Raw genomic sequence first — 144,179 nt, 5'->3', positions numbered from 1 at the left:
AAATTCAGTCCATCACTGCTGTGCTTCGTAGCTTCAGCTGCACACTCATCACCAAGGAGGGGAGAGGATGTTCCACGAATAAGCTAAGGACAATGAGGGGCTTCTATTTGAATGGCCCTGAACTGTTCTGTGCAGGGTGTCCATTCATGCCCTGAGAGACACTTAGCTGCCCAGGAGCCCAAGCCTTGGAGTCTCCTTCCACACATCTGTCCAGTTTCCCAAGATCAGATTTGGGACCATGGTCCGATATTTGAGACCAAGAAGGGAAGAGTCTCTGTTATGATGATACCATTACAGTGATCCCCCCTTATCTGCAGTTTCACCTTCTGCTCTTTGTTACCCCTACCAACCTCAGTCCAAAGATATTAAATGAAAAATTCTGGAAATGAAAAATTCATTAAGTTTTAAATTGTGCACAGTTCTGAATGCCATGATGAAGTCTTGCATTGTCCTGCTCCTTCCTGCCCAGGACGTGAATCATCCCTTTGTCCAGCACATCCACACTGGTCACTTAGTGGTCTCTGTTATCAGATCCATGATATCACAGTGCTTGTGTTCAAGTAGCCCTTATTTTACTTAACATTGGCCCCAACATGCAAGAGTAGTGACTTTGGCAAATCGGATACTCTCTTACTATGTCTAATTTAGAAATTAATCTTTATCATAGTTATGTTTGTATAGGAAAAAACATAGTATATATAGGGTTCAGTACTGTCCATGGTTTCAGGCATCTACACGGGGTCTTGGAACGTATCTTCCCCCACACCCTTAAGAGTGGGACTACTGAATCATTTTCTTCTCCTTCAAAGTCACTTCATGGAAAATATGCTTAATTTACCTTATTTATATACCCCAAATGTGAAATCTGTGATAAGTCAATAACTAGATTAAAATTCTAGTTGGCCAATATTTTGAGAAGAAAGTTCTCAATGAGAACATCATTACTTGAAATTTGGGAGGAAGGAACAGTGAAAAATCCTTTAAATGATAAAGTATTACTGATCAAAGAATATGCTTCTCTAAATTATTATGAACTTTTCTTATTAGAGAAAATTCAATGAGACTACAACAAAGGAATTTCTTATCTTCATTCTAGAGGCTTTAATAAATTTAATGTAATAAAATATTTAAAATAATATCTGGAGTTAAATTCTTTATGCCCTCCTGCATGATTATGAGTTAATAACGAATAACTCTAAGGTTAACAGATCAGCTGAGAGAAGATGGTGATTCCAGATATATTTCAGGTATCAAAGAATGAAATTCCCTGACGTATAAGGAGATGTAAATTGTAGTCAGATAGATGGGCCCCTGTGGTTATCTCTGATAATAACCCTATGCAGAGCCATGAAAACTACCATGTTTTATTTTATCACAAATTTAAATTTATTCTACTATTTTAGTTGTCTCTTTACATCCTGGAATGCTTCAAAAAGCATAGAATGTGCCTAAGTTTAAAAGAATATCTATATAGTAGTGAGAAGGAAGACAAAATCATTCTGGTATAGAGTAGCCAAGAACATTTTACAAGAATGCAATGTCAGTTTCATGTAAGTACATACTATACATTTTATTTGAAATACTAAAAATCAGATTATATTAATAGTATTTTTAGTATTTCAGGTGTATCTCTGAGCTTGTGAATTACCAAAATAGAATATGAAAAGTTTTAAGTCATGGAAATGAAGTAAGCCTAGGAATACCTGGCTTTTTGAAATAGTTTTACTTATGTGAGTCTTTATTCAAGAAGAATCACTCATCTAAGATAAGAGTCACTAAATAATAATGCTATGAAAGTTCAAAGATGTTCTGTATTGCATTTAGAGATCAATAACTGTGTCCTGGTCCTGATTCAGTGAAAGTCAGGATTTAGGATGCCTCCTCTGGGTCCTCTTCCACTCAGATTTTTCGAATCTGAAAAATCGAGACACATTTACTTAGCTGGATCTCTGCAGTGAGTCAGTGTATTTGAGGTGAGGCTACCAGGTGTGCTTACATGGAAAGACACCTTCAGCTCATCTCTCCACAGACCAGAAATTTTGCTGTTGCATCTAAAGTCTGACAGTACCTGTCATGTCACAGGGAAAGAGGGAGTCCCCAAAGTAAAAGAAAAATATTTCTTTCACTCAGAAAATGGTAAACAAGCAACATTTGGATGAAGACTTTTGCGTGTCTAGTTCTCAATTTGCAAGGCCAAACGAGTCTATGTTTTTCATCAGGTGCCAATCATGGAAACTAAGCCCCCTCACATTGATCTAAAATTGATGGGGCTGGGTCTAAAAATACAATGAAGTTTAAAAGCCATGAAATGTTATATGCAAATGGAAATACATTTTAAAAATATATTTCTTTCTCAAGATTGTTTTGGAAATATATACTTAGGTATATATGTATTTGGTATACACATATATATAATGAAATACTAATCAGCCATAAAAAGAATGAACCTGCCACTTGCAACAACATAGATGGACCTTGAAGGTATGATGCTAAATGAGATAGTCAGACGGAGAAAGACAAATACCATATAATTTTGTTACCTAACCAGGTTTGTTTGCCCAAAGCACAGCAAGTCAAAATGCTGAAACACTGAGGTTTGCATCAAAGAGAGGGTTTATTTGCAAAGCAGCCAATCGAGGAGAACAAATGTCAAATCCACCTCCCGGAAGGCAAGGGCTCAGGGTATTTATGGGATAACAAACAGAGAAGCAGGGGGGTCTCAGGCGTGGGGGGGTGTGGCGGGCATGGGGAAAGGTGATTGGTGATTGGAAACAGGTGTGATAACCATGGTTCTGCTCAGGTATAGCTAAGCTACAGGCCTCTGCAGTTTCAAAAGGTCACCTAGAGGACACTCAGGCAGGCCAAATTGAAGGGTCCGTGGTCCTATCCAGTCTTAACCAGCTCAGCTCAAATTAACTGCAACTGACTTCAAGTTTCTAGAAAACAACTCAAAGATCTGCGTGTTTGGAGGACATGCAAGTCCTAAACGACCTTGATTAGAGAAGGCAGGTGAAACGTATTTAAACCACGGTTTCAACTTCACTCATATGTAGAATCTAAAAAGAGACAACAAATCAACAAAAAAAATAAAACCAAAACAAACTCACAGATACAGAGGACAGAGAGGGAGGAGTGTGGGGTGGGTGAAACAGGTTAAGGGGTCAACTGTGTGGTGACAGACGGCAGTTAGACTTGTGGTGGTGATCATGCTGCAGTGTATATAGCTATCGAGCTGTAATGCTGCACACCTAAAACATATATGCTTCAGAAATATATATCTATTTCTTAGCTCTGTCTACTGAAAGTAGCTAAAAGCAATGGCACCCCAACATCAGTGAACAGAACTCACAGCAGGTTTTGATTTCTAAATTCCCTGGTTCTGAGCAGGAAATACATAGATTGAATTGGGACATCCTGTGCCAAAAGGAAAGCAAGCAAGCATTCAAAGACGAATGGGATTGTCTCAAATGGACATGAAGATAGATGAAAGTCCTAAGGAAAATGCCTGTAATGAATCAGCATTGGATATATGTTTTCTGACCTATATATATATGTATATATATATAGGTCCATATTAAAATAATTTCCATAAAAAGACACGAAAGAAAGAAAATTCACTGACCATAATTACATGTGACTATTACACCAACTCTTTATATTGGAAATTAATAACTAACAGAGAGTATTAGGGATTTATGTTGCCTTTTCAGAGTAAAGCGTGCTTCAGGATAACCAAATAGTCATTGCTAGCAAGGAAAAGCTCTTAAAAATCAGTGCCATTTACAACCAGACGCAATCTCTAAAGGAAAAATTATTCAGCTTAGGGGCTAAAATGGGGCCAAAACCACGAGCTGAAATATGGATGGGAAACTAGAGAACCACGGCCCTCAGGCATCACAAGGCACATGGTCAGCTGAAAAGGGAGTGGACGGCTCTGGCTGCTACCACCCAGCGGAGCAATCCTAGCCCCAGAGTGCAGGGCAGCCAGATGCCACCTGGATTCCCGTGTGAGGCATACACAGCCACCATGAAGCGTTCTTGCTGAAAGGGTTTAGCTTGATCCAATTAAGGCTTTAGCTAGAGCTTTAATTGTTTTATCTTATAGAAAATAGAGGAGATTGATTATAGTAATTAGTGGATATATTTTCATTATTAAAGAGAACAACCATTATGGAAACTGCATCAGCCAACTCTGTTCTTTGAGATAATTTTACCAGCTCCTGGAGACTCCAGGAGGAGAAGTGAGGACACTAGGTGCCAGTCACCTGAGACTCTCTCCCTACCAGCGTAGTCATAGCATAAGAGAATATCTTACCTGTTAATTTTGGCTGGAAATATAAGGGAAGCTAATGACCAGCCCTTGCAAAGTGCCCACCCTTGATTAACACTATTGTGAGGACAAAGCGGAACTGAATGGGCCAAAGTCGACCCACAGGCCTCTATCCTGCTTCTGGTAGGTCAGTACATACAACATAATGATTCTATATATGTATATATGATCACCACAATAAGTTTGGTTAACATCCATCACCATAGTAGTTACAGACTTTTTTTCTTGTGATTTTAAGTTTTAAGATCTACTCTCTTAGCAACTTTCAAATATGCAATACAATATTATTAACTATAGTCACCATGCTCTACATTTCATCCCCCGGATTGATTTATTATATAACTAGAAATTTGTGCCTTTTGACCCCCTTCACGCATTTTGCCCACCCCCGCCCTCACCTCTAGCAACCACCAGTTTAGAAAGCTCAGTGAATCCGACACAGGATAAACACAAAATTATTCATGAACAAATACTTAACAAACAAACTGCTGAAAACTAAAGGCAAAGAAAATATTCTGAAGTCAGAGCAAAATGATGCATTTTGTGTAGAGGAAACAGTATTCAAATATAGTGCATTTGAAATCATGAGGCTCAGAAGAAATTGGAACAAGATTTATAAAGTGTTGAAAAAGAACCTCTCAATCTAGTATTTTATATCTAGCAAAACATTTTTTGGACATGAAGATGAAATAAACACATTCTTATGTGAAGGAAAACTGAGAGATTTCATTGTCACCAGGATGACTCTAAAAGAATTGCTAAAGGGAGTTCTTCAGAAAGAAGGGAAATGACATCAAAAGAATATTTGGAACATCAAGAAAGAAGAAAAAAGCTTCAGAAATGGTACATATTGGTAAACTTAATAGACTATTTTCTAGAGTTTTTCAAAACATGTTGATGGGGGAAAGCATTATCTGATAGAGTTTTCCCATGTACATGCATGTAAGACTGAAGACAACTGCAGCATAAGGAGAGAAGGTAAAGTGATCTAAATGGTATGTTTTCTACATTCCACTTAAAGTGGTAAAATACTGATTTTTTTTTTTGTCAAACAAAAAATAATCCAATAGCATTGACTTTTATTCATTCATGTTAAGTCACCTGATAAAATACTGATTTTAAATAGACTCTGAAAACTCAACTATGTGTACTGTAATCTCTAGAAAATCTACAAGAACTATAAAAGTATAGTCAAAGACAACGGTAGATAAATATGGAATATGGAATATGAAAAAAATTGTAGCAATAACACAAAAGAAGACAGGATAGAGGAAACAACAGGAACAAGAAGAGGAACAAACAAACAAACAAAAAACAAATGAAGGGACTTCCTTGGTGGCCCAGTGGTAAACAATCTGCCTTGCAATGCACGGGACACCAGTTTGATCCCCGGTTGGGGAACTAAGATCCCACATGCCCTGCGGCGCAACTAAGCCCGTGTGCTGCAACTAGAAAGCCCATATGCTGCAAACTACAGAGCCCACGTGCTCTGGAGACCACATGCTCTGGAGCCCGAGTGCCACAACTACAGAGAAAACCCACACACCACAATTAGAGAGAAGCTTGCGTGCTGCAACAAGAGATCCCACATGCCACACTGAAGATTCCATGTGCTGCAACTAAGACCCAATGCAGCCAACAGATATAAATAAATAAATAAATAAATAAATAAACAAACAAATAAATAATAAAAGAAATAATAGCTGAGAACTTCCCAACCTGCGACATACAAGTCCATGAAGCTAATAGAATACCCTATTACCTCAACGCAGAAAGATCTTCTCTAAGACATAGTATAACATAGTATAACTGTCAAAAATCAATGGTAAATAAAGAATCTTAAAGGCAGCCAGAGGGATAATGAAAGTAACCTACAAGGGAACCCGTATTAGGCTATCAGCAAATTTCTCAGCAGAAACTCTACATTTCAGGAGAGAATGGAATGACAAATTCAAAATGTTGAAAGATAAAAACTGCCAGTAATAATTCTTTGTCTCACAAAGTTATCCTTCAGATATGAAGGAGAAATAAAGGGTTCCCAGACAAACAAGAGCTGTGGAAGTTCACCACCTCTACTAGACCTGCCTTGCAAGAAATGCTGAAAGGAGCTGTTCAAAATGTTGTGGAAAGACATTAATTAGTGATACAAAATGTATGAAAGTAAACAACATGCTGGCTAAGGTGAAAAATAGACACTTAGTATTAGAAAAAGTAACTCTATCTTAGAATAATGTGTTAACCACTTAATTATAGTATAAAGTTTAAAGAAAAAGAATATTGAAAATAATTATAACTATTATAATTTAACAAATTCACAGCATAAAAGGAGGTGAATTGTGAAATCAAAAAATAAAAGGAGAGGCGTAAAAAGGTGCAGTCTTTATAGGTGAATGAAGATAAGCTGTTATCAGTTAAAAAAAACGGGGCAGTTTCATCAATGAGAAGTTTAATGTAAGCCTCATAGTAACCATGAAGCAAAAATCTAGAGTAGATTTACAAAACATAGAAAAAGGGGAGACTGAGCATATCACCATGGAATACCACCAATTACAAAGGTAGGCAGAAACAGAGGAGAAAAGAAATGATGCAGACACAAAACAACCAGAAGTCAAATGATAAGATGGCAAAAGTCAGTCCCTACATATCAATAATCACTTTAAGTGTAATGTACACTTTAAGTATAAATTTACCAACCATAAAGCACGGAGTGGCTGAATGAATAAGAAAAACAAGAACCAACTATATGCTGTCTATGGGAGATTCATTACAGCTCTCAAGACACACATAGGCTCAGAGTGAGAGAATGGAAGAAGACCTCCTAGACAGTGGGAACCAAAAGAAGGTGGGGACAGCCATAGTCATATCAGACAAAATAGACTTCAAACCAATAGTGGTAACAAAAGACAAAGAAGGTCATCACGTAATGATAAAAGGGTCAATACATCAAGAAGATATAACAACCATAAATATATAAGCACCCAACATTAACTACCAAAATGTATTAAACAAATACTAACAGATCTGGCAGAGAAATAAACAATACAATAACTGGAGGACTTCAGTACCCTACTGTCAGCAATGATGAATCATCCATACAAAAAATCAACAAGGAAACATTGGAATTGAACCATATTTTAGACCAAACAGACTTCACAGGTGTGTGTGTGTGTATATATATGTATACTGTCCCTTTTTTTATTATATCTATAATATATTATAGATATATGATATTATATATATATTATTCCATCCAACAGCAGCAGAATACACATTCCTTTCAAGTACACAGGAGACATTCTCCAGGACAGAGCATATGATAGGAACAAAACAAATCTTAGCAAACTTGCGACTGAAATTATACCAACTATCTTTTCTGACCACAATGATATGAAACTAGAAGTCAACAGCAAGAGGAAAGCTAGGAAATCTACAAACATGTGGAAACTAAATAACACACTTCTGAACAAATAAGGGGTCAATGAAGAAATCAAAAGAAAAAGAAAATATCTTGAAACAAATAAAAATGGAAACAGCATATCAGAATTTACAAGATGCAGCAAAAGCAGTTCAGAGATGAAAGTTTATAGAGATAAATGCATATACTGAGATATTAGAAAGATCTCAAATAAACAACCTAACATCCCATCTTACAGCAATAGAAAAAGAACAAATTAAACCAAAGTTAACACAAGGAAGGAAATAATAAAGATCATAGACAAAATAAATGAAATAGTGACCAGAAAAGAAAGACAAGACCAGTGAAACTGAGTGGGTTTTTTGAAAAGACAGATAAAATTGACAAACCTTTAGCTAGACTCACCAAGTAAAATAGAAGACTCAGATAAAATCAGAAATGAAAGCGAAGACATTACAACTGATACTACAGAAATACATTGGGGCATAGGAGACTACTAGGAAAAACTATATGCCAGTAAATTAGATAACCTAGAAGAAATGGATAAATTTCTAGAAACACACAACCTACCAAGTCTGAATCAGGAAGAAACAGAAAATCTGAATAGACCTATAATGAGTAAAGACACTGACTCACTAATCAAAAACCTCCCCTCACAGAACCACAGGACCAGATGGCTTCACTGGCTAATTCTACCAAATGTTTAAATAAGAATTAACACCAATTCTTTTCAAACACTTCTGAAAAACTGAGGGAGAGAGAACACTTCCAAACTCATTCTACAAGGCCAGCATTACCCTCATACCAAAGCCAGCTAAGAAAACAAAAGAAAACTATAAGCCAATATCTCAGATGAATATAGATGCAAAAATTCTCAGAAAATATTAGTAAACTGAATTGAAGACTACATTGAAAGTATTACACACCATGACCAAGTGGAATTCATCCCTGCGGTGCAAGAATGTTTCAACATAGGAAAAATCAATAAATGTGGTACGGGACTTCCCTGGTGGCACAGTGGTTAAGAATCCGCCTGCCAATACAGGGCACATGGGTTTGATCCCTGGTCTGGGAAGATCCCACATGCCACGGAGCAGCTAAGCTTATGCACAACAACTACTGGGTGTGCACTCTAGAGCCCGACAGCCACAACTACTGAGCCCATGTGCCTCAACTACTGAAGCCCATATGCCTAAAGCCTATGCTCCCAACAAGAGAAGTCAGTGGAATGAGAAGCCCAAGCACCGCAACGAAGAGTAGCCCCCACTCACCACAACTAGAGAAAGCCCATGGTGTGCAGCAATGAAGACCCAACACAGCCAATAAATAAATAAATGTGTTACATCACAGTAATAACACGAAAGATAAAAATCACATAATCATCTCAATAGATGGAGAAAAGGCATTTGACAAAATACAACATCTTTCATGATTAAAAACCCTCAAAGATTGGGTATAGAACAAATACACTTCAACATAATAAAGCCCATATATGACAAACTCACAACTAACATTATACTCAATGGAGAAAAATTGAAAGCTTTCCCTTTAAAATCAGGAACAAGATAAGGATACCCACTCTTACCATTCACCCACTCTCACTTATTCAATGTTCTACTGTAAGTCCTAGATAGAGCAATTAGGCAAGACAAAGAAATCAAAGGCATCAAAACCTGACAGGAAGAAGTAAAACTGTTGCTATTTGCAGATAATATAATTTTGAATATGGAAAATCCCAAAGACTCCACCAAAAACTGTTGGAACTAATCAATGATTTCAATAAAGTTGTAGCATATAAAATCAACATACAGAAATAAGTTGCATTTCTATACACTAATTATGAAATATCTGAAAAAGAAGTAAAGAAAACTATCCCATTCACAACAGCATGAAAAACAATAAAATACTTATGAATAAATTTAACCAAGGAAGTGAAAGGTTGGTACATTGAAAACTACACTTTGTTTCAATACTTTGTGGAAAGAAATAGAAGACACAAACAAATGGAAAGACATCCTGTGTTTATGGATAGGAAGAATTAATATTGTTAAAAAGACTGTAATATTCAAAACCATCCATAGATTCAATGCGATTTCTATCAAAATTTTAATGGCATTCTTCACAGAAAAAAAATCCTAAAATTTGTATTGAATTATAGAAGACCTCAAATAGCCAAAGCAATCTGAGGGGCGAAAAAAAGCCAAAGGCGTCACAGTCCTGATTTCAAATTATACTACAAAGCTATAATAATTAAAACAGTATGATACTGAAACAAAAAAGACACAGATCAATTGCCTAGAATAGAGAGCACAGAATTAAATTCCTGCTAATACAGTCGATTAATATTCAACAAAGGAATCAAGAACACTCAATGGGGAAAGAATAGTCTCTCCAACAAATGATGCTGGAAAAACTAGATAAACACATTCAGAACAATGAAATTGGACACTTATTTTATAGCACTCATACAAATTATCTTGAAATGGACAAAGACTGAAATATAAGTCTGATACTATAAAACTCTTAGGAGAAGACAGGAAAGAAAATTCTTCAATATTGGTCTTGGCAATTTTTTGGATATGACACCAAAAGCACAAACAATAGAAGCAAAAATTTTTAAGTGGGATTATATTAAACTTAAAACTTTTCTCACAGGAAAAGAAACAATTAATGAAATTAATAAAATGAAAAGTCAATCTGCAGAATGGGAGAAAAGTTTTGCACACCATACACAGTCTTCTGTATCCATGTGTTCTGCATCCTCAGATTCAACAAACCTCAGATCAAAAATCTTCAAAAATAAAATTGCAGAAAGTTCCAAAAAGCAAAACTTTAATTTGTCACATGCTGGGAACTACTTACATAGCATTTACATTGTATGATGTATTATAAGTAATCTAGAGATGATTCAAAGTGCATGGGAGGGGCTTCCTAGGTGGCACAGTGGTTAAGAATCCTCCTGCCAATGCAGGGGACACAGGTTTGATCCCTGCTCCAGGGAGATCCCACATGCTGTGGAGCAACTAAGCCCATGCGCCACAACTATTGAGCCCATGTGCTGCAACTACTGAAGCCCATGCACCTAGAGCCCATGCTCTGCAACAAGAGAAGCCACGGCAATGAGGAGACCATGCACTACAACAAAGAGTGGCCCCCACTCACCAAAACTAAAAGAAAGCCCGCACACAGCAAAAAAGACCCAATACAGCCAATTAAATAAATAAATAAATAAATTTATATAAAAAATAAAGTGCATGGGAGGATATGTGTAGGTTATATGCAAATACTCTGCCATTTTATATAAGGGACTTGAGCATCTGTGGATTTTGGTATCCATGGGCGGGGCTAGAACCAATCTTTCACAGGTACTGAGGGAAGACTATCAGATAAGAAGTGAATATTTAAAATATACAAAGAATGCATAAGACAATAACAACAGATACAATTGAAAAATGCACAAAAGCAGACTTTTTTCTAAAGACATCCAAATGGCCAACAAGTACTTGAAAAGATGCCCAACATCACTATTTATCAGGGAAATGCAAATTAAAATCACAGTGAGGGGGGCAGGATGAATTGGGAGATTGGGATTAACATATATACACAACTATGTATAAAACATATAACTAATGAGAACCTACTGTTTAGCACGGGAACCCTACTCAATGCTCTGTGGTGACCTAAATGGGAAGGAAATCTAAAAAAGAATGGATATATGTATATGTATAACTGATTCACTTTGCTGTACATTAGAAACTAACACAACATCGTAAAGCAACTATACTCCAATAAAAATTAATAAAAAGGGAGGAAAATAAAGGAGAAATGCTCATATTTGTTCTTAGAGTGCTAAATACAATTTTATTGAACTTTAAAATAAATAAATAAATAAAATCACAATGAGATATCACCTTACACCTGATAGAATGGCTATCATGAAGGAGAAAAGAGATAAGTGCTGACAAGGATGTGGAAGACTGTGCAGTGTCGGTGGGAATGCAAATTGGTTCAACCACTATGGAAAACAATATAGCATTTCCTCAAAAAGTTCAAAATAGAGCTACCACATGATCCAGCAATTCCACTTCTAGGTAAATACCCAAAGGAAATGAAAACAGGATTTCAAAGAGCTATATGCACCCTCATGTTTTTGCAGCATTTATTATTCAGACGAGAAAGGAGGACATCCTGCCATTTGTGACAACATGAATGGACCTTGAGCACATTATGCTAAGTGAGATAAGTCAGATAGGAAGTCAAGTTCTGAACAATATCACTTATACACGAAATCTAAGAAAGCCGGACTCATAAAAACAGTAAAAACTGATGGTTACCATCATAAAAACAGTAAAAACTGATGGTTACCAGGAGACGGTGGGGTGGGTGGCTACAACAGATGTTTAAGGGTACAAAGTTACAATGAGTAGTAAATGAACTCTAGATTAATCTAATGCACAGTATAGTGAATACAGGCAACACTACTGCATTATAGTCACCAAACATGTGATTCCTCTAGAAATGTGGTTGTGAGGTATGAGAAGAGGAGAAGCATTCTCTATTTCTATGATTAGGTCGAAATCTATGATTAGCCCATGCCTCTGGACTGTGAACTTCCCAAGTGTTTCTCAATTTTTTCTCCCCTCTATGGTGTGACAGGATGGCTATAGAGAGCTGGAGTTCGGTATTTCCCTTCCCCAGTCAGTCAGGCTCTGATAATACCCCAGTTTAGCCTCTGGTTGACCAGTTTCCTCTGAGAACAGGGTTTGTAAAGAACAGAGTGCTCTAGTTTATTTTTAAATAGTCCATTTCCCCCTCCCCATCCTGGAAACCAGAGGGGATTTTTCTTTGATATTAACTCTTCGGAATACCGTGGAGCTCCTGAAGGTAAGTCTCACAATAGTGTGTCCCTCCACCACCACCACCAAGTGGTGAGCCCCCTGGAGTCCAACTCTCAGAGTTGTCCACACAGAATCTCCAGCGATTCTTTAATCAGGTTCAGGTCTTCCTGTTCTGGCACTGGTTCTTGCAGCAATTTCCATTTGTGAACCTTTGCTTTAATCATCCGTAACTTCCTGTATTCGCCTGTCTCCCTGACCTTGCGGGCTGTAGTTTACCCTGTGCCTTCCCTTCCCTTATGGGTCCAAGATGAGTTAATGATTTTTCAATCTGTTGAGCCATTTATTTGTTAGAATGGAGCGGCGACTTCCAAGCTCCTACATGCAGAACCAGAAACTGGAAGACTCGTTAATCCATTTGTTTTCATTGAAGTACAGTATAGTTGATGTACAATATTATATAAATTACAGGTGTACAATGTCGGGATTCACAATTTTGAAGGTTATACATCATTTATAGTTACTATAAAATATTGGCTACATTCCCTGTGCTGTATAATATATCCTTGTAGCTTATTTTATACATAATAGTTTGTACCTCTTAATCCCCTACCCCTATATCCTACCCCCTTCCCTCTCCCCACTGGTAACCACTAGTTTGTTCTCAACATCTATGAGTCTGCTTCTTTTTTGTCATATTCACTACTTTGTTGTATTTTTTTAGGTTCCATATATAAGTGATATCATACTGTATTTGTCTTTCTCTGATTCATTTCACGTATCATAATACTCTCCAAATCCACCCATGTTGTTGCAAATGGCAAATGTTTCATTCCTTTTTTATAGCTGAGTGTATTCCATTGTATATATACCACATCTTCTTTATCCATTCATTTTGTTAAACCTTTTTAAATTCCTAATACTGGTGATTTGTTTTTCTCTTTTTTGTTGATCAGCCTAGCTAAGATTTTGTAAATTTTGATCTTAAAAAATAGCTTTCAGCTTCATTAATTTTTTCTATAATTCTCAGATTATTTTTCTTTAAATCTTCTCTTGCCCTTTTTCTTTCCTTCCTTCGAATATTGTTTTTATGGGTTTCTATTCAAGTTGCTTGTGGTAAGAGAAAACAACTCTGTATAATTTTGTTCCTCTTAAACTTACTGAGGCTTGTTTTATGTCTCAACGTATGATTTACCTTGGGGCACCATGGGCATGAAAAAAATAGTCTATAGTTTCAGGATGTAGGTCTCCATATTTGATCATTAGAACAAGGTTATTGATAATGCTGTTCAAATCTACTATGTCTTTTCTGAATTTTTCTACTACTAATTTCTGAGAGAGGGGTGTTAAAATCTCCCACTATGACTGTATTTATCTCTCTTGATTTCTCTCAACTTTTGCATCATGCATTTGAGGCCATATAGGTAGGTGCATACACATTTATATTTGTATGCCTTCCTGATAAAATTTTGCCTTTATCATTGTAAAATAGCTCTCTTGTATGGTAAACACTTCATCTTTACGTTGACTTTATCTGATATTAAAATAGCAACTTGAGATTTCTTATGCTTACTCTTTAAATGGTGCATCTCTTTTACTCCATATTTCATATTCCTATTTTAGGAAACATGTAATAGGGACTTGTTTTTTATCCACCATGTCAATTTTTGCCTTTTGACAGTTTAGATTATCAACATTTTTTGTAATTATTGATATGGTTGTATTGAGACCTATCCTTTTTCTCTATTTGTTTCTGTTTATCCCTTACAGGTGGTGGTGGTGGTGGTGCTCCTGCTGCTGTTTTTCTTCTTCTTCTCTTTCCCCTTCTCCTGCTTGCTTTGGAACTACTTGAATAATATCAGTATTCTAATTTATCAACTGGAATTTTGGTGATACATATTTGAATTATCTTCTTCATTATTACCCTAGGAAAATGAACGCATATATCTAACTTTTCACAATCTACCTAGAATTAATAATAGTACCAGCTTATGTAAACTGCCAAATCTTTAATATCATATAGGTTCATTTACACTACATCACTGTTATGGTGCTACATTTCCACACAGAACAATCCCCACTTTAAGTGTTATAAGTTTTGCCTTAAACAGTCATGTGTATTTCAAAGAGAATCTAAGAAGGAATAAAAGTAGTGTTTTCTAGCTATCCATATATTTATCATTTCTGTGCGATTCTCTAAGTTTTAAAAATCCAAGTTTCCCTCATCCTTCAGAATGAAGTACTTCATTTAGTATATCTTGTAGAGTAGATTTGCTTCCAAATACTTCTTTAACTTCTACTTCAGTTGAGGATACTTTTGGTGGATATAAAGTTCTGGGTTCTCAGGGTTTTTTTTTTTCTGAGAACACTTTAAAGATATTTTCACTGCATTCTGACATCCACTGTGACTGTTGAAAAACCCATGGTCATTCCAATCAATGTTTTCCCATACTTAATGTATCCTCTATCTGCAGCTGCTTCCAAGATATTTATACCTTTGGGTTTCAGTAGTTTTATTATGATCTGTCTAGGCATGGTTTTCTTGGAATTTATCCTGTTTGGGATTTGCTGAACTTCCAAACTAAGTCATTTATCACATTTGGGTAGATTTTTGACTATCCTTTTTTTTTCAAATATTTTTTCCTTTTTTTCTCCTCTCTTATCATGACACCAGTTACATATACTTTATACCTTCTGATATTGTCTGGTAAGACTTTGAAGCTCTGTCCATTTCTTTCAATCCATTTTCTCTTTTTCTCTATTGGTCTATCATCAAGTTTGTTGATTATTTTCTCTGTCATCTCCATTCACTATTGAGACTGTTAAGGAAGATTTTAATTCAATTGTAAGATATTTTAGTCCTAAATTTTCCATTTGGTTATGATTTTTTAAATTTCTGTTTCTCTACTGAGAAATCCTATCTTTTCATTCATTTTTAGTGTATTTTTCTTACCTTATGGGTCACATTTATATTCTATATTAAAATATATCACATTATAAATATTCATGATATAAATAAATATATAACGTTATATTTTTAACTTATAAGAGCCTCTTTGAGTCTATAATTTCAACATCTGTATTATCTTGGGCTTGGCCTCTATGTATTTATTATCCCTTAGCATTGTTCACATTTTCCTGGTTCTTTATATATTGAGTAGTTTTGAATTGTATCTTGGACTTTTGAATATTATATCAGGTTTTCAGTCCTGTTACAATCCTCTGGAGAATGTTTCTGTTTTTGTTTTAGAAGGCAAACTGAAAGTTCTGTTTCATCTTCTGTTTGTGTTTGTTCCAGTCTCAGCTATGTTGGTTTAGATCTGTTCAGTATGTATACCATACTGAGACTTCTGCAGGGGCATACACAGAATTAGAAAGGCCCTTCTCTGGTTGTCTTCCCTCTGGGATTCCCTCTGGCTCTCACAGATCCCTTATCCTGGTTCCTCTGGCCAAAAGTATATGATTTCCATTAACATTGCTATGTAAATTCATGAGATTTTTAAAAGTCTATTGAGAAAAGAAACGGAAAACTGACTTCTTCCAGAGTTGGCCTGTTTTAGTTTACTTTCAGAGTCCTTAGGTCATTTTGAAAAAATATTTTTTCCAAATACTTCAGCTGCAATTAATAAGAGGAATGGGTTCCACTGGTCTACAACTGGATAGCAGTTTTAATTTCAATTTCTAAAAATTTCATGTCAAGCATAGAAATCAGGGCAGAAGAAAATATTTTGTTCCAAATTTTCCTCCTAATAAAATGGGTTCTAGCATATACTTAATGAAAGGGAAACAGGTATTTTTTAAATGAATAACCTATAGAGAAAAGATACATAGACATAAAATTGTCTTTCTCCTCAGCAAATACTGTAAGATTCTATTCTCAGGTCTTCTGTAAACAGGCAGGGGACAATTCTATCGTCAGAACTTGTCTTCTTTATTTTTTACATAATTACCGCCTCATTTTCACTGTCCTCTGATTTGAAATTCTCTAACTGCTAGAGCATAGTTCTGTCTACATTAATTTGAAATTTATGAAATTAATACTGGGACAAGAAAAATCTTCATGAGAAAATACTGGTAAATATTTTGTAGGAATGTGAGGCTAAACTCTCTCTACAAAATGATGTTTTAAACAAAGAACCTTGTTTTCTTCTAAATACTTAGTTTTTAAAAATAATCCAAACTACAGAGGGCACTTATTTTTAAAAGTTCTAATTGATTTATGAAAATGAAGGAGGCAAAACTGAGCATATTTAATGAAAACCCAGAGCTAAAATGTATTCCTTTAAGAGGAATATGAATATATATTAGTAATACTTTACTCTAAAATGACAATATAATATAATATCTTCCTTGAGAAGTGAAATAGCTAGTAAATAAAAGTAATTTTATTCAGGGAAATAAATGCATATCTGAAATTAATTAATTCAGTATTTCATATGAAAAAACCCACTATTTTTTATGAGTCACCCAATTAAAAGACTAAGTACGCTAACAAGAACATTTTCCCACTCCATTATAGAGAAGACAATCCTCTGAGCTGCGGGAGATGGTTAGAGCAGGATGGCTCATCTGAGGCTACAAAAAACATCACTATTAGACCAATTTTGCCTCCTTCTCCAGCCTGCCTAGATCCTGCGCACGCACTGATTCTATGTGTGTGGAATAAAGAGCCACTTACCCAGACGAGCATGTGGGGTGATCTGTGCATGTGAGAAGAACCCGCACAATTTTAAGGCAAGGATGTCATTAGTTCATCTCTCTGCAGGCCTGTAATTTTAGTGTCTAAAAGGTGACATGATGTGGCTGGGGAGGACAAAACTATGGAGTCCCCAATGGAACATTTTACTCATGTATTAATTTTAATTTACTCTCTCCAGGAAAATTAATATCTGGGAAGACCTGTGCCCAAAAGTTTTCTATAAATTCCCTTGCCACACCTATGTGGAGGGATCAGAGGGTAGCAATTATGGTAGAAAATACTAGTTCTCTCATTTTGATCCTAAAATCAAATTAAAATAATCCCATTTCAACTTTGTAATGCCATTCTCTGGGGTGAGAGATTCCTGGTGCCTCCAATGAGCTCATGATTGCCCTAAGTGTCCACTACCTATAGTATGTGATGGGCACCCTCACCCTTAGGTCGATTCTCAGGTGGAGCATGTAGATTCTGAGTATTAGTGATCATATGGTTCATGCCTTTAAAATCTTAGTTTCATGTTTCAACCTGTGAGTCAATCATAAAAGTGAATTTAAATGAAATAAAGTAAAAAATAGAAAAATAGAGGCAGAGCTGGAGGTTGAGAGCTGAGGTAACTACAGGCATACCAAAGCGCAGCCTACCTCAACTCAACTCTATGAGGAAAATGAAAGATCTGACCCTCTTCCTAAAAGAGGTAGGAAAAGGTTTGTACTTTCACTGAAATAAACAATATAGAATTATGCTTCAGTCTCACATGTAGTTTATACAAAATTATGTAAGCAACTATAAAGCATGTGACAAAATGGGGCCCTGTGACCTATAATCAAAAGAAAACACAATCACTAAAAGCAGAGCCACTGATGTTCTAGGTACTGGAATTAGGAGATAGTACTTTAAAACAACTATTATCAATTTTTTTTTTATTTTGTTTTGTTTTGTTTTTTGTTTTTTGTGTTTTTTTTTTTGGCACACGGGCTTAGTTGCTCCATGGCATGTGGGACCTTCCTGGAGCAGGGATCGAACCTGTGTCCCCTGCACCAGCAGGCGGATTCCCAACCACTGTGCCACCCAGGAAGCCCTATTATCAATATTTTAAAGGCTAGAGCAGATATAATGGATGAAAAGATTAATTATTTCTGCAGAGACATGGAAACCTAAAAGGAACTAAATAGAAATATAAGAAATGAAATATATAATATCCACAATCTAAAATGAAATGAGCATAAGTAGAGTAATAAGCATTCTAAAATGTGTTATTTACATCTCAGAAAGAAAAGAAAATGAGACAAAAAATACTGGGAGAAAATAATGGCCAAAGTTTTTCCAAATATGATAAAATACACAGACAAAGAATCTGAACGAATGCTAAGAAGAACAGAAAGAAAACGAGACCTCAGCACATTACACAAAAATTGCTTAAAAACAAGGATAAAAACCTCAAAAGCAGCCAAAAAGAGAAACATTTTAAAACAGATTAAAAATGATAAAATGAAAGAAATCAGCCTGTTAAAAATGATGCAACCAGAAGACAATGAAACAATATCTGAAAGGTTAAAAAATGTTTTTCTACAGATTTCTATATCTAGTGAAAGTAATATTTAAAGATGAGAACAATATTTTTCAGATATATAAAAGTTGAGAGTTAATTACCAACAGAAACAAATAAATGATATATAAAAATATGTAACAGAAGGTTCTTGAGGATGCAGTCAAGGAATAAGTGATTGAAACACAGATCTACAGGAAGAAATGAAGAATAAAAACAGAAAATATGTAAAAAAAAAATACCCCAACTATGTCTTTTCTCTTTTCTTAATTTTTTTAAAAGTCAAATGACTGTTCAAAGCAAATATAACACTACATTGTGAGATTAATAACATTTGTAGAACTAAAATATAGGACAAAGGACAGAGATGGGGTAAAAAGAGGTGTAGTGCAAAAGTTTTACATTTTACATATATAATACTAACTTAGAGAACTGGGACAGGTTAAGGATACATTTTATAATCCCTACAATCACCAGAATGGTGGTTTCAAACCTTTTGGTCTTAAGAACCCTTTCCACACTTAAAACTTATTAATGACACCAAAGAGCCTTTCTTGATGTGGGTTATACCAAAACTTACTATATTGGAAATTAAAACCGAGTAATTCTAAAAATATTTTATATTGATTCACTTAACAATAAGAATTTAGAAAACAGCATGTTAATTAAAAGGTATTTTAATTTTAAAAGCTACATTTTTCTAAGTAGAAACATATCTACCAAGAAGATAGCATTGTTTTACATTTTTACCATGCTCTTCAATGTCTGACTTAAGAGAAAAGAGCTGGATTCCTATACATATTACTCTATGCAATATCTGGGACATAGTATCATGGCTGAAGCATATGGAGAAATTCTGATCTCACATGGATATGTAAGTGGGAAATGGAGGAGTATTTTCATGGCCTTTTCAGTGTAGTATACATTGCTTTTGAAACTGCATCAAAACTCAGTGAGCGGTGGTCCTTCAAAAATTAAGCTGCAAGATGGAAAAGAAACACTTTATAAATAGTAAGCATAATACATCTGGGATTTCTGTTCTGATACCAGATTAAAAGGAGGTATTTCATAATAACAAAAGTGTTAAGATTATTCAAGAAGACATAGTAATATTAACTGTGTGTACAACTACTTATAGAACTCTAGAAAACATAAAGAAAGAATGACAATACAAAGGGAAGAAAATGACAATATAAAGGGAAGAAACTGACAAGTCTGCAATCATAGATTTTAAAAGTCCTCAAATGATAGACTGAACAAATAAACAAGCAAGCAAGCAAAAAACAGTAAAGAGACCAAAGTTTTGAATGACACATTAATCACCTTGACTTGACTGATATTTATAAAACAATACAAGAAGACATAACAACCCTTAATATATATGTGCCTAATAACAGAGCATCAATATACATGATCCAAAACTGACAGAACTGCAAGGAGAAACAGATGCATCCACTGTTAGAGCTAGAGACTTCAATACCCCTCAATCACTAGTGGGCAAATCCAGCCGGCAGAAAATAAGTCAGGACATAGTTGAACTCACCAGCACCATTAATCATCTAGATCTAACTGATATCTACAGACTACTTTATCCAACAAGGGCAGAATTATATTTGTCTCAAGTTCACATGGAATATTTACCAAAATAGACCACATCCTGGGCCAATGAACACATCTCAACCAATTTTCAACAAGAGAAATCATACAATATATGCTCCAGAAAGCCAAAGGAATTAAACTAGTAACCAACAACAAAAGTTGGAAAATTCCCAAATACTTGGAGATTAAACAATATACCTGTAACTAACACATGGGTCAAATAGAAATCTCAAGAAAATTATAACTATTTAGAACTAAATGAAAATGAAAATACAACTTGTCAAAAAATGTGGTATGTGCTGAAATCAGGGCCTACAGGGAAATTTACAGCATTTAATGCATATATTGGAAAAGAAGAAATATCTAAAATCAATAATCTAAGCTTCTACCTTAGGAAATTAGAAAACAAAGATCAAATTAAATCTAAAGTAAGCAGAAATAAAGAAATAATAAAAATGAGAACATAAATCAATGAAACCAAAAACACAAGATCAATAGAGAAAATCAATAAAACCAAATTCTGGTTCTTTGAATTGATAAATCTCTAACAAGAAATGAAAGAGAAGTAAACACTACTGATCCTACAGACATGAAAAGGATAATAAAAGAACATTATGAACAACTCTAAGCCCATAAATTTGATAACTTACATGAAATTGACTGATTCCTTAAAAGAAACAAACTATCAATACTCACACAAGGAGAAATGGAAGCATTTGTGACATATATGCCAGTCACAATATAAATATTTCCACTTTCCAATCTGAATGGCCCTACATCTATTAAAGACATTAAATCAATAGTCAAAATGTTCCACAAAAAAGAAAGCAACAAGCCCAGATGGTTTCACTGCTGAATTCCACCAAACATTTAAGAAAGAAATTATACCAATTCTTTACAATATCTTCCAGAGAATAGAAGCAGAGGGAAAGCTTTCTAACTCATTCTATGAGGCAGAATTACCCAAACATCAAAATCAGATGAAGATATTACAAGAAAGGGAAATTACAGAATATCTCTTATGAATATAGATGCAAAAATCCTCACCAAAATATTAGCAAATCAAATCCAACCATGCATAAAAAGATATAAACAGCAGGACAAAGTGGGATTCATTCCAGCTGTATGAAGGTGGCTCAACATTTGAAAATCAATTAACATAATCTATCATATCAACAGGGAAAAAATCATATAATTATAAGAAAAGATGCAGAAAAAGCATTTGACAAAACCCAACACCAATTCATGATGCAAAAAAACCCCAACAACTCAACAAACTAACACTAGAAGGGGACTTCCTCATCATGATAAAGAACTACTACGAAACATGTACCACTAACATCATACTTAAAGGTGAGAAACTACATCTTCCCCCTAAGATCAGAAACAAGGTAAGATAATAATACTCTATTACACATTCAGTAGAATACATGAAATTACAGACCAGACAACAAAAATGTGGCAAGGATGTTAATCAACTAGAAGTCTCACATATGGTTGGTTGGAATGTAAAATGATACACTGACTTTGGAAAGTTGTGACAGTTTCTTATTGAGTCAAACATACACCTACCCATTAGCTCAGCAATACCACGTGTGTCTATCCCAGAAAAATGAAAACACATCCACAAAAAAGACTTACACGTGCACGGCAGCATTCATAGTAGACAATTGGAAATAACCTGTGTCCTTTAAGAAGTGAATGAGTAAGCAAATTGTGTTATTTTACTTCAGTGGGATACCATTCAACAGTCAAAGTGGCAGAACTACTTCTACACACAATTACGTGGATGATTTCCAGAGTAAATACTGCCTGATGTCATATATTCTCGTGAAGTCAGAGGCAATCTAAGGTGAAAATGAAATCACAATAGTGGTGCCTCTAGAATGTGGATGGATTGACTCTGCAGGGACATAAGTCAATTTTCTGGGAAAGTGGAAATATTTATATTGTGACTGGCTTATATATTTCACAAATGCTTCCATTTGTCAAAATTTTATGGATAAGGTTTGTAGATTTAAACAATAAATTTTCACCTCTAAATGAACTGTAAAATGGTGATGGTGATGATGATGATGAATGATGGGGTGGTGTGCAGTGGATGAAGATGCAAGTGACAGGAAGAGTATAATTGTCAAGGCTTGGGAATGGGTAAATAAGTGTTCATTAAATATTCTGTAGGTTTTATGTTTTATTAACGTTTTTATAATAAATGGTTAAAATAACCTCAAGACTGGAATGCAACAATAATAAAGGAAAAGCCAAGAATGATTTTTTTCATTTCCAGGTCAGATGTGGAATTATCTTGGTCAATGTCAGAAAGTGATAAAAAAAATTTTTTGCCTAAACCTTGGAAAATAAGCAAAACTAGGCTTCTCATGATTTTAATTACTTTCTTACAGACAGGTACATGAGAAAAGCCAAAGTTAGCTGACTGAGGTGTCTGCTAGATGGTGCCTGGCTGACACTGTTGGGGGAGAGAACTTTGCTGATCGCATGTCTGGTTACCCTCCCCCCCCACCCCCATGGCTTCCTCTTGGTGCTCAGTATGTCTGATTAGCAACCATGGATAAAGCTTCCACATTTCTATTCAGAGGCAGCACGTGCAGACCTAGGTGGTAGATCCCACACATCATGGTCTGGGTTAGCCCACACCACTGAAAGACACATGATGGTTTATGGCTCTTTTTTTTTTTTCTTAAATGAAGACTCAGTTTATTAAATATCAGTGGTATGTATCTAGTCTAGGTAGGTACATAGTAATTTTTTTTCCTGAGCATTTTAATTTTCTTTTTTAACTTCTTTGAACAGGCAGAAACTTTTGTCTTTTTTCTGGTTCCCTTCCTAATGAATTTAATTGACAAAGAAAAGTTGAGTCACTCAAGATCAAATTGTGCAGGATTTTTGCTTTTACAGACTATTTCGTTGACTTGTGGGATGCCTCTTCTGCCAGAAAATCCACTGGACAGCACCACACTGGACCATAATGATATATTTCTTGTTTGTTGCCCCAGAGGGATCAGGAATTGGATTTCTCAGTGCCTCAGTCGCAGAATGTCAGAAGGTTCCTACCTCTTTTCAGAAATGTGTATTCCATCTCAGAAAGGGCCTGGGATCCTTAACATACAGGGGGATGGATATTTATATCACATTTTAGGGCTACTTTAGGAAATCCTGGAAAATGAAAAGAAATTAGCTTCAAAGGGTTTTTGCTGCCTTTGTCTATAGCCATAGGGATCTTTTATATCTTATTTAATCTGAAGCTGACAGAATAGAAATCATGGAATATAAGGGCAATAATACCCAGAAACCATGTGCTCCACCTGAGAATCAACCCAGGGATGAGTGTGCCCATCACACGTGGCGGGGAGAGCACATGCAGAGCCACTGTGAACTCACATGAGGCACCAGAAACCTCTCACCCCAGAGTGACATTACAAAGTCTGAAATGGGATTGTACTAATTTAATCTCAGGATCAAAATGAGAGAACTTGGTACTGTGACGCTTCTGTCCCTCCACACAGATGTAGCAAGGGAACCAGTGGGAAAGATTTGAGCTCAGCTGTTCCCAGCTTGTTATTTTCCAAGAGAGAATAAAGAGACAAGTAAAATGTTCCATTGGGGACACCATGGTTCTGCTGTCCCCAGCCTGATCCTGTCTCCTTTCTACAGACACTAAAATTACAGGCTAGCAGAGAGATGAGCTAATGACATCTTTGCCTTAAAACTGTATAGGTTCTTCTCACATGCACAGATCACCCCACACAGCCATCTGGGGAAGTGCCTCTTTATTCCACTTAGAATCAGTGCATGGGTGGACTTCTAGGCAGATCATGAAAGGAGCAAATTAGGTCTAATAGTGAGGCTTTTTGGTAGCCTCAGATGAGCCATCCAGATAACCATCTCCCACAGCTCAGAGGACTGCTTTCTCTACAAGGCAGTATGAACATTTAAAATATACTTATGCTTTAATTTGATGACTCATAAGAATTACTTGATTCTTATATGAGTAGTCAATTAATTTTAGGTACCCATTCATTTCTCTGAATGAAATGACTTTCATTTATTTACTATATCAGTTTTCAAGTTACATATTATTATATTATCTACTCATTTTAGACTAAAACTTTACTAATTCATATTTATACTCATCATGAAAGGTTAGGTTTTAGCTCTGGTTTTTAACTAAATATACTCACTCTACTTCTCTCCATGAATCAACTGAAACTATTATATTTATTGTGTCTTCTATAGTTTGTATAATTTTAAAAATTCAGATTCTTTATTAGGAAATAAAGTTCTTTGTTCAAAAAATTGTTTCATAAAGAGAATTTAACCTTGTATTACTACAAAATATCTACTAGTATTTTCTCATGAAAACCTTTGTTGTCCCAGTTTTAATTCCACAAATTTCAAATTAATGGTGTCAGCACTTGAACCTACGTTCTAGCAGTTAAAAATTTTCAAATCACAGAATAGTGAAAATGAGGCTGCAATTATATTAAAAATAAAGAAAATAAAGTGATAAGGACAGAGATTTCCTCTGCTTGTCTAGGGATATTATCGCCCAGAAATTTGTGAGGAGAAAGACTATTTGGGTCCATTTGTTTATATTTTATCCATATATCATGTCATATTCATTTAAAAATTTTCTCTCCCTTTCCATTGGTAATGGATATGCCAGAACACATTTCATTAAGAAGAAAATTATGACCCTGATCTCTGTGCTTGGGTTTTAAATTTTACTTTTCAAACTGTATCTTATCATGTATTTATCATGAACAGATAAAATGTGAACCGATCTCCCTTCTTGTTACTTACTAAAATACCAAGACTGTGATGATAAATGAAAGTGAAAGTTTAGCAAGAAAGCCTTTCTGCTCTTATTTTGCCATTGGTTGATCAGGGAAACCAACTCTGATGCAGGACTCTTTGTATTCCTGAGGTTTGACAACTTAATATTTGTGATACATAGTGCCTCTGGGGTTTTAATTTTCCTTTAATTAGAAAAAATAATTACTTTTCTCAAGAGAGATGAAAATATTGATACTATAAATACTGAAGTTCAAGTGCGCACCTGAGATGTACTTTATAATCCTTTCACTTTGCAAAATCAATAGATAATTCTCACCCATATTTTTTGAGAAATAGCTGCCATCCATCAACTCACATATTCCTCAAGTTTTTCTTCCTCATTTTTCTGGGGTTCATACACATCACAAATGCTCCACGTGCAGCACTGACGTCTAGTTGATGATTTGGCTTCCCTGAGTGTGCCAGCTGTTTCCCTACAATTCTCTTCACAGTTTTCCAGCTAAAACTGTTCCTCGAGGTAGAGAATATTACCCAGTATACCCACAGCCCCAAACCCACTAGTGTGGTATGTGATCAACTGCATCTTATAAATGCCTTTGGTCCATTTTAACTTAATTTATAGATGACAAATGTCATGACAAAGATGGTGAAGCTGACCTATAAGATCATTATCAAAATATAGATGCTCTTTCATGTATCTCAGGCACATCCCGAAGTGCTGACATTAATCCTATTACTTACACATCATCTCCACCCTAATAGGTGTCCACTGTTATGCTCCTGCTGCAGATGAAAAAGTGCATGCGCCCTTCCTTCCCTGCTTTTAGCTTGTTTCTATGAAATATTCACATCCTCCAGGATGCTTTCTAATAAATAGACTATATTACCACGGAAATAGCCATATATCTTTATAATGCAGTCAGCCCTCTATGTGTGTGGGTTTCATATCCACAGATTCATCCAAACACAGGTGGAAAATATTTTTTAAAATTCCAAAAAGTTCCAAAAAGCAACACTTGAATTTGCCACGTGCTGGCAACTATTTACATAGCATTTGCATTGTATTAAATATTATAAGTAATGTACAGATAATTTGAACTATGCAGGAGGATGTGAGTAGGTTATATGCAAATACTACCCCATTTTATAAAAGGGACTTGAGCATCCTTGGAGTTTGGTATCCACAGGGGTCCTGGAAACAACCCCCCACAGATACCGCAGGAGGACTATATGTACAAACAAATACAAAATGAGTATATGTGGGGTGTGTGTTTCATTAATTACAGTCCTATGTAGTCCACCAAGTGTGGAGAGAGCTGGGTGACTAGAGGCATGTTTTCTCTTGTCTCTCCTTGTACTCCATACAGGAAATACAAGTGCGTGCTCACGCAGGCACCACATATGTCATTTTCTTTGATCAATACTTGGGCAAAAGGAGATTAAGTTTTCTTGTTCTTCCTTTGGAATTTCTCCTTTAAAAAAAGCCAAGAGTTTCCAGGGTTTTTGCATTTTTTTTTCTTTTTTAAAGAAATCATGTCTTTTACTCATAGGAGATTTCTTTCAATATATCAAGCAGTGAAGGAAGAGACACGGGAGAACTGGAGAGGTAAGCAAGTATGGAGACCAGTCTGGAACCCCTGTCTCCAGAGAATACCAGGAGATTGGTTATGTTTCAGAATGAGAATATCCTAATAGGTGTAACTACCCAAATATGAAATCAGGCTGATTTATGAGGAGGAGTAAAAACTAGGAGCCTGTCTTTTGACACCTTATTACAGGTTGGCTTCCTGGGAGGCAGACTGAGAGACAAGATTAGCCGCTGGATTCAGTGGCTTAAAGCCATGACCACCTAAATCATGATTTCCTGAATATTATAGCAAATTTGTGGCAAATGCATCTGCTGCCTTCCTTTAATTGCTTCTGTTTGTAGGACTGCAGTCCCGTAAGTAACGCTGAAAACAGTGGAGTCCTGCCCCTGTACAGATCATTCACACGTGCTTCTAGACCACTTTTACAATGTGTAATAATATATTTGTAAAATTATGTATTTTCAAAGTAACTTAAGGCAAAGCTCAAATTTCACAGAAATTATACGAGTTTACAATTTTCATTGTAATTTATTTTATACCATTCTTTTAAAATTTTATCTTTTAAATATTATTATATATCTAATTAGTGTTATTATCTTAAAATATTATCAGTATATATATTCCAATACTTATATGAAACGGATTTATAGGAAATGCATGTATTTCATAAGTACATAAATGACAGGGAAAACCATTTAAGACTGTGCTTAATGGTGGCTTGTTACCCATAAAACTCAGACAGCTGGGAATTAGATTAATATTTTTCTGTTACTTCTGGGCATGTCACAGGAGTAAACCCTAATTTGCTGAATGTGTGAATAGAGGAAACTTTATCAGTTATTCAATATTTTGGAAAAAGATTAACTTTTTCTAATACTATTATGGAATTTCTATTTTAGAAAATCAAAAATTCCCAAAGACTATAGAACAAATACCAACTTTGGATCCGAATTTTTAATCCTATCTCATGTTCAGAGCAACTAAACGGAACAGAACTTCTTGCTGAGTACCTGTGAAAATATTTTAGCCTCACACTCTTGATTTACAGATAAATCTGTGAAAAAGCCTAAGGCCATTTTATGATGTTATGTACCCCATATTTATAAGGCTTGAATTAAAGTAAATACTTACATTGCACAGAGAAAGTATCCCACTAGGCTATCTCCAAATTTTCTAGAATAAACTTTATGCTTGGTCCTCATGACTAGCGAGGTATCACAGTACTTGCTTGAAGGAAACCTGCGTGCTTGAACTCCTGTATTGAACCCCTGTATTGAACCCCTATGAAAGAAACATCTTTCAGGGTGGGGTAAACCCTGGTTTTCTAATTAAAACCTTTAAAGAAAATAACCCAGAATCTATTAAATTGCTGTTATATTTACCACCCTGGTACCACATGCCAAAGAATGGAGAGAAAAGAAATTTGGAAATGTGTTCCTGCTGATTGATAACTTCACTCTGCCCACTTAAAGTCGTGTTTTATGGTTAGATAATGAAAAACATGTAGGATGTGAAGTTATCTTGGAGGAGGCCAGGAAAAGAGCAAAATTCCATCAAAGCCCTATGAACAGAGATTGTTAAAATGGTCTGCAATTTTGGTAGTGATTTTTCCTCTCTCTTGATGCAGGAGCAGAGGTAGGAAATTATTAAGAGAACTGCATCAACTCTCCCAAGTCGCATGTATGAGGAACTAGACAATAATAAAAATAATACCTAACATTTCTATAGAGACCCTAGTGCGTCACACACACACACACACACACACACTCTTCTCTGTTTGGCACATGTACTTAATCTTTAGGACAGAGGTAATGCGGTATACCATGTTCCACATGTGAGATAAACGACTGAGGCTCAGATGTGTTAAAGTGGCTGCGCAGAGTCACACTTGTACTATATGTCTAATCACATTTAATTTCAAGGTGCCTGACTTCAGTGACCATACTTCTCAACATTTAGTCTTTGTATATTTGGTCTGACAGTAAGTAAATTAGGATAAGATAGAACTGAGATAACATAACTCTGTGCATGGCCACCTAGTTGACACCTTTGTTTAAGAGGATCTTATTTCAACTTTTATGCATTTCTCCTCAGTCTAATTCAACGAAAACTATAGCGTTCTTATTGTACACCCAGCATTGTATCAGCTTTCTGTAGCTGCAAGGCAAATTGGCTATTTTTACTATAGAGGAAATTGCAGATACTATGCCAGTCCAGCAATGGGATACACAATCCAGTGAAGATTGGGAAGAGGTGAAACTACGGAAATACTGGGGATGGTGTTGCGGGGGGTGGCGGGGTAAAGTAGTCTTGTGCACTGAAGGGTGGAAAAGAATGCATTAGGATCAACCTACCTGTTTAGATGGTGGCAATAGTGCTGGCTGAAGTTGTTGACATTGGTCATATTTGTGATAAAGAGTTTTTCTTGAGTTTCTCCTCAGGTATTTACTACATGCTTATTTTCCACCATAAAGATGAATGAAAATAACAGACCTTCCAGTTTCATTGACATAAGAGATGCCTTTTTCTCTGAAGTTGGAATCGGGACCTCAGCCAACACCATCCTTCTTCTCTTCCGTGTACACACCTTCCTTCTCGAGCACAGACCCAAGCCCACTGACCTGACCATTGGTCACTTGGCCCTAATCCACATAGTCATGCTACTAACTGTGGCATTTATGGCTACAGACATCTTTGGGTCTCAAAAAACTTGGGATGACATCAAATGTAAATCAGTTCTCTACTTGTACAGGTTGATGAGGGGCCTCTCCATTTGTACCAGCTGCCTGCTGAGTGTCCTCCAGGCCATCACCCTCAGCCCCAGAAACTCCTGTTTGGCTAAGTTCAAACATAAATCATCACATCACAACCTGTATTGCATTCTCTTCCTGTGGGTCTTTAATATGTCCATTGGTGGTTACTTCTTAGTGTCCACTATTACCACCACCAATGTGACCTCAACCCATCTTCTATTTGTCACTGAATCCTGCTCACTTTGTCCCATGATTTACTTCCTTAGGTACATATATTTTGTACTGGTGACATTCCAAGATCTCTCCCTGGTAGGGCTCATGGCCCTCTCAAGTGGATACATGGTGATTCTCTTGTACAGGCATAAGAGGCAGTCCCAGCACCTCCACAGCACCAAGCTTTCTCCAAAAGCATCCCCAGAAAAAAGGGCCACCCGGACCATTCTGTTGTTCATGAGTTTCTTTGTGGTCATGTACTTTTTGGACATAATTGTCTCTTCACTTTCAAGAATGTTGTGGAATAACGACCCTGTACATATGTGTGTCCAGATGCTTGTGGGAAATGGCTATGCCAGCATTAGTCCTTTGGTGCTAATCGGTACTGAAAAACAAATAATCAAGGTCTTAAAATACATATGGGTGAAATTATGACATTCAATGTGTCCTTATTCTAAAATGAATGACTCATTTAAAAGATGATTTAAGGCACTGACTTCAAAATGATTAATCATTGTATACATCCTGTGCTCTCTGGTTTAACTGAAATATGTGGACTTGGGCTTTTTCTTTTAAGCTTCTTTACTTTGACACATGGCTCAAAAGTACATCGAGGACCATTTAACAACATATCTATTTGAGATAATTCATGGGTCTCATCCAAATCATAGTCTTGAAAATTGAACCCCTTATCCAGTAACAAACTGTAAAGGGATGGAAAGGATATCAATGATTATCTGGGAATGAATGAAGGGAAAAAGAAAAGCAGAAAGTAAGATTTACAAGTGGCATGAGGAAAATTTGGGAAACAACTGTGGTAACTGTTTCACATATCTTAATTTTTATTTTGTTTGTTTGTTTTTTCATATATATTTATTTATTTGGCTACTTTGGGTCTTCATTGCTGCACGCAGGCTTTCTCTAGTTGCGGTGAGCCGGGGCTACTCTTTGTTGCAGTGCACGGGCTTCTCATTGCGGTGGCTTCTCTTGTTGCGGAGCATGGGCTCTAGGTACATGGGCTTCAGTAATTGTGGCATGTGAACTCAGTAGTTGTGGCTTACGGGCTCTAGAGCGCAGGCTCAGTAGTTGTGGTACACGGACTTAGTTGTTCCGCGGCTTGTGGGATATTCCTGGACCAGGGATCGAACCTGTGTCCCCTGCATCAGCAGGAAGACTCTTAACCACTGCACCACCAGGGAAGTCTCTCACATGTCTTATATATGTTGAAAAGAATCCATCTGTATGCTTAAAATATGTACAGTTTACTATATTTCAGATAATTTAAATATGGTGTTAAAAAACAAAGTTAAAGAACAACAAAGACCAAAGTCAGCAAAAGGAAGGAAGTCATAAAGATCAGAGCAGAAATAAACAGAGACCAAAGAGAGAAAGACAGAGAGAGATCAATGAAACCAAATGCTTTTATCTGAAGAGATAAACAAAATTGGTAAGCCTTTAGCTACCCTCATTAAGAAAAAAAGAGAGAAGTTCCAAGTAAATGGAATAATAAATGACAAAGGAAAAATTACAACCAATATCATGGAAACACAATCATAACACAATACTATGAATAGTCACATGCCAATAAATTGAACAACCAAGAAGAAATGGATAGACTCTTAGAAACATACAATCTTTCAACACTGAATCAGGAAGAAATAGAAAATCTGAAAAAAACAATTACTAACAGTAAAATTGAATTAGTAATCAAAAAACTCCCAGCAAACAAAGTCTAAGACTGGGCAGCTTCACAGAGAACTTCCACTAAACTTTTAGAGAGGAGCTAATATCTATTTTTCTCAAACTATTCTAAAATACTGAAAAGGAGGCAGCACTCCCAAATTCATTCTGTTAGGCCACCATTATTACCTTGATACCAAAAGTGGACAAAGGGATTACAGAAAAAGAAAATTACAGACCAATATCTCAATAAATATAGATGCAAAAATCCTCAGCAAAATATTAGCAAGCTGAATTCAACATTATATAAAAAGGATCATGTACACCATGATCAAGTGGGACTTTTTTCCAGGGATGCAAGATGGTTCAATAACCAGAAATCAATCAATGTGATATACCACATTAACAAAAGGCAGGAAAAAAAATCACACAACCATCTCAATAGATGCAGAAAAAGCATTTGACAAAATTCAACATCTAGTCACAATAAAAACTATCATCAAAGTGGGTACAGAGGGAACACACCTCAACAAAATAGAGGCCATTTATGACAAGCCCACAGCTAACATCAGACTCAATAATGAAAAGCTGAAATCTTTTCTCTAAAATCAGGAACAAGACAAGGATGTCCACACCTGCCACTTCTATTTAACATAGTATTGGAAATCCTAGCCACAGCAATCAGATAAGAAAAAGAAATAAAAGGCATCAAAATTGGAAGGGAAGAAGTAAAACAGTCACTATTTGCTGATGACATGATACTATCTATAGAACACCCTAAAGTTTCCACCAAAAAGCTGTTAGAACTAATAAATGAATTTGGTAAAATTGCAGGATATAAGATTAACATACAGAAATCTGTTGCTTTTCTATACACTAACAATGAACTACAGGAAGAGAAAGCAAGAAAACAATCCTGCTTAAAATTGCATCCAAAAGAATAAAATACCTAGGAAAAAACAACCAACGAGGTGAAACACCTATAAAACATTGATGAAGGAAATTGAAGATGATACAAAGAAATTGAAGATGATACAAAGAAATGGAAAGATATCCTGTGTCCATGAATTGGAAGAAATAATATTGTTAAAATGTCCATAGTACCCAAAAGAATCTACAGGTTTAATCATTCTTATCAAAATGCCCATGACATTTTCCACAGAATTAGAACAAGCAATCCTTTAGGATTTTAATGTCTATGGAAGCACAAAAGACCCCAAGTAGCCAAAACAATCTTAAAAAAAAAAAAAAAAAAAAAAAAAAGAACTAAGCTGGAGATGTCACGCTCCCTGACTTCAGACTATACTACAAAGCTACAGTAATCAAAACTGCCTGGTACTGGCACAAAAACAGAGAAAAATATCAATGGAACAGAATAGAGTGCCCAGAAATAAACTCACACACCTATGGCCAATTAATGTATGACAAAGGAGGCAAGAATACCCAGTGGGGAAAAGAAAGTCTCTTCCATAAGTGGTGCTGGGAATGCTGGACAACTACATGTAAAAGAATGAAATTAGAACATTTTCTCACACCATATACAAAAATAAACTTGAAATGGATTAAAGACCTCTGTGTAAGACTGGAAACCATAAAACTCCTAGAAGAAAAAAGCAGAACACTCTTTGACATAAATCATAGCAATATTTTTTGGAACTGTCTCCTAAGGCAAAGGAAATAAGAGCAAAAATAAACAAATGGGACTTAAGCTTAAAAGGTTTGTGTAGCAAAGGAAACCATCAACAAAACAAAAAGACAACCTGCTGAATGGGAGAAAATATTTGCAAATGATATGACTGACAATATCCAAAACATATAAACAGCCCATACAATTGAATATCAAAAAAAAAAAAAAAAAAAAAAAACCAACACTGGTATAACAATAGTTCTACCAAATATTTAAAGAGTTAAAAGCTATTCTTCTCAAACTATTCCAAAAGACTTCAAAGGAAGGAACACTTCCAAACTTACTTTCTGAGGCCAGCATTACCCTGATACCTAATCCAGACAACGATACCACCAAAACAGAAATTATAGGCCAATATCTCTGATGAATATAGATGCAAAAATCCTCAACAAAATATTGGCAAACCTAATTCAACAATACATTAAAAAGATCATACACTATGATCAACTGCAATTTATCCCAGGGAAGCAAGGATGGTTTAACAACCGCAAATCAATCTATGTGACACACCACATTAACAAATTGAAGAATAAAAATCAATTGATCATCTCAATAGTGCAAAATAGGCTTTTGACAAAATTCAATATCCGTTCATGGTTAAAAACTCTCAATAAAGTGGGCATAAAGGGAACATACATCAACATAATAAAGGTCATAAATGACAAACCCACAGCCAACATCATACTCAACAGTGAAAAGCTGAAAGCTTTTCCTCTAAGGTTAGGAACAAGACAAGGTTGTTCACTCTCATCACTTTTATTCAACACAGTATTGGAAGTCCTAGCCAGAACAATTAGACAAGAAAAAGAAACGAAAGGAATCCAGATCAGAAAGAAGAAGTTACTGTTTGCAGATGACATAATACTATACACAGAAAATCCTAAAGATGTCACACACACACACAAAAACTATTAGAACTGATAAATGAATTGAGTAAAGTTGCAGGATACAAAATTAATATACAGGAATCTGTTGCATTCTATACAATAAATAACAATGAACTATCAAAAGATAAATTTAGAAAACAGTCCCACTTACAATTGCATCAAAAAGAATAAAATATTTACTAACAAACTAGGAATAAATCTGATTAAGAAATTAAAAGACCTGTACTCAGAAAAGTATAAGACACTGATGAAAGAAACTGAAGATGACACAAAAAAATGGAAAGATATACCATACTCATGGACGAGAAGAGTTAATATTGTTAAAATGATCATACTACCCAGGCAATCTGCAGATTCAATGTAATCCCTGTTAAAATACCAATGGCATTTGTCACAGAACTAGAACCAGTAATCCTAAAATTTGTATAGAAACACAAAAGACCTCAAATAGCCAAAACAATCTTGAGAAAGAAGAACATAGCTGGAGGTATCAAAGCCCCAGATTTCAAACTATACTACAAAGCTACAGTAATCAAAACAGTATGGTACTGGTACAAAAACAGAAACAGATCAACAGAGCGCCCAGAAATGAACCCACACGTATATGGCCAATTAATCTACAAGAAAGGAGGCAAGAATATACAATGGGGGAAAGACAATCTCTTCAATAAGAGGTTTTGGAAAAACTGGACAGCTCAAAAGAATCAAACTGGACTACTTTCTTACATTATAAACAGAAGTAAACTCAAAATGGATTAAAGACTTAAATATAAGACCTGAAACCATAAAACTTCTAGAAGAAAACACAGCAGTATGCTCTTCGATTTTGGTCTTAGCAAAAAAACAAAAAACAAAAAACAAATTTTTTTTTGATATGTCTCCTCAGGCAGGAAAAAAAAGCAAAAATAAACAAATGGGACTACATCAAATCAAAAATCTTCTGCACAAAAAACAAAAAGGTCACCTACTGAATAGGAGAAGATATTTGCAAACAATATATTAGATAAGAGGTGAATATCCAAAATATACAAAGAACTCATACAACTCAACATCAAAAATTAAACAACCCAATTAAAAAATGGCAGAGGACCTGAATAGACATTTTTCCAAAGAAGACATACAGATGGCCAACAGGCACATGAAAAGATGCTCAACATCCCTCATCATCAGGTAAATGCAAATTAAAACCATAATGAGATATCAACTCACACCTGACTATTATCAAAAAGACAAAAAATAACAAGTGTTGGTGATGATGTGGAGAAAAGGGAGCCCTCATGCACTGTTGGTGGGAATGTAAATTGCTGCAGCCACTGTGGAAAACAGGATGGAGGGTCCTCAAAAAATTAAAAAGAGAACTGCCATATGACCCAGCAATTCCGTTCCTAGATATTTACCTGAAGAAAATACAAACACTAATTAGAAAAGATTTATGCACTCTATGTTCATTGCAGCACTATTTACAATAACCAAGATTTGGAAGCAACCTAAGTGTCCATCGATAGACAAACTGATAAAGAAGATGTGGTTTATATACACACAATAGAGTGTTACTCAGCCATAAAAAAGAATGAAATCTTGCAATTTGCAACAACATGGTTGTACCTAGGGGGTATTATGGTAAGTGTAATAAATCAGACAGAGAAAGACAAATACTGTATGATTTCATTTATATGTGGAATCTAAAAAGCAAACAGATGAGCAAACACAACAAAACAGAAACAGAGTCATAGACACAGAGAATAAACAGGTGCTTGCTAAAGGGGATGGGGTGGGGGGAAGAGAGAAATAAGTGAGGGAGATAAAGAGGTACAAGCTTTCAGTTACAAAATAAATAAGTCACAGGGATGAAATATACAGTGTAGAGGTTTTAATCAATAATTATGTAATATCTTGTTATGGTGACAGATGGTAACTAGACTTATTGTGGTGATCATTTTGAAATGTATAGAAATAGCAATGAAAAGCTGCTCAAGAGAAATGCAAATCAAAACTACAATGAGGTATCACCTCACATCGGTTAGAATGGGCATCATCAGAAAATCTACAAACAGTAAATGCTGGAGAGGGTGTGGAGAAAAGGGAACGCTCTTGCACTGTTGGTGAGAATGTAAATTGATACAGCCACTATGGAAAACAGTATGGAGGTTCCTTGAAAAACTAAACATAGAGTTACCATATGACCCAGCAATCCCACTACTGGGCATATACCCAGAGGACACCATAATTCAAAAAGACACACACACTCCAATGTTCATTACAGCACTATTTACAATAGCCAGGACATGGAAGCAACCTAAATGTCCATCAACAGAGGAATGGTTAAAAAAGATGTGGTACATATATACAATGGAATATTACTCAGTTGTAAAAAGCAATGAACTGGGACATTTGCAGAGACATGGATGGACCTAGAGAATGTCATACAGAGTAAAGTGAGTCAGAAAGAGTAAAACAAATATCATATATTAACACATATATGCGGAATATAGAAAAATGGTACAAATCAACCGGTTTGCAAGGCAGAAACAGAGACACAGATGTAGAGAACAAACATATGGACACCAAGTGGGGAAAGCAGGGAGGTTTGGGGGGGGAATGAATTGGGAGATTGGGATTGCCATATATACATTACTAACAAGAAAAAAAAACCAAATTGTGCACTCTAAATATATGCAGTTTATTGTCTGTTAAAAAAAAAAAAGAAATAGCAAACCACTATGTTGCGCACCTGGAACTAACATAGTATCATAGGCCAACTGTACTTCAAAAATGAACACACACACTCACAGAACAAAAGATGAGATTTGTGGTTACCAGAGATGGGTGGGGGGAAGGGAAGTGTAAATGGGATGAAGGTAGTTAAAAGGTACAAAATTTCAGTTATAAAATAAGTAAGTGCTTGGGATGTAATGTATAACATGATAAATACAATTAACACTAATGTATGTTACATAGGAAAGTTGTTCAGAGAGTAGATAAGAAGAGTGCTCACCACAAGGAAAAACTTTTTCCATTTCTTTAATTTTGTATCTGTATGACATGATGGAGGTTCACTACATTCACTGTGGTCATCATATCATGATGTATGTAAGCCAAATCATTATGGTGTACACCTTAAACTTATACAGTACTGTGTGTCAATTACACCTCAATAAAGCTGGAATTAAAAAAAAGATACTGGAAGACTTCTAAAATGTAAAGAGTAAACATAATAAATAACTTACCCTTATTATATTTTGAAAAATAAGTAGACAATGGTCATAAACTACCCAAATGTGATTAAAGATATGGAATTTCAGCAAACCTCAAACAGGAAAAATTCAAAGAAAACCATCCCTAGATAGATCATAATTAAATTAAAGATAAAAGATAATGATAAAAGATACATTATATATTGGGAAACGATTCAAATGACCAGAGATTTCTCATCAGCAATAACATATCAAAAGACAGTGGAAAATATTTTTCAGAGCTGTAAGGAAAAAAAGAAGACAAAGAAAAACCCTGTTCTATATCCAGAAACGATATCCTTCAGGAATAAAGGTAAGATAAAAGTACAATTAAGAGAATTATTTGCCAGCCAATCTGCTCTGGGAGGAAAGCTAAGTACTTCACGCTGAAGGGAAATGATCCAGAGGGACACATGGTACCTCAGGAATGAAAGAAAAGCACAGAAATGGTAAATAGCTGTGTGTCTAGGAAAGATTATGCTTATCTCTTCTTAGATTTTCATTAATATATACAGAACTGTTTAAAGCAAAATGTGTAACACAGACTTGTGGGAGTTTCACTACGTGTAACACATGACGGCAATGGTGCTGTGACAAACCTATATGGTGTTGAGGTTTTGAGAATTTACACAAAGTGGTACTGTGTTAATCCTGACATAGATTGCTAGATTTGTGATTGTGAAAAATTAAACATGTATATTGTAATCTCCAGAGCTACAACAAATAAAAATGTTCAAAGACATTTGTGCCAAAATGCTACTTGATAATAGAATATTAATATCATTCAAATAATTCAAAAGAGAGCAGGAGGAGGGAAGAAGAATGAAAAACAGAGGAGACAAATAGAAAACACGTAAGAAATGATAGATCTCAATTCAACCGTATCCAGAAGTATATAAAATGTAAGAGAGTGTAAACTGGTACAGCCACTATGGAAAACAGGATGGAGGCTTCTCAAAGAAATAAAAATAGAGCTACCATATGACCCAGCAATTCCACTTCTGGTATTCATCCAAAGAAAACAAAAACACTAATTAGAAAAGATATCTGTCCACTGCAGCATTATTTACAATCACCAAGATGTGGAAAAAACTTGTACCCATCGATGGATGAATGGATTTTAAAATGTGATATACATATATGAAAGACATATATAATGAAACATTATTCAGCCATAAAAAGGAAAGAAATCTTGTCATCTGTGACATGGGTGGGACTTAATGACATTATGCTAAGTGAAATAAGTCAGACAGAGAAGGACTATACAAATACTATATGATCTCACTTATATGTGGACTCAAAAAAACCAATGAAACAAACAAACAAACAAACCAAGACCTCAGCTCATAGATACAGAAAACAGATTGGTGTCTACCAGAAGCAGGGGTTGGGGGAGGGGGTGGCAAGACGGGTGAAGGAGGTCAAAAGGCACAAATTTCCAATTATAAAATAAATAAGTCCTAGGGATGTAATGTAGAGCACGATAACTATAGTTAATAATGCTATATTACATATATGACTGCTGTGAAGAGAGTAAATCTTAAAAAGTCCTTATCACAAGAAAACAAACATTTAACAGATGTTAACTAAACTTATTTTGCAGTAGATAACAGATCATTGTGCTGTACACCTGAAACTAATATAATGTTATATGATGATTTTACCTCAGTAAAAAATTATTATAAAAATATATTAATAAGTACAAAATCGTTGATGTCAATGAGCTCCACTTTACAGCTAAAGGCTCTGTTAACATTACACTCATAGGGTTTCTCTCCATTGTGCATTCTCTGTGGTTAATGATGCATCTGAAGGCTTTTAAACATTGATTACATTAATAAGATTTATATACACTATGAATTTTTACATATTGAATGAGAGAAGTTATTTTGAAAAGTTTTTCCACACTAACTGCAGTTATAGATGATTTCTTTCCAGGATGAATCCTCTGGTTCCTAATGAGGGTCATAGTTGAAGAATTCCCCACACTGTTTGCATCTGACAGACTTCTTACGACTGTTGAACAAGAGCTGAGCTGCAGCTGAAGGATTTCCCACATTTACTACATTCATAGAGTTTCATGGACTGAATGGTGTCCCTCCAAATTTAGAGGGTTTGTATGGGTTGAACAGTAACCTCCAAAATTCACCCAGAACTTCAGAGGGTAATCCTATTTGGAAATGGAGTCTGAAGATATAATTATTTAAGATAAAGTCACACTAGGCGAGGGAAGGCCCTAACTCCATTGACTGGTTTCCTTATAAGAAGTGAGAGGACACACAGACAGGAGAGAAGGGCAGTGAGGACAGAGACACAAACTGGAGTGACGTGTAGCACTCGAAGAATGCCGAAGGTTACTGGCAATCCCCAGAGCTGGGAGAGAGGCACGGAACAGATCCTCTCTCAGAGCCTTCACAAGCAACCAACCCTCCCAACATCTATTTTCCAACTTCCGGTTTATTTGCTGAACTGTGTGGGAATAAACTGCTGTTTTTTTCAGCTACCCGGTCTGCGATCATTTGTTATGGCAACCCTAGGAATCTACTACTGGCCTTTCTTCTCATGTATAATGAAGCGTCACTCACTGGAGAAAGCTTTACTACATTCGTCCTAGTGTTCATAAGGATTATCATCTCTACAAATTTTTGGTGGGTAACAGCTTTAACTCCTAGCACTATGGCTTCTCATGTTCATTGAAATCATAGGATTCTTTCTGGTATTACTTCCCTGTTAATAATGAAGTGGTGTTCCTAGTGGTGAAGGCCTTCCTGCATTTAGTCCACCTACAGGACTCTCCGCACTATTAATCTCTTGAGGTCTTATGAAGTTTGTTAGGACTGAAGGTTTTTCCCACACTGATTACATTCCAGAAGTTTTCCTCCTGCACAGGTTGACCTACTGTAGAATACTTTTCCTCACTCGTTACATTCATGGGAGTTCACTGTAGTGCAGCTTCTCCCAACTTTGCCTAAACTACATTAGAAACACCCTCAAACAACTATGGGATATTTTTCTTAGAGGAATAAACTCTGAGCTTACATGAAATCGGCTTCAAACTTTACTACATTCGTTCCCTTCCTCCACAGTCAATGCTTTACTGAAAATGAATGTAACTGATCGAGATCTCCTTTTTAAAATCGATAATACAAATACCTATTCTTTGTGAATATTCTTATAATCTTCCTAGGCATATCCTTGGTCAGAAATGTCCCGTTGTGTGTATGACATGCTGGTCTCATGTCTACTCTTTCAGAACCAGAGAGCTCAAGTGCAAACAATTCCTTCCCTATCTGAGAAAATACCTGACAAAAGGTAATTGGTACAAAAAATTTTGAACAATTTGGGGAGGAGAACATACGAATTACTTCAGATGTGAACTTCTATTATGAAAACCCATAAAGTACACACAAGAAGTAGGTGGAAGAGAATGAAAGACAAAATGCACAGGTTGGAGACTGACTAGGAACGAAGGAGCTAGGGAGACATCAGGGGGATGACAGGGTAAGTGCCCACAACTACCCTGCTTCATAAAAGCGATGATAACACCTGCAAAAATAGTCAAAATCAACTCTTTCAGAACTCTTGACATTAACAGTTGTGACAATTAGGAGAGCATTTATTCAAGAAAGGTGGCTGAATATCAGTAAGAACAGTCAGCTCTGTGGCATTTAAGTTGCTCTCTTTATGCCCTCTGTGCTCCACCTCTGGGTATCTTTGAAAATCATGAGCCAGACATCGAGGTGAAAATCTACCCCAGCAGCCACTGAGGTAGAAGGACTGGGCTGGAACACATTCAAAGTCCCGTTCCTAGAGAACTGTCATTATCTCACCTGTCCGGAAGTTCCTGAGATAACCCCACTCAAGGGCCTTCTCTTATCTTACCTTACTCAGAATCACCCACTGTGAATGGCATTTTTCCAGGTGCATCTGTCAAAAAAAAAAAAAAATCAGCAGCAATTGAGCTAGCTGAGGCAATGGTAACAGGATAAAAAAACAAGCTAACTAAAAACTTTTAAAAGGTAAAATCTGGAGAACCAGCTGTCCCTTAGGGGGCTTTGAATTCCTGGGGAATATACAAGGCCATGAGCACACACACAGTCGTGAGTGTACTCAGGGCTGAAGGCATGCTAGAAAAGAAGTTTTGCACAAGCAGAAAGCAAAGACCAAGATAGAGTTATAAACTGCCTCACCACGTTGAAGGCATGTTCCAACACACAAAGCACGTCTCAACTGTGAGACATATTAGCTCCATGCTTTTAAGAAAATTTCTCTACAATTATGAGCTGACCACTATGCTAACGCAGCAGAGGTTTCAGTGGCCACAGATGAGAAAAAAAATAATTGCATATTTTACAAAATTAGCCAAATCCCACAGCTCCAAGAAGAACAATGTTAACGCCCTGGGCAGGATCCTTTTATCTCATTCTCCTTAGTTAGAAAAATATCACCTCTAGCTGTTGCCTCCACCCACATTCTCCCATCAGCTCACCCAACAGGCTTCTGCTCCCAGCACATGAAGGACACTGGTTCCACCAAGAGCATCACTAATGTCATTGGCGCCAAATCTGATGGTCTCCTCTCAGTATCCCTCTGCTCACTTTCAGTGCTCTTCACCTTGAGGTGGCCCCACCTGTCTTCCTGAAATCATCTCTTCTCTGAAATCTATGTCATTACACTCACCTGGTGTGCCATCTACTGACTGCCTGTTTTCTGTCTCCTTCAGAGACTTCTCTAAGTGTCCTGTGCCCCAGGACTCAGGGTGAGGCTCCCCAGGCTTCTCTAGTTGGTCACCCTGTCTCACGTATTAGTGTTGACCCTCAAACAATGCAGGGGGTCAGGGGCACCGATCCTCCACACAGGTGAAAATCCACTTATAATTTAATAGTCAGCCCTCCCTATAAGTGGTTCCTCCCTATTCGTCGTTCAGCATCTGTGGATTCAACCAGCCAGGGATCATGCAATACTGCAGAATTTACTATGAAAACAATCCGAGTAGAAGTGGACCCAAATGGTTCAAACCTGTGTTGCTTAAGGGTCAACTGTAAATATTATCCAGTGCCCGTGACTTCCTGCCTCCCCTCTGACCCGCAGTCCTCTCCACATGGATATCTAACAGTATCTCAAACTTAACAGTGCAACACACAACTCTCCAACCCTAGGAAAAACCAAGAATATTTTTCCTGCCCAAGTTTCTTCTCCTCTCTGTCCAGTACCACATGGCATGAACCCCCTGTGTTGCCCAAACCGAAAACTCAGGAATCATCTTTAGTTTCTTTTATCCCTTATTGGTCACATCCATCTCTCAGTAAACCCTGCCTAATCTAGACCCAAGATAACCTATGTCCCAGATCCAACCACTCTTATTCTGCTCTCAGCTAGTCATGCTGTCATAGAATACATAGAATATATATATTCTGTCGATACCCAAGCATATTGTGGTGCCATCTGCTGGATGCTCACAAATCCCACCACCCCTCCTCCACCCCGCCCCAAATTTCATTTCCCAGTCTCCCTTGCAGTTACTTTAGACCGTATGACTGAGCTCAGGCTGCTGGAATCAGGGGAAGGAAGTAGCATCAGCTGCCTCCAGCCTGGCTCCTAAAATGTCCCCCTCAATCTTCCTCCCACAGGACAATTTCTCTTTGGAGATCTCTTTTGAGAAAAACCATCTATAAAAAGGATGGCATGTTTCCTCATGAGCTGGCAACAGAAACTAGGTCAGGACCACTTTTTAATTTTGGATGAAATTAAAAATGGCATTGGTGGGGCGCAAGGGCGGGGGGTGGAGTGGGGCGGAATCCTTCTGATTGAACTGTTTTCTGCCTTATGAAAACCAGAGGCGGACAAAGAGAAGGGGATGTTCCTAACCTTGGCCCGGGTTCCCTAAAGCATCCTGGCAACAGAAGTAAGAAGAGGTTGTGCGTGAGTTCAGAGCTTGGGCTAGCTCCTGAGTACAATTATGTGGCTTGCTCTGCGAGGGCTTGGTGATGGTACTGAAACAGTGCGGGCAGGTAAGTTTCATAATACTCCCACATATGTTTATATCTGGAAAGTTAATTGGATACATAAAATTCATTGAAAGCTGTGCTAAAAATATATAAGCTGCTAATAAAACAAGTTTTAAGTGGCTTCCTAGAAGGTCCAACAACCAAGCCAGTTTCCAGGGAGCCCATGCTCAGCGGCCGCTAGAGAAAGCCTTGAGTACGGTTCTGACGCCATCTCGTGTCAGGACTGAGCTCACCACTTCTAAACAAGAAAAAAAATCCGCAGAGCAGAGGGATGTAGCCAAGCGTTCCTGATAATTTGGGGAGGGAAAGGAGATGCCACCGGAAGAGGTAGGCTGGGGCCAGCCCTGAGGGAGGGAGGCACCCTGAAGGGCGAAGGGCTAAGAGCACTGAAGGGCTTTCAGCACCTAAGTGACAGTGATCTGATGTGTGTCTTAGAACATCTCAGCTGTGGGAATACAGGCACATACTGTGAGAAGGGAGGACAGCGTGTGCAAGACTACGCTTCTGCCTGAATTTGGGGGCCAGCCCACAGGAACAGGTGCCTCCAACCGGAACACAAGCAGGGATTACTGCTTACTTGTTCGCGTCTGTGTCCCCACTGCTTAGAACAGTGCCTGGTACACAACAGAGTTGATTAAAAATTAGAAGGGGGTGGTATCGTGCTACCTAAAAGACCTCAGGATAGTACTGTCAGAATCCTGACCCCCTACCCCAGCCCTGCCCAAAGCTCCTTTCTGAAAATGCCGAAGTTCGCGGCGGGCTTCACAGCCGCCGGAGGGGCAGGCGTGTCTCCCCATCTTACAGGGCGGGGCTGAGGCTCAGCGAGGCGGCCCACGCCTGGGCCGAGGCCCCCCTCGCGACTCCGGACTCTCTCACCGCCCAGACCGCAGGCAGCGCCTGCCGCTTCACGTCTCAACGCCGGCCTCTGGCTGGTGTCGGCCGTGTCCCACCCCCTCCCGACCCGGGACAGCATCCACCACGCCCGGGGCGGGACGGACAGTTTCAGCCCCAGGGAAGCAGAGTCTTAAGCGACATCCTCCAGAACCCCCTCAGCTCAACGGGACCCGAGAGAGGGGACACGCGGCCCCACGAGAGAATGAGAAAGGTCTACACCGCCGCGAGCGGGAGAGAGGCCGCGCGCCCAGGGCCTCCGCCCCCTGCACGGCCCCCGCCGTGCAAACCCGCAAACGGAGGTCCCCACGGGAAGACTCCTCTGACGTTACCTCGCGGGCCTGCTAAACGCAGCGCCCTGCTTTCCCTTGTTTAGCCTGAAAAGACGGCTCTAAACGCGAAGGACCCCAGGACTGCCACAGCAGCCTCACCTCTACTAACTCCCGCCGCCTTCACTAGCAACACCCACTTAGCCTCCTCACCGTCCCCCGCTCTGCTCCGCCGGACGAGCTCGGCCCCGCTCGGCTCCGCTCGGCCCCACTCGGCTCCGCTCGGCCCCACTCGGCTCCGCTCGGCTCTGCCCGACAGTCTCTGTCCACCTGCTCGGCCCCGCTCGGCTCCGCTCGGCTCTGCCCGACAGGCCCTGTCCACCTGCTCGGCCCCGCTCGGCTCCACTCGGCCTCTATCGGCTCTGCCCGAAAGGCTCCGTCCGCGGCTCGGCTCAACTCGGCCCCGATTGGCCCACCTGCTCGGCCGCTCTGTACCAGTGGAATGGCTTAGATTCCCACGCTTGCGGGGCTGGGCCCTGCGGTCCTCGCTGGGTACGACTCGGCCCTGTTCGGCCCTCCTCGGGTTGTGCCGGCACAGCCGCCTCCACCCGCAGCCTCGCGCCCTTCTCCAGTCCCCTGAGAAGCCCCCCGGCACCTGCCCACCCGTCACCGACCCGGTCGCTCCGGGTTTTGCATCGTCGCGGAGGCCGCGCGGGTTGAGGGGCGTCCCTGGGCTCTGGAGCACCGCGGACTCGGCTCGCGTCTAGGCCCCCACATCGCAACCGGATGACCTCGGGCCTCTGAGTCTCGGTCTTCCCACTTGCAAAATGAAGCTGCTGCTAAGCTCGCTCTCCCGGGGCACGTGGGTGGCGGGGCTGGGGAGCCGCGAGCGCGGGGTGCACGCCGTCGGTGGGCCAGGCCGCGGGGGAGAGCCGGGGACGGGGCCGCGAGGTGCCTGGCCTGAGCGCGGACACGCGCGCCGAGACCTGGCCCTCCGCCTGTCCACAGCCGTGTGGCTGCCGCACGCCGCACCGGCGCCCTGAGCCCAGTTTCCTGTCCGTCAAGGCCTGGTTCCTGGGCAAGCCAGCGCTGTCTGTTCGCGCCCTGCCCTCCACCCCCGACATCGCAGAATGACGCCGCACAGGTGCCAGTCCCATTCCTCGTCCTTCAGAAGGTTGGGTTGAGGGAAGGATGGCCTCTTACAGTGACTTCACTGTGACTGAGGTTCATCCACAAACTTTAATAGCCTGGAACTCAGTGCTGGGGAGACAGGGCAACAGTTGGGTACTTGAATTGCAAGCTGCAGAAACTGAACTTAGGAATTCATTTTTTTATTTTTATTTTTTATTTTGTAAGGCCTTTATTGGAATACAATTGCTTTACATTCTTGTGCCAGTTTTTGAGGTACACCAAAGTGAATCAGCTGTACTTATACATGTATCCCCATATCCCCTCCCTCCCGCGACTCCCTCCCACCCTCCCTATCCTGGCCCTCTAAGGCATCACCCATCATCGAGTTGATCTCCCTTTGTTATACAGCAACTTCCCACTAGCTATCTATTTTACAGTTGGTAGTGTATCTATGTCTATGCTACTCTCTCCCTTCCTCCCAGCTTCCCCTTCACCACCCCCCCAACCCTGTGTCCTCGAGTCCATTCTCTGCATCTGCATCTTTATTCTTACCCTGTCACTGGGTTCATCAGTACCATTTTTTTAGATTCTGTATATATGAGTTAGCATACAATATTTGTTTTTCTCTTTCTGGCTTACTTCACTCTGTATGACAGACTCTAGGTCTATCCACCTTATTACATATAGCTCCATTTCATTCCTTTTTATAGCTGAGTAATATTCCATTGTATACATGTGCCACATCTTCTTTATCCATTCATTTGCTGGTGGGCATTTAGGTTGCTCCCATGTGCTGGCTATTGTAAATAGTGCTGCAATGAACATTATGGTACATGTTTCTTTTGGGATTATGGTTTTCTCTGGATATATGCCCAGCAGTGGGATTGCTGGGTCATATGGTAGTTCCATTTTTAGTTTTTTAAGGAACCTCCAAACTGTTTTCCATATTAGCTGTGCCAACTTACATTCCCACCAACAGTGCAGGAGGTGAGCTTAGGAATTTAAATGAGGACAATTGTTGGGAGGATACTGAAGAGGTAGGAAATTAAGGGAGGCCTGAAGACGAGAGTCGGTAAAGCAGGAGTTGGGCTGCCCAGGTGGCCTCAGTACCCAGAACCTCTGAACAGTCACCCTGGACACTAGGCTGTCACTGCTCCGACTGTGTGTCCAGAGAGAGGATCTGATTAATGGGGTGTCAGGAAATTCTTCACACTGGAGTAGGTTCCGAAGGATGAATAGAAATTTGCCAAAGGGAGAGGGAAGGGCCTTCCAGGTGGGAGAAGCAGGCACAGGGCACGTCCAGGACAGGGCAGGGATATTGGGGCCATGGCAGAATTCTGCTTGCCACGCTCTGCCAGATGCTTTCCTGGCCCTTTTATTCCGCGCTCACAAAACCCTACAAAAATAGATGCTGTTAATTTGGGGGAAAATGATTTAATTTTCTTCATAAAATTGCTAAATGCTTTTATAAAGAATTCAAGCTGTAGAGCAAAATGCTGCAAAAATGGGGGGTAGGGGAAATCACTGAAAATTCTAGTACCCCAGATATTCAGTATCATTATTAGTGACATCATTCCAGATATCTTTCTAGGCATGTCTATGACAGGAGGCAAGATGGAGAGAAGAAAAGAGGAAGGTTGGGTGGGAGGCAGGGAGGGAGGGTAAAAGGAAGCAAAGAAAAGAAAGAATTCTATAAAGTGGGATCACACTCTATTTGCTAAAATTTAAAATATACGGAGCTTATTTATACTTGAATTTAACACAATAAAAAGAATTTAAATGAAATAAAAGCAGCTGCTGATTTTACTTACTGTTTGTTACCATGACAGATATTGTTTCCTACAAGACTCCCCCAAGGTTATGAAGAACATTAAGATGTTGGGTTTCATTTATTTTCTTAAATTACGTGTTCTGCTCTTGGCTCCATTTTCCCCTACTACAGAGGATAAGAAAAGTGAGTCCCTCGCACACTCTTCCATGCTCACACCCAACATTCTGCCGTTGGGCTATTGTTTTCGTAATGCCAAGGTCTTCAGTATCTACACTTCCTCTGCCACCTCCCTTCCCTGGGATGTTTAATCCTAGTTCTGGGTTTATTTGGAAGCATTGCTCACCTCTAGCCCTGTTTCCTTGGCTTTTCCCTCTCTAAGTTCCGTGTTTAGATTTATCTCGTGGGCATAGCCTCCGCTGACAAATGTGAACATTGAGGTTTGTTCAAAGACACTTTGCCCATAGCAGAGCAGTGCAGGAGTCAGGATTCTGAGCTAGATTTTCCCAACTCCAGAGACTGCTCAGGAGCCGGGAGCTTCTGGTGTGAGGTTGGCATCTGGGGAAGGAGACAGTCACCCTCTCTTCCGGAACCTCCTTGGGGGGGCCGGAGGAGGCTGGAGAAGACACAGGGCTAACGCTGCACAAGGGGTCAGATTCAGGGCTGGGCAGGTTTCCTAATGCAGCCCCCAGGGTCTGAGGAGGGAGTCAGTGACCCCAGCTGCTGATTTTCCTGTCCTAGATTTATCTGGAGCTGAGGACTGTGGACAGAAAGTAGGACAATGAGCAAGTTCAAAGCCTCTGTTTTCCTTCTCCTGGAAACAATCATTCCCAACCAGGGGTCTAAACAGTGACAAGTTTCTTTCACTTGAGGGGGAAAAATAATAAAGCCCAGAGGTGGGCAGTCCTGGCTGCTGTGGCCGTGTCCCCAGATCCTTCTCGTTTTCCATTCGGCCCTCCTTCTCAAGATGGCGGCCACAGGTCGGGGAAGTAGGGGGAACCCAAGGGACTAGAGCCCAGAGACTTGCACCTGAGTTTCATTGGCCAGAACAGACGCCTGCAGACGATGCTGGGAAATGTAGTTTTCTAGTTCAAAAGACAGCAGCTTTATCTTCATGATAACTGCTATTTCTTCATCACTTTTTGATCTGCAGTAACAACAACAGCTACACTTATTCACTCACAGATGTTTGTTTGAAGTGCCAGCTGTGGGTCAGGCACAGAACCAGCTATTGGGTGTATAGAGGTGACTAGACAAGGGTCTGTCCTCACATGGGTCACTTGGGTGGTATGTGCCAAGCACCTGATAGCGATTCCTCCCTTCAATTCTCTTAACAGCCCTGGGAAGTAAGTAATACTTTCCTCATTTTATGGACAAGTAAATGGAGGCCCTGAGAGGCTAATGGTCTATTTAAGGCTTCGTAATTATATAACACAGCCAGAATTCAAACCCATGTTGGTCTACTTTAAAGCTTCAGCTCTTGACAATTTTTCCATCCCTCGCTGTTGACAACTGGTTGGAGGTAGAGCCTGGGCTTCAGTGTACTTGTATTACTTTATTTAGCCCTCACAGCAACTGGAGATGGTATCTTTCTCTGTATTTAAAATTGGGGAAACTAAGATCCAGAGAGGTAGACTCACTTGCCCAAAGTCACACAGCAAGTTCACAGTGGAACTGGGTTGAGTGTCCATATCTCTTTACCTTCTCCAAAGAGCTGTCCTTGGCTCCAGAAAAAGATCACTTCCATAACATTGAGGGGTACACTGGCCAAGCCCTCTGCCCCAGCCAGCCCAGAAGCCTCCCTGGGAATGTGTGTGCCCGAGGGGCAGGGCACCACGTGGCAGCTAGGTGATAAAGGGCCGGGCCAGGCCAGGATGTGCGGCGGAAACCCAGCCCGCTGAAGGCAGAGGTGTGGCTGGGCCAGGGTGGGGGCCGGACGTGGGGATGCACTTTTTCCCCAGCACAACAAGTTGTGGGCTTCCTCCTCCCCAGCCGAGCCCTGCCTGATATGTCAGGCCCAGAATGTGTCCCTAGCCAGGGACGAGAGGGCTGGCAGGCGGGCAGGAGCCCAGGGCCAGTCCCCGGAGGAAGTCACATGGTGAGGGTCACAGGCCTGACCCAGGAATGGTGGAGGGAGGGAGATATTTCAGGCCTGAGAGGAAGGGCGCAGCCCACGAGATGAATCACCAGGGACAGATTATCCTGAGGAAGACCTTGGGGGTGGAACTGTGATAAGCACCATCCTCCCAAGGTGACCAGAAGCCCGTGTCAGCTGCCCATGGTCAGTGAGGCCGTGTGTGGCTCTGACACTCAGCTGTGTCTAAGAATAGCTCCAGGTGCTCTCCAGAAGAGGCTTCACAGCAACCTATGCCATGAGAATGAGAAAACAGAGCCTGAGGATAAGGCACTCGTTCAAGGTCACGTGGGTAGAGATGGAATCTGAAGTGGGAGTCTGCCTCTCTCTTGCCACCAACTCCTCCCAAAGCAGGGAGCTCCTGCCCTCTGGTTCCTGGTGCTCCCAGCCTGGACGTGAAGTCTCACAAATAAAACCACGCTCTAGACTCCTCATGGCAAAGCAGACCTCAGGTCTCATGCTTGCTTCCAGAAGAGGCTCTAGACATGTCCAAACTCTTGGATGTACAAATGGGAAGGATGGAGCCCAGAGGACACAAAGGGGATTCTGATGCCACCAAATTCAAGCTCCCAATGCCCACCCCCCCCAACACACACACACTGTAGTTAGTGTAAAATGGCCTTGTAATGACTTTAACCCCAAGTTCAGTGGAAAATCCCAAGTGATGGCCCACCTACAGGCTCACAAACCATGAAACCAACAGGCTCAGTGTTTCTCAAATTTGAGAATGCTGTCCGTGTGCTCCTCCCCTGCACCAAATGGCAGTTCGCCCAATTTTTATTACAGGCATACCTCATTTTATTGTGCTTTGCAGATATTGCGTCTGTGTGCGTGTTTTGTTTTGTTTTACAAACTGAAAGTCTGTGGCAACCCTGCATTGAGCAAGTCTATCAGCACCAATTTTCCAACAGCATTTGCTCACATTTTGTCTCTGTGCTACATTTTGGTAATTCTTGAAATAGTTCAACTTTTTCATTACTATTATATTTGTTAAGGTGATCATTGATGTTACTGTTGCAAAAAGATCACGACTCACTGAAGGCTCGGATGACAGCATTTTTTAGCAATAAAGTATTTTCAAATTCAGGCGTGTACTTTTTTTAGACGTGATGCTATTGCACTAAGTCTAAAAAAATGTATAGATGTAATACTGTAGTATTACGTTTTTATAGACATAATACTACATAGTCTGCTTAACAGACTACAGTACAGGGTAAACCAAAACATTCTTGCAACTCGCTTTATTGAGATATCTGTGTTATTGTCTGGATAATCGGTGGTCTGGAAGCAAACCCACAATAACTCAGAGGTCTGCCTGTGTTCCATTGTTTAATATACACTATCAGAAAACTAAGTATAGGCTCTTCCAAAATCAGCAAGTTCCAGATTAAATATTGACAACTGTAATCTATACAGAGACAATGACAGGGAAGTCAGCGGAGTGTGGCCCTCCGTCCGAAGGCTGTCATCCCGATCGTTCAAGATATGCGGATGTTCGATCCATGATAAATGGAAACAAGACAATTTAAAAATTCTCTCTCTTGGAGCCTAGAGCCTGTCTCTGGAAAACTAGGGGTCTGCAGAAGTCCCTTTTGGGGAGATGCAGACTTAGGGCAGCCATGCCTGGCCCCGTGTCTGACCTGGAGAAATCAAGGCCCAGAGAAGGTGGGAACCTGCTCCTCCTTCCCCGATTCCTCTGCCCTCCATCAGCTGCTTTCCCACTGGTTTGACAAAGAACCATGAACCCGCCACAGCTGTCCTGGAATGCCAGGGGCTCCCCTGAAGTGAAGTGAGCTGCCCCTGCTAAGAGAGGTCTGAGCACAGTGGCCAGCACTCAGTGGAATGGGTGCTGGGTGAGGTCTGGCCACAGCAGGGTTCCCCAAAGGCCTTGGCTCCCCAGACTTGGCCAGCACCTTGGGAGCTGGTTACAAGCAGAGAAGTGATGCCCACCTCCACCAGGAAGTCCAGGAGGGGGGCCTAGACATCTTTATTTGTAACCAAGTCGTTCTGATGCACCTGGAAGTTTGAGAAACACTCATCTAGATGAACTTTAAGATCCCCAGAGGTCCTAAAGTGCTGGATTCCAATGTACATATTATCCCCAAAATCATCCTCTTTGTCACCTACTCGGTCACCATCATTCTCATTGTCAAACAGCTATCTCATGTCGAGCGCATGGTCTGTGCCAGACACTCAGCCAAATACTTCACACACACGATTGCTTGTAATTCATGAGGTGGCACTATTATCATCATCCCAGTTTACAGATGAGGAAACTGAGGCTGAGGGAGGTTAATCGTCTTCCTAAGGTCACACAGCACGTGGCTGGGCCAGGACTCAAGGTGAGGCCTGCCGCCCCAACACCCTCAGCAGCATTTCACATCTGACTCTGCCCCCAGTCGGCCATGTGTCTTGGGAGCCTCTTGCAGCTGCTTTGGGATTCAGTCTCCTCATTTATGTAACGGACAGTCTCTTTGCATCCTTTGTGCGCCACGATCTCTCCCCCAAATCTGTAAACAGGCCTTTTGGGTTTGCTGCCTAGCTGGGCAGCCAGCAGGACTTCGGCAGAGGGAGGAGTGAGGCACTGCTTTTCCAGCCCTGATGCCTGTGTTCCAACTCCTGCCAGTCAGGATGCGTCTGCCCTACCATCCTGGTCCCCTGCGTTCGGCGCCGAATCACTCGTTGGAGAGTGGGAGGGCTGGGATGTGGACGAAAGCAGCATGGAGGCCTCCATTTCTGGCAGGGGTGGGAAGATGGGGAGGGGGAGACAGAAAGGGAGTTGATATTTAAGTATTAAGCACTCACTGTGTGCCGGGCACTCGGCTAGGTGCTGGGCACGGGACCCCACCTCTCAGCAGCTCAGTTTTTTCTCCTGGGAAATGAGGGTGTTATAAGGAGTAAATGAGGTCCTCTCAATTATTAATTTTCCAGTGATCACCCAGTGAGGTCTGAACACGTGCCAGCCGTCGTTCTGGGAAATGCAGCAGTGAAGTGACAAATATGTCCATTTCACCAGGCCAGTAGTGTAGGGGGAAAACAGACAAAAATAAGTCAACAAATAAGTACAACATGTAAAGCTGGGGATGCCAATGAATGTTAGGAAGGGAAATGAAGCCAGGGTGGGAGAGTGTCTAGAAAGTGCCATGAGGGGCAGGATGGATGCTCAGGGACTAGCTGGATGGAGTGACCGCTGATAAAACTACGGGAGAAGAGTGTTTCCAAACGGCAAAGACACAGAAATGGTCCATCGCGGGGCCTGGTGCATAGCAGGTGCTCAGTAAATGGTGCTGGCCTAGCTCTGGGGGAGGGCGCCTCCTTATTTTACCAGATGGCGCGTCTCTGTTGCTGCTGCTCCCGGCTGTGCAAGTGTGGCCTGCAGGCCCCCTTCTCGTCCCACGTGCTCCCATCCTGGGAGAGAGGACCTGGGGGGACCCACAGCCCGGGTGCAGGAGAATGGGGAGGAGGAGCTTCCACGGGAGGGGCTGCACCACACCCACCACCTGACTCACAGCAGGGGCTCACCCAGTGGATCCCCACCCCACCCCACCCCCTCAGTGACTGCCACATCAGTCCCAAGGGGACCGGGTGCTGGGCAGCTGCTAAGTAATGGAGGCTCACGGCTTGGAAAACCCACATGGGGCTGTCACCGCCCTCCCTGCTCACGTTCAGGGGACATGGACTAGGAAGAAACAAGGGCCCCAGAAAGAAAGGCAGGGTTCTTGCAGAGGCCAGTGCTGTGAAGGAGCAGGACGGCAAAGGCATAGAAGGAGGCTGGCGAGGAGGCCCCTTGAGACTGAGTGGCCTGGGAAGGCGGCTCTGAGGAGCTGACAGGTAGCGACTTCCCTGAAGCCACGCAGAGCAGGGACAAAGGAGAATGTCACTCTCTTGGCTCCCACACGAGAGCTCTGCCCCATGTCCCACGGCACTGTGTTCCTTCACGCTGGGAAGGCCACCACTTTCCCGACAGGCTGCCCCAGTCAGCAGGTCGCTGGGAGCCTGGCTCTCGGCAATCTCCACGCTCCCCCTCCGTGGCCCGGCCCCCACCCCCTCCCGGCTCTCAGCTGCTTCAAATACTGCAGGGATGCCAGCTTCCCCTCCGCTCCGTGTCGCAGATGCTTTCTTATATGCACAAATGAAGACAGAGACTGTCTTAAACACGGATGTCCTTTCCCGGTCGGTGATGTCACCAAGGGGTGGCTGTGGCCTCCCCGTTCATTTAATGTCCCAAATGCGTCCACGACCCTCCCCGTGCCCCAGGCAGCCTTCTAAGCGCTTTACGGTAGCATCTCAAACCTCCCAACCGCCCTCGGAGGTAGAATCCGTTACCCCGCCCAGTTTACAGACGAGGCAAGGAGACGTGTGAGGACCTTTCCCAAGGTCACAGAGGTAAACGAGGAGCCAGCATTTGACCCTCTTGAGAGCCCCCACTTAGAGCAGTGCCCGGCAAGCAGCCGGCCCGGTGTGTTAAGTAACACCTGTTACCGCCGGCGCTGGCATCCGAGCAGCCTCCCGCGGCCTCCAGCAGGGGGCGGCCCACCCCAGCCCGAAGCCCTGCCCCTCGTGCGGCGGAAGGGACAGCAGCTGCACAGAGATCTTGACACGCCAGGGAGCTGAGCGTGGCCCCTTCTCAGTCCTTGCCTCCCTCGCAGGCGCTGGCCCTGCAAGCTCCTTGCTCCTCCTCTGGCTCTCTCAGTAGCGTCCACCCACTCCTGCCGCGCCTGTTCCCAGCTGCTGCTTTACGTTTCGCTCAGCCCCTCTGCCTCCCGCAGCATCCCAGCCCCGCCTGGGCTTGAACGACAGCCCACTGCTAGCTGTGGAGACCCTGGTCACCCTCCCTCCTGGATGCCCAGCACACACGTTCACCTGTCCCTTCAGTGACCTACAGACACAGCACACGCGGCACCTCCAAAACCAAGCGAACGGGCCTCACGCCAGCTCCTCTGGGGCCCGTCTCTGTTGTCCTCATCAGTCACGCTGGCTCACAGGACAGGATCCTGTCCTGGGGCTTCCCCACCCTCTCTACTCTGCCTGCAGACCACCTCCGGTCCACCCACTTCTCTCCTTGACCTTTGTCTGGGCTGGGCCTTCTCTCCCCAGATAACTGTTCAGACCTCCTGCCTCCCCTCTGCCTCCTTCTACTGGTCCCATCACAGCCGCCATGAGCCTTCTGAAACACAGATCAGATGCTGTCACACCCCTGCATCCCTTTCTGAGAAGGCCCAAACGTATTAATACGCCCTAAATGTATCCCCAGACCCTGTCTTGGGCCTCATCTCTGCAACCCTCCCCCAGCCTATTCCTCTAACACTCCATTCTCCAGGTCCTGCTTCCCCTGGCTTCAAAACCTCTACCTGGTTCACACCAACACATTTCTTCAGGATCCCAGTTAAGAGATACACCTCCTCCAGGAAGCCTTCTCTGACCCCCACCCTGGATTTGGAGTCCCCTTCTGCGTGTTCCCACAGTCCACTGTGTGTCCCCCATCTGGAGGCCTGATACCTTTGCTCTTGCAATGGCCCCAGTCTCTCCTCTCCGTTAGGTGGGCAGCATAACTGAGGGATTAACAGCAGGTGGTAAAGCTAAAAACTCTCTAGGTTCAAATCCCAGCTGTGCCACATCCTGGCTGTGGGAGTTTGGGAGTATATTCAATCCCTGCACGATTCATTTTTCCCTTAAAATGATGATCATTCTGACAATAATCGTATTAGCAAGAAGAGTAACGCCTATCTCACAGTATTGTTCGAGGACTACCTGAGTTAGTACGCTGCCGTTTTTCATGATGGCACCTGGCATGTAGCATGTGCTACCTATGTGATTGACAATTAAATCGGTCCCCAAACTAGTTGCTTCTGGACGGCAGACACGGAATTTAGTTGATCCCCTGTTATGTCTCCAGCACCTGCCCCAACATCCTGGTCGTGAATATCCCCTAACATTTGTGATACGAGGGCATCTTTGGTCTAAGAACGACGGCGCATGTAGAAAAGAAAGAGCACGTGTGAGTGAGGTTCTGCAGGCAGGCTGCTCGGGGCTGGGAGAGAGACAGGAGGAAGAAGATGGCCAGGACAGACCTGTGACTTTTTCTCCAGATCCTGGGTGGCTCCATCCCCGCCCCAGTCACTCCCGGCTGCCTCTCTCCAGGCCAGCACCCCAGTCCGCATGGCGGGGGGGCGTTGCTGCTTCCTCTCTTCCGTCTATCCCTCTCCTCCTCTCCACGGCCTCCTTCCAAGGAGCTCCCGCCAGAGCTGCTTGTGTCTCAGCCTCCTCTCTCCTCTCTGCACTCCACATCCACCCTACTTGTTCCAGGTACAGTCGCTATGTAACACGTGACCCCAAACACACAGTGGCTTAAAACAACCGTTCATTATACTCCCAGGCTCTGGGGCTTGGAACTTGGGCAGGGCGCCCTGGGATGACCACAGAAGCTGCTGTCCACAGCGACTCTGCCGGGAAGAGGGAAAGACACGCTAGCTGGCACTGGGGCTCTTCTGGAGGCTCCTTCACCCATACGTCTGGCACCTGGGCCGGGGTAACTCCAACACGGACCTCAACTGGGACTGGGAACCGGAACGCCCACCAGGGCCTCCACGTGCGCCTGGGCTTCCTCACAGCACGGCAGCCTGCAGACGCCTCCCCTGGTGGCTCAGGTCTGCAGAGGCATGTTCCAGCCAACAAGACAGAAGGGGCATTGTGGCGTCACTCTGTCACCATATTGATTCAAACCCTCACCAGCCTGCCCAGGCTCAAGCAGGGGCACACAGAGAACCCGCCTCTCAACGAAGGTCCACACAAACTGAAGCCACCCACGTCTGGTACCTGGACCACAGGGCAGCCTCCTCTCTGGTCTGTTCCACTTTGCCCAGCCGTCTCCATCCCCCCATGGACTCTCCACAGGGCAGCCTTTGAACACACGAATCACATGAGCCCCCTTTTCTTTTCTTTCTTTTCATTTTTAAAATTTTATTTATTTATTTATTTATTTTGGGGGGTACACCAAGTTCAATCATCTGTTTTTATACACATATCCCCGTATTCCCTCCCTCTCTCGACTCCGCCTCACCCTCCCTCGAGCCCCCTTTTCTTTAACGTCTTCCCACCAAACTCTCCACTGAAAGCTGAGCTCCTCATGTGCCCACAGAGCTATGTGCGATGGGCAGGCTCCATTCTCCTTCCTCCCACTCCGCTGGCCTTCCTTCTCTTTCTGGAGCACAGCCCCTGTCTCCTCCTGGGGCTCCCGCCCATCTCTGAGCCTTTGCACTGTCTCCTCCTTCCTGCACTGCTGGACCCTCAGCTCCTGTGTCCTTCAGGCCACCTCCTCACGTCTAAAATCAGCCCTCCAGCCCCAGGGGTGCCTCTGCCATCACTCTGCTTTATTATCTTCACTCGCCCCTGTGATATCTCAAATTACACGTTTGTTTATTCCTGGTCTGCCTCCGCCACTAGCTCAGAGAGGAGTTGTCCTTGTTCCTCACAGTATCCACCGTGCCCACCCTGCTGCCTGGCACTGACGTCTGTGGAATGGGAATGAACGCAAGAAGAGTGATTTTCAGGGAACGTGTGTCATTTCATGTCATTTCATGTCATTTCGGCTGTGCGGTGCGGCTTGCGAGATCTTGGTTCCCCGGTGTGGAAGCGCCGAGTCCTAACCACTGGACCGCCAGGGACGTCCCCACGTGTGTGATGAGGAAAGCAATTCAGAAGCTATAGCCCTGGGGGCGGCGCTGTTAACTAGAGCCAGGCGTGCCTTGTTTCCAGTCTGGCTTTGCCGCTCGCCACCAGCTGGAGACTCTGGGAAAGCACCTTCGCGCCCCTGCGCCTCGATGGCTTCAGCTGAAACGTGAGCCCAGCCGCCCCTAGCTCACTGGCCCGGGGCGTACTGTATACCACAGGAAGGGGTCAGGGCCTCGGGTCCGCCGGGACGCCGTCCCCGGGAGCGGGTCCCAGCCGCACCGCCCGCCGCGCCCGCCAGGCGTCGCTGCGAGCGCGCGCCCACGTCCGGGCGGCGCGGCGCATCCCGGCCTCGGCCCGACTCCGGCTGTCCCTGGGAGCGGGATTCCAGAGGAGCTGTCTCACCTGGGCACCCACCTGCCGCCCCGCCTCGAACAGGCGGGGGTGGGGAGGAATCCGCTGGGCCAGTCACCCCCTCCCCCCCCCCCCCCCCCCCCCCCCCCCCCCCCCGCCCTCCCGCCCCCCGCCCACCAGCCCCTTGTCGGCAAGGCGCCGCCGACAGCCTGCGGAAGGGGGCGCCCTCGCCTGAAGCTGGGGCTGGAAGCCGGGGGGCGGGGGGGGACCGGGGTGCGCCCTAACATCCCCGAGCTCCGAGCGCTCGGCCGGGCGGGGAGACGGGGAGGCAGGCCAGGGCGTCCCGGTTCTCCGCCGAGCCCCGATGCCCCCCGACCCGAGGGCAGTCCCTGCGCGTCCACTCGCCCCGCGATGGACGAGTTAGCGCCAGGTGGGGGGTCCTGCGGGCTCCCACTGCCTCCCCCCCACCCGGGAGGGGGCTCGGCGCCCGGGAGCCGGGAGGGGCGCCGCGGGAGCGCGTGGGGCAAGCGCGAGCGCGCTCGGGGCAGGCGGCGCTGTCCCGCGGGCGCTCCCGGGCGGCGGGCGGGGGAGGGGCGGGGGAGGGACGGGGGGAGGGAGGGAGGGGCGGGGGCGGGGGCCGGGCGGCTGCAGCGCCCCCGCGCTCCCCGCGCCTCGCACACTTGCACCGGCCGCTCGCGCGCAGCCCGGCGTCGCCCGTGCGGCGCTCGCTCCTCCCTCCCTCCTCCCGCCTCGCGGCTCCTGCGCTCGCGGCGAGGCTCAGACGCCCAGCGCGCGGACGGGCGCACCTCCGACGGCCCCGGGGAGCCTCGGCCCGCGCCTCCCGGGCGGGCTATGTGGATTGCCCCGCCAGGGCCGGCCCGCGGGATCAGCACAGCCCGGCCCGCGGCCCCGGCGGCCAGGGGGGACTATGAACCGGAAAGCGCGGCGCTGCCTGGGCCACCTCTTTCTCAGCCTGGGCATGGTCTACCTCCGGATCGGGTAAGGGCCGCTCGCGCCCCTGCCCTCGCGTCCCGGCAAAGTTGGCGTGGCTCGGGGAGGGGTGGCGCCGCCCGCGAGCCGCCGCCGGCTGCCAACTTCCTTGGCTCCTCGGAGAGGCCGGGTGGGCGCACAAAGGCCCCCCGCGGGCGGGCGGGAGCCCCAGGGGCGCGCACAGCTCCAGAGACACGGGAAGGGGGACCGGCCGTCCTGGGGACGCCTGGGGCTGGAAGCTCCCAAACCAAGGACAGCCGGTAGGGACGCTCCAGCGTGGGGGACTCGGAAGAGAGCGAGTCGCTGCAGAGGGTCAGCGTCTCCCCGGGACCTTCAGACCAGGGCATGGGAACACCCGGCCAGGACCGCAGCCGCTCGCAGGGAGCTCAGCCCCTCGAGCCCGAGAGCCACTCTGTACCCAGAGGCGCGGGCACAGCCGCTCCCAGGACAGGGCCGTTCCCGGGCGGCAGGCGGGGCCGGTCCGCGAGCAGGGAACAGGTACCCGGAGGGAGGGACGTTCGCCGGCAAAAACACAAACCGCTGCTCGGAGCCTCGGCGGCACCTCCCGGTTTCGGAGGACCCTGAGACTCCGGAGCCCCATCCCAGGACGAGGGGACGGCGCCAGCCACCCTGACAGACGCACACAAAGGTAGACCTAGCGATGGCCCGAGACACCCAGGGAGACAAGCGCGCAGAGCCAGCGCCAGCGAGAGGCGGGACGGCCCGCCCCTAAAACTGGGCACCGAGGCGGCCGGCGCGCCCGCCGAGCAGCCCTCCCCGCCTCCCCCAGCGCTTCGAGGAGGTGGGGCCCGGGCGGCGCGCTGGCTAGAAGTCCGGGGCGGGGGGGGTTCGGGACGCGTCTGGGAGCTGCATTTGCACGGCCAGTCACCCTTTGTACTTCGGAGATAATGCGCGTGAAGCACAGGGGGCGGGGGTGGGGGCTTTAGGGATGGAGAGCGGTTCTGACGCTCAAGGGCCACCTTGGCAGGTTTCAAGCAACCTGCTCCCCCACCTCCCCCAGCTCCGCTCGGGGAGGGGGCGGCCTGCAGGGGCTGCGGCGAGGGTGTCTGCGCGGTGGATCCTTTGTGTTTTGTCCCTGCCACTCCCCCGCTTCCCCACCCCGCGGCTCTGGCGCGGGGATTTCGCAAGTTGACCGGCTGTGGCGGCCAGCAGGTGCGCTCAGAGCGGACCAGGCGGCCGCCAGCCCTGACCGCCGGCCGAGAGGCGGCTGCGGGGCTCTCGCGCTGCCTGCCTGCCGATGTGTTTTACGTGTTATTGATTCGCCCGCGTCTGGGTGGTTTTTGTTTTTTCCCCTGCTTCATCTTGGCCAGCGCCCCGCCGCCCCGCGCGCATCCAGCATCCAGGAAGCCGGTCGGGCTGATTGGCGCTGGCCGCGTGCGGCTTTATCTCCTTTTTAATTAGAAACGGGGCGGAGAGACCCGGGAGGGGAGAGAGAAAGGGAAAACAACAGAAAATAACCTCCCTGGCCGCCCCGCCCGCCCGCCTGCCTGCCCGACCTCCCGCCGGCGCCGAGACCTCACAGTCCCCGCAGGGGCCCAGCTGCCCAGAGGGAGGGAGGGAGGGAGGACGGGAGCCACCGAGGGCGCCGGCCTTCCGCCCCGCTGCCGCCCTCGGGGTGGGGAGAGGGTCAGGTCGGGAGGAGTTGCAGGGTTGTTTGGGGCCACGGGTTATCCATCTGTAAAATGGGCATGAGAGGCCTTTCAGTTCCGCAATGGATGGCAGGTCACCTGTGGTATTATTTTAGTTGGATAGTTCGAGTGACTCAAGCACAGTGACTTTTGTAACAGTCAGATCCAATAATAATAACCACTACAGCAGCTCACTTATTGAGTACTCACTGTGTCCCTGACACCTTCTGAGCATTTCCCGTGTTTTAACACATTTGATTTTTTACCAGCCCTATGAGGTGAGGTCTGATTAATGTCCTCATTTTAGCAATGGGAAAACTGAAGTACAGAGAGGGGATGTAACTTGCCCAAGGTCACACAGCTACTAGGTGAAGGAAACTTAGGTGGCACCCTAGGCCTGAGCTTTTAGCTGCAGGACTGATGTACCTGCGCATTTTTTACCCCCAATATATAATTTCACTCTCTGCTGGTGTAGGGATTTCCTGGCAGTCAGCTAGGCATTCAGAAGTTCCTCCTGACTTGTGGCCAGAACATCTCCACTTGACTTACTCTTTCTATGCTGCCTCTTTCTCAAGCACTGGAAACATTCTAGCTCTTAGACTCTCTTTTGGTGGCTGAGATGAATGACCAAGAGCTCTTGCCAGGCTCCTGTTTCAGATCCATCACCTGCTAGCCTCCAGGTCTCAACCTCTGTGAGCGCGGTTTTCAGCTGTGCAAAGTGGCTGTGTGAAATGGAGATGGTGATCCCTGCTCATTAGAGCTGTTTAGAAAGGCTGAGTGGTCTAGTGTTTGCAGCAGCACCTGCCATACTGCCTTTGCATATAGTAGGGATGCTGCAGGAATTCACAGATGTGTTCAAGGCATAACTGGGGGCACCTGCTGTGTAACAGGCACTCACCCTGAGTGACATTTTTGAAGCGCCACAGTCCATTTAGTGAACCAGCAGACAGCATCCCTGTCCTCAAGGAACTAATGGTCTAATGAGAAATGTGATAGACAAGCAAACCCGCAGGTTAGAAGCAAACACATTAAAACATTTCACACCATGAGTAATCAAGAGTATTAAGTAAACAAAACAGATTGTGATGGAAAGTTAGGGGTGATGGGGTGGAAGGCAGGTTCCCTTAGGTGGCGTGGTCAGGGAGGTGACCCTTGAGGTCACTTGGGTGGTGGTGAGCAACCAACTGTGGAAGCTCAGGGGGTGAGAGAGCTTCCAGCGAGGGTCAAGGGCGCGAGGCAGGAAGAGGGCTGGTGTGTGGCAGGAGAAGAGGGTAGGAGGGCAGGAGTGGTCAGTTATGCGCTTGGAGAGGAGTGGGGTCACCTCGGCTCTTGTGGGGTTGATCAGGGGACCCTCGCCTTGAGAAACCCCAATTCCGGAACAACTTTCCACAGCTGAGCCTCGGCTGGAACGAAGAGGCGCTCCGCCCAGCAGCTGAGCGTGTGTGGCCCGTGTAAATGCGAGCTCGCTGTCTTCACCAGCGTGAGGCCTTCTCTTTCAGAGGACGCCTGATGACCTTTAAAGTATTAGACAAGAGGAAGCTCCAGACAAGTGGGCCACCTTTGTGTAAAGGGAGGTCCGGCTGCAGAGGCAGGGCTTCCATTGGAGCCTCTTTGGGGTTATCTTGATATTAGGAAATGGCTCCACCTTCAGGCCAGATACCCTCGAGTCACACTGACGCCTCTCTTTCCCTCGTACCCTTCCCCAGCCCTCCCGTGGGCTCCACCTTGTCCATCGGCGAGTTAGGTTAGCGCCATCTGCAGCCACCCCCACCTCTGGCCTGCCCACTCTCCCTGCTCCTGTTCTGGAGCCCCACGGTCCTCTCGCCCTGGGGCTGGAAGGATGGGATCCTGTCAGTAACCTGCTTCCAGCCCTTCAGTGATTCTTGATGCACGGAGAGAGTTCCAGCCCCGAGCTGTCTCCTCTCCCCAGACCCTCCCCCTCCCCAAGCCCTAGTTCTGCATTGGCTTCTGTGGGTTCTTTCTGTTCCTTGGCAATCCTGAGCTTGTTCCCCTCCCAGGACTTTGCATCCTTTGTTCTCTCTACCCAGAATACTCTTCCCCAGACCTTCCTATGGCTGGTTCTTGACCATTCAGGTCTCTGCTGCACCACTGTCACCTTCTCAGGGAGGCCCTCCTTGACCACCCCAGCTAAGGCGGCCTCTCTTCCTTTCCTCCTAAACCCACCCCTACTTGCCATCATAGCATCTTCATTTATTTTCTTTGTAGTGTGGGTCACTGAATAGCCTCTTGTGTTCATTTGAGACACGTGCGCTATCTCCTACTGGAGCCCCTTGAGGGCAGGGCCTTGCCTGTCTCTCAGCATGGTGCCTGGGAGCCTGGTGCCCTGGTAGGTGTCTAGTATGTATCTGCACAGGGAATGAGTTAGGAAGACAGGAAGCATGCTGCCATAGTCATAAACATGTCCTCTAGGCCAGTCCTGTCTGGATACACAGACTCCATCAGCATGCAGGAAGAAAGACTAGAGCTGTTTATGCACAATTGCTTTTTAAAGATTATTTTTGTAATAAAACATGTACATACATCATACATTATAACATATGAATTTGTTTCCTTTAACGAACATGTATGCACCCACCCCCCTTTCCGAGGCACCTACTGTGTGAAACTTGGTGGTTACCTTTGCCGTTTTACCACACAGAGATGACCCCTAAACTGTGTCAGTTCCACTTTGCATGATTTTAAACTTCATCTTGATCGAATCCTCCCATAGATGCAAAGGCAACTGGCTTAGTTCATTTGACAATATATTTGCGACACGCATCATCTTTCTTGGTGTCTACAAAAGAAACTAAGCCTCACTAATATTGAATATACACATGGTACAAGTACCGATGGGAATGACAAGCGCGTGAACGTGGGTTGGGGGTGCAGTATCAGAAAAGTTGAGAGCTGGGAGCAGTGGGGGAGGGGAGGGCAGGGCCGGACACCCAGGGAGGGCCTGTAGGCTGTGCCCCCCACCTTGCTGGCCTAACGCTCCCTCTCTGTGTCCCCTGCTCCAGTGGCTTCTCCTCGGTGGTAGCTCTGGGCGCGAGCATCATCTGTAACAAGATCCCAGGCCTGGCTCCCAGACAGCGGGCGATCTGCCAGAGCCGGCCGGACGCCATCATCGTCATAGGAGAAGGCTCGCAAATGGGCCTGGACGAGTGTCAGTTTCAGTTCCGCAACGGCCGCTGGAACTGCTCGGCGCTGGGGGAGCGCACCGTCTTCGGGAAGGAGCTCAAAGTGGGTATGTGCTCACCCAGACACCCCACGCGGGGTCTTTAGGCTGTGGGGAGACCCGGTTGCCTCGGGAGGGCTCTGGCATCCCCTCCCCTGCCCCAGGTTGGAATCCCCGGATGTGGGACCCTGCAGGTGCCACCACTTGAACTCAGGTCTGCCGAAGAGGGTCAGCTCTCGGATTTGAATCCACCATCAACTGTTTACCGCGGAGCTGCAGCCCAGCAGCCAGTAGCCCACATGCTAACTGGCTGTTACAGCACTGACACTTTTTTAAATTGAAACCCAAATTTAAAAATTATCTGTTTCACCTAAAGATGTGAACTTCTGGCTTCTTTTGAAAAATTGGCAAATCTGCTGATAGCTTACACCTGTGTCCACTTAGTTACTAATGGGCTGCAGCTGAGAACACAGTGTCCTTTAGATGGAGGCTGGCAGCCCATTCACTGCCGCAGTCCCCACCCCTCCGCACTGCCACCCAATCACCTGACGTGACTTGCCTGGCCACTGTGGGCATTTGAATTTCCAACCCATCTTATGGGAATGGTGTGTCGTGCAGATATACACATACGGACATGCACACAGAGTATTAGGCCACACATCTGGTTTCCAAACCAATTGGGAGGAAAGCCTGGTGGAAAGGGCATGGGAACAATGTTAGTTGCCATGAGGCCCCCGTCGATGTGGGGAATGCCATGTTGTATGTCTTCTTGCTTGTGTGTGTCTGGCTTCAGGGATGGGCAGGAACTCTGCAGGCTCACTGCTGAGCTGAGCCGTGAACTTCCCTGAAAGTCAGGTCAGCCTCGCGTCGCTGGGCTGCAGTGGTTCACCCGACCCGCTTAACTGCTTACAGGGCACCCCTGGGTTCTCTCTCCCTTAGCCCCGACATCAGCAAATCCAGTTCATGTTGAGAAGATCCACCCCAAATCTGGCCACTGCTCCATGTCCTCACTCCCTCCCCCTTGGGTCACACAGGTGGCACCTCTGGGCTCCCGGGCACCCCCCAGCCCCCATCTGCCCCCAGCCATCCTGCAGACCCTCCTGTGGGCAGGGTTGTCCTTTGTAAATGGGAATCAGATCCTGTCATTTCCCTGCTTAATCTCCTTGGGAGGCTCCCCCTGGCCTCAGAATGAAACCCCAACTGCTTGTTGGTCCGCCGCTGCCCTCTGTCCTCATCTGCTCCCACCCCCCCTTGCCCACCCAGCCTCACCCTGTTTCCCAAGCACACGGTACCGGGTCCTGCTTGGCGGCCTCAGCTCCATGCATTGCTTCTGCCTTGTATCCTCTCCCAGCATCTTGTGTGCCTTCCCTTGTGGTCCCTGTGGTTTTCCTGCCTCTCCTGCTCGCAGCCCTACCCCCTGTTTCGGGGACCCAGGCCTGGGCTCTGGCATTATTTTGAGCTATGTCTTTGCTGACATAGGAGATGTTACATATGGGGAAACTGAGGCTCAGGGGGGACTTGCCCAAGGTCAGCAAAAGTGAGTGGCAGGGTCTCCTAGGACTGGGCTGATCCCAACATCACTTACAGTCTTGGAATAGCTGGCCCGTTGGTGGCATTATGATAATGTCTGCCAGGGTGCAGCAGGAGGGTCCAGAAGCCCCCCAGCTGCCTGCAGTTGTAGGATTGAGGGCCCCGTTGCAGGCTGAGGCGGGGAATACCTCCAGTATGCACCACGGGTTTATACTACCAGTATACCCTGAGCAGGCGCAGAGGCCTGGGGCAAGGAGCATTCTTCGAGAGGCGGACTCGGGTAGGAGAGGTGGCCTCAGGGGATTTAAGCAAACACAGGCGCCAAGAAAACCCCTGGGATTGCATGCTAGAGCGACAGGCCTGCGGGGCCCAGAAGGGAGTAGGAACCCGAGCCTGGAGGTGTGTGGGGTCCATCCTCGCAGTTTCAATTTCTGGGGGTGGGAGATATTGGAGAGTTTTGAGCAGGGGCATGACTGCCAAAGTAAGATCGTACCACATGAAATTGTCGCTAGTCAATGGTTTTAGGCCCACAAAAATAGCAACATTATATGATTCAATCTAATAGGAATTCTGGAAGAGTCATTAAAGAGTGGTTACAAAATCCATTCATTCGTTCACTCACTCATGCATTCGCCAAAAATTTCTTGAGCGCTCAGTGTGGCTGGAGGCTGCCCTTTCAACCTCTGTGGTCAGGGAAGGCTTCTGGATTCCTGAGGGAGGTGGACCACAGGCGTGTCTGGGGGAAGAAAAAGGTGATGGCAGGTGCAAAGACCCTGAGGCAGGAATGTGCTTGGTGGTTTGAGAAATAGCGAAGAGGCCGGCGTGGCTGGAGTACAGCCAGAGACTCAGAGGTCAGAGAAGGAGCCAGGAGGCAGACAGTGTGACACCTGTCAGGTTGAGTCAGGGGTTTGGATTTTCCCCTGGTGAATGGAGAGCAAGGGAGTGGAGGGGCAAGGGTGGGCATGAGGAGTCTGGTCCAGTCTTCCAGGGAGGAGGAGGTGAAGTGGTAGCTGTGGAGACCCACTTTGGCTCTCAGCTGCCAGGATACAGAAAGACTGACAATCTGGAGGCTGGTAGGGAAGGAGTTACCCTGGCCTGGGCTTCTCAGGTGGTGGTGGTGGGAGCAGAAGAAGAGGAGGTCAAGATGAGACCCCTGCAAGTCTAAGAAGTCACTTTCCCACTGAGCCTTGGTTTCCTTGGGTGTGAACAGGCGTCCTGCTCCAGGACAGCAAGAAGCAAGCCTCAGATTTCTGCCTTCTGGGCTCTTCATCAGTGCTTTGCCCCCATGGGGTTGCCTCTTCAGAGAATGACCAGCCAACTGGGGCTGCCTTGTAAGGGTGAGAGATCAGGAGTGTAGTCTTTGGCTTTGAGAGCTCTGGCCATCAAGTCCACACTCTGGACACATCACCAGCCTTTGAAAAGACTTCTCAGAAGCTCCACCCCACACTTCTGCTTGCTTCCCATTGGCCAGGACCTAGTCACATGACCACATGTAGCTGCAAGGGAAGCTGGGAAATGTAGTCTTTTTGTTCCGAGCAGCTGTGAGATAAGCTAAGGGTCTGTGATGGAGGAGGAAGGAGAAATTGACTTTGGGATGGGCAGTCAGCCCCACATGGGCTCTGCATCCTGTGCTGAAACCCAAAGGCTCACCTTCCTCTGCCTCCTCATGCCCATGCCAGTCCCCACTCTGCCTGTGTTTCTCTCTTCCCTTGTGAGTGCCCTAGGTTTTACTGCTTGAATCTGAGGAGAGGGTCCCGGGCAGGATCAGGCAAGGCCCTCAGGGATGCTGGAAACCAAAACCCAATTTGAGCCATCTCAGGTGGGAAGGGGAACTGTGCATCCTCAGGAACTAGAGGTCGGGGTGCCGACATCGGGAGCGCCTGGGACCTGAGCTGGCGTCGGCTTCCTCCGGGGCAGCAAGGTGGCCGTCAGGGGGTCAACCTCCAGGCTGAGGTCCTGCAGGAAAGAGCCCAACCTTTATGGCAGTGACTGCGAGAGCCCTGGAGCTTGCTCTGGTTGGATCTGTGACCTGACTTGTGGGCGTGTCCCTCCCAAACCATCAGAGGGACCACGGACAACAGGGCTGTTGTCCAGGCCTGGGAGCCGCACCCGGACCTTGTCCCAGAGAGGGGGCTGCTTGCAGGGCTCTCAAGCAGTGCAGGCGGCTGTAACGAGGATGGAGGGCTGGATGGCTTCCACACACAGTCCTGGGGGCTGGAGTCCAAGATCAAGATGCCGGCAGGGTTAGCTTCTTCTGAGGTCCCTGTGCTGGGCGTGTACACAGTCTCCCTCTCCCCGTGTCCTCACTCGGTCTCAACTCTGCTTGTGCCCTGATGTCTCTGTGTGTCCTAATCTTCTCTTCTGAGGACACCAGTCAGGTTGGAAGAGGGCTCACCCTAAAGGCCTTGTTTTAACTTAATCCCCTCTTTAAAGGCCCTCCCTCCATATACAGACACATTCTGAGGCCCTGGGGGGTAGGGCTGAGTGTATGAATTTTGAGGGACACAATTCAGCCCATAACAGGCAACCAGAGAGCAGCATGGTCTGCATTTTAGGGAAAAGCATGTGGGGTGTGCTGGGTGCTCAGCGGTGAGACTCCCAGGTGGAAAGAGCATACTGGACTGTGGAGATGGCCTTGGTCTAGGACCCGAAGGGTGGGAAGAATTTCACTGGTCAGTGAATGGGATCCCAGGCAGAGGGAACAGTGGGGCAAAGACATGGACATGTGATTGCTAAGGGGGTGGGGAACGGGGGTCAGTAGCCTTGGGTGAGATGACAGGCTGGCATCAAGAGTCTTAAATGCCAGGGATTCTGTGACCCCTCATCAGCTTTATCAACTGCTAAACAGGCCCAGTGTGGCCCTGAGGGACCCAAGAAGGCATTCACCCCACTCCAGGTTTTTCCTTTTCCTAAATAAGATGATGAACTCGCCCTTGAATCCACCACCAACACGACAATTAGCACAAGGACGGGTAGTCTGCACGCCTGTGAGCATCCCTCAGGCAAGTCCTGCCTCCGCCTCCCAAGTCACACTGTCTCTATCCTGAGTCTTGATGTCTAGTTCATCCTACTCATATAGTCCCCAGAGGTACGTTATTTAGTTGTGCTTAATTTTACAAAGGAAAGGCGCCACAACATGTGCAGTCTTTTGGAATTTACTTTCTTCCCCTGCACTAGTGACAAAGCTCCTCTGTGTCGCTACTGTAGCCGTTGTTGATTGACTTCAGCTGTAGTGAATAGACCCCATCTGTGCACCATGCCTTGCGTGAGGGGCGTCTGGGTTGTCTCGGAGCACCTGCTGTGGCTCACAGTGCCCCCGCGGGCCTCCCTGTGTGCATCTCCCGGGGCCCAGGTGCGTGCTCCTCTGGGGTATATGCTGAGGAATGGAATTGCTGGGCACAGGGTGTGAGGCTGGACCTGATTTCCTCAGTGACCGTGCCATGGGCCACTCCCCCAGCTGGCAGTGTTGACCTGCGGCCCCTCCAACACTCAGGATTGTCTTCACTGTTGCTTGGGGAATGGGTGTAAAATACTTTCTCACTGTCATCTTGATTTGCATTTCCCTGAGAAGTCACAGGGTTGAATTCTCTTCCTATACTGTTGGCCGTGCAGGTTTACTCTTCTGTGAGTTGCCTGTTCGTGCTTGTCGCCCATTTTTCCATCGGGTCGTGTGTGGTCCTATCGTGTCACGAGTAGAGGAGTGACGGCTGCATCAGGCAGGACCCCAGGGAGGGTGGGTCACGTGGGCTTCGCACCCCTGTCTTTCATCTTTTCGTTGAGGACTGATGGGTGCGGCCAGGGGCAGAGGCAGCCCTTCCTCATCCGTCACCTCATGGGTCTTCTCCACCCCCGAGGGGAGGGAGGCGTGTCCTCCTACAGCTCAGAGACAGGTGGAGGCTGACCAAGTCACGTGGCTGTTTTGTGGACGACTGCGGTGGATGGCGAGTTCCCTGTTGCTGGAGAGGTTCTTGTTTGTGTGGTCCTGCCAGACATGAGATTCTCGAGGCCGCTGTGTATCCGACAACCTTGCTTGGTTGGTGGGCCGTGGGGCGGCCGAGCGAGCACTGGCCCCCCCTGCCAGGTGGCAGCAGCATTCACAGGATGTGAGACCCTGGCGCCTGGCGGGTCAGGGCCCTCAGAGGATGTCTCTTCACCCTCCCAGGAGGCCCCCGTGCCTGTCTCCTGTGAAGAGGAACTCAAGAAACTGGGGATGCTCCAGATTTTCGTGGTGCAGCGGGATGGGCAGATGTGGAGTAGGAAGGGAGAAGCTGTGGGTCCCATTTCTAATCTGAGCTCATCATTTTGACTCTACAGAGTACATCCCCCGCTCTGTCCACTTCTCTCCACCTCCACCATCAACTCCTGGTTCAGATCTCCATCTTCAGAGAGTTGTCACCCAGCTACATCAGCCCCCTAATGTACCTACCCCGCAAGCACGTGGCACCCAGCAGAGGATCTCCCCGCTATCGCTCTAACCACAGTGTCTCCCTGTGTAAAACCCTTCCTGCTGCTCTGAGAATAAAATGCCCACAGGTCCCCTGGTGCTTTCCTGACCTCTGTGACCTGCATCCCGTCCCCAGCTCCACCCCAGCTCTGCTGCCCTCTTCCCACCCTCACGCGTGACAAGGTCCTTCCCACCTCGGGGACTTCGCACAGGCTGTTCCCTCTGCCTGGATGCTCTCTCGTCCTTCCACCCTTGGCTCACCTGGCAGCCCCTCACCAGGACCCCCCGTGTAGTGTGGACCACCCGTCCCCAGCTGCCCATCACCTTCCCTGTTTCCTCCACATCACTTACTACGCCAGGACACATTCTCTACTTATTTGCTTATTTGTGCAGCCCCGAGTAATGGTTCAGCCCCGCAGTTACCTGCTTGTCCTCTTCCTGGCTTCCCCATTGCTTGGCTGTGGACAGGGGCCAAACGGCAACGAGAATAGTACTGCCTCGCAGGTTGCGGGCGGCTGAGATTACTTACTGCTCACAAGGCACGCAGGACGTGCTCCCTAAATCACAGCCGTGTTGTTCTTGTGCCTCTCCAGCCAGAAGGACTCGGGGGATGTAGGTCACCCCCGGGTACTTGTGCAGACCCCCACCCCAAGTCCTTCTGGAGCAGGGGTCAGAGCAGAAGGGCGACAGGGAGGCGCTGCTGAGGGATGGCGGGCAACCTGCACACCCGGCATCATGCAGGCCTCCACTCGGGTGCCGCCTCCTCCCGGAGGCCTCCGTTGACCATTCGGCCAAGACGGCGTCCCCGCGAGTCACACTGTGTGTTGTCTCTGCAGCACTCACCACTTTCAGAGGTGACTCTGCGTACTTGTGCGAGGCTGTGTGGGTGACACCTGTCCCTGGCCGTGGGGAATCCATGAGCCTGGACCCATCCCCCGTCTTTTCTCCATGACCCCCAGCGCCCGGCCTGCGGCCGGGGCTCAGGAAATACGTGGAGAGATGCTCGCCCTCCCAGCAGTCCTGCTCCTCTCCACCCCACACGCCCAGCTGCTCTGAGCCCAGGTCTGGGTGCACTGCACACACAGAGCGTGCTCTGTGCTCTTTGTTGAGTGATCGCTTTCCATTCCTGACCCCAAATACGAGCCTAATCGTTCATTCCTGCATGTGAGCGTGTTGACCCATGTTAGCCCGGCATGCGGGGCTCTCCTCCTGCATTCACATTGGCTTCACATAGAATCAAATGTTGTCTAGGTCAAGGCCCTGGGAGGACCCCCCCCCATGACATGACTGTTCCCTGGTCTGTTCAGTGGAACACTGGTCTCTACGCTTCCCCGCCCCCCCGCCCACTGCTCTGGGGTAAAAAGGAGGGCTCCCTGGATGATAAATTTGGGAATTCAGCATGCTGTACTCCCTGCCTGAGAGAAAGCCAGGGGATTAAAGGCTCTGAAAAGTCCTGCAGACAAGAGAGTATCTTGAGCAGGCTTCCCTGGAGGGTCCTCTCTCCTCTGACCTCAGATGCACTGACCATCTGGTGGAGCTGCTCTTCCAAGGCGCCCACACAGGGAAGCACTGCTCCGGAGACCCTCACAGATTGGGCAGGCTCATACCAGACTAACCAGGAATCCACCAAAAGTATATTCACCCACCCCCAAGTCTGACATCCTTCCCCAAGGGCACCGCAGGGGTATGTTCCAGTTTCTGATATGCACGTGGGCGATGAGATCTATACTAGTCACCACCGCTCTTCAAAGTCCCTAAATCAGCCGCAAAATTCAGAATACCCAGTTTTCTATACAAGTACAGGAAAACGCTCACGTGTGTGTATGAGGTATGTGCAGGAATGCGCCAAATATATCAAGTGAAGATGCACCGTATCCAAAGTGTTCACACAGTATTTTTTTTTCAGTTCAATTTCTTTTTAAGATTCCACATATATGTGAGATCATACAGTATGTGTCTTTGTCTGGCTTATCTCACTTAGCATCATGCCCTCAAGGTCCATCCATGTCGTCACAAATGGCAGGGTTTCCTTCTCTTTTTTGGGGAGGGCTGTGTTGGGTCTTTGTTGCTGTGCGTGGGCTTTCTCTAGTTGCAGTGAGCAGGGGCTGCTCTTCGTTGTGGTGCACGGGCTTCTCATTGTCGTGGCTTCTCTTGTGGAGCACGGGCTCTAGGTGCGCGGGCCTCAGTAGTTGCGGCACACAGGCCCTAGAGCGCAGGCTCAGTAGTTGTGGTGCATGGGCTTAGTTGCTTCACAGCATGTGGGATCTTCCTGGACCAGAGATTGAACCCGTGTCCCCTGCATTGGCAGGCGGATTTTTAACCACTGCGCCACCAGGGAAGCCCCTCTGTTCTTATGGGTGAATAATATTCTGTTGTATGTATATACATATATATATACACATATACACATACATACACGTATATACACATAGCATCTTCTTTATCCAGTCATCTGTTGACGGCCTCAGGTTGTTTCCGTGTCTTGGCTGTTGTAAACAATGCTGCAATGAACATGGGGGCGGGGGGTGCAAATATATTTTTGAGTTAACATTTTCATTTTCTTTGGCTGAATACCCAGAAGTAGAATTGCTGTATGCTATTTCTATTTTTTATTTTTTGAGGACTCTCCATACTCATCTGCCATAGTGGCTGCCCCAGTTCACATTCCCACACACACAGTGTGTTAGTTACTTTTCCCCTGGTGCATTTGGTTGAATTCATGTAAGTTACGTGCTCATGGGGCCACCCCCACCCCGCCCCCCGTGTGTCCACCCAGTCATTCATTCCTCGGTCCCACAGACAGTTACTAGAATCTTCAGTGTGGTGAACGGCTGATGAATTGGTTGCAGGGTCTGCCCTCGGGGTGCTCCCCGTCTGCTGAGGACAGACGGCAAAGTCAGGGCTGAAAGGTGCTCTGGGGGTCTGGTAGAAGAGGGGAGGGCACCGGGCAGGTAGCACTGGACTGGAGGGTGGAAGGCTGCCTGCAGGGTCACCTAAAATGGGCCGGCACAACCCAGGAGAGGAAGGGCGAGGTGGGGAGGGAGGGGCAGCCGCGGAAGGCTTGCAGGTGTGACCCAGCCAGAGTCGGGGCATCCAGAGTGATCCGGGCACCGGCTCCGTGTAGGGGGTGGGCAGGGAGGGCAGAGGGAGGCTGCAGAGAGAGGTGGGGACGAACCGTCCCGCAGAGTCTGCCTGGGAGGGGAGCTGTCTGAAGAATCTCTCTCCCCTGTCTCCAGGGAGAGACAGGATGTGGGAAGATGATCAAATTCTTAGCACATATAGAACTCTGCTCTGAGTCCAGCATTATTGTCAACAAAGAAATGGTGATTTCCTGACATGCGCTCCTGGGGATGGCTGCATTCTTTTTCAAATACTCACGACCTCCTGTTTGGTACTCCCCTGCAGAATTTTTCCAGGGAAGGGCACAGATGACCTAGGATTCAGGCCCTGGGGGCCACCCTCCTACGTCTACCAGCCGGGGAACTTGGATGCATTTCTGGGCTTTTGCTCCTCCTGTTTCACTGTTTCTCCTCCCGAATGATCACTTCAGCAGCTCGCCCCTCTCCCTGGGGTGACCAGCTGGGCCCAGGATCCTGGATCTGGGAATCCATGTGCCTCACACAGTGCCTCTGTCTTTCCACCAGTCTTGGGCTGGGAAGGTGGATGGAGCACATGCCTGGTGAGCTGATGTCTGCTTGGAGGGATGATTTGAAGACCTTTCCAGTGAGACACACAGAAGCAAGGGGCGGGCCGGCTCCACTTTCTCTCTGCCATTTCTTCACAATATGCCATCTTGCCAAGGGAAAGACCTATTCTTTCCCTATTCTTGCTTAGAACGCAGCTAACAAAGGACTTTTTGTCTCGTGTGCATTTTTTTTTGCAAGCCTCAGTTCATCCTGGGTTTTAGCTCTCCTGACACTATTCTTTGAGATGAGTCTTTTGTTAGAACATTCTCTTGCCAGCTTTCCTATGGTCGACAGACACACACTCACACACTTATGCACCTTTACACACCGCCATTCATTCATTCAACTGTCGAGGCTTCGCAGATGAATAAGCCGGGTCCTCACAGCCTTGCGGGGAGAGATTGACCTTCCAATTCAACACAGAATAAGGATAGCGACGGTGTTGAGCCAAAAGCCGAGGAGGGGCTGTGAGGAAGGCCCCTCAGAGAGGGACCCCGAGCTGCACCGTGATGGAGACGGTTAAGCAGTGCCGCCCCTGGTAAGAGCTGCTGCTCACGGACCCTTCCAGGTGTGGTCTGGGCGTGGTGGCTGTGCCTTGGTTTGCTGCTTCTTCCTGACAACCTCAGGAGGCAGGTGCGTTATCATCCCTGCTTCACAGAGGAGGAAACTGAGGCCTCGCGAGGTCAGTCAACTCACCCCAGGTCCTGCCCCCGGGAAGTAGAGCCAGGATGTCAACCCAGCTTGCTTGGCCCCCCAGGACCCTGCTCTGAAACTACATGGCCTCTCACCAGGCCGGTGGGAGAGGAGGGGCATTTGCAGACTGAGAGAGCAGCGTGTGCAAAGGCTCGGAGGCAGGAAGGAATGCCATGAGCGTTTTTTGGTAAACATACTTTTTATTAAATAAGGAAAAGAAAGATACAGTCTACATGATTTCAGTCAATCACATGGCTACATTGAATTATATTTTAATACACTCATAGTCCTGGTTACTCCTCTGTACAAGTATGAAGAAAACTCAGGTGTTTGAATAATTTTCTGTAAATGTGTTCTTGACCCTTGGCGGGTGGCAGCAGTGAGCTCTGGCCTCGCTCACTGGGAAGAGAGACGCTTGGGTAGGACGGAGGCAGGAGAGAAGGGCAGAGGCTGGGAGACCAGAGTCCATCTCTGTGGGTCTGTTACGCCAGGGCCAGCACAGACATGTGCCCCCTGAAGCCCCCATCCTTCTGTCTGTTCACTCAGAGGCCCCCTCGTTCCTCTGCTCAGAGACAGCCAGATGTGGCATTCTGAGCCCAGAAGGGCTGTGAGCGCCATGCCACGGGGCTGGCAAAGGCAACCTTTTTCCGTCTGTATATTTTCCAAATTATCATATATTTCAGCTGGTGTCACTGCAGATTGCTCACTCTCTGACCCATTGGCTTTAAATAGCAAAAGAGAAAAAAAATACAATGCACTTTGTGGTTTCCAGTAAGATACCGTAAATACACCCAGATAATATTCCGGTGCAAACCATTTGCAGCGGTTGCACAGGGCGGTGCAATGGAATCTTTCGGGCAGGCTTGGACATCAGTTTCTTTCCTCTGTACCCGCCGGGATCGTTATGGAGCTGGAATGCCGGGAGGGCGTCAGCCAGGCTCCCTGGGTTCATCTCAGTGATAACACCCGTCTTTACTAAGCACCTTCTGGGGAACTGGGCCTCTCTGTACATAGAGGTTTCCTTTCATCTTCAGGGGAGCTTGGCAGTGTCCTCCAGGAGGTTCCCATTTCACAGGTGGGGAGTCTGAGGCCGGGGATCCAGACTCCTTGCTCAGGAGGAGCAGGGAGGAGGGACTAGTAGGCTCCATCTTACCCAAGTTCTGAGCTGAGGCCACTTGAGCTTCTGGGTGGAAAGCTACCTGGAGATGCAGGTGGATTGAGAGTGAAGAAGCCTGGGGTGGAGGTGAGGGCTGGACTGCATGCTGGGAGCCAGGAGACCCTGGTCCTAATCCTCCAGGCCTCACTGAGTCACTGGTGACCTTGGGCAAGTCTCCCGGCCTCTGTGAGCCTGTCGTTAACAGGAAGAACCCATGGGCTTTATGTCTGTGGCTATGGGAGACGCTTCTCTGATTCTGGGGACAGAGGGACCTCTGCCAGGGCAGAATGGTGGGGCTGGCAGGACCTGCCACTGCTTCCACAGCCTCACCTTCTCCCACCCCCTTGGCTCACCTGCTCCCACCAGTGGTCAGGGCCACCGCAGGGGCTGCCCGTCAGCCTGGAGCCCTCTCTCCCTCCAGAGAGCCTCATGGCTGGCTCCTCCCTGCTCAAAAGTCCCCGCCTCAGATGGTTCCTGCTCCCATCACCTCCCTGTCCTGTATTCTGCGGAGTCCTCAGCTGCCACTGAGTGTTGTGATCTTGCTATCTGTCCCCCCGGAAGGCAAGGCCATGTCTGAATCCCTCTGTTTCCCCAGCGCCCAGTACACTGCCTGGCTCAATAAATATCTGTTGAGTGAAGGAACAGGGCACACAGCTCAGTCAAGGGGGCCGAGGGGAGGCAGGGCGTGATGGAGGGTCTTCCTCTGCTCGTGCACAGGAGGGAGAGGTAGGTGGTCAAGGCAAGAGGGGCTAGGTCTGTTCCTGGAGGGGGAACGGTCAGCGACAGCCAAGCCCAGTGTCATCTGCTCTCTGGCCCCATATGGGAGGTTCGGGAAAGAGCCTGGGCCGGGGGTGAGTAGGACTGGGGTGGGTGTCACGACCTTCAGGCAGGAGAGGGGGTCAGACTCTGGAGCCAGGCTGACCCGTTTGAATCCTTGTCAGAGTACATCACCTCTCTGGGCCTCAATGTCCACATCTGTAAGATGGAGATAAAAATGTTCCACAGCTCATGGGGCTGTTGCCAGAGCGAAGCGAGTTGATCTGTACTGAGTGCCTAGGAGAGCCTGGCAGAAAGGAAGCACTTTATGACTTTGCTACTCTTATTACGAACCATGTGCCTCTGGGCCCATCACCTCATTCTGTTTCTGCAGCAATAAAACAGACACCTTAGAACCGCCCTTGCAGACATCCAGTAAGAGACGAATAGACAGCTTTGGGAAATCACCCAATCGGAGGGGCTTCCCCAGGCTGAGAGAGGGGTCGTCCTGGGAGCGCGAGCGTGGTCAGGGTCGGGGGAGTCCTCTGCAGTGGATAGAGGCAGCCCACGACCTCTGGCTTTGCATCCCGGCTCTGCCTGGGTGGGTCACCTCCCCGAGCCTCAGTTGCCCACGTTTACAATAAGGAATTGCTTCTCACCTGGGGTGGGCCAGGGAGGCGTGGATGGAAGGAGTTTATGGGGGCCTCTCACGCGGAGAATCTGAGATTTTAAGATTCTGGGATCCTTGTCTACCTTCTTTCTGCTACCAACCCTGTTCTCAGCAAGCCGTCCCATTTGAATGGGTCTTATAAATTATTTACTGATGTTTTAACTGATAATAATTGAATGGCAGAAATTAAGGCATTTTGATCAGGGGCGATGCCTTAAGCCAAAGGAATCTCTCTCAACCGTGGGCTTTCCTATGTAGCGAGGAGCCGGGAACGGAGGTGGGGGCAGGGACTGAGGGAGGACACTGCACCACTAACTTGGGCCTGGAATCCCAGTTCTGGCTGGTTTCTGGCTTGGGGACCTCTGTGAATCAGTTTACAGAGCCCTGGTGTCCTCGTCTGGAACACTGTGGAGAGTGGCGGCCACCCAGTGGGGCTGTTGGGAAATACCCCAGGTACGGGTCTGGCACGTAGCAGGTGATTAACAAAGGTCACCTTCCTCCTACCCTCTCCCCCCAGGCTTCGGGCGCTGACGCCCTGGGGGAGGTCGTGATGCACGGGTGGAGCCCATCGCTGCTCCGCACCTGCCTGGTCAGAGCCTCTCTGAACCTCAGTCAGCTGGTCTCCTACACACAGGGGAGCAGAGCACCTTCCCGAAACACGTGGCATGGAGCCTGGCCAATAATAAGCACTAAATGAAGCTCACCTGGTGTTTGGCCACTATTTGGAGCTTTCACCCATTCGTCTCTTCATTTAACAGATGTGCACCGAGCAGCTACTACATGTCAGGCCCTGGGGACACGACAGGGCACACGGCAAAGTGCTGCCTTCAAGGAAATGTTGCCGCAGGGGCGGCAAGAGTGACAGGTGTGCTGTGAAGAGCAGAGAACAAACAGATGAGTCTAAAATGGCAGGAGGGCAACGGAGAAAATTGAAGCCGGGAAGTTTCTCCCTGTACCTCCCAAGGGGCCTGGAATTCCATCCGTTATAATTAGTAAAATACTCACTGCCGTTCATTCAGGCACTGGCCACGTGCCAGGTGGGTGAGATTCACAGATACGGACATGGGGGTTCAGAGGGGCCCAGTGACTTGCCCAGGGTCACCCAGCTTCTGGCAGAGCGGGGTTGGAAGTGTGGTCTGCTCGTTCATTCATCCCTCGCACACTGTCGGGGGGCTGTAACTAGTGGGAGCCAGACAGACACGGGCCCTGCTCCCTCGGGAACCCCACGTCTGGCTGGGCAGTCAGATGCTGGGTCAGCCCCACACTGGCCTCTGTGCGGGGCTGTCATGTCCTTCGGGGCGTCACGGAGCTCGACCAGGTGACATGGACTTGGTGGTAATACTAATCACAGCAGCAGCGGCCAGTGTCAAGGGAACCCTTACTCTGTGCGGCGTGCTGTGATTCAGTCCCCTCGCCCACCCGTGATGCATAGATGCTGTGAAGCCCATTTCACAGAGGAAGCAGTAGAGGCTAAGACAGACTGACAGGCCTGACGTTAGCTACACGGCCAGCCCCCTGCCCGCGGCAGCCCCCCTGGGGGTCAGTGAGGAGGGGGACGTGGCGGGGGGTGAGGGGTTGGCTGGGCAGTCCTAGTCTAACGCTAGTAGGCAAGGCCCCGGGCAGGGTCAGTGGCAGGAGTCAGCAGTGACCCTTTCGCGTCTGGAAGCACTGGACTCAAGCGGCCAGTACCCGGGTCCCAGCGAGCTCGGAAGCTGAGAGAAATGGTCCCTCTGTTTCTCGGGGATGGTGGGTGCAGAGGTGAGGGCCAGCCTGGCAGGCAGGGGAGGCCACGGCCCGTGATGGACTTCACTCTGGGCTGGTCGGAGGGTGCACCTTGAACTCAGGGGAGTTGTGTGTGTGCAGGGTGCCGCTGCCCTTCTGCCACCCACCTCGGGGTGTGCTGGGGGATCCTGGGTGGGAACGGAAGTCACTGGCGTGGCTGACGGGCTTGGAGGGTTGTCTTTCCCTGAGCATCTGCATGCGTGCGCTGCAGGGGGCTCAGAGATGCCCGGGGCCACCGCCCGCTGCGGGGGAGAACCCCGCACACTGTCCCCAGCCCCACCCCCAGGGAGGAGCCTGGGGGGAGGGCGCGTCTCAGGTGGCGGGCCAGGCTCCCGCCCCCCTCAACTTGCTGCTCTCTTCTGGGTCTGATAAAAGGGCCACAGCCTCCCTTCAGCGGCCGGAGGCTGCCAGCGGGGCCGCTGCACTTTGCAGTCATTTGATCCCCGGGGACAGTTTCTTTTTTTTCTTTTAATATTTGAATATTTGTTTATCTGACACTGCAGGCCACATTTGCTCCACCTGGTTAGGAACCATTCTACTGTTGATGTTATTCACACGTCCGCGTAGCCAAAATACAGTTTTTCTACACAAGCAATATTCTCCTGTTCGACAGTAATTTAATAAGTTCACATATAAGTCCTCATACATTTTTATAGGGGCACGAGGTTGAATTTTTTTTTCCAGATCTTTATTGGGGTATAGTTGCTTTCCAGTGTTGTGTTAGTTTCTGCTGTACAACAAAGTGAATCAGCTATACGTATACATATATGCCCATATCTCAGGGATAGTTCTTGGCCTGTATGGGGTGTCCAGGGGGCCCGTCTGCAGCTGAGCGCTGCTGCCCACCTGTTGGGTGGCCTGGGCCAGCCAGGCTTCTCTCTTGGCCTCAGTTTCTTCAACAAATGAAGACGTGCGCTCCTTCCCTCACAGCCTTCTCATGAGGGACAGTTATTACCATCATCAGTAGAAACTGTGATAAATCTAGCATTTGGGGTTACTGTCTCATGCCAGGCTGTTTGCTAAACGCTTTACCTTTGCTAATTCTTTCTAGTCCTCTCAGCCTCCGTGAATAAAGTGGGTGCTTGTCATCCTGTTTTGTAATGAAGGCACTGGAGCACAGAGCAGTTTGGTGGCTCACCCAAGGTCACACAGCTAGAAAGTGGTGGGACAGGGATTTCCTCCCCCGTGGTCTTCTGCATGTACCCTCCATCTGATGCCTCTTTCTCTGATGCCCATGAGGGTCTAATCTCGCTGTCGCCTGTCTCCTCCAGGGTATCATATTCCTGTGGGTTTGATACTGGGTCATGTGAGCCTGTGCCTGGAGACTGAGGCTCAGGACGAGGAGGAACTTGTCCAAGTCACAGTCGGCCAGTGGCAGAGCTGGGATGTGAACCGGGGCTCCGGAGCCCCCCTGTTAACAGGGCTGCCGTGGAATGTCAGGGCCAGGGGGCAGCACAGTGAAGCCATCGGTCCAGCGGGCGACAGGCCTGCCTTGTCTGCAGGGTGGGGAAGCAGAGGCGGGGGGCTGGGTGCACGGGAAGGGGAAGCGGTGGCCAGGGGTCAGGGTGCACGTTGCTTGCAGCCTGGCAGCCTGGGTGAGGGGGCTATGATGTGAAGGAGGGGTGGGTGAGAAAAGGTCCACCTGAGTCGAGGTGACAGTGACTTGGGGCTTGAAGCAACCTGGAGGTTGCCACCTCCTCTGCCCCTGCTTCAGTTACCCTGCCCTGGCCTCCTGACACGCATCTCCACCCGCAGGGCCTCTTCCTCCAGGGTGCTTCCCTGACCCCCTCCCCCCCTGGCTCCGAGAGCGAACACCACTCACAGGGTCTGGGTTCACCTCCATCCTGGGCAGTAGGTGCTGCTCTGGGACCCAGAGAGGCCGGGAGGCGGGGTGGTGGGGCTTATATGTGCACGAGACCTAAGTGACCCCCCCCAGGGTTCTGTCGCCCGCACCCCAGCTATTCACGACCCTTCCACCCAATTCAACACCCCAGCACCGCCCTGCAGGACCCTCGTACATCCTTACGTGTAGCTCCCAGCCTCCCAGCAGGGCCGTCTCCACGTAGCTGGGAAGCCGTGCAGGGAGGTGACAGCTCAGCGGCTCCCCAGGCCCCCACTGACCCTTCCCGGTGCTGTCCCGTCCCTCCTGCCCGCCCGCGGGCAGTCCCTCTCCCCTCGCCAGCTCTCGTCCTCTGTGTCAGACGGAGGCCTGGGGACACAGGTCCCAGCCTCCTCTGGAGATGCTCACAGTCTGATGAGGGGGCCACAGAGAAGAGGAAGGGCGGACCTATAAATGGCAGGTGACACAGCAGCCATAGCACAGCCATGAGCACAGGAGCTGCTGTGTCACGTAGGTGCCACGAGCCAGGCAGGGCGCTGAGAGCTTCACACGGACAGACTCTCGTCTCTTATCATCCCCTGTCATCCCCGTGAGAAAGGGACGGTTGCCGTGTCTCCACTTCACAGCAAGGAGACCGAGCCGCAGGGAGGGGTGGCGGCAGCTGAAGGTGATGGAGCCTGAAACTGACGTCCTGGGGTTTGAGCCCAGGCCTCTGCCCAGAGCCTGTGTACGCTGTGGGTGTTTACAGTGCTCCTCTGCAGTTTGTCTCCAGGTGCCGTGCGTGCTGTGCGTGTGTGAGGCGGGCACGGCCACATCGGCATGCGGGGAGTGGATGGTATTCAGCATGGTGGGGGGCCCGCATCTGACCTTACAGAGGCCGGACAACTAGCCCGCGTGCCTCTCCTCCGCTGCCCTGTTGATGCCCCAAGGGCGTTCTGTGCCTGGCGATTGAACGGGGGTGCATGATAGGGGTGTCCGGGATGGAGCTTTCTCGGAGAGAGGAACAGGCGCTCAGTCAGTCTGTGCAGAGCCCGGACGGTGAGTTCAGCCTCCCTTCTCGTCCCAGAACCTGAGCCCAGTCTTTCCACTCTTGTCCCCGCAGGGAGCCGGGAGGCCGCCTTCACCTACGCCATCATCGCGGCCGGCGTGGCCCACGCCATCACCGCTGCCTGCACCCAGGGCAACCTGAGCGACTGTGGCTGCGACAAGGAGAAGCAAGGCCAGTACCACCGGGACGAGGGCTGGAAGTGGGGTGGCTGCTCTGCCGACATCCGCTACGGCATCGGCTTCGCCAAGGTCTTTGTGGATGCCCGGGAGATCAAGCAGAATGCCCGGACTCTCATGAACTTACACAATAACGAGGCGGGCCGCAAGGTAGGCAGCCGGGGAGCGCAGCCGGGCGGCTCTGGCGGAGATGCTGCAAAACGGCTAATTCCTAACGGCTGGTGTTGGGTCTGCGGCGATGGGCCACAGGGCTCTGCCCTTAGCCTCATTCTGCTTGAATCTGCTGTCAGTTTGCTGCTGGTCAGGATTTCTTGTGTGGCATGACGCTTATCAGTTACCGACAAGGTTGAATAATCAAATCTCTGTTAAAGCATTGCATGTGACTCAGCAAGATGGAAAGAGAGACGGGTGTGAGCTCCCATCCTCGATACCACAGAATCAGCTCTACAAAACTCGGGTTGCGGGGCAGGGTTGAGGTGAGCTCAGTAGCAGTCATCGTGTGGGGCAAATGCCAGGGTGGGTAACATACCCTTGGTCACCTTAACTAAGATCTAGAGCTCAGAATGATGGAGGTGACCATTCCCTCTTTGCTGCCTCCTCCGGTCCTCCTAGATTCTGAGCTCAGCTTAGAAGAGAGTCTGGGATGTCTCAGGATGTTTCTAGTAGAGGTGGCTGGGTAACAAAGGGGGCTGGACACCCCATCCCGTGAGGCAAGGGTGCAGATGGGTCTGCCGGCACAGAGTACAGTGAGGGCCTGTGGGGTGTGGGTGTCACAGGAGGGTGGGTCCTGGCTGTGTGAGGACCCGCAGGCCCGGGAGGCACTGCTGGACGAGGAAGGGATCTGATGGGCCAGGACAGACGGGGAGGGAGGGCTCCATGCTGTCTGGTTGGAGGTCGGACTACTGCAGTGACAGGATGTGCGTGGGCACCACTGGGGGGGCCAGGCAAGAGCAACAGTGACAAGATTGGGGGAAACTGTGCCCGGGGCTGGGTGAGCCAAGGAACACAGACCCCATCCGTGGAGGCTCTGCAGGAATGCTGGCCCAGGGTAGCCGCATCCTCTGGTTTTAGACCCAGATTTTCATGCACAATCACTTCATGTTTTAGGTGCTGGCATTTAAAACTGGTAGTCACCAGTGACTCCTAACAAATGTAGACGAGAGGGGACTTCCCTGGCCGTCCAGTAGTTAAGACTCCGAGCTTCCAATGCAGGGGATGTGGGTTCGATCCCTGGTTGGGGAGCTAAGATCCCTGGTTGGGGAGCTGCATGGTATAGCCAAAAAAAAAAAAAATTGTGGAAGATGGAAAAAAGAAAGCAGATTACTGTAGGGGCTCAGACACACATGCTGGCTAAGGGTGGGCCTCGAGCTGCCCGTTTGGGTGCCAGGTGACCTTGTTTTGCTGGAGCACGTCCGTGGGGCCAGCAGTCTCCTCGCTCAGTCCTCACGGCGTCCCTGTGAATGGCAGCATTGTCATCCCATCCTACAGGTGAAGAGATTGAGGCACAGAGGGATTACGTCACGTCCTAATCAGGAGCAAAGCCAGAATTGGAAGCCTGGCGTCTGGCTCTCGGGTTGGCGTCCTTTGCCCAGCTTGGGCTGGTGGTGGGCTGCCTGCGTTCAGATCCCGGCTCTGTTGCTTCTTCCTTCGGGGAAGGAAGTAGATCTGGCAGGAGTGTCCTCGGTCCGTGGCGGGGAGGGAAGGGCGGGGAGGCGGGAGAGCCCTGCCCCAGGGCCTGGCACAGAGCTGGTCCTCAGCAGAGACTCTGCATACGTGTCTCGGGGGAGGGAGCTGTCTGGAAAGCAGTGTTGGGAGCGGCCTGCCCACCTCGGAGGGGAGCAAGGCCCCGCTCACGCAGAGGAACGGGAGGTCCCAGCGGCCCTTCCTCCTGCCTTGGGATTCCCTCCCTCACTTCCTCCCTCCGCTGCAGTCTCCGGCCACATCCGGTGTGTCAGAGCCTCCCAGGCAGCCACAGTGAGTCACCCAGCAGGCTGCTCACCTGGTCTGTCCCCGGATGATGGCCGGACACGGCCCCGCGCCGCTGGTCCAGCCCGTGCTGGGAGCTCCCGCTCAGGGCGGCCCATTCCTCCAGGGTTCTCAGCACTTCATTCCTCCCAATTCTATGCTCAGATCACTTCCTAGGGCTGAGGTCACAGGTCACGGGCTCCCTCCTGGCCTTGAAGCTCCCATCCCTAGGAGTGGACATCCCTAGTAGAAGGACAAGTGGCTTCCCTCTCCCCCTGTTTCCTCCTGTGTGGCTACCTGGTCCAGCCACAGTGAGAAGTAAAGGAGAGAGAGCCTCGCCTGGGGGAAGGAAGGTGCCGTGCACATCAGGCGGGAGAGGGTTTCTTTTTTGGATTTCCTCCCCATTTAGTTCACCACAGAGCACTTAGAGTTTCTGCGCTGTATAGCAGGTTCTCATTAGTTATCTATTTTATATTTGGTATCCACAGTGTATATATGTCAATCCCAATCTCCCAAATCACCCCACCCCCTCCTTCCCCGCTTGGTAACTAACCGTAGTTTGTTCTCTACATCTATGTCTCTATTTCTGCTTTGCAAATAAGTTCATCTATATCGTTTCTCTAGATTCCACATATGAGTGATATTATACGATATTTGTTTTTCTCTTTCTGACTGACTTCACTCTGTGCAACAGTCTCTAGGTCCATCCACATCTCTGCAAATGACACAATTTTGTTTTTTACGGCCAAGTAATATTCCATTGTATGTATGCACATCTTCTTTATCCATTCCTCTGTCGATGGACACTTAGGTCGCTTCCATGTCCTGGCTATTGTAAATAGTGCTGGAGTGAACACTGGAGTGCATGTGTCTTTTTGAATTATAGTTTTCTCAGGGTGTATGCCCAGTAGTGGGATTCCTGGATCATATGGTAGTTTTAAGTTTTCTAAGGACCCTCCATACTGTTCTCCATAGTGGCTGCACCAGTTTACACTCCCACCAGCAGTGCAGGAGGGTTCTCTTTCCTCCACATGGCAGAGCCTGTCCCGGGCCACCAGCTCCCGCAGGCACGAGGGCTGCGCTCACTGTTCAGGGCAGCTCTTGGGTGATGCAGGTGATGGGAGTGTCAGACGTCGGAAGATCAACCTTAGGGGGCTTCCTGGAGTAGGTGGGCCCCAGAAAATAAGTGAGGTTTGGCTCAGCAGAGAAGAGAGGTAGAGGCAACCCAGGTCTGTTGTGGAGAGGCAGTGGCCAAAGGCCCAAAGGAGGGGGCCAGGGGCCAGTTCAGGGGCCCAGATTGGCTGGTCTGTGGGTCCCTGAAGGGGTAGTTGCAGCTGGGGGGCTTCAAGGTCCCTTTCCAGGCCAGGGAGTGAGAGCCGTGGGCTGTCCCCCCAGGGCTGCGCTGTCCTTGCTGCTCGAGTTCCAGCTCATATGTCCACTCCTCAGAAAGGCTTCCCTTTCAGCCCCTTCCTAGCCTTTTCCTGGGCAGTGCCTTGTTCTGGGGCCTTCTCCCATCCCCAGATCACGAGCGTGATGAGGACGGAGACCTCATGTGTCACATCCACAGCAGCACCCCGGGGCCGGGTGTGCGGAGCAGGTGGTTGAGTCCCTCAGTCACTGGGGAGCCACTGATGGTGCTGGAGCAGGGCTGGGCAGTCAGAGACTGACTCCCAGGCAGCAGAGTGAGGCCTTGGGTGGGGTCGGGAACGGGGTGTGGGCATCTCGGTGAGGTGCGTGGGCTGGGCCTGGCTTGGCCCTTCTGAGCAGAAATGGTTTCGCCAGCTCAGGGTGCCCCCTGCACCCCCACCCTCCCCCGCTGCCCAGCTCCACTCTTGTTTGAGAGGACACATGAGGGTTGGCTTCCTGGAAGGACAGTTCAGCCAGGCATCATATACTTCCCAGAGCCCAGGGGTAGAATTTGGGACTCCCCAGTGTACACAGGAAAGGCCTGATTAACCACCAGTCCAGCCCCTTTGTGGTTTGGGGTGCAAACAGAGGCTCCGAGACAGTCTCGACTGCCCTCAGCTACTGCTCGGCCAGAGTGTGTCAGGAAGGTGGTCTCCCAGCCTAGCCCCTCACTCCCAGCCCCGGGGCACCCCAAGGGCCGAGACACAGATCCGAGTGGCCAGCGGCAGGGCAGCCGCCTAGCCTGGGGGTGGGGGTAAGGCTCCGTGTGTACTGGCTCTGGGTTCCAGCCCTTCTGGGGGCCTCAGTTTCCTCATCTGTCAAGTGGCACTGTGATCCTCGATGTGTCCTGCAGCCTGCTGCTTATTCAAAGGCATGGGACCCCATTCCAGAAACTCTGCCCATGACAGCCTTCCCTGGGCCCCACGCACGGTGGCGTTGGAACCTGCAGGAGGAAAGGGGCCAGCCCGCAGCGGCTCCTGGCTGAGCGTCTTGGAAAGGATCACAGATGTGTTTATCACCGGCTCCCTCCTCCTGCTGTGAGGAGACAAGACTCAACCTGACCACAGGCTCTGGGGCTTGTTGGCAGCTGGCGCGAGAGAAAAGGAGGAAGGGAATGTGGGCGAGGGGTGTGCGCCTCGGGGACTGCGGTGGTGGCAGCCCGATGAGGGGAGACCCAGGGCTTGTCCTCTGGGTGGCCCCTGGGTCTGCAGGGGTGCCCCTGACTCAGCTGGCAGGTCGGGAGGAGTAACGCTGTGGGGGGCACCTGCCCTCACAGGTCTCCCGTTTGGGTCCAGCCCGGGCACAGCCAGGCGTTCACCTGCACATGTGGCCATGGGGCTGGCAGGGGGCGGCGTGGGCACCGCTGCAGGCCGTGTCCCGCTTCCCGCATGCTGTCTTGTGCAATTGTGTGGTCTGCAGGATGGAATTGGAGGGGTCAGTTTAGAAGACAGGAGTGGGGGAAGCCAACAGATCCCTTGGGGACGTGATTTTTGAATCGGAGTCTCTCTCTCTCTTGGAATTTTAGGGCCATAGGAATTTGGGGTTGAAATCGCAGCCTGCTCAGGTTGGGATTGTAGAATATTAGGTTTACAGCACTCACATGCGAGATTTGGAATCAGGATCTTTGGTTGGGAGGGAGGGAGGCGTCAGAAGCGGTGGGTTGAAATCTTTGGGTGGCGGGATCTTTGTGGCTTTGCATCGTTTCTTCCCCACCTTTTGGGCCATGAGGAGATGAACTCACCACGCTTCTTGCCCTGAAGGTGCTCTGACTAGTGAGAGAGGCGGATGAGAGGGGCAAAGTTATGACTCAGGGCTAAATACCACAGGAGAAATGCAACACGGAAGGCGCGTAAGAGCTCAGAGGAGGGAACGGTTCCTTCTTGGGGGAGTCCGGACACTTCTAGGGGCAAGAAGAAGAGACCTTTTAGCAGGGCTTTGAAGGACAGGTGGGAGGGAGGGCAGTTCAGGGAGGAGGAGCGGCATCTATGAAAGCGTGAAGTCCTAAAAGAGCACGGTCCGGTGGGTCAGGCTGCGTGTATGTGGGAAGAGGGGATGATGGGTGAGGAGGCTGCAGAGGAGGCTGGGGTCAAGGGCAGGGCCTTGCCTGCCAGGCCAAGGAGGAGGCTTCCCCTTAGGCTGGCAGTTCCTGAAGAGGCTTTGCAGCAGGAGTGCTGTGGGCAGGTTTCTGACCCTCTCTGGGACAAAGTGGAGGACAGAGTGATGGGGGCAGCGTGGCAGCTGGTGCCCCAACCCAGCAGGGGCCATGGGTGGGCGGGAGGGACAGCTCTTTCGGGAGCAGAATAGGCAGGCCCCACCTTGGGTTGCACTTGGGGTGGTTGGGTGGGTGCCACAGCTCACTGGGGTCAGGCACTGGGGCGTGGGGAGCCTGGACGTGAGGGGAAGTGACTATTAGGGTGCTTTCGGGCATGGAAGTGGGAGACCCTGTGGGCAGCAGGTGAGGATGCCCAGGGGCCACTGGTGCCTGGAGAGACGCCTTAGTTGGCACCACTTCCTGGCAGCCACCAGTGAGAGGTGAACACCAAAGTCCTGGCGTTTGGCAGGATTGGCCAGCAGGAAGATTCTAGTGGGAAAGCCCAGAGCCGGGCACAGCCCTGGGGAAATGGGCACCGGGGCGGGAGGGCTACAGACACAAAAGAGCAGACAGGGAGGTGGGCCTTTGTGGATGCGTCCCTGAGCACTGCGCTCAGAGCCGGCTTCTGCTGCGTCCTGACTCTGGGAGCCCGGCCGGGGGGCTGGCAGATGGGGGGCCGGGCTTTCTGCGCCTCCGTGATGCTACGGCACCAGGCCAGGTGTGCCGTCGAGATCTTGCTGGACACTGAGGGTGACGTGTGCTGGGAGCTCTGGGCGCCCCAGGGAGGGAAAGGGCCTCCACAACCCCTTCCTGGGAGCGTGGTGACTGAGCCCAAGAGAGGCAGCCTTGGGGATGGGGGCCCAGCTGGGACGGGGCTGGCCCCTGCTGGAATGTGCTGCCTGCTCCAAGGGAGGTGAGCTCAGGGGGATGGAATTCCACCCGAACGAGAGTCACCTCCCAGTCCCTGCCCAGCCTCCGTGCGCGGAGGGTGCCGGTCTTGTCCCTTCCTGCCCTGCCCCGTCTGGTCTGGGTGCTCCTGGGAGCTGGATTCCCACCCTGCCCTGGCTGCAGGCAGGCCTGTGAGTCAGGGGACACCAGGGACCTGGCCTCTGGCGGCTGGGGCGGGGCCCCGATAAGGCTTGCTCAGCTATGTGCCCCTCTGCTGTCCTGAGGGCCACTTGCATATTTGACCGGATAGAGTGGTTGGTGGTGGCACGTTGAGGGCCTGAGGAGCCCGGCCCCGCCTGGCCTGAAGCCAGCTGACCAGGCTGGGCCATGAGGCCTCCGCAGGCTGCCGTGCCCTCCCTTCCTGCTCCAGAGCTGGTGTAGACATGGGTTCTTCCCTTCCCAGGCTTCCAGCTAGAACTCGAGAGATTTGGACCAGGGGTGGCCTTGGACAAATCTTGGCCCACCAGGGCCTCAGTTTCTTCCGTGGTGGGACCTCATGTCTCAGAAGGGTCTTCTAGTTCTGACATGTGGGAGTGGGGAATACAGGGTTCTTAGGACCACTGGACGCCAACCATGTCTCCAGGCACACGCTCCTGGAGTCTGCCAAGCTTGTTCCTGACTCAGGACCTTTGCACATGCTATTTCCCCTGTCTGGAATGCTGTTCCCTCAAATGTTTGCATAACGAGTGCCTGCTGTTCCTTCAGGTCTCTGCTCAGATGTCCCCTTCCTGGGGAGGCCCTCCCTGACTTTCCACCCCTATGTCCACCTTGGCTCTGTCTGTACACTGTCCTGCTTTATTTTCTAAATAACACTTACTACCATATGAAATGGTCTTATTTACACAGCTGTTTATGTCTTTATTCCCCGTCTCCTCCCACTACAATATCAGCACCACAAGGGTAGGGGTGGCCTGAGTTTACAGCTGTATCCGCTGTGCCTAGAACAGTGCCTGGCACATAGTAAGTGTTCAAGAAATATTTGTGGAGCGAATGAATGACTGACAGGTGTCTCCTCTTACCTGGAAGAATTTCCCGGGAGTAGGGTTGCCAGATAAAAATCAGGACTCCCCGTTAAATTTGCGGTAACAAATATCTTTTCGTACAAGTATGTCCCCAATATTGTGTGGGACATACTCATAGCAAAAATTGATTCATTGTTTATCTCAAATTAAAATGTAAATGGTTTCTTGCATTTTTAAATGAAAATTTTTATGTTGAGATACTGTCAATTCACGTGCCATTGCAAGGATTCAGAAAGATCCCGTGTGCCTTTTGCCCCCTTTTCCCCAACAGCTCATAAATCTATCTAATACAGTATCTCAACCGCGTATTGATATCAGTACAGTCACGACCCAGGGCATTCCACCGTGAGGATTCCTGTGCTACCCTTTCGGAGCCAGATCTACTTCCCTCCCTCCTTTATCCGCCCCTAATCCCTGGCAGTCATTTCTCCAGTTTTATCATTTCAGGATTGTTCTATAAATGGAATTGTACACTGTGTAACCTCTTGGGATTGGCTTTTTTCACCCAGCAGAATCCCCTCAAGGTTCATTCAACTTGTTGCATTTATGAATCATTTGTTGCTTTTTATTACCGAGTGGTGTTCCGTGGTGTGAAACCATTCGTCTGGGTTGTTTCCAGCTTGGAGCTATGACACACAGACACACAGGCTGCTGTGAACTTTTGTGGACAGGTCTTGGTGTGAACGCAAGGTTCCATTTCGCTGGGGTAGATGCCCGCGAGTGTAACTGCTGGGTCGCACGGTAGTCGTATGTTTCGCTTTGTAAGAAAGGGCTGAACTTCTCCAGTGGGGCTGTGCTAGCTTACACCACCGCCCGCCGTGTGCTGCACGCTCTCCAGCCTTGGGGGTTGCCGCTGGTTTCTGGTTTAGCCATCCTGAGCGGTGTGTGAGCTGTCTCACTGTGGTTTTGATGAGTGCCTCCTTAACAGCTAGTGATGTGGACCATCTTTCCCCGTGCCTGTGTGTCCTCTGCACGTCCTCCTCAGTGGCATGTCTCTTCGTGTCTTATGCCCATTTTCTAATTATGTTAGTTTTTTGATGTTGGGTTGAGATTTCTTGGTATGTTCTGGAGGCTAGTCTTCTGTCAGACACATGGTGTGCAATTTCCCCCCAATTTATAGCTTCTTTTTTCCTTCTCTTCATAGGCTCTTTTGTAGAGCAGAAATTTTTAACTTTGATAAGGTCCTTTCTTCTATGGATAGTGTTTTTGTGCTAAGAACGTTTTGCTGAGCCCTAGGTCGCGAAGATCTTTCCTTGTGTTTTTCTTTCTAAAAGCTTTGTAGTTTCACATTTTACATGTAAGTCTGTTCTTTTTTTTTTTAATTAATTTTAAATCAACTGAGGTTTGTTTCTTTTTAAAATTGATTTTTAAGGTGTATTTATTTTTTATTATACTAAAATACCTATGACATAAAACTTTCCATTCCAACCATTTTTTAAAATAAATTTATTTATTTTTATTGGCTGCGTTGGGTCTTCATTACTGCACGCGGGTTTTCTCTAGTTGCGATCAGCGGGGGCTACTCTTGGTTGTGGTGCGTGGGCTTCTCATTGCAGTGGCTTCTCTTGTTGTGGAGCACGGGCTCTAGGCACGTGGGCTTCAGTAGTTGTGGCATGAGAGCTCCGTAGTTGTGGCTCACGGGCTCTAGAGCACAGGCTCAGTAGTTGTGGTGCATGGGTTTAGTTGTTCCGCAGCATGTGGGATCTTCCCGGGCCAGGGCTTGAACCCGTGTCCCCTGCATTGGCAGGTGGATTCTTAGCTACTGTGCCACCAGGAAAGTCCCGCCAACCATTTTTAAGTGTCCAGTTTAGTGGCATTAAGTACATTCACATTGTTGTGCAACCATCACCACCATCCATCCCTAGAACTTTCCATCTTCCCAAACTGAAACTCTGTCCCCATTAACCACTGACTGCCCTCCCCCCCCGGCCCTGGTAACCACCGTCCACTTTCTGTCCCTATGAATCTGACTGCTCTAGGGGCCTCATAGGAGTAGAATCTTACAGTACCTGTCCTTTTGTGACTGGTTTATTTCACTGAGCATAACGGCTTCAAGGTTCCATGCTCTGTTTTGAAGTAGCTTTTATGTAAGGTGCATATGTTAGGTCGAGGGTCATTGTTCTGTCTGTGTATGTGCTCAGTCTGCTAAGTCTGGCCACCCTGCCTAGGGCCTCTGCCCCATTGAGGAGGGTGGTCTCCAGACCATACTGAGAAAAGTCATTTTATTTTATTTTATTTTTATTTTTTTTGGCACACAGGCTTAGTTGCTCCGTGGCATGTGGGATCTTCCTGGAGCTGGGATCGAACCCGTGACCTCTGCATTGTCAGGCGGATTCTTAACCACTGCGCCACCTAGGAAGCCCGAGAAAAGTCATTTTAGAATCAGAAACTCCCTTGCTTGGGCCCGTTTTTTAAAAATATTGATTGATTGATTGATTGGCTGCGTTGGGTCTTCATGGCTGCGTGTGGGCTTTTCTCTAGTTGTGGCGAGTGGGGGCTACTCTTCATTGTGGTTTGCAGGCTTTTCAGTGCGGTGGCTTCTCTTGGTGCGGCACACGGCTCTAGGCACACGTGGGCTTCAGTAGTTGTGGCGCACGGGCTTACTTGCTCCGTGGCATGTGGAATCTTCCTGGACCATGGCTCGAACCCGTGTTCCCTGCATTGGCAGGGGGATTCTTAACCACTGCACCACCAGGGACGTCCGCTTGGGCCCATTTAATAGATGAGAGGCTTACACCATCACGGAGGGCCCTGCCAAGGCCAGACACAGCAAGGTGGGGGGAATAGGATTCGCACCCAGGACCCGGCTCCCAGCTCAGCCTCCCCTCTCCCCCCAGCCCACCACCGTGACTGGCTGAGGCAGATGGGGCTGGGCTGGATGAGGTGCTGACACGGGGGCTGGGAGGTCCCCTGGGGACAGCCCACTGGGGTGACCAGGTCGGGATGTGCAGGCCCAGAGGAAGGAGTCAGGCAGGTCCGGAGCGGAAGCCGCTGAGGTGGGGCTGGAGGGGAACCAGCTCGGGCCCGGGTGGAGGACGCCCATGAGGCCTGAGGGTTTTTTTCCAGTTTTCTCTGATGACACAGTGAGGGCAGGGCCCAGCCAGGTCTGGTGGGTGATGCCGTGGTGATAGCAGTGGGCGGTGCTGGGGAAGGGAGGTGATGGGGTGGGGGGGGGATTGGGGGGTAGTGGGGGTGGGAGGGGATGGGGGGTAGTGAGGGCGGGGCAGGAGCAGCCCTTCCCACAGGAGGGAAACGTCTGTGGGCCCCCGGCTCCGCGAGGCTTGGTCCTCAGTGTCCCACTCTGCTCTGGGCTGCTAAGGCCCCCCTCCCCACCCCAATCTAGGTGGGCGTGGGTGGCCTGGGGCAGGCCCAGAGGAGACGGCTGGACACCCCAGCCTGGGAGGAGCTCGGGAACTCAGCCCGGGTGGACCACCTCGGGGGGCTGTCACTGTCCCCCCCGTCAGTGAAGGTCTAGGGGATGGGTGGGAAGGCGGCAGGCAGGACCAGGACCACAGAGCAGAGCAGTGTGGGAAGATGCAGGCTACAGCTCTGATGAGAAAATGGGACAAGCCAGAGGACAGGTGTGCGTCTGCTGGGAGCACATAGACGATGAGGTACGTACTGACTGAATCCCCACGAGTCCTAGGAGGCTGACGTTCTCTGTCGTTCTCTCCATTTTGCAATTGGGAAAACGGAGGCCCAGAGAGGTAAAGAAACTTGTCCAAGGCCACACAGATGGCAGGTGCTGCCCTAGGGTCTGACTTCGAGCAGTCTGGCTCCAGATGCAGTTCTAACCTCTGCACCGTCTCACCAGCCCCGGGACTTCTTGCACTCAGATATGTGTACCCCCAGCCCCAGTTCTCACATCCTATGATCCCAAATATCATCCTAAGATTCTCCAGTCCCCTGCTGGGGGCCACTTGGAGACTCTGGGGTCCCCAGCCCCCCACAGGCCTCAGTGTCCGGTGGTTCGGGGATTATAGATTATTCAGGGACTGTTCGTGCTGTCCCCTCCTGGTCACCGCGGCCCTGGGACAGTCCTTGGGCCACTGTCTTGTGCCTAGGAGAGGACTCTTCCGGGCCAGGAGGGAGCTTGGCCGTGTGGAGAGGAAGATTCTGCGCCTTGTCCCTCCCCAGCAGGAGCGGGGGCCTGGACCGCCACGGGGGGTGCAGGGGTGGGACAAGGAGGTGCCCGGGAGTGCCCACACCCACACAGAGACCCAGCACACTCCTGCTGCGCCATGCTTCTGGGCTGGCTCAGCCTAGGGAAGGCAGTGGGGGACCCGCATCCTCTCCCCGTGCTGGATCCTCTTGTCCTTCCGGGCGGGCGTGAGAGACACCTGGGTGTCTCCCAGAGCCTAGCCTGGAGCCTGGCACCCAGTGGGTGCCCTCAGCCACGTGAGTGCAAGGCCAGCATCTGGAAGGGGCCTTAGAGGACTGGCGGGCCGGGCAGTTGGAAGTGCCCGTCCCCTGCCTTCCTGTGCACGCTGTGAGGATGGCTTGTCCTGGGGTGGGAGCTGGGCTCCGGAGACCGTTCCCGGCTTGCCTGCTTCCGAGCTGTGTGGCCTTGGGCATGTTAATTTGCCTCTCTGTGCCACACTTTCTCCATCTGTAAAACAGGGACAGTGATCGCTTCACAGTGTATTGTGAGGGTTAAATGATTAAATGCATTTAAAATGCTGTAGCTCTGCTGTCCTATATGACTGCCACAGGCCACGTGTGGCTATTTAAAATTAATTACAAATGAATAAGATGGAACATTCAGCCCTCAGTCCACACGTCCAGTGCTAGGTAGCCTTGTGGCTCATGACTCGCTGCAGGAAGGTCTGGTAGACAGGCCGGCTTGGAGAGGCAGGTGCTGGGCTCGGACCTCGGTGTCACTACTGAGGGGACCGGAAAGGTCTCTGCAGTGAGGGGAGCAATCCTTTCACCTCCCTGTGCCCCTGCCAGCCCAAGGCGGGGTCTTCCATAGTGCCCGTGTCAGTTGTCTTGGAAGGAATTCCCAGTGCGGCTACGGGCCCTTCAGAGGGGGCGCATTTGAAACCGGCCGAGGTGGGAGGGGGCGGTGTGGCGAGGCCCCCAGAGGCCTCCCAGGTGAGGTGAAGCCAAGGGGGCTCGGTTACACCATGGTGAGACCAAGTCAAAAGGCGCCCACCGGGGACAATCGCCGCCTTTGTCCTCTGCAGGGGGAGTGGGACTCTCGGGTGTTATCAAATCTGCCCAGACAGGGGAGGGGGAGCCAAGTGGTGGGGGGTAGGCATGGGTGGGGAGGGGGGCGGTGTGGAGGAATGGGGCGCGGGCCGGGGAGAGGAGGACTGGCACCCGCCGACAGCATCACTTGCCCGAATCCTGAACACGTGTGTCCTTCGAGGAGAAATCCAGGAGCTATTATGTCCTGAGAAAGGACCCCTTGCCTGACAAAGGGCCTTCTTCCAGTCCTCACCCTGCAGTGTGCCTTCGAGACACTCCTCCAGTGCTCTGTCTACACCAGCGAATCTGTTTCACTGGCCCAAGCATCTTGGGGTCCTTGTGAAGCCACTTTCACAGACAGGCAGCTGAGAGCCAGGCAGTGGCTTGAGCAGCGTCCCAGGCGTCAGAGCAGCCCCCGCTGCGGCAGATCCAGGGCTCAGCTGATCTCAGGGCCTCCCCCGCACGTTGTGGGGTGGGGGGGCAGGCCCGGGGCCAGCTGGGTATGGACAGGGTCAGAGCAGCCCTCTGCTGCTCTGTGTACCTTTCCCAAGGCCTGACACACCACGTGCCACCCCGCTCCTAATGCTCTCTGTAAATGAGCCCCCAGGGAAGGTGTGCCCAGTCCCATTTTACAGATGAGGAGAGTGGAGGTACAGAGTGGTTGTAGTGAGGTGGCCCAGGTAGAAAACATTGAGCCAGGAGTCCCTCCCAGCCACCCTGCTTCTGCAGCCCACGCTCTGCCCGTCCTCTCTGGGTCTCTCCTTAACCCTCAATTGTGTGTGTGTGTGTGTCTATTTCAGGCCTGGAAGGATTGGTAGTATTTTGAAATAATGATTCTAACGATGTTTGTAAGCACTTTATAATTTGCAAAACCTTTTCTAACACTTTTCCCTGGCCAAGCCTCACAACTTTCCTCCAAGCGAGTGGTGTCACTGTGCCCGTTTTGCAGGCGATATACCTGAGGCTCTGGCCGGGTGCTGCTGAGCCTGCGGGGTGGGTGGCTGTCTAGGGTGCAGAGTCCTGGGTGGGGCGCAGGCTGTGGGCTCCTAGCCACACGGTGCTCCTGACTCAAGAAGGAATGTCGGGCTTCTGTTCCATGCTGGGAGGCCGGAGTGACATGGCCAGAAAGACCCTGACTTTGCAGGGTTTTTTTGCCATGTGCCCTTGGGTGGTCTCCCCCAGCCTTGGTTTCCTCGCTGGGAGAAAGGCCGCGATACCCTGCACTTCTCAGAGCCGTCAGGCAGAGTGAACGAGGTGATGCCCGGGAAGTGCCGCGTCCCACAGTCTCGAGTGGCGAGCGCTCGGACGACAGCAGCTGCTGCTGTGAACACCGATAGTGCTGATTCGTGCTGGGGGCAGCAGGAGTCATTTTAAAGCCACAGTTAGGTTTTAATTCCTACGTTCTATTCCTCAGGGTGTTTGTAGCTTTAAAGCTCCACGTTTCCCACGTATCATGAGCGTAGCCTGCTAGGAGGAGGAAGGGAGGAGAGGTCTGCGAATTCATGGAGGTTTCTCACTTCACTGAACGGGGGGTTGCTAGGGGACGAAGCCGTGGCAATACCACACGGGCATTCCCCACTCTGTGGCACCTGAGGTCCATCTGGGTCTCTCGGGTGTCTGGGCAGCCCCCTGGGGAGGGAGGCCTGCCGGGGCCCTTCCCAGCCCATCCACAGGTACCCATTCTGGGACCTGCAAGGTTGTCCGTCAAGTCCAGTCTCCAGCCCAGACCTCTGTCCAAACGCAAACCTCATGTATCCAGCTGCCCCGCTTCCTGCTCCAAGATGTCTGCTGGCCCGGAACCCACCTGTCCCAAACCTTACTGCTGGTCCTTCTGCCACAAACACGCCGCTGCCTTCATCCGCCTGCCAGCTCAGGAAACAGCAGCCCCATCCTCCCAGTTGTCTGGGCCAAAAACCTTGGCTCTGTCCTGACTCCTTTCACACCCCACATCCAGCATGTTGGCTCTGCCTAAAACATCTGTCCAGAACCTTCCCCGTCTCACAGCCCACACCCCTGACCCCATCGTCTCCCACCTGGAGCGGCACAACAGCCTCCTAACCTGTCTCCCTGCTTCTACCTTCTACTCTGGCAGCCTCCTCAAGTCTTAGTTCAGTCATCACCTCTCCATTCATAACCTCACAACAGCTCCCAACTCAGAGCAGAAGCCGAAGTCTTCACAAAGGCTGGCAAGGCTCCTCGTGACCTGGGTCCCTGGGACCCTCTGACCTCATCTCCTGCTTCCCCTTCACTCACTGTGTTCCACCTACACTTTTCCTCTAAAAACACACAGGGTGTGTGCCTGCCACAGGGCCTTTGCACTTGCTGTTCCCTCTGTCTGGAACACCCACCGTCCGACCATCCATCCTCTCACCTCTCCAAGTTTTTGCTCAGATAACACCTTCTTAAGGAGGCCGCTCCTGACCACCCTTTTTGAAATGGCCCCCATCTGCCTCACCACTTCCTGTCCCCTGTCGTGTTTTCTTTTTCTACATCGCACTTATGACCACCTGACATAATATTGGTAATTTGCCACGTGACCCCAACGTGGCTGGGGAGAAAGTGTTTGCTGTGGGAGGCATCCGTGGGAACAGGACAGGCTCAGACAGAAGCTTCCTTCTCACCTTTAGACTCAGGAGGCTGCGTCTTCAATATTTGTTCCAGTGGGCCAGTAGTAAATAGAGATTTTATTTTTAAATACCTGTGTACCCTTATCTTATTCCAGGCACTATTCTAAGAACCTCATCTATATTAAGTCATAAAATTCTCATAAGAACCTAGTGAAGTGAGTACTGTTTTTTAAAAAATTTTACTGAAGTGTAGTTGATTTACAATGCTGTGTTAATTTCTGCTGTACAGCAAAGTGACTCAGCTATAAATATATACCTTTTAATGTTCTTTTCCATCATGGTTTATCACAGGACATTGAATACAGTTCCCTGTGCGATACAGTAGGAACTTGTTTATGCGTCCTGTATATAATAGTTTGCATCCGCTAATCCCAAACTCACACTCCTTCCCTCCCCCACCTCCCTTCCCCTTGGCAACCATAAGTCTGTTCTCTCTGTGAGTCTGTGTTTCATAGCTATGTTCATTTGTGTCCTATTTTAGATTGCACATATAAGTGATATCATTTGGTATTTGTCTTTCTCTTTCTGACTTATAAGTACTATTTCCCTTTTACAAATGAGGCTACTGAGGCACAGAGAGGTTCATTAACTCACCCAAGGTCACACAGCTAAAAAAAATAGCCAGGATCTGAATTCAGGCAGTCTGGCTCCAGAGTCCCTACTCTTGCTATAGTTCTTCTCCTGTGTGCATTAATTCGCTCACTCATTCATTAAATATTTATAACATGTCTTTGTGTCAGAGGCAAGATTTGAGAGACCAGCAGATGACTAAAAAATGATCCCTGCCATCAGGGAGCTCACAGTAGGAAATGCAAAACAAATAAATAAGGGAAAAGAAAAAATATACTCATTCAGCAAACATTCACTGACATCTACTAGGCACTGGAAATCAGAGATAGATAAGACACAGTTTCTGCTTTCGAGGTGCTTACATTCTAGTAACAGAGGGAAAGGGTGAATTACTGCATGTAACCCTGAGAGCGTGAGCTGAACTGGGGAAAGCAGAGGGTAGGGGACCAAGGGACCCCAGGGCAGGAGGTCTAAGTGTCTGGGGGTTGGTTTGGATGGGTAGATGGATGAGCGGTTGGGCAGATGGATATGTGGGTAGTTGGATGGATAGATACATGACAGATGGTATTTGGAAGGATGGTTAGATGAAAGGTTATGTGGATGGATACTGCAGACAGTTAGATGAATGGAGAGTGGATGGATGGATGGCTATTTGGAAGGGTAGATAGATTGACAGGAAGTATTTGGGAGGATGGTTGAACGAATGTCTGTATGGTTGGACAGTTGGATGGATGGATGGATGGATGGATGGATGGATGGATGGATGGATGGATGGGTGGATGGAGAGGTATTTGGAAGGATGCTTGGTTGAATGGATGGGTGAAAAGCTGAGCTCATTGCTGGCAAGTTGGACATCATCCCAGTGAGATCACCAGACCAGCTGAGAGAAAGGGATGGAAATCCACGCATTCATTCTTTCAACAAATGCTTATTAAGCACCTATTTATGTGTCTGCTACTGTTTTAGGCCTGGGATTAGATGGTAGCTGCCTTTATGGAGCTGACTTTCCAGAGGGAAAGCAGAGGACAAACAAATAAGCAAATATCTATAGAATCTACTGTCAGAGAGTAATGACTGCTAGGATGAGAAAGGAGAGCAGGCTGAGAGCGCAAAGACGACGGGAGGGGGCATTTTATATTCGGGAGGCAGGGGAGGCCTCTTTGAGAAGCTGAGTTCTGAAGAGGAAGTGAGGAAGTAAGCCGTCTGGGGAACAGCAAGTGTGAAAGCCAGAGGCAAAGAGGCACGTGTCTGCCCACTGAGTGAGGGTGAGAGGAGACGAGGCCCCGGATGGTGTGTTTGGGGTCTGGGGTCCGGGTCGGGGAGATGCCACGTCACCTCCTGGGCCCTGTGAGGAGTGTGTGTGGGTTTGGCTGTGTCTCAGAAAACCAACGGCAGACTTTGAACCGGGACTGATTCGAGTTACGAAAGGCCCTGCCCTCCCCGTGCCCCTCGGCGGTCCCAGCCCTGCTCCCTCCTGGCCTGTTCACAGTTGGGAGGCTGTCAGCATTTTGATCACAGCTCCCAGCTCTCAGTGGTTTACAGCTCAACCGTGAAACAGGCCCTGGGCCGCGGGTGGTACCTCGGAGTGATTTACCTGCTCACCACTTCTATATCTGGTGCCGTTTAATGCCTCTGGGCCAAGGTTTCAGAGAGAAGGAGGAGGAGGAATTTAGGGAGAGTTGGTTATGTTGCCTTTTTTTTTTTTTTAGCACATAGATCTATCTTTCAATTGTTTTCTGGGATTATTTCCCAGCCTTTAAAATGTTACAGGACGCCAACTAATGGTGTATTCCGGGACATGGTTCATTTCTAAGAGAGCCCAGTCCCGCTGAACTGCCTTTTTCTCTTGAAAGTTTGTGTTTGCTTCCCGGTGAGAGCGAGCTGCACTGTGTGTGACTCAGGGGGCGGAGGTATCCATTCCTTAACATTTCACAGACTACGGCTGGACTTCAGGCCGATGACTGTCATTGCCCCCTGAGGTGGGGTCCCCCAGGCCCCCAGCCAAGGCATCTGCAGGGCGTCTCAGATTTTAACGCGCACACGAATCCCCTGAGGCGTGTGTGAAAATGCAGCTTCCGATTCTGGAGGTCTGGGATGAGGCCCGAGAGTCTGCGGATGCCCTGGGACCACTCTTTGAACACAAGGATTTTGATCAGCGCTGTCCAGTAGAAATTAATATGAGCCACATACGTAATTTAAATTTTCTAGTAGCCACATCACAAAGGTAAAAAGGATGACAGTAAACTAAATAATATCTTTTATTTAATCTAAGATGTCCAAAATACTGTGATTTCAATATGTAATCAGTATGAAAATACCGAGATGGTTTACGTTCTTTTTTTCCATAATAAGTCTTTGAAACCTGGCATTAGAGCACAGAGCTCTAAGGACACAATTAGAGCTCTAAGAACACTTAGAGCACATCTCCTTTCAGACTAGCCACGGTTCAGGTGCTCACGTGGCTGGCGGCCCTCCTCTTGGACAGCACAGATCTCAGTCGGCTTGAATGCCTCTGGTGACAGGGAGCTCCCTTCCTCCTGGGACGTTCACTCCATCCCCACAGGTTCTTTTTCTTTTTTTGGTGGGGGGAGCTGTGTCAGGTTTTAGTTGCAGAACACAGGATCTTTCATTGTGGCACGTGGGATCTTTCATTGCAGCACGTGGGCTTCTCTCTAGTTGTAGTGTGAGGGTTTTTCTCTTCTCTAGTTGTGGCACGTGGGCTCTCTAGTTGAGGTGTGTGGGCTCAGTAGTTGTGGCGTGCGGGACTCGTTGCCCCACTGCATGTGGGATCTTAGTTCCCCGAGCAGGGATCGAACCCACGTCCCCCGCGTTGCAGGGTGGATTCTTTACCACTGGACGACCAGGGAGGTCTCCCGACAGACTCTTGGTTGGGGTTTGCCCCCAGGCCGACTGGGGAAAGGCAGCTTTATTCCCTGGGTCCCCAAGCTGGTTGGAACCCTCTGCAGAGAACAGTCCTGCAAAACTGCAGAGGTGCCCTTGAAGCCCTCTCCTCCAGCCCCCTCCTGTGAGCAGGCCCCTCACATGCTCCGCCTCAGGGATGCTCTCTGTTGTTGATGCTCTTCCTTGTTGAAGAACCGGGGTCAGGGCGTTTAAGTGCTGTTCCCCTGGTCACCCAGCCAGGAGGTGGCAGAGCTGGGACTCCAAGGCAGGACCCGTGTCCTCCCTCTGGGTAAGAGGCTCCAGGTCCTTTGGCATGACATGGTTTCAGGGGGCCTTCCTGGCCCCCTGGAGCTCCTCCAGGCGCACGGGGCCGAGCAGCTGGCTGGGAGGGCGGGCGTCAGAAGCCGCGCGGTCCCGGGCTCGGCTCCGGTGGCCACCCCTTGTCACCGCAGGGCCGTGAGGAGCCAGCTCGTCCCCCAGCACGCCCACCCCACCCAGGGGGAGAGCCCCCCACCTCCGCCGGAAACTGCCCTGGGACGGAGATAACCCAGGGTGTTTTTCCCAGTCACCGGCCTGGAAAAAACCTGACTCCACTGGGGGCAGGAAGGAGGCTATCTCAGGGGAGGTGTCCCTGCACCCGTGTCCTCTGGCCTGACGGCGGGGCAGCATGCAACCACGGGCCAGGCCAGCCCACCCTCCTGGACACCAACACAAAGGAGCTTCTGCTTTGGGTTGGGGGAGCCAAAGGGCTTCCATGGTACCTGGTCACCCGGGCAGGGCCTTGCTGAGGTCAGGGCAGTTCCTCTGGGGGTGGCCAGGGGCACAGAGGGTGTCCAGCCAGCATGGCCTGGCTCCTGGGCCTGCTTCCGTGCTCTGGGCATCCGCTCCTGTGTCCTCTGTCCCAAAGCGCCTCCCTGGGGGCTTCGGCTGATCTTCTGTGGACTAAGTCAAGGCCTCTTCCCCAGATCCCACTGTGAGGGACATGGCCAGCCAGGCACCCGAGCCGGGGGAACTCACTCACTCATTCATTCAGCAAATGCTTGCTGAACAGCTCAGCCTCCTCCAGGTGCCTCCTGAGCACAGCCGATGAGGAACCGGAAGAAGGGTGTCACGGGCAGAGGGAACAGCAGGTGCAGAAGCCCTGAGGGCTGGGGGTGATTCAGAAAGACCTGGCATTACGTGTGCACAGAGAGGTTCACGGAGCTGCACAGCCGTCATCACCATCCATTCTAGAACGTCTCACCCCCCCAAAAGGAGCCCCGAACCTGTTGGCAGTGACTCCCCACTCCCCTCTCCCCCAGCCCCAGGCAACCAGTAATCTGCCGTCTTCATGGGTTTAGCTAGTCTGGGCGTTGGGTGTAAGTGAAATTGTGCAGCCTGTGGCCTCAGGCGTCTGCCTCTGCACGGAGCATCATGTCCCGAGGTCCATGCATGTGTAGCAGGCGTCGGCGCGTCCCTCCTTCGAAGGGCTAGTACTCCCCTGTGTGGATAGACCACATTTTGTCCGTCTCTTCATCTGCTGATGGACATTTGGGCTGTGTGGCCTTTTGGCTGTTTGAATCCTGCTGCTGGGAACTCGCGTGGACCAGTTTCGTGCGGATGCGTGTTTCTGGTCTGATTGCTGCGCCCTCCCTGTGGTCGGCACCACACATCCGTGAAGGCCATCCTCTTCAGGGCTGTCCCTGCAACAGCCCAGGTCTCCAGGTCAGGGGAGAAGGAGGGTCTGGACAGACAGGCAGGGCCTGCGCGCTGGGCGCTCTGGCTGCGCGTCCCCGCGGGGCTCCAGCAGGTGCCGTGGAGCCTGGCGCAGCCCCCATCCGCTGCTTCGCGGGCTGCCCCTGGAGAGGGGCCAGCGGCCCTCCGACGTCCGTGCCTCCTTGCTCCTTCTCTGTGGCTCCGCCTGGCTGAGCCGCCGCCCTGCTTCTTCCCGCACCTGCCCAGGCCTCTGGTCTGTCCTCCACAGGGCTGCCTGAGGGAGCCTCTCCAATGCCCGTCTGGAGGCCGGCCGGCCCTCCGGCCTGACCCCTGGCTCCCTTCCCATTTCTGGGCTCCCCCTGCTCCCTCCTGCACTGGCCTTCGCCCACGCTGTCCCCCCTGCCCAGCCTGCCCCTTCCTCCTTTCTGTGCCGCCTGGCCCCCCTGAGGCCCCGTCTCGGCCTGGGGCTCCCCGCCTCACCTCCCCACTCGGGTCGGGCTCCACGTTCCTGCTCTCAGCCCTTCACTCAGCGCGTGTTTGCTGAGCACCGGCTGTGCTCTGGACGCCAGCCTGGCTGCTGCGGCCGTGGCAGGAGCCGACAGACCGAGCCCCTGCCCTCGGGCGGCTGGCATTCTAGTGGGAGACAAGAGAAACCAAGACAGAAATGTGTGCTATGTCAGATACCGACGCCCGCGGGGAGCAAAACCAACCAGGGCGGGGGTCAGGGAGAGTCCTTGCAAAGGTGAGATGTGAGCAGAGGCCCCCAGGAAATGAGGGCGGGAGCCATGGGGAGAGGGGGGAGGAGGGAGAGCCTGAGGCAGGAGCACGCCTGGTGTGCTGGAGGAACGGCAGGGAACCCGTGGCGACGGGAGGGGAGTGCGCAGAGGCGCGGGCAATGAGGCCAAGGTGGCAGCAGGGACCACGGGGTGGGTGGAGAGAGGACAGTGTAAGGGACCCCACGGGGCCAGCGCCCAGCCCCAGCAGTTGGCCAACAGCCATCAAGATTGTTCTGGTCTCCACCCCGAGCTCCCCCAAACTGGAACAGTGTGCGGCAAATCCCAGACGTGGTGTTATGTCACCCACGGTGCATTTCTAATCCATAAGGATTTTAAGAACATAACAATGGCCCCGTTACTACGCAGAGCAACATGAACAATCCCTCAGCGCCATGTAACACCCCACCTGACTCAGATCCTTCCATTGTCTTAGAAGCAGTTTCCCGTTGGGCTGTTGGGGGCAGGGGGAGACCGCTGGGGGCTGTGCCCACAGGAGGGGCAGGTATGCACCCTCCTTCGGAGCTGTGATGGGGGAGGCTGGCGGCGGCCTCGTGCCGTGTGACAGCTGGATGCATGGCCACCTCCCCCCGCCCCCTGTCCAAGAGCAGGGTCCTGGCCTCTTTCTGCCACCTGGCCACGGCAGGGATTCAGTTGACATGTGGTAGAAACATCAGTTAGTGAACACACCAATGAAGGAACGCCAGGCCAGTCCACGGATGCACCCGAGGCCGGGAGGAACACGTGTGTGGTGGCTCCACCTGCTCCCGCCAGCCCCCCTGCCCCTCACGCTATAGTTGGGGTCCCTGACGGCCTCCCTAGGGCCCCAGTCTGCACCCCAGGGCGGGCAGATCCCATCAGAGGCCACCCCGGGTGCAAGCGGCAGCCAGAGCCACGGCAGGGCCGGGCCGGGCAGGGTGCCCGTGGGGCTCGTCTGTTCTATGTCCACAGTGGGCCGTGCCGGCCCGGGTGCAGGCGAGCACAGCAGAGGCCGCCCCAGCCCTGGCGGGCAGCACGGGGACACCCCGCTGGCCTCCCCTACCCGGGCATCTGTGTGTGAGCGTGTGCAGAGGGTGGGGATGTGCGTACTGAGACCGTGAGAGTCACGTGAAGAAAGAGACACGTCTGGGGGTGAGGGGTGTCGCTCCCCGAGAAACGTTTCCTCCAAGGCCCCACAGGTGGAAGAGGGCAGTTCGTGGAGGCCTCGAGAGCCAGGCTGTGGACTCCAGGCTTCAACCCCAGGATGACAGGGAGCCAGAGATGGTGTCTGAGCAGCCGTAACCGGGCGAACACTTACGACAGAAGGTCCCAATCTAGAGCGGGAAGCATGTCCCTCGGGATGGGGTCGATGCTCCTCTTCACGAGGCCCTGGCGGGAGTCCGCGCCTGCTGCCATCTGGCTAACCCGGCGGCATTCCAGCCGCCCTGTTGTGTGGAGCGCAGCTTCGCCTGCCATACCCACCCGAGGCAGACAGGAATACTTGCTTGAAGTTGGTGCATCCAGTGTGACTCAAAGAATGTGACCAAGAAGAAAATACTCCAAATGTTTACCAAAAAAAAAAAAAAGCTGTCTTTTCCCCTCTTTCATCTGAGTTGCCCAGAGGAATACAGCTGCCGCGGAATGAAGGGAAGCCTTCGCTCATGATGGATGGACGTGCAGGAGGAGGGGAGGTGAAGGAGGAGGAGCAGGTGGAGGAGGAAGAGGAGCAGGAGGACAGGGGGCGGTGGTGTCAGCTCCGGGCCCCCAGCCTGCAGCCCCCCTCCCAGGGCGGCCCTCACACCGGGACACTCCTGTGTGTGGGGAGCCGGTGTCCACGGCTGCTGGCCCGCTGGGCTCCACGTTGTCTTAGGTCAAGGTCCTTGGAAAGAGCCCCTGACGTGGACATCTGCACGCAGGGCATTTCCCAGGAAGCGGGAGCGAAGCCGGGCTGTGATGCGGCAGCCACAGGGGCGTCCGCTGGCCCGTGCGTGGCTCTGGGCTGGCACGGCCCTTTAGAGCTGTCCCCGGGGAGGCAGGAGACCCGCCTTGGTCCCCAGCATCCACCAGTCACTGGCGGGGGCTGCCCTGAAGAGGAGCCGTGACCTCGGGGGCGGCGGCTCCTGTGACGGGAGGAGAATTCCAGGGGGAACGCGGCTGCGGGTGTCAGCGGCCGGCACTCCAGGCAGCCGGGCAGTGCGCGCGTGGTCCTGGAGGAGGACCTGGGTGGGCAGCACGGCGTCCACTGCACCGTCCAGCCCTGTGACCGTGGCCTGGGGGAGCAAGGCCAGCCCAGCACACGCGCCTGCCGTCTGCTCAGCGCCACAGGCAGACTGCCGGGGCTCCCATGCCGGCGCGGCACTGCCCAGCTGCGGCCCCTGGCCTCCGCTCCCTCCCCTGTAGCATGGGGGTGAGGAGGATGAATCTGCCTCATCGGGTGGCCGTGTGGATTCAGTGACTGTTGAGTGCTTGGAACGCCCGCTGACGCTGTCCGTGGCTGTTATTGGAATTGGGCTCGGTTCCTGCCCTCGTGGGGCTCACAGTCTGGCAGGGGAGACGGGTGTGCAGACAGGACATTATGACACAGGGCAGCTTGGCATGGAGCGAGCATGGTGCCTGTGTGAGCAGCTGGCCCTACGCTTATCCAAGAGCAACACAGGGATTTCACGCAGCGCCGTCTGTAATCTAACCACCATGACAATACAGCTGCCCTTCCTGAGGGCTCCTCTGGCCGGGCACCACGCCTTTGGTCACTGGGTCCTGGTGCTGCCGCCACTGGATGTGTTCTGTTGAACAGGAGACAAAGCCAAGGCCTGGGAGAGGGCGGAGCTCCCTCAGGGTCGCAGCCGGGGTCTGGCCGACGGCACAGTCAGGGGAGCGGAAGGGCGTCGGGTGAAGGGGTTCCTCCAGGGGCACAGGCGGTGGCGAGGCAGCCCTCCCTGAGGGGTGCTGCAGCATCTGGAGCAGGCAGCTGTGGGGACCTCGTACTGCCCGGGCCCCGAGGGGCAGAGAGGGGAGCTGTGTTCCTGCAGGAGAGTGGCCGCTCGCCAGGAAGCGTGGCCACAGGTCGAGGAACAGGGTAACGGCCACCACATGGCCCCACAGAGAGGGGACCCCAGGGAGAGATGCCCCTGCCTCTCTCTCCTCCTGCATCCAGTCTTGCAAGACCCCCCCTCCCTGCTCCCCACCTCCGGCTGGGCCTGACCAGAGGCTGGTGGGCAGGGAGCCTGTGGTGTCGCGTACACAGGTCAGCCTCCGGGACAGACAAGGGGGCACAGAGGCGCCCAGCACACCCAGGCCCTCAGCCTTGACTCCAGCTGGGCCCCCACCTTGTCGGGCTCCTTAGGGAGATGGCAGAGGTGCCCAGCACAGGGCGTGGCCGTAGCGCATTCACAGCGAGGGGCACCTTCTATCACACAGAAGACGAGGCACCAGTGCTCGCCTCTGTCGGTGCAGGTGGTTTGGGTCATGTGCTGCCTGGAGACGAGAAACATGGGCAGCTGGGGCCTGGGGCCCTGGGAGAGGAAACCAGCGGGACTCAGGGACCATCCAGCTGCCCACGTCCCCTAAAGTCCAGCCCAGGCAGGGCCCTCTGTGGAAACCACACGGCCCTGGAAGAGGAGGCCTCCGCGCCCAGCAGATATGCCCCCTGCTCTCTCTGCTGTCCCCGACGGGTTCCGCCTCTCCCAGGTGGCCCAGCTGCCTCGGGGGTTTGGGGAGAAGGTTTGGGAGCCAGGTCTCCTGCTGGGAGAGGGTGGCTGGGATCTGAGAGCAGGAGAAAGCGCAGTGGCAACACGGACGGGAAAGGATGCTGCAGGGACCAGAGCGGATGGTGAGGGCAGGAGGTGATAGGCGTGGAGGTTCTCCCGTGAGGTCGCAGCAGCACAGATATGCTGCTGGGGGGGGGGGTGGGGTTACAACAGGAAAGGGGTCTGGGTGTGGGAGGAGGCTGGAGGGAGGGTGATGGGCCAGAGCTGCTTCAGGGGGCCCACCGGGCATACACAGTGACCCTTGGGGGAAATGGTCACTCCCTCGTGTCTCTGTACTACTGCGCGCCCAGAGAGCGACTCCCACCCCGGCAACATCTGGGAGGATGTACCCGCCTTGTCCTCTGTGTCACCATCTCCTCTCTCGGAAATCCCCCTCTAGCGCCTTCGTTGCACAGGTGGGGGAAACTGGGGCCCAGAGAAGGAAAGGGACTTGCCAGCAGCCACACAGCAATGTAGAGGCAGAACCAGGACCTGAGCCTGCCTGCTCCTCCCGCCCGACAGCCCTGCCCTCTGCCCCTCCAGCACCGCGCCAGCGCACCCCAGCATTTGCTGTGTGAAACGAGGGAAACTCACAGGTTAGGGGCCTGTCCTGTGAGATGCGCTACAGCAGGCCCTGACAGCCCTTCGCTCCTTAATCCCCACCGTTTCCTCTGAGGAATGAGGGGCAGGTCCCTGACGGTGCACGCGTGCCAGGTAACGGAACACCTCACTAAAGGTGGCCGCACTGATGGGAGTTGGCTTTTTCTTGCGAAATGAAAGTCTGGATTTAGTTTCTTTCGGAGGCTCAGCAATCTCTTCAAGGCCTAAGCTGTTTCCATCCTTCTGTCTGCCATTGTCCCCTTGCTGGCCTCTGGGTCTCTTGCCTTTTGGTTACAAGATGGCTGCCTAAGCTCCCGGAATCACGCTTTCACACCACAGCATCCATAGACAGAAAATGAGAAGTCCCTCTCTCTGGTGCCCCTTTTCGTCAGGTCGTGTCCTGTGTTTTCAGCCTCTGTGGTCAGAGGCAGGCAATCTGTGATTAAGACGTGGAGGGCCAGACAGGGAGTGTGCCCTGTTTCCTTTGGCCATTTCTGCCATGACCAGCACGTGGTAGCCAGGGGGAGGATCTGACGCAGGCTCCTGGGCTACCTGGCTCTGACGTGGGTGCCTTCTGCCCTGCTGCAGGCTGCCTTCCGTCACCACCTGCTGCCGTGTTGAGACTGACTCTCGTCGCCTGGGTCAGTGCTCATCAGCTGGGATGCAGACAATCCAGAATTGACCTCTCCCTGCAGGGGAGCCAGGCTGGCCCACAGTGCCGGTGGGCTGGGGGATCAGATGGACGGAAGCAGCAGATGCCCGGCTGACCCACAGCTGCGGCCTCCACCCTCAGGGCCTGGCCTCCCCAAAGCCCTCAGGTTTGCTCCCTGCTGTGACTCAAACCCTCGAACTAAGGACCGGCTATTGGGTTTAAGTAGAGCATCTTACTGCACGGACAAAAGGACCTCTGGGCCAGTTAGGACATTTTAATCCATAAGGGACAGAAACCCAACTCAAGCCAGCTTGGAACCAAATGGTCCTGGGGTGATGGGTTCAGGGCCAGCTTGATCCAGGGTACAAATGATACTCCCAGGGACCAAGTCTACACACCCCTCATCCTCTGTTTCTCAGCTCTGCTGTCTTAGTTAGACCCACGTGGTTGTGAGATGCCTGTCCTCAGCTGTCCACGGCTCTGCCCTCCATATCCCCTCTTGTTCTTCTGGCAGGAAATTACCAGCAGTTCTTGTCTCCTGTTCACACCGAACCCCCAGGACTCACTCTGGTTGGTCGTGACTTGCCTGAGTCACCACCCATACTTAGCAATGACCAGTGGGACCTGGGGGGTGAGGGCCGGTGGGACCTGGGGCTGAGGACCGGTGGGACCTGGGGCTGAGGACTGGTGGGGCTGCTTTGCCGTCTGTGGCTGGGGAAGGCCTCACCAAGGAGTCAGAGTTTGCAGAGCGAGGAGGCCGTGGGCGCTCCCTGTAAAACAAGGCACAAAGAGAAGGGTGTTGGGCCTGGGAGAGGTGGGGAGAGGTCTGTGCTGGAGGAGTCCTGCCGGGGCTGGGTGAGGCAGGGGCAGGGCGCTCTGAGGAAGAGGTGGCATTTGCAGAGGCCCCAGCAGGGCTGGGCCCGGCAGAGCCACGCGGGGATGAATGGAGGTGCATTCCTGGAGGAGGGCAGGCAGGAGGACCCGTCGCCACAAGGTAGGGAAATCAATCGTCCTGGGCTGCGTTCTTCCCAGGGGCTGCAGTTTGGAGGGGGGTCGAGGGGGGCCGTGGAATTCAATGCTGGCAAACAGCTTTCAGCTTAATACTCAGGTGCCTCTCAGAATGCTGTGCAAGGTACCAGAGGCTCCCGCTCACAGGAGCGCCATGTGGCAGGGGCGTGGGGGAGCCAGAGGGCACTGTCTGACCTCTCTCCTCTGAGGGCCCCTCCTCCTCCAGGAAGTTCACCCCTAGATTGTCTGGGCAGCCCCGAGAGTCTGGGACAGCCCAGGAGGCCAACCTTGATCGTATCTGTTGGGTGTAATGAATCAGGAATTTTTCTGGAGCCCAGTTTCTCCCGAGGCCCCTCCCAGGCCCAGGAGCCCCACCCTGGTAATTCTGGGCTCTGGGCAGCACCTGGTACATTGTTGGCACTTCCTGGGGGACCTGTCAGAAAGAGATTGATTTTCTTCCCTCCAGCGGTGCAGAAAATCCTTCCTACTGCTTCAGACAGGTTTGGGGCTGGGCTGGGGGACAGAGAAGCAGAGTGAAAGCAGCCCCGCCCCACCCAGTTCAGGAACCCCCACTGCAGACCCCAGATGCTCCCACATCCTCCCAGGACAGGCACTCACCGCCGCCCGGTGGCCTCTCCAGCCCTGGTCAGCCTGGTGGGGATGGCTGGCATCTCACTGCGCTCGGATCTGTTGCCTGTTCCTCCCCTCTAGTTGGGGTCTCAGTCCTGTTCTCTGGACAGACACACAGTCCCTCCCATTCACCCTGCCCCAGGACAGGCCTGCAGAGTATACAGGGTGGTGACCAGGACCCCAGAAACTGGGGCAGCTCCAGCTCCTTCAGCCTGGGAGCTCCAGCCCCCTCCTCTACATGTGTGCTCTGGTTCTGTCCATCGGCTGGGGCGTAGCCCAGTTCTGAGAATCACATATTCAGACAGTCTCCTCCCATATTATGAGCGCTAGACCTCTGTTAATATGGCTTCAGATGATTGGCTTTTTAGCAGCTTCTTAGTTCATAGTGAGCTGGTGGTCATCTAAAGCGTCTCATCTTTCTCAGTCTCTCCTATCTTGTGTTTTTGCAATCATTTTTAAAAATACCAAAAATTATGTGTTTGTCCTACTTCTGGCTGTTTTCAACCATGTTGTATGTAGTTTTTGGAAGTGACTAAATCCTGACTGGGATTATCCCCTGTGGACACCCAAGCTGACCGGGGCCAGATTTAGTGGCGTCAAAAGACTCTTCTGCTCCCCCAGAGGCCCCGCTTCCTGGCCACTCACTGTGCCCCAGATTTTCTCATCACTCCCTCAACACGTGCCCTTTCCCAAGCATGGCCCCTCCTCTGGTCCTCTGTCTCAGAGCATGGCCTCTGTACCCATCAGACAGCCAGGAGTCACCCCTGGGCCTCGAGATCCTCCCTCGCCGAGTATTTTTGCTTTCTCTTCCCTCCACTGTACCATCTTCATCAGAGCCACCATCATCTCTGCCCTGGGTGATGGGGACAGCTTCCCTCTGGACCTCCAACCTGCCACTCGGACTCTCTGACCTAATTTCCACTCTCTCTGGAATGATCTTTCAGGGTGTCAGTCAGACCTCATCACTCCCTGCACAGAAGCCCCTTAGTGGCGCCACTAGGCTCACGGAAATCCAGGTGCCTCCCTGCCCAGAGCGTCCAGCCCCTCCGCCTCCCCACTCCATCTCCTCTCATGCAGCCCCAGCCGTGTCTCCTCCTGTTCCTCTCAGGGCAGCCGCGCATCCCTCCCACCTCAGGGCCTTGGCATGTGCTGTTCCCTGGTTTGAACCGCTCTTCCCCCATCCCCCTAAGTCTGACTCACTCTTTAATTTTTATTTTATATTGGAGTATAGTTGATTAACAATGTTGTGCTAGTTTCAGCTGTACAGCAAAGTGATTCAGTTATACATGTACATGTATCTATTCTTTTCTAAATTCTTTTCCCATTTAGGTTATTACAGAATATTGAGCCAAGTTCCCTGTGCTGTACAGTAGGTCCTTGTTGGTTATCTGTTTATTTTCTTTAATGTCAGGTATTTATTTAGAAAAGATTTTAGTTTCTTTTCCTTTACACTTTTACTTTTCTTCGCTTTTCTCAGGTTCCACAGAAATTTTTTTGAAAATATTATTCCAAGTTGGAGATTTCTTTTTAAAATTTTTAGTTTATATTGGAGTATAGTTGATTAACAATGTTGTGTTAGTTTCAGATGTACAGCAAAGTGATTCAGTTATACATGTACATGTATCTATTCTTTTTCAAATTCTTTTCCCATTTAGGTTATTATAGAATATTGAGCAGAGTTCCCTGCGCTATGCAGGAGGCCCTTGTTGGTTACCTATTTTAAATACAGCAGTGTGTATGTGTCAATCCCAAACTCCCAATCTATCCTTCCCCCCACCACCACCCTTGCGCCTGGTAACCATAAATTCTTTAAGTCTGTGAGTCTGTGTCAGTTTTGTAAATAAGTTCATTTGTATCTTTTTTTTTAGATTCCACATATCGATATCATATGATATTTATCTTTTTCTTACTGCACTTAGTTTGATAATTTCCAGGTCCATCCATGTTGCTGCAAATGGTGTTATAAAGTTCATTTTTTTAATGGCTGAGTAATAGTCAATTGTGTATATGTCCCACATCTTGTTTATCCATTCATCTGTCAGTGGACATTTAGGTTGCTTCCAGGTCTTGGCTACTGTAAACAGCACTGCTATGAACTTTGGGGTGCATGTAGCCTTTTGAACCATGTTTTTCTCTGGATATATGGCCAGGAGTGGGATTGCTGGGTCATATGGTAGCTCTATTTTTAGTTTTCTGAGGAACCTCCACACTGTTCTCCATAGTGGCTGCACCAGTTTACATTCCCACCAACAGTGCAGGAGGGATCCCTTTTCTCCACACCCTCTCCCCCATTTACCGCTTGCAGAGTTTTTGATGATGGCCACTCTGTGAGGTGGTACTTGGAGACTAATCGCTTGTCGGTCACATCATTTGCAAATATTTTCTCCCAACCTGTGTGTTGTCTTTCCCTCTTGTTTATGGTTTCCTTTGCTGTGCAAGAGCTTTTGAGTTTAATTGGGCCCCATCTGTTCATTTTTGGTCTTATTTCCATTACCCTAGGAGACAGATTGAAAAAGATATTGCTGCGATTTATGTCGAAGAGTGTTCTGCCTATGTTTTCCTCTAAGAATTTTATGGTATCCAGTCTTACATTTAGGTCTTAAATCCATTTCGAGTGTACTTTTCTGCATGGTGTTAGAGAGTGTCCTAGTTTCATTTTTTTTTTTACAGGTAGCTGTCCAGTTTTCCCAGCACAATTTATTGCAGAGACCGTCTTTTCTCCATTGTATAGCCTTGGGTTTGGCTGTGTCCTTCCTGGTATCTGCTGCACACAGAGCAGCTCTGCCTGGGTCAGGTTTTCTCTGCTCTCTCACTCCTTCACAGCACTCACCAACCTATAACTAGATTTGCGGGGAGTATTAATTCCATGGCTGCTCTGGTGTGGGTCTGCAGGCTGGGAGAAGGCAGGGGCAGCCTCTGCTCGCATCGTGGTCCTCCCAGGGCCTCCACAGCAGGGGTGGTGCCAGCAGCACACAGTAGGTGCTCAACGCAAGATGAATGAGTGCGTGAACGAATGCACACCGGAGCAGACACACAGTAGGTCCTCCTCTCCCCTCGCAGCTGGTGGGCACCTGTTCCATGCCAGGCTCTCTGCCAAGGCTGGGAGGCAGAGGGGAATGTCCTGGCCCCAGCCCACCCCAGGAGTGTCACAGGTGGGGCAGCAGAGGCTGGGATAGAGTTTCCTGTGCAAGCTGTTTATTCAGGATTGGGATCGGTGAAGGGGGCTGGGAGGAGCAGGAGGGGGCAGAAGAGCAGCTACGATGCTGGCCCAGCTCAGCCTCCTGGGGAGCTCTGGGGCCGGTACCGCCCATCAGAGAGGCCAGGCCTCGGGACCCCCGCCTCTCTCTGTCCCCAGCTGCAGGGAGGGCAGCAGGGATCTGGGGCTGGGGCAGACCCAGCAGAATCTGACAGCAGGAGGCTGCCTGGTCCTGTGGTGTGCTGGAGCCCGGTCTTATCACTCACAAGACCCAGTATTAAATATTAGAGATTTGCAAGCTGATTGTTAAACCACTGGTAGCTTAAAATTGGCTGTGGTGGGAGCATTTATCCCACAGGAATTGGCAAACACTACAAAACAGGGCTTTTTTTTGTTTGTTTCTTTAAGAGCCTGTCTACTAGCACATCACTAAATGCAGCTGTGAAGCAAGACCTCCCTTGAAGGGGGTTTGGGTTGTATATCTCCAGGTCCACCACAGAGAGCTGCTGGCCTAACAGGGGAAGCTAACAGGTAAACAGTCATCACAGGGACAAAGTGAAGATGACCCAACAGCCCAGGGGTGTTATGGAAACCATGAGGGAGTTAACGACTGCCCTGGCAATCAGGGAAGGCTTTGTGGAGGAGGTGACTTTTTCCTGACGTGGTAGAATATTCAAATGATACAAAGAACAATCCCATGAAAAGTCAGGCGCCTGATACCCAGTACCCTCCTTGGAGGCAGCTGCTCCTACCAGGGTCTCACATATTCCTCCAGGGATGTTACTCTGTGCTCTCAGGAACACGCACGCACAGGTCTTTTCTTTCTCGCACAAAGAGCTCATGCTCTGCATACCTCCCTGCACCTCTGTTCTCTCCACCTTGCATCTCACGGCAGCTGCGGGACATTCCAGCTTATCGGTGCGCCATGATTTGTAGAACCGGTCCCCATTGGTGGATCTTTAGATCCTTTCGGCCTTTTGATATTTCAGATAATGCCTCCGTGAGGCTGTCATTTTACACATGCAGGAGGCTCCCTGGAGGATACATATTCTGCGGTGGAATTGTTGGGTCAGGCCTCTGTGATGGCAGTAAAGATTGGCCTTCCAGATAAGGGCCGGCAGGTGCAGAGCCCAGAGGTGGATGAAGGGGAGAGAGCACAGGCTGGGAGTCTAGGGGCGGGCTCGTGCTTGGCTTTGCCACGAGGATTGGTGTGTAGCGCCGGGGTCAGGGCCCACGCAACAGGCGCACTCAAACTCGGAAATTCAGGTGAGTTTTAAACAGAGGCTGCAGGCCAACAACTGATGACGGGGTGGATAGAGTGAGGCAGAGCCCTACAATGGAATACTATTCAGCCATAAACAGGAACGAAGTGCTGACAAAGGCGGCACCCTGGGTGAACTTTGAAAGCATTATGCTGAGTGAAGGACACTGGACACACAAAAGGCCACATGTTGTATGAGTCCATTTATATGAAATGTCCAGAACAGGCAAATCTATAAAGACAGAGAGGAGATGAGTGGTTGCCAGGGACCGAGAGGAAGGGAGAGATGGGAGGGACGACTGATGGGCATGGGGTTTCTTTTGGGGGGTGAGGAAATGTTCTAAACTTAGACCGTGGTGACGGTTGCACAGCTCTGCACATACTAAAAACCACTGAATCGTGCACTTTAAGAAAGAGAATCGTATGGTATGTGAGTGATATTGCAACAAAGCTGTTTTGTAAAACAGAGATTACTAATAATACAAAGGACAAAGTTAAAGGAACCAAGAGGGATGGTACAGCCCCCTGGGGCAGGCAACAGGGGGCCTATTACTCCTCAGGCCTGAGGGGCCAGGAGGTCGGGCTGCTAGAACCCAGGGGGACTCACCGAGAGGACGCCGGAGCCATGACCTTTGCTAGGGGAACACAGCCACCCTGTGGGGCCAGCGGGGAGGAGTAGGAGCAGTAACAACCAGCACCTTGCTCTGCCCTCGGGGCTCCCTCCAGCGCCTTGCACTGGCCAGACCCCCGGAAGGGGCGCAGCTGCAGTCAAACCATCACGGCCGGTGCCCTGGGCCAGCCACTCACAGACAGAAACCAGAGTGAGCTCAGGGTGCGGCCCTCCGGTCCAGCCTCCCGGGGCAGGCAGGGGGCGGCAGGGGGAGGGCGGGGAGAGCCCTGGAGAGACATATGGAGGAGATCCAGCCCACTCTGTGGTCTTAAGTCCCTTTCTTGCTCTGAGCCTCTGTCTCCTCACCTGTGAAATGGGATGGAAATGCCCATCTCTCAGCGGGTATCTGGCCACCAGATGCCGTCAGAGCTCTGACAACGCTTTGTCTGGGTTAAAGAGCAGTGTGGATATGAGGTCAGGGTTCTCAGAGACAGGGTCTGAAGCAGCCTCAGAAATCATTTAGTTCAAACCCTTGAGTTCGAAATGGGGAAACCCAGGCCCAGCGAGGACACCTAGCCCGTCAGCAGCAGGAACAGCCAAGCTGCAACTCCAGAGAAACGCCCTCCTTCTCTCCTGGGATGTATTTTTTTTTAAATAGACTTTTTCAGAGAAGTTTTAGGTTCACAGCAAAACTAAGCAGAAGGTACGGAGCTTTCCCATATTACCCCCCCCACCCCCACCCCACACACGTGCACACAGTCTCCCAGCACCAGCGTGAGGGCTGCATTTGTTCCAGCCAACTGAGGTCTTTTTAAGACCATAAATCCTGCTCCTGGCCGCCGCTGGCTGCCCTGTCCGCACACGATAAAATCCCATCTCCCGGCCCAAGGAGACAGGATGACTAAATGCCATGTGGTGGCCTGGATGGGATCCGGGAACAGAAAGGGGACACAAGGTATCAACCAAGGGAATCGGAATAAACTATGGACTTCAGTTCATCGTAATAAATTAATATGAGCCCATTAATTAATCTCCCACACTAGTAAGTTCACATTTCCCACATTAATGTCAGACGTTAGTCACAGGCAAAACTGGATACAGGCTGTGTGGGAACCCTCTGTACTATTTTCATAATTTTTCCGTAAATATAAAACGTTTTTAAAAGAAAGTTCATTAAAAATACTGAATAATGAAAACATCGCACCTCCTCAGTATGGTCGGTAGAGCCTGTGGGATGGGCCCTCCCACCTGTGCCACCTGGGCACCTGGAGTGTCGCCCGGTCATCGCATGGCCCCGGCTCTGTGGTGCAGAAGCCGCGGGCCCTTTGCCCTCAGGCCCTGCCATCCGTGCTTCAGGTGGGAACGAGATGAGGGAACGGGTCTGTGCTGCCCCGTGCCGGCCTGCCTGGGGTCCTGCCCTCTGCCTGAGCGTCCCCTCCTCAGAGAGGGTGTCCCCCACCATCAGCGCTACATAGCCGCCCCCGCCTCCTCCCACGCCGTCCAGTCCTCGGCCCGTTCATCCTCTTTGCCGCACTTGTATGATCTGAAGCCAGTGCCTGCTCCCCTCTCCCTGCAGCATGTGCTCTTTACAAGGGCAGCAGCTTCACGGCCTTAACTTTGCTGAGACCCCAGTCCCTGCATTGTGCCAGCACACAGTAGGCGCTCAGGGCATCCCCGGCTCCGGTGAGGGCCAGTCCCCTGCCCTGCCCGACCAGCAGCAACAGATGGGAGTGAGAGGCGGATGGACAGCCGGGTGGGTACCGAGGCCAGATGCCAGACTCCATGCCTTACAACCTGTTTTCTCATCTGCTTTCCTTTCGCAGAGGCTTCTCTGCACCAAGGATGGTGAAACAGCGTCCCCCGAGCAGTCTCCCGTGGCTGGTCTCTAAGCCAGGACCCAGCAGTGCAGCCACTGACGGGGGTCCATGCCAGCGGCTCCAAGCCTCCGACTGGCCCTCGCCCCGCACAGCCCCTCCCCGGTCCTCTGACTTCCCCTCCCTCCGGCAATGCAGGGATGCTGCCCAGGCAGACAGGGCCTCCAGGACCCTGGATGTTCAAGGCTGCGTGCTCGGGGTGGGGGGTACCGGTTGGGCCAGGGTTTGAAGGCACCCCGTAGCTGATTTTTCTCTGGGCATTTCCTGAGAGCACCCGCCACGTGCCAGGCCACTGGGAAGGTGCACGGGGCCGTGTCCTCTCAGAACCTGCAGACCTGCGACCACCTGACACAGAATCACAACCCAAGCTCTTCGAGTGTAAGGGGGGGCCCCAGAAGTCCCCCTGGGCAGTTCGGAAGCTGGGAGCCATCCTGGCCTCGGGATGGGAGCAGAGGGTGCTTTGTCCCACACACACGTCCTCTGCTGTTGTCCCCTGCCTCAGGGAGAGGGCTTGGTGCCCCTCCGGGTGGCCAGCCCTGGCCGGGGGTGGGGGGTGGCTGTGATTGCACCCAGCTTAATTCGGACATAATGCGATCGCTGAGGCTCTCAAAATGCAGACTTTGCAGCGTTAACGGGCTGTGTGTCCTGTGATTAGGGGCCCACACGGATACCGCCGCGGCCTCAGCCTGTCGGTGGCCACAGAGGAAGAGGGAGACAGCATCCCGCCCTGCCCGGGAGCCTGGCCCTGACTCTGGGGCTTGCTGCCCAGGGGCCACCACCGAGGACACATTCAGTGTCACAGACGCACAGATACAACCCAGTGCTTCTCATGACAGCCCACCAGGGACCTTTTTTAAAAAGCCAAGTTAATTACAGTCTAGTTCCTGTCCCATCCGTGCCCTCACTCAAAGTGTGCAGTTGAGCACTTTTTAATATGTTCGTAGACATGTGCAAGCATCACCACAATCGATTTACCCCAGAAAGAGCCCTGAATGAACTGGGAGATTGGGATTGCCATATATACATTACTAATAAGAAAAAAAATATCAAATTGTACACTTAAAAAACAAAAAAAGAGAGCCCTGCACCTTCAGCGGTTACCCCCCATTTCTCCAGCCTACCCCCAGCCCCCCAGTGCATAGATTCGCCTCTTCTGGACATGCTTTTTGATGCAGTCACACAATACGTGGCCGCATGTGTCTGGCTTCCGTCACTGAGCATCAGGTTTTCCAGGTCCATCCGTGGTGGGCGGGGGTCAGCCCCTCACCCCTTTTTGTGGCTGAATGATGTTCTGTTGTGTGGATGGGCTACAGTTTCTCTATTCACCAGTTGGTGGTCTTTGGGTTGTTTCTACTTTGCAGCTATTATAAAGAATGCTGCTATAAACGTTGTTTTATCGGTTTTTGATGTGGCTGTGTTTTCAGTTCTCCTGGGTGTATACCTAGGAGTGGAATTGCTGGGTGTCTCAGTGTGCCCGAGTGGCTACAATAAAATGCCCTATACTGGGTGGCACAGAGAACAACGGAATTGACGTCTCACGGTTCTGGAGGCTGGGAGCCCGAGACGAGGGCTGAGTTCTGGTGTCGACCCACCTCCTGCCTCATCGCTGGGGCCTTCGCACAAGTTGGAAGGGGCTGCAGGGGGTCTCTCTGGAGTCTCTTTTGTGAGGCACTGTCCCATTCATGAGGGCTTCACCCTCGTGATTTAGGAACCTCCCAAAGCCCCACCTAATAGCGCTTTGGGGGTTAGGATTTCAGCCTCTGAATGACGGGTGGGGAGGGGAGACCCAGACCTGGAGACCATAACCCTGGGTGGTTGGGTCGCTGTGTGGTTAACACTCTGAGGCACCGCCAGGCCGTCCCACATCCCCACCAGCAGGGCTTGAGGGCTCCCCTGTCGCCACATCCTCACGAGTCCCTGCTCACTCTGTATTTCCTCCTGCAGCCGCCCCAGTGGGTATGAGGTGCTGTCCCGCTGTGGTGCTCACTGGCACGTCCCTGGTGCGGATGGTGCTGTGCGCGTGGGCTGCTGCACCCGCTGCATCTTTATAAATTGCAAGCATAGCTTACGTGCAAAAAAGTACTCAGGTCATCCACGTAGATTTAAAAGAATAACTATAAAGCAGCCACATCAAGGAACAGAATGCCTGCCAGGACCCCAGGACCCCGCTGGGTGACCCTCACCTCCCACCCCAGGGACAGCCACCGCCTTGACATCTGTGACCCTCATTCCTTTACTTTCCACTCTTTCCACTGCACTCACCCGCTCCGTACGTGCCCCGAACAGCACAGTCCGGTCTTGCCACCTTTGAACTTGATACACCTGAAGGCATTCTGCGGAAGTCCCCCCGATTGCCCCCTCCCTCCCCGCTGTATTTCCGGGGTTGACTCTGCCGCTGTGGCTGGTCATGGTCACTGTCCTCGAGCTCACTGTCCTGTTGAGCCCACACGCTTCCGTTTATCCATTTTACCGTGAACGCTGATGCCCTGAACATCCCTGAACCTGTCTCCTGTGCACACGAGCATGTGATTCTCTAGGACATACACCTTGGGAGGGACACTTCTGAGAGACAGCTCTGTGTGTTTCAGCTTCACCAGACCCCATGCTGCGTGTGCACTCCGGCCAGCCATGCGTGGGCGTTCCACGTGCTGCACGGCCTCACCCACACCCAGTGTCAGCGTCCGTGCTGAATGCCCCCCGCCCCCAGGCATCCGTGTTGGAGTCTCTGATGCACTAAGACCTACCGGCCAGGCCGTCAGGCCTCAGAGACGCCTGCTGAACTCTGCCCTCCATGCACATCACACCTCTGCACCTCACTCTTCCCCACGCTTTTTAGGCCAACACAGAAAGGTGACATTTGGGAACTATCTCCTCACTGATGACCAAAAGGGGCGTCTGTGTGATTTGGGGGGCTGTTCCCCTACCACCAGCTGCATGTGCACGGAGATCGCATGGCAGCACGTGCTCTGTCCGTTGCCCTAGGTGTCCTGGAACCAGACATTCAGCCAACCAGAATACATCCCCGTCCCCGAACACACTGGATGCCCTGGCCTCGCTGGCCTGAGTGCAGATACGGTGGTCTTCCCTTTTGTTGAGTACTTTGACCAGCACTGGTCACCTCCTGGAAGCTGAGCATCTAGGGCTGGGAGGACCCCTGGATCTTATCTTGTCACCTCTGTGTCCCCAGCACCAGCATAGCCCCAGACCCAGAGGCAGAACTAATGGCTATTTTTGGAATACCTGATTTTGTTCCAGCGCTCTAACGTTTGTCAGAAAAGATAGAATTGCCTTCACTCCATGTTCACTGAAGGCAACTGAGGCCCAGAGAGAGGGTGTGACAACCTCAAGGTCACATGGCAAGTAAGCAGCCACCAAGCACTTGATTCACACCCCTCGGCAATAAGACCCTCGCCTCCGAACACCTCGTAGACCAGCTCTAGGAGTTAGCTGAGCCTCGGTTTTGGCCTTGTTAAGTGGAATCATACTAGCTCCACAGAGTTAAATAAGACGCCACGTATAAAAGCATGGACCCAGTGTCAGCACGGCGATGAAGCGACGTCCAGTCATTTACTCACTCATTCACTCTTTCACTCAGTAACAGGCAAAGGCAGATTGACAGTCTGGATGAAGGGCCAGGAAAATGCTCACACACTATGACCGCAGCCACGCTCACCAGTACACCCCATCCCAGTGCCTGGCCTACAGCAGCCAGTGTCTGTTAGGATGGAATCAGGCTGAAGATAGTGAGGAAGCAGGAGAAACTTTAGTTCCAAAGATTCTCCTTACACGTTACATATAGTTTAAAAAAACAAACAAAAAACAGAAGGAAAGGAGGGAGGGAAGGAGAAGACGATTGAAGAAAAGAAACCCTGAAAGCAATATAAATACCCTGCACTATGAGGGGGGTTGGTAAATGGTGTCTTGCTTTATTGTTGGGATGATCCAAAGCAGGGGCCAGCAAGTACAGCACACGCGCCATCTCTGCCTATACCCGTGTGTAAAGATTAAGTGAAGACCGGTCCTTAGCTCTGCCCGGCCGCGAACGTCCTACCAGTGGAATCACACAGTAGGATGCCTTTTGCATCCAGCTTCTTTCATGCAACATTGCATCCTAGAGATCTGAGCTGCTTGTGTGTGTGAGAAGTTCATCCTTTCTCACTTCTGTCGAGCATCTCACTGCATGACCATAACGTAGTGCTGTCATCATCCCTGCTCTGCACCTGGGGAAACTGCAGCTCTGCGGAAGCGAGTTGCCTGAGGGCACACAGCAGGTTCACGGTAGATCTGGGATTTAAACCCAGGGTCCAGATCTCTGCTTTTTCCTCCCTGTACAGTGCTGCCCCTCGCGCTCTGACGAGGTCCAGGAGGTGCTGGGCACTCGGAAGAAGAACATCCTCCAGCCTGGGAGTCAGGGAAGGTGAAAGCAGAGTCAGGGTTCCCAGACTCAGATGTCTGCAGGGCCTGGCAGCTGTCACAAGTCATCAAAGCAGATGAACTCTGAAGAAGCATAGCCTGCAGTCAGGGAGGCGTTAGGGAGCGGCAAGGACTGTGGCGAGATGAGGGATGCAGACCCCCGAGGGAGGCAGGTGCTGCCACGGCTCCGGGTATCACTGCCACGTGGCCATGCTGGCCTTGTGGCCAGCTCCTAATGCCAGCAGATCAGTGTCCAGCTGCACTGGTTGTGAAATAATTTGAATATCACTCCAGCGTTGCTAGATGCCCTTTCTGTTTGCCAGAAGGCCTGGCAGTCTGTCTTTGAAAGTCTCCTGGTTTTTAAGTGTTCGTTCAGAAATGATTTGCAACCTGTGCCGTCCTGAGAGAACCTGTGTGTGGCCTGGACCGGCCTGAACTGATCTAAGCGCCGGTGTGAGGGGCACTCAGGGTTGGGCAGGCAGGGAGGGGAGGCAAGTCCCGGGGAAGGCACAGCACAAAGGCTGTGGGTGAGAGGGGTTCGAATCCAGGTCCGAGTTTCCTGCGCCAGAAAGAAAAACACAGGCCAAACCCAGCCAGGCTGGGCAGGGGGCGGCGGGCTGGGGGCTCCCTCGGCCGGCTGTGTGGTGACGCACTGTGCTCTCCCCGTCGCCCCCGCAGATCCTGGAGGAGAACATGAAGCTGGAGTGTAAGTGCCACGGCGTGTCGGGCTCATGCACCACCAAGACCTGCTGGACCACGCTGCCGCAGTTCCGGGAGCTGGGCTACGTGCTCAAGGACAAGTACAACGAGGCTGTGCACGTGGAGCCTGTGCGCGCCAGCCGCAACAAGCGGCCCACCTTCCTGAAGATCAAGAAGCCGCTGTCCTACCGCAAGCCCATGGACACCGACCTGGTGTACATCGAGAAGTCGCCCAACTACTGCGAGGAGGACCCGGTGACGGGCAGCGTGGGCACGCAGGGCCGCGCCTGCAACAAGACGGCCCCCCAGGCCAGCGGCTGCGACCTCATGTGCTGCGGCCGCGGCTACAACACCCACCAGTACGCCCGAGTGTGGCAGTGCAACTGCAAGTTCCACTGGTGCTGCTACGTCAAGTGCAACACATGCAGCGAGCGCACCGAGGTCTACACCTGCAAGTGAGCGGCTCCTCCCCGCCCGCGGCCCCACCGGTCGCACGGCGGGTGGCGCAGGACCAGACGCTTCCCACGCTGCGGGCACAGCCCAGACCTTCGCAGCCATGCTGAGCTTGTCTTGTCTGCGGTGGGGGCCCCGAGCTGTCCATGCCACACCCAGTGCCACCCCGCCAGCCCCAGACGCCAGCTGGGGCCTCCGCGGCTGGAGCAGAGCCTTCACACCAGAAACTCTGGACCCTGGGGCCTCAGCATAGCAATATTTAACAATTTATTCTGATAAAAAATAATATTAATTTATTTAATTAAAGAGAACCCTTCCACCTCGTCGGGATCCGTTTTCTGCAATCCAAGTGGACCGCTTGCTTTCCTTGAGGGATAATTCTGTCACTAGGACAAGGCGCCGAGTAGAACTGTACATAATGATTCTTTATGCAGGTATTTCTACTAGTTGATTTTGCAAGTACCCCTTTGCTGCACTAGATGTTTAAGTGCGAGGACAGCCATCCTTTATACATATATAGATATATACACACACACATATTTTTTTTTGCCGTTTGCTGCTAATTCTCCAGAGATTTAAGCTGGTCCAGAATTGGAGACGTTTTCCAGGATACGTTTCCCATCCTGTAGTCCTCCCCAGCTCAGACGTCACCGTTAGAAAAGTCCAGTTTGCAGTATATAGAGAGAGGAAAGGTAATACTAAAACTCCCAGCACTTTCCATCTTTTGGAAAGTGAGCCACTGGATATGAGAGAATATTTTGTAAGAGACTATTTTTATATGAATATTTTATTTATATTGAGTCTGCCTGTATCATTCCATGGCCTGTGCTTCTTCTTAATTCTGGTACTCCCTTTGGGGTAAGGAGGGGCGAGGCCTGGGTGTGGGGTCAGGAGCCACTGGGACCCTCACATGGCTGGGTTCTCAAATTCTGTTGGCCGCGTGGGCAGAAGCGACCCCAGATGCCTGGGCTGCAGTGTCATCGGTTTCCTGGGGAAGGAAGCAGGTCCCTGGCCTCAGCCCGTTGAGCTCAGTCCTCTTGAGAAGGGCCCCCGAGTGGTGACCTCGCGAGGAGCCATGCAGTGGGAGGGCTCATGCCCTCGGCATCATGAGATCATCAGAAGGACAGGTCGTTGCCACTTGGCAGAAGCCAGCTAAGGGAACGCGCTCCCCACCAGTATGCCCCGCCTTTGCCATGTGCCCTCAGTTATAGGGCAGCAGAGCCAGGGTGAGGGGTCCCACAAGCAGTGGGGCCCAGCAGGGCTTCCTGGCTGTCACAGTCCCAGGGCAGAGAGAGGTGTGGACGAGGCCTCTCTACACTGGCTCCACCTTCGTCCAGTGCCTCTCAACCTGGAAAGCTCTCCTCCAGGAGGGTGTGGTGTTCCAATGTGTGTCCGTTTGCACTTGCCTGTGTGCGTGCGTGCGTGTGTGCATGCGTGTGTGTGAGAGAGAGAGAGAGGCCGAGACTTTAGGGATCCTTGAGGTTGTGTGCCTGCACCCTCGGGCACCTCCAGGGTGCTGAAGTACATATGTCTCGTGTGCTCCTGCATGTACACGGCTATCTGTATATATCTCTCCATGTGCCTGGGAGACTCGGGGTGGTGTGTGCCTGTGCATCTGCTGGTCCCGGGTATCTCTGCTTGCGGGTGAGGGCTTGTGGTGTGAAGCAGACTGAGGGGACCTTTGGTGATTGTGTTGAGCCACCAAACGACGGCACTTCTGAACTCTGTGCCCACAGACACTGATGAAACTCAGATACCTCTGAGACCACAGCCCCGTGGCCCCATACACTGGGAGCCCCTCAGTGTCTAGGCTGTGTCAGACTCCCCAATGTTAAAACTGGGCCTGGATCACAGCATGGACAAATAAAATGGCTGGACAGTTGGTTGACTTCTTCCTTTGGACCATTTTATTCTTCTTTACTTAGGTGTCAGGATAGGTAGGCATGTAAAGGGATGAGTGGATGGCTGGATGGATGGACAGATGAATGAATAAATAGATAGGTGGATGGACAGATGGATGTATAATGGATGGGTGCATAGGTGGGTGGGTCACTGGATGGGTAAATGAATAGGTGGATGGATGACTGAGTAGATGGATAGATGGAGGGATGGATGAGAGTGAATGGGTGGATGGATAAGTGGATGGATAGATGGATATATAATGGATGGATGGGTAGGTGAGTGGGGTAGTGGATGAACAGATGGATGGGTGGATGGATAGATGAATGGATGGGTAGATGGATAGATGTATAATGGATGGGTGGGTAGGTGGGTGGGTCAGTGGATAGGTAGATGGATGGGAGGATAGATGGATGAGTGAGTAGATAGGTGGATAAGTGGTTGGATAGATGGATGGATAATGGATGGGTGGGTAGATGTGTGGGTCAGTGGATGGGTAGATGGATGGGTGGATGCATGAATGGATAGGTAGATGGATGGCTGAGTGGATGGATAATGAATGGGTGGGTAGGTGAGGTGGTCAGTGGGTGGGTAGGTGGGTGCATGGATGGATGAATGGGTAGATAGACAGATGGATGAGTAAGTGGATGGGTGGATAGATAAGTGGATGGATAATAGATGGGTGGGTAAGTGGACAGGTCAGAAGATGGGTAGATAGATGGGTGGATGTACAGATGGATGGATAAATGGCTGCATTGGTAAATGGGTGGGTTGGTGGATGGGTGGATCAATAAGTGAGTGGATGCGTGGATGGTTAAGTGGATGGATAGATAATGGATGGGTGGGTGGATAGGTAGGTGGTCAGTGGATGGGTAGATGGATGGGTGGATGGAGAGATGGATGGGTAAATGGCTGTGTAGGTAGGTGGATAGATGAATGGATGAGGAGTAGATGGGTGGATGGATCAATGGATGGATAATAGGTAGGTGGATATGGGTGAGTCCATTGATGGGTGGCTAGATAAATGGATGAATAGATGGATGGATGATGAATGAGTAGGTGGGCAGGTCAGTGGATGAGTAGGTGGGTGGGTGGATGGATGGATGGGTAGGTAGATAGATAAGTGGATGGATAATGGATGGGTGGATAAATGGGTGGGTCAGTGGATGGGTGCACAGATGGATGGAGAGTGAGTGGATGGTGGGTTGTAGGTGGATGGATGATTAGGGATGGGTGGGTAGGTGGGTGGGTCAGTGGATAGGTAGATGGATGGGTAAGTGGATGGATAAGTAATGGATGGGTGGGTAGGTGGGTGGGTCAGTGGATAGGCAGATGGATGGGTGGATAAATGGATGTTGGATGGATAAATGGATAGATGGATGGATGGAGAGTAAGCAAGTGGATGGTGAATGGAAAAGTGGATGGATAATGGATGAGTGGGAAGGTGGGTGGGTCGGTAGATAGGTAGGTAGATGGATGGATGGATGTATAAATGGATGAAAAGATGCATGGATAATGGATGGGTAGGTAAGTGGGTGGGTCAGTGGATGGGTGGATGGTTAAGTGGATGGACAGATGGATGGATAATGAACGAGTAGGTGGGTGGGTCAGTGGATGGGTAGGTGGGTGGATAGATTGATGGATGAATGACTGGGTAGGTGGATAGATGGATGAGTAAATTAATGGGTGGATGGATAATGGATAGATAAGTGGGTGGGTCAGTGGCTGGGTGGATGGATGAGTGAGTTGATGGGTGGTTGGACAGATGGATGCATAATGAATGGGTGGGTATGATGGATAATGGATGGGTGGATAAGTGGATGGATCAGAGGATGGGTAGATGGATAGGTGGATGGATAATGCGTGGGTAGGTGAGGTGGTCAGTGGATGGGTAGATGGATGGATCGATGGATGGATGAATGAGTGAGTGGGTGGATGGCTAGATGGATGGATACTGGATGAGTGGGTAAGTGGGTGGGTAGCAGATGTATGGATGAGTGAGTGGATGGATAAGTGGATGGATAGATAATAGATGGGTGGGCAGGTCAGTGGGTCAGTGGATGGGTAGATAGATGGGTGGAAGGATACATGGATAAGTGGATGGGTTGGTGGATGAATGGATGGCTGGATAGATAGATGAGTGAGTGAATAGTTGGATGATAAGTGGGTGCATAGATGGATGGATAATGGATGGGTGGGTAGATGGGTGGGTCAATGGATGGGTAGATGGATGGATAAATGGATGGATGATGGATGGATGGGTAAGTGGGTGGGTTGGTGGATGGGTGGGTGGATGGACTGATGGATGAATGTGTGGGTAGACAGATGGGTGGATGGATAAGAGGATGGGTGGATGGAAAAGTGGATAGATAGATGGATGGATAATGAATGGGTGGGTAGGTGAGTGAGTCAGTGGATGGGTAGGTGGGTAGATGGCTAGATGGATGGATGGATGAGTAAGTGGATAGGTGGATGGATAAGTGGATGGATAGATAATGGATGGTTGGGTAGGTGGGTGGATCAGTGGATGGATAGATGGATGGATGGATAGTTGGATGGATAATGCATGGGTGGGTAAGTGGGTGGGTGGGTGGATGGATGGAGAGTGAGTGGATGGTGGATGGATAATGGGTGAGTGGATAGGTGGCTAGATTAGTAGATAGATGGATGAATGGATCAGGAGATGGATGGATGGATGAGTAGATGGGTGGATGTATAAGTGTATGGATAGATGGATGGATAATGAATGGGAGAGCAGGTTGGTGGGTCAGTGGATGGGTAGGTGGGTGCATGGATGGATGATTAAGTTAAGGGTGGCTGGATATTGAATGGATAATGGATGGCTGGATAAGTAGATGGGTGGATGGATGGATGAATGAGTTAATGGGTAGATGGACAGATGGATTGATGATGGGTGGGTGGGTAGCTGGGTGGGTCCGTGGATGGGTAAATGAATGGGTGGATGGATGGGTAGATGGATTAATGGATGGATGAATGAGTGAGTGAATGGATGGATGGATAAATGAACGGATAGATGGATGGATAATGGGTGGGTGGGTGGGTAGGGCAGTGGACAAGTAGATGGATGGGTGGATAAGTGGATGATGGATGGATGGGTGGTTAAGTGGGTATGTTGGTGGAGGGGTAGATTGATGGGTGGGTGGATAGATGGATGAGTTTATCGGTGGATGAATAAGTATATGGATAGATAATGGATGGGTGGGTGGGTCAGTGGATGGGTAGATGGATGGGTAGATAGATGGATGGATAAATGGATGGGTAGGTAAGTGCATGGGTCACTGGGTGGACAGATAGACGAGTGAGAGGATAGGTGGATGGTAAGCAGATGGATAGATGGATGGGTGGTTAGATGGGTGGATCAGTGGATGGATAGATGGATGGGTGAATGGATAGGTGGATGGGTAGAGGGATGGCTGAGTGAGTGTATGGATAAACGGATAATGCATGAGTGGATGGATAGATGGAGAGAGGATGGTGGATGGATAATGGATGAGTGGGTAGATGGGTGGGTGGTAGATGGGTAGATAGATGGATGGATGGATGAGTAGATGGGTGAATGGATAAATGGATGAAAAGATGGATGGATAATGGATGGGTGGATAAGTGGGTGGGTTGGTGGATGGGTAGATGGATGTGCAGATGGATGAATGGATAGGTGGATAGGTGGATGGATGAGTGGATGGGTGGATGGGTAGGTGGAAAAGGGATGGGTGGCTAGTTGTGTGCATCAGTGGATGGGTAGATTGGATGGATGGATGGATAATGGATGGGTGGGTAAGTGGGTAGGTCGGTGGATGGGTAGATGATTGATGGATGGGTGGGTGTTGGTAGATGGATTGTAGGAAGGATGAGTGGGTGGATGGATAATGGATGAGTAGGTAGGTGAGTGGGTAGTTGGGTGGGTCAGTGGATGGCTGGATGGGTTGGTAGATGGATGGATGAATGGATGAGTGAGTGGGTGGATGGATAGATCGATGGATATGGATGGGTGTGTAAGTGGGTGGGTTGGTGGATTGCTAGATGGATGGGTGGATGGATAAGGGAGGAGAAAACATACAGAAGTTTCTTGAAGCCCCCATTTCACAGTTTATCTCTGCCTTGGAAAACCTATAGTGTCTACCATGAGCAGAGGCTTTCCAATCCCGTGGTCCTCTGCTCCTGGTGTCCTGGCCCCTGAGAATGGGGGAGGTTCTGACCAGACTCCCCAGATGACCATTTAATGTTAATCACATAACATGATATCAGAAGTCACCCTATGACCTCCCTCTATCCGGGTAAGGAGTGGGCCTGGCATGAGGGCAACCAGGTCTTTGAGAAGAATGGCAAGGTCTACTATCAGCCTTCGCAAAGCTCCTAAGAATACTGTTAGTTCCCAAGCCTGGGGCCCGCCTTCTCTACAAGGTGCCGAGCTCAGCTGTGCTGTGAGCCTCAGCTTCTCCATCTGTAAAGGGGGGAAGTAATCCCTCCACAGGGCTGCTGTGCAGGTCCTCCCCCGCGGTAATGGCTGCCTGGCCCTCCAAGTGGCAGAGCAATGGAGCAATGCTACATGTTAGGATTAGTAATCGTCACCACACTATTACTGCTATTCTCCCCATCAGGATGGGATAATAAATATTTGGCTCTGTGTTGGGCAAAGGTATTTTTCCTCTTTGGTTTATTTCTAAGGTGACTTTTCAACAAAACTGACTTTAAAAAGGTAAAAATCATGAGAGGCTGAATCAAAAATTAGCCCAGGACTACGGTGTTGAACACTCAGATGTCGAGGCCTAGGCGTGGCAAAACAGCAGAAAGTGAGCCGCTCGGCACAGGCCCACTGCAGCCACGTGGGAACGTGGGCCACCCCGTGGCCAGACCTTCTGGTTTTTCAAGAAGAGCTGAACATTCAGGTTTTAAAGTAAAATCTCCTACTCTTCCTGTATGTTGACAAACACCATGAGGGTGGAGCAAAAGATGACTACAAGCTGGCCTTGGCATTTGTGTCAGTGGCGCACAGTCTCAGACTTGGACCAAACCTCTTGTTCCAGAGATAGAGAAACTGAGGCCCAGAGAGAGGCAGGATTCTACAACAGACCATACAGCAAGCACAGCAGAGGGACGACCAAGGCCAGGACTTTCCCGACACAGCGCACCCCAGAGGTGGCGGGGTAGTTTGGAGGTGGGTTGGGAGGGATAAAGTTCCTATCTGTTGGTCAGAAGTACCTTTCTGAGCACGCGTGTATGCACACACCCACATGCCCTCTGCACTTAAGTTTAAAACCAGTTCAAGTTTAATCCCAGGGCAGGATCTGAGCCTTCCCAAGGCCCCGCAGGGATGGGCTGTGCGCTGCACCACTCTGCAGGGAGTGCCCCAGCAGAGCACGCAGGAACCCCCCATCTTCCCACACTCCCTGCCCCACGCCCCTCCACTCAAGGGACTCCCTCAGCAAGACCTGGGTCAGGAGAGTCCTGCAGTGAAGTTTCTCTCCACGTGTGGTGCAGCGTCCCCTGCCAGCTACGGGCAAGTCTGTGACATGTTTCCAGAGCCCTTCGGAGGCTCCCGTGTACAGGTGAGGATGGTCTCAGGGAAGAGAAGTGGCCGCTTCAAGACCCCGCCACCAGGATGAGAGGGAACAAGGGCTCTGGCTGGGGCTGTCACACGTCAGCCCACGGCACTTGGTCTGGAGCCTCCACCACCTCCAAAGAGGCTTAAGGAAGATAGAATGGATTTGCATTGTGGACCACACAGGGCGCCAGACACAGAATGTCATCAACTCCTCCTGCCACTTATCAGGTGCCTCCAGTAAGTCACCGAGCTCTGGCTCTCCTTAACCAGGTAGCCCTCTGTTTGCACCCTCCTCACGGACTATGCCACCATCATCTCTCACCTGGAAGAACATCACAGCCTCCTTCCAGGTCTCTCTGCCTCCACTCATGCCCCATCAAGCCAGCCTCCAAGCTATGGCCAGGCCAATCCCACCTCCTCTCTACCACCAGCCGTGGCGCCCCATCATCCTGCAGATAAAGCCTGACTTCCTTAGCCCCTCACAACCTGGCACTTGCCATGCTGGCCCCTTCTATACAGCAGCAGTGACAATGCCATTTAGGAAGTAATTTCTCCATGCCAGGCTGGCAGTTTTCATGCCCTATCTCTCATCCCTGCACCACATTCTGTACCTGTGCTGTTTCCTCCAACTGGAGCACCCACCTCCCTTTCCTCCATCTGACAAACTCCTGGTCCTCTGAGGAAGCTTGCTGGCTACAGTAGGAGCAGTGGGATCTGGAGCCACCATGCAGGCACAGCCCTGCCTTTATTCTTATCCTAAGCAGCTGGAATTGGAGCCACATCCCTTCACAGTGCTCCAGAGCTGCCTCCTAGCTGAAGGCAGGGAGACACAGGGGACTCACCCACACACATTACTGACAGGCACAGGACCAAAACCCACAACCTGGGCTTCACGACCAGGGCTCTTTGCCTACACAGGGAAGCGTATCAGTTAGCTATTGCTGAGTAACAAACCACCCCAAGACTCAAGGACTCAATGACTTCAAACAATTTTATTATTGTTTGAGTCCACGGATGAGTTGGGCCATTCTGATCTCAGTTGGGTTTCCTGACACCCCTACTGCCAGCTATGGGTCAGGTAGGTGGCCCTGCTAATCTTGGCAAAAATCTGTCATGTATTTTAGATTTGGCTGGCCATAGGCTGACTTAGAACAACTTTAGCTAGGACAGCTGGGTCCTCTTCCACATGATCTCATCCTCCAGCAGCCTTGTTCACATCAGAGAAGGATTCCAAAAATAGGAGCAGAAGTGGCCAGGCTCCTTGAGGCCAGGCCCGGCACTGGCACTTTGTTAATTCTGCTGTATGCTACTGGCCAAAGCAAGGCACAGGGCCAGCCTAGAATCAAGGCATTGTGAAGGAGACTCTGTCTCTAAATGGAAGGAGTTGCACGGTCACCTAACAATGGGTGTGAGACAGGTAGGGCACTTGACACAGGACCCCTGTACAGACATCTGCATGTGCTGTCCTGAGAAGAGAGTCTTAGCACTGACCATGCGGCAGGGACACAGCCTCTCTGTTTGATGGGACTCCCCCACCCCTACCCCAGAGCCTCAGGCACCTCTACCACCTGCTTGGTCCTGCAGTCTGGGGTTTTGTCTTCCTCTGCCCCCATCTATCAGCAAATCCCATATGACTACTCTTTTTCTGCAATCCCACAAGCCACTGCTGCAGCTGAGTCTGGCTGAATTCCCACCACACATGTCCTCTTCCTCCAGGTCACACTGCTGGACCACACTTCCCATCTCCCTTGCACTTGGGAGTGGCCATGGGACTAGGTTTTGGACCATAAAGTAGGAGTGGTGTGCTCCACTTCCAGGCCCATCAGCACCTCCCACACTCTTTCCCATCCACTGGCTTGACACAGCCACCAGGGGGCCATGTGGTATGGGCAGTGGAATCCAGAAGGAAGAGCCTTGGATCCCTGAATGGCCACCTGGAGGAGAGCCAGCTGCTGATCAGGAACATCCAAGGGCAAGAAATACATATGTGTCTGTTGTGGGGAGCCACTGGGATTGGGAAGGGAGTTCATCTCTGACAGCACAGAGCCCCTCCCTCACCAGGCTCCAGCCTCAGAGGCCTTCCTTCTGTTCTTCCAACATGCCATGTTCCACCCTGCCTCTGGGCCTTTGCATGTGCTATTCCCTCTGACCTTTGCATGGCTGGCTCTTTCTGGTTAATAAGACTCAACTCAAATGCCAACACTTCAAGTATATACCTCCAACCACCCTTGCTTCCAGCACCCTTCATTCACTATTTTTGTCTCTTTGTGGCATTTACCACTATCTGAAATGTTATTTTTCATTTATTAGAGGTTATGCCGTATAGTGGTTAAGAGCATGGACTCTGGAGCCTGATACCCTATGTTCAAGCCTGTCTCTGCTATTTATTGCTGTGTGGTTAAGGGCAAGTAACATAACCTCTCTGTGCCTGCATGTCCCTATTGGTAAAATGGGAGCAGTAACAGAATTATCACAGTGATTAAATGAACTAACACATGTAAATTGCAAAACACAGTGTCTAGTACACTATAAGGACTGAGGAAGTGTGAAATTTAATTAACATGTTTATTAAATTTCTTGAGGGCAGGACTTTGTCTCTCTTCGTAGCTACTGGTGCCCAGCACACAGCTGGGGGTTAATATTTGTTGGCTAAGAATGAATGACAATAAAACCTAGAAGAAATGGACAAATTCCTAGAAATGTACAATCTCTCAAGACTGAACCAGGAAGAAATAGAAAATATGAACAGACAAATTACCGGTAATGAAACTGAATCAGTAATTTTAAACTCCCAACAAACAAAAGTACAGGACCAAACGGCTTCACAGGTGAATTCTACTAAACCTTTAGAGAAGAACTAACACCTATCCTTCTCAAACTATTCCAAAAAATCACAGAGGAAAGAATACTTTCAAACTCATTCTAGGAGGCCAGCATCACCCTGATACCAAAACCAGACAAAGGTATCACAAAAAAAGAAAATTACAGGTCAATATCACTGATGAACATAGACACAAAAATCCTCAATAAAATATTAGCAGACCAAATACAACAATACATTAGAAGGATCATACACCCTGATCAAGTGGGATATATCCCAGAGATGTAAGGATTTTTCAATATCTGCAAATAAATCAGTGTAACACACCACCTCAACAAATTGAAGAATAAAAACCATACAATCATCTTGATAGATGCAGAAAAAGGTTTTGACAAAATTCAGCACCAGTTTTTTTTAAAGAACTTTTATTGAGATACAACTGACATACAATAAGCTGCATATATTTAAAGTGTACAATTTGATATTTTTTTCTTACTAGTAATGTATATATGGCAATCCCAATCTCCCAATTCATCCCACCCCACCCCACTTTCCCCACTTGGTCAACACCCACTTATGATAAAAAGACAACAACAACAACAAAAAACAACTCTCCAGAAAGTAAGCACAGAGGGAACCCACCTTAACATAATAAAGGCCATATGTGACAAACCCACAGCAAACATCATTTTCAATGGTGAAAAAATGAAAGCATTTTCTCTAAGATCAGAAATAAGACAAGGATGTCCATTCACACCACTCTTACTCAACATAGTTTTGGAAGTCCTAGACACAGCAATCAGAGAAGAAAAAGAAATAAAAGGAATCTAAATTGGAAAAGAAGAAGTAAGACTGTCACTGTTTGCCGATGACATGATACTATACATTGAAAATGCTAAAGATGCCACCAGAAAACTACTAGAGCTAATCAATGAATTTGATAAAGTTGCAGGATACAAAATGAATGCACAGAAATCTCTTGCATTCCTATACACTAACAATAAAAGATCAGAAAGAGACATTAAGGAAACAATCCCATTTACCATTGCAACAAAAGGAATAAAATACCTAAGAATAAACCTACCTAAGGAGGTAAAAGACGACCTGTACTCAGAAAACTATAAGACACTAATGAAAGAAATCAAAGATGACACAAACAGATGGAGAGATATACCATGTTCTTGGAATGGAAGAATCAATAATGTGAAAATGACTATACTACCCAAAGCAATCTACAGATTCAATGCAATCACTATCAAATTACCAATGGCATTTTTCACAGAATTAGAACAAACAACTTTACAATTTGCATGGAAACACAAAAGATCCCCAATAGCCAAAATAGAGCTGGAGGAATCAGGCTCCCTGGCTTTAGACAATACTACAAAGCTACAGTAATCAAGACAGTTTGGTACTGGCACAAAAACAGAAATATAGATCAATGGAACAGGATAGAAAGCCCAGAGATAAACGCACACACCTATGGTCAACTAATTTATGACAAAGGAGGCAAGGACACAGAATGGAGAAAAGAAAGTCTCTTCAATAAACGATGCTGGGAAAACTGGACAGCTTCATGTAAAAGAATGAGATTAGAACACTCCCTAATACCATACACAAAAATAAACTCAAAATGGATTAAAGACCTAAATGTAAGACCAGACACAATAAGACTCTTAGAGGAAAACATAGGAAGAATACTCTTTGACATAAATCACAGCAAGATCTTTTTGGACCTACCTCCTAGAGTAATGAAAATAAAAACAAAAATAAACAAATGGGACCTAATTAAACTTAAAAGCTTTTGCACAGCAAAGGAAACCATAAACAAGATGTAAAGACAACCCTTAGAATGGGAGAAAATATTTGCAAATGATGCAACCAAGGGATTAATTTCCAAAATTTACAAATAGCTCATGCAGCTCAATATCAAAACAACCCAACAACCCAATTAAAAAATGGGCAGAAGATCTAAAAAGACATTTCTCCAAGGAAGACATACAGATGGCCAAGAGGCACATGAAAAGATGCTTAACATCACTAATTATTAGAGAAATGCAAACTGAAACTATGATGAAGGTATCACCTCACACTGGTCAGAATGGCCATCATCAAAAAGTCTGCAAACAGTAAACGCTGGAGAGGGTGTGGAGAAAAGGGAACCCTCTTGCACTGCTGGTGGCAATGTAAATTGATACAGCCACTATGGAGAACAGTACGGAGGTTCCTTAAAAAACTAAAAAGAGAACTACCGTATGACCCAGCAATCCCACTACTGGGCATATACCCTGAGAAAACCATAATTCAAAAAGACACATGCACCCCAATGTTCACTGCAGCACTATTTAGAATAGCCAGCACATGGAAGCAACCTAAATGTCCAATAACAGATGAATGGATAGAGAAGATGAGGTACATATATACAATGCAGTATTAGCCATAAAAAGGAACAAAATTGGGTCATTTGTAGAGACATGGATGAACCTAGAGACGGTCATACACAGGGAATTAAGTCAGAAAAACAAATATCATATATTAATGCATATGTGTGAAATCTAGAAAAATGATATAAATGAACCTTTTTGCAAAGCAGAAATAGAGACACAGACATAGAGAACAAATGTATGGATACCAAGGTGGGTAGGGGAGTGGGATGAATTGGGAGATTGGGATTGATATATATACACAACTATGTGTAAAATAGATAACTAATGAAAAGCTACTGTATAACACAGAGAACTCTACTTGGTGCTCTATGGTGACCTAAATGGGAAGGAAATCCAAAAAAGAGGGGATATATGTGTACGCATAGCTGATTTACTTCGCTATATAGCAATAACTAACACAACATCTAAAGCAACTATACTCCAATAAAAAAATTTTAAAAAAAGAAAGAAAGTGGGAATAGAGGGAACATACCTCAGCATAATAAAGGCCATATATGACAAACCCACAGCAAACATCATACTCAGTGGTGAAAACCCAAAAGCATTTCCTCTAAGACCAGGGACAAGACAAGGATGCCCACTCTCACCCACTTTTATTCAACATTGTTTTGGAAGTCCTAGCTGCGGCAATCAGAGAAGGAAAAAAAATAAAAGGAATCCAAATTGAAAAAGAAGAAGTAAAACTGTCACTGTTTGCAGATGACATGATACTATACATAGAAAATCCTCAAGATGCCACCACAAAACTACTAGAGCTTATCAATGAATTCAGTAAAGCTGCAAGATAAAAAATTAATATACAGGAATCTGTTGTATTTCTATACACTAACAACAAACTGTCAGAAGAATTTAAGGAAACAATACCATTTACCATTGCATCAAAAAGGATAAAGTACCTAGGAATAAACCCACCTAAGGAGGGAAAAGACCTGTACTCAGAAACCTTTAACACACTGATGAAGGAAACTGAAGAGGATACAAACAGATGGGAAGATACACCATGTTGGATTGGAAGAATTAATGTTGTTAAAGTGTCATATGATATCAGTCATATGTGGAACCTAATTTTTAAAAAAGATACAAATGAACGTATTTACAAAACAGAAACAGACTTACAGATATAGGAAACAAACTTATGGTTACCAAAGGGAAAATATAGGGTGGGGAGGAGGACAGGGATAAATCAGGAGCTTGGGATGAACATAAACACACTACAATATACAAGATAGATAACCAACAAGGATATATATAAGAAAGATAACCAACAGGGAACTCTACCCAATAATCTGTGATAACCTATATGAGAAAAGAATCTAAAAAAAAGAATATATCTATATGTATAACAATCACTTTGCTGTACACCCGAAACACAACATTGTAAACCAACTCTACTCCAATGATTAAAATATTTTTTAAAAAATATTGTAAAGGTGACCATACTACTCAAGGCAATCTACAGATTCAAGCAATCCCTATCAAACTACAAAGCACATTTTTCACCAAACTAGAACAAATAATTTAAAAATTTGTATGGAAACACAAAAGACCCCAAATAGCCACAACAATTTTAAGAAAGAAGAACAGGCTGGAGGAATCATGCTCTTTGACTTCAGACCACACTACAAAACTACAGTAATCAAAATTGTCTGGTACAGGCACAAAAACAGACGAATAGATCAATGGTACAGAATGGAGAACCCAGAAATAAACCCACACACTTATGGTCAATTGACCTAAGACAAAGGAGGCAAGAATATACAGTGGAGAAAAGACAGTCTCTTCAATGAGTGGTGCTGGGAAAACTGGACAGCTACATGTGAAAGAATGAAATTAGAACACTTTTCTTGTACCATTTACAAAAATAAACTCAAAATGGATTAAAAGACTTAAATGTAAGACTAAAATCCATAAAACTCCCAGAAGAAAACATAGGCAGAACACTCTTTGACATAAATGGTAGCAATATTTTTTTTTTTTTTTGGATCTGTCTCCTAAAACAAAGGCAATAAAAGCAAAAATAAACAAGTGGGGCCAAATTAGACTTAAAAGCTTTTGTACAGAAAAGGAACAAAATGAAAAGACAACCTACTGAATGGGAGAAAATATTTGCAAACGATATGACCGATAAGGGGTTAATATCCCCAATATATAAACAGCTCATACAACTCAACACCAAAAAATCCAAACAACCCGATTAAAAAAATAGGCAGAAGACACGAATAGACATTTTTCCAAAGAAGACATACAGATGGCCAACAGGCATATGAAAAGGTGCTCAACGTCATTAATCATCAGAGAAATGCAAATTAAATTCGCAATGAGCTGTCACCTCACACCTGTCAGAATGGCCATCATCAAAAAGACCACAAATAACAAATGTTGGAGAGGATGTGGAGAAAATCGAAATCTCGTACACTGTTGGTGGGACTGCAAATTGGTGCAGCCACTGTGAAAAATAGTATGGTGGTTTTTCAAAAACTAAAAACAGAACTACCATATGACCCAGCAATTCCTCTCCCAGGTATATATATCTAAAAAAAATTAAAACACTAATTTGAACAGATACATGCAACCCCATGTTCATAGCAGCACTATGTACAACTGCCAAGATATGGAAGCAACCTAAGCGTCCATCAATAGATGAATGGATAAAAAAAATACGGAATACTACACACCCACACACAACGGAATACTACTCAGCCATAAAAAGGAATGAAATTTCGCCATTTGCAACAACATGGATGGCCTTGGGGGGTATTATGCTAAATGAAATAAGGCTGACAGAGAAAGACAAATACTGTATGATATCATGGCTATGTGGCACCTAAAAAATAAAACAAACTAGTGAATGTAACAAAAAGGAAACAGACTCACAGATATAGAGAATGAGCTTGTGGTTACCAGTGGGGAGAGGGAAGCGGGGAGGGGCAAGACAGGGGGTGGGGATTAAGACTTGTGCATAAAATCAATGAGCTACAGGATACCTTGCACAGCACAGGGAGCACAGCCAGTGTTTTATAATACTTACAAATGGACGATGACCTTTAAAAACTGTGCATCGGCACGTTGTACACCTGTAACTCGTATAGTAGTGTACCAACTATATCTCAATAAAAAACATTTTTTTAAAGAAAAATAAAAACAGGAAGAAAAAAGAATGACGGAAAACCTGGATGTGTTCCCAGACTCGCCAGGGCCCTGCCTGGGCGGCCTCCTGGGGCCCAGGAGCTGGGGGAGGGTGACTGCCCGCGCAGGAGGCGGATGGGAGGGCAGAGACAGCTCGAGCCCCCTGGACGCGGTCACAGGCACATTTGTTCCATTGACAAGGTGGCCGCTGGTTGCCACGACGACGCTCCTGGCCCCCGAAGAATGTGCTGGAGACGAGGACAGAGTCTGCAGCCACCCCCAGCTTAGCCCCTAAGACGGCAAGCGAGCGTCACACCACATGCCTGTGTGCAGGCACACACCCTGCCATGGTCACACGCGGACCGAGCCAGAGCCCCAGACAGACCCCCACGAGAGGCCCCGAGAGCGCGCAGGCCTCCACCAGGGGCCCGGGGCACTCACGAGACGCTCGCCCACCCAGAGGCCGGACACGGGGGAGGCAGCCTGCATCACGGGGAGGCCGCCGGCTGCCCTCGCCATTCACCTGTGGCCCCGGGCCCCCAGCGAGCGCGCGTGCCTGTGTGCGTGTGAAGAGAGACAGTCCCTGAGGCCCGAGCCCTGCCCCCACAGAGCAGTGTGCCCCCCAAGCCCCTGCTCTCAGCCCAAGACGCAGGGCTCCAACCACAGCTCGCCCCTCTTACCTGGGGAGGCAGGGTGCACGGATGCTGCCAGGTGGGGCTCCCCGTTGCTCTTGGCGCAGACAGCAGCTGTCCCCGCGGGCTGGGCAGCACCCGGACCACCTCGACCCCGCAGGCCTGGGTCAGCCCCCCTGCTGTTGTGCGGGGGGGCTCAGGGGTCCGGGGGCCCGAAGGGAGCCTCAGACAGTGATTCTCGAAGTGAGCTTCCCGGCCTCTCTCAGGGCACCGGAGATCAAAAGGTCAGAACTATGTTCACGGTAATGTGAAAAGATTTGCATTTTTCACACTCACACTTGCAGCAGGGGGCTGGCGCTGTGGCGTACGGTGGAGTTTTCTAGAGGCTACGTGAGGTGTGGTATCTCCAGAGGTGAAAGCAGGGGCAGGTGTGAGAACCCAGCTGACTCCTATTAACCACACGTTCAAGAGATTTGCAAAAGTGAAAAGGAATGCCACTCTTCGCTGTTCTACTTTATTGGTTCTAAAATAGAGCTACTTTTCATTAAAAATGTATTATTTCCGTAAACACAGCGGGTTCGTTGTCTTTTAAAGTGAATGCATACATATTTATATTTTTTCTCAGCTTTAATTTCCATCGTTGTAAATATCGATGGATATAAACACACCCAACAGCTCTGGATCTGCAATCAGTGTTTCAAATGCTAAGGCGTCCTGCGGACTCCCTGCCCCGTGTTTCAGACCTGCTGCCTTAGACACATGGCGGATGACTGATTAAAGCTCCTCTGTGCACCTAATTTCAGTGAAGAAAACAAACAGGGAGCACGTACGCAGCCCTCACTGTGCCCAGGCCCCGTCGGAGGGCTTCAGAACCGTCATCTCACGGAATCCTCACACCAGCCCCACGAGGAAGGTGATTTCAAGACAGGAGGAGACCCAGGAAGCCGAGGGGATTGACTGTGGGGCCAGTAAGTGGCAGATTCAGGACAGAAACTCAGGCAGCCTGACTTTCGAGTCCCCCACCATCTCCCACCCCTCCCTGTGCTTAAGGTTCCAAATAAGATACAAGACGCCCAGTTAAGTTTGAATTGCAGATAAGCAAAAAATGTAGCACAAGTATATACCAGGCATTACATGGGACATACTTATACGAACTCACTGTTTATCTGACATTCAAATGTACGGGCATCCTATATTTTTATTTGCTAAATCTGGTGACTCTAGCTGTGCCAGGCCTGCTCTGGGTGCTCAGGGCCCCTGCCTCCCAGATATCTGGCCTAGGCAGCATGACCTGGCCACTTTCTGGCTGTGCACGCCAGGGCAGTCCCTCCACCTCTGTGACCCGCATAATGGTCCCTCTCCCCACAGCAGAGAGGAGGGGGCGGCAGGAGCAGAGCTGTGGTGGGCACTTTTCATTTAGGGGAAATAGCATTTCCCCTAAAATTCAGTGTCCACAACATCCACTCCCCGCCCCACACACCAGCCCCTGCACCCCACACCCTATAGCTGGTCAGGCCTACTTGGAGAGGTTGTCCCAGAGCTGCTGCAATCTGCACCCCCGCTCCCCGTCCCCCACCCTGGATGACCAGGAAGGACGGTGTCCTCTGCAGCCTCACCCAGGCCCTCTCCGGCCTCCAGCAGGGTACGGCTGGGGAGGTGCCACCCGGCAACAGGCTCTTGAACGTCCACAGGTCCTGGGGCTTCCCCATCACAGCAACACCCATTTTACAGACAAGGAAACTGAGGCTCAGCTCCCAGGGCCTGTGATTTAGCACTTAATGAGGGCCAGGTCGCTGCATCCTGAAACACCAGACCCTCCTCTCCACGGAACGTCTTCTGCCCGGAGCAGCCTGCAGCCCATCTGCCGGACCCCCCAGCCGGCACACCTGGACGGTGGCAGAGAGGTGACTTACAGCAGACACTCTGACGCGGCTCCTGCCACTGGAAGGCAGCCAGGGCTGCACATCCGTCAGGGACACGGTGGTGCTGAATCACTGAACACATCGGTGGACACTTCCATTTAATATATAATTACTTCCTTGAGTAAGAGCCTTCCTCCGCCAGCCTGGCCGCCTTCTCTGCTGTTTCAGTTTTTTTCCTTTGACCTCTGAAAGGATGATCGAGTGGTGTGGTTAAGCACCACCTACGGGCAAAGAAGGCCCAGGATGGCAGGAACCCTGCAGAGGGCACTCGGGAGAGAACTTAGATTGGAGTTCAGGAGCGTTATCAAGAGATTAGGAGCACAGCAGCTGTGCGATCCTGGGCAAATTGCTCAACCTCTCTGGGCCTCAGTTGCCTCAGCAATTGCTGAATGTTGGTGTGGGACAGACCCTTTTCTAAACACTTTACACATCTTCTCTCACATAATCCTCTCCATATGAGATAGGCACTGTCAGCCTTGGTATATGGGTTTACCAAGGATGCTGTAACATAGTACCACAGACTGGGTGGCTAAAACAACAGAAACTGATTTCCTCACAGTTCTGGAGGCTGGAAATTCAAACTCAAGGCATCAGCAGGGTTAGTTCCGAGGGGTGTGCGGGAGCCTCTGCTCCAGGCCTCTCTCCTCAACTCGTACATGACCCTCTTCAACCCGAGTCCCTCCACACGTTCTGCTCTCAATGCATGTCTCCGTGTCCAAATTTCCTCTTTTTTTTTTAATTTTAATTTTTTACTTTTGGCTGTGTTTGGTCTTCATTGCTGCACATGGGTTTTCTCTTGTTGTGGCAGGCGGGGGCCGTTCTTCGTTGTGGTGCGCGGGCTTCTCATTGTAGTGGCTTCTCTTGTTGCAGAGCACGGGCTCTAGGCATGCTGGCTTCAGTAGTTGTGGCACACGGGCTTAGTTGTTCAGTGACATGTGGGATCTCCCCAGACGAGGGATTGAACCTGTGTCCCCTGCATTGGCAGGTGGATTCTTAACCACTGCACCACCAGGGGCATCCCAAATTTCCTCTTTTTATAAGGACTGCAGTCATAGTGGATTAGGGTTTCATCCCAGTTTAATTATACCTTCATTGATCCTCCCTCCAAATAAGGTCACATTCTGAGGTCCTGGGAACTAGGACTCCAACATATGAATTTAGGGGAAAAGTCAACCTGTAACGCTTGGTTTTAGGTGAGAAAACTGAGGCCGAGTTTAAGTGACTGGTCCGAGACCACACATGCTTTAAAAGCTAGACGCAGGATTCAAACCCAGGTTCCAGAGGCCCCGTCACTCTCAAACCCTCGGCAGCACTGCTGGCTCTGTACTGAGCCAAGCTCTCCTGCCTGACCGGGCTGGGCTGGGCATTAAACATGAGCCACGGAAAGCATTTCTAACGGTGCCTGGCCCAGAGGAAGCACAGAAAAAATGCTAGCTATTCGTACAGTGGCCCGCCCGCCAGGCCTGGGTTCAGAACCTGAGGTGTGACCTTGGGAGGGCTCCACCTCTCCGGCCCTCAGCTTTCCCACCTGTGAGAGGTGGGGTGGGTGACAGGTGTTGCCGGGTGCTCGGACCAGGCTGAGCATGACCCCTCCTTCTCCCCGGGCGCTGGGACCCCTCCAGGCCTGAGGCTCTCTGGGCCTCCCCGTGGCCTCCCTCGGGGATGGCAGAAGGTCTGACCCAGGGCACACATCAGCCTGGGTTGGCAGAGGGAGGAGAGAGAACAAGTTTAATTCAGGTGCAGAGGCCCAGCATCACTGGGGGTGTCCACTCTAGCCAGGATGGAGTCACAGGGACCACTTTATCCTCCCACCTGAAACCAACCAACCAACCCGATAAAATACATGACTCGGTGATGATCAAGACACTGGCTTCGAGCCTCCAAGGACCATGATCGCTGCAGCAGGACACAAACATGGGGAGCTCCTGTCACTACACACCTTGCTGCCTTGAGAGTGCCCACGCTGGGTCACGGGGGGGCGGCTCACAGGGCTCAGACAGCTCCTGGGCGCACGGAGACGACAGCAGCCACGGTTCAAGGGCAGAGCACGGGAGGAGAGGGTGCCCAGAGGGAAAACCCACTGATCCGAGGACCAGCAGCAGCAGGGTGCCCTCACACGTGTGTGAGGACACCAGGTGAGGCCTGGGGAGAGCCAGCTGCAAGGGTTAGAGAGAAGGTGGCCTGGATCACACCAGACAGGGGACAGTGCCTGTGTCCGCCAGCCACAGTGAGAGTCTCCCATTTCACAGGGCAGTGGGTGCAGCACTCAGGAAGGCCTGGCCTCAGGAGTCGGGGAGGACTAGCTACAGACTGAGCCCTGCTCCAGACCCACCTACCAGATCATAAAAGCAAGGCCTGGAAGAACTAAACCATTTCCAAGTGACTTGACTGCATCTCTGAGTGAAGCGCAGGAAGATTCCCAGGACACAGAAATACCAGCACCCAACCAGGCCAAATTCACAACGTCTGGCATCCAAAGGTCACCAGGGGGGCAAAGAGGCATGAAAACACAACCATGACAGAGAAAAACATCAACTAATCAAAACCATCCCAGAACTGACATAGACACTAGAATTAGCAGAGATGGATATTAAAATGAAGTGTTAAAATGACATGGGCTCAAACATTTAAGATGTGGAAGATATGAAAAACACCTTCTCAAGATAAGAACTATGAGGTCTGAGATGAAGAAGTATACTAGGTAGGGGTAAGGGCAGATTAGAGGCTGCCCTTAGAAGGAAAGATTAGAAACTTGACGCCTCAATAGAAACTATCTGACGTGAAACACACAGAGAAAAAATGATTTAAAAAAACCTGAAAAGTCTATCTGTGAGCTGTGAGACAACTTTGAGCCACTCCAATACACGTCACTGGCGTCTGGGAAGGAGAAGAGGGAAGGAGGGCAGAAAAAATACCTGAAGACATAATGGTTGAAAACTTTCCAAAGGTCATGAAAAAGTATAAGCCCATAGATCTAAGAACTCAACAGACACCAAGTACAAGAAATGCAAAGATGACCACAGCAAGGCACCGCATGTCAGATTGCTCAAAACAGTGATAAAGAGAAAATCTTAAAAGAAGGCAGAGGGAACAAAATGTTGCTTTTTCAGACACACAAAAACTACAATATTTCATTCCCAGCAAACAAACACTACAAGAAATGCTAAAGGATTAGCATTTAGTCCTTTAGGAAGAAGGAAAATGACACCAGATGGAAACCTGGATTTACACAAAGGAACAAATTGCGTTGGAAATGGTGACTCCAGGGGGAAGTGTAAAAGGTGATATCTTGCAGTATTTAAATGTCTTTCCATGGAGCTATATGTCATGAGGTGGATAGACCTAGAGTCTGTCATACAGAGTGAAGTAAGTCAGAAAGAGAAAGACAAATATTGTATGCTAACTCACATATACGGAATCTAAAAATGGTACTGATGAACTCAGTGACAAGAACAGGGAAGCAGATACAGGGAATGGACTGGAGAACTCGAGGTATGGGAGGGGGCGGGGGGTGAAGGGGAAACTGAGACGAAGCGAGAGAGTAGCACAGACATATATATATAGTACCAACTGTTAAATAGATAGCCAGTGGGAAGTTGTTGTATAACAAAGGGAGTCCAACTCGAGGATGGAAGATGCCTTAGAGGACTGGGACGGGGACGGTGGGGGGGGCTCGAGGGAGGGTGGGGGGGGGAGTCGAGGGAGGGAGGGAATACGGGGATATGTGTATAAAAACAGATGATTGAACTTGGTGTACCCCCAAAAAAAATCATAAAAAAAAAACAAAAAAAACAGACGATTGAACTTGGTGTACCCCCCAAAAAATAATAAATAAATTAAAAAAAAAATAAAATAAATGTCTTTCCAAATCACTGACTGTTTACACACAAGCAATGATGCATCTGTCGTGGGGGATTATAATTTAGATGAGGAACACAGGGCAGGGAAGGGTTAAATTACCCACCTAACAGGTGAAGGCAGGTGTGAATCCAGGTCTGCTTGAAGTTTAAGGGATTGGTTTTACTTTTGGTGGAAATAAAAGTATGATAGTTACAAATACTTGTATATATACATATATACACATATATATGAATCTATGCATATATAATTAATATGTTTACATGTAAGTTGCCGGTAAGGTTATTCACAGTGATTTTCCCCCAGGTGGTGGACTTAATGCATTTTGTGTTCTTTTTCCTTACCTGTATTTTGTAATTGTCCTTTATTCTGATTTGGTGCAAAAACTTTCAACTACTTTGAGAAGAATAAAGCTCCTGATTACATTGGGGTGTGGGAACTGTTCTCACACTCCATCTCCCTTCTTATCCATTTATGAAAGTCGATCCCCACAGGGTC

At 48.9% G+C, this 144,179-nt stretch overlaps 2 protein-coding genes and 1 pseudogene across 6 annotated transcripts; 1 reads left to right on the top strand and 2 right to left on the bottom strand.

The window, feature by feature from the left end:
• The first annotated feature begins 58,238 nt into the window (after nt 1-58,238).
• WNT7A (Wnt family member 7A) lies at nt 58,239-121,730 on the top strand. Of its 5 annotated transcripts, XM_057706063.1 has the most exons (4): nt 58,239-58,503; nt 63,164-63,390; nt 80,981-81,097; nt 120,940-121,110. In XM_057706063.1, the coding sequence occupies exons 1-4, from the start codon at nt 58,433-58,435 to the stop codon at nt 120,969-120,971; spliced, it is 447 nt and encodes a 148-aa protein (XP_057562046.1). In that variant the 5' UTR covers nt 58,239-58,432; the 3' UTR covers nt 120,972-121,110. The 5 variants fall into 5 exon arrangements, with proteins under 5 accessions (XP_057562046.1, XP_057562044.1, XP_057562043.1 ...); XM_057706061.1 differs by lacking the exons at nt 80,981-81,097; nt 120,940-121,110 and adding an exon at nt 69,166-69,356; XM_057706060.1 differs by lacking the exons at nt 58,239-58,503; nt 63,164-63,390 and having other exon boundaries at nt 80,980-81,097; nt 120,940-121,730.
• A 1,910-nt stretch (nt 121,731-123,640) lies between these two features.
• Nucleotides 123,641-124,249, bottom strand: LOC130834670 (guanine nucleotide exchange factor subunit RIC1-like; the record flags this gene model as incomplete). Its single annotated transcript, XM_057705152.1, is given in 3 exon segments — nt 123,641-123,772; nt 123,774-124,138; nt 124,177-124,249. Coding segments are annotated over 3 exon segments (570 nt in total), but the record flags the coding sequence as incomplete, so codon positions are not given.
• Nucleotides 124,250-124,380: 131 nt separating this feature from the next.
• Nucleotides 124,381-138,780, bottom strand: LOC130835099 (guanine nucleotide exchange factor subunit RIC1-like; annotated as a pseudogene).
• Nucleotides 138,781-144,179: the final 5,399 nt, after the last annotated feature.

The sequence above is a fragment of the Hippopotamus amphibius genome, chromosome 13 (genome assembly GCF_030028045.1).
Source record: "Hippopotamus amphibius kiboko isolate mHipAmp2 chromosome 13, mHipAmp2.hap2, whole genome shotgun sequence".
Classification (NCBI taxonomy): Eukaryota; Metazoa; Chordata; class Mammalia; order Artiodactyla; family Hippopotamidae; genus Hippopotamus; species Hippopotamus amphibius.
This window is presented reverse-complemented; position numbering and strand designations above follow the sequence as displayed.

Coding starts and splice junctions, on each gene's coding strand:
- WNT7A (XM_057706058.1), top strand. CDS start 92,097: ATGGGACAAGCCAGAGGACAGGTGTGCGTCTGCTGGGAGCACATAGAC. Junction 92,151..120,939: donor GGGAGCACATAGACGATGAG/GTACGTACTGAC, acceptor TCGCCCCCGCAG/ATCCTGGAGGAGAACATGAA.